This window comes from Diabrotica undecimpunctata, chromosome 7 (genome assembly GCF_040954645.1).
Source record: "Diabrotica undecimpunctata isolate CICGRU chromosome 7, icDiaUnde3, whole genome shotgun sequence".
NCBI classification, from domain to species: Eukaryota; Metazoa; Arthropoda; class Insecta; order Coleoptera; family Chrysomelidae; genus Diabrotica; species Diabrotica undecimpunctata.
In genome coordinates, this window is record NC_092809.1 from 22,747,678 (window position 1) to 22,891,856 (window position 144,179).

A 144,179-nucleotide genomic window follows, 5' to 3' on the forward strand; every position below is an offset into this window, starting at 1 on the left:
ATGTTGAGAATTCCATGAACTGCCAGAGTCACCAATGAGGAAGAGCTGAGAAAGAGGAAGTTATGGCTGCGAAATATTCGAGACTGGACAAACATGACTGTAGACGAATTATTCCATGTTGCAAAAGACAGAGAAGCTTTTAAAAATGTGGTCGCCAACCTCCGTTAATGGGGACGGTATAAGAAGAAGAAGATGCACTATCAATATAAGTTAGGTGTATAATATTAAGTTATAACAAGAATCAGTGGAATTTTTAAATCCAAGGAAACAACATTATTAAATTTAAATACTTCATTTTGAAAAGAATTGTTGCAATTGTTTCCAATTGCAGGATTTCCAATATATTCCTAAGTCAGAGTTTCCTTTAGTGTTTTCCTTTTTGTTTTAGGTATAAGTGGAATCAACATATTCAACGTTTAAAAAATCATTACAGGAGACCATTTATTTTAATATTTATTAACTACATTTAAATTTTTAAAAATGAATACAATAACAAAAATACATTAACTATTACATAATTATTATTATTTATGGGTATAAACAAATGCAATGATATTTAAAATATTTCTATAAAACATAACTCTTAAGGTGTAGTAAATCTCTGTTTATTATTAAAAAATGTGTGAGTTATTTAGATAAATATATCTTATTTAATTGTAACCCGCAAGTAATTTCTTTGTATACGTCATGCACTTACATTAGATTACAATAACTTTGGAATAATTACAGCCAATACAACAGATGCAAGTGCCACAAAGCTGAACTTTATGCTTGGAGCTGAGTTACATAAATCTGATTGGCAGACGGGACAACTGATTGGTTCTCCATTTTTAGTTGGGCAATTATAGAGTAATTTTCCATTTTTCTTTTCGGCAGACACGCATCCTCTATCTACGGCATCTTTGTAGGTAGTTTTAGCTGTAAATAAATTAAAGTTATTAAAGTTAAGAATTTACAATTAACTTTCGAAAACAGTGTATATTATGTTACCAATTTTTCTATGTTTAATATTCTTTTAAAATATTCTTAATACACTACTCAACAATTGAAGTGGATAATTTTAAAATTCCTAAAATGAACATATAAAACTATTTTTAAAATAATTGCCTGTCCTATACTCTATATGATATCTTTATTGCCAATATTTTTTGCATGTGATTTTTTTCTCCCTATTCTTATCGGCCCTTATCTCGTACAAAGAGAGAAATGTTGTTCCAAACATGAATATATCATTCGTATAAAAGTGCTTGTATTGGCTTTACCAGTTGTCAATAAGTCAAGAAATCTATTTATTATAAAAACATTATGCCGCAAAGACGTTTAGAACTAGTGCAGCTCGAGCAATTAGTTCGTTGGATCCAACAAGGCATAACTCAACAAAAAGTTGCTATGAGGCTAAATGTGTCGCAAAGTGTGATAAGTCCTGCATGGAATCGGTATGTAGCAACTGGATCTGCAACATACAGGCATGGAAGAGGAAGAGAACGATTTACAACTCGTTGGCAAGAACGTTTTGTAGTTCTGACGGCAAGTAGAAACCCAACATTCACGGCTTCCAGAATTAATAGTATCTTCAGGCATGCTACTGGATGAGCGATTTCCAGTCAAACTGTCAGAAAACGGTTACATGCATCCAATTTAAGGGCTAGACGGCGCGCTACCCATCCACGACTAACTAGGGAGCAGCGTGCATGCATATATTGCTAGGCGATGGAAAACTATCAGTGGAATTTCAAAAATTGGAGGAATTGTCTCTTTACTGACGAGTCCAGATTTTGTTTGTATACGAATGATGGCCGAATATTGGTGTGGAGGGAAAGAGGACAGCGTTACAATGAAAATCTGAGAGTCCCAACCACTCTTTGTGGAGTTGGATCCATTTGCGTGTGGGGAGGCATATGTTTTGACGGTCGCACGGACTTAGTCGTATTAATTAATGAGACAACGACTGCTACACGATATCGAGACAGAGTCATAGTACTAATAGTTGTTCCATTTTTTGATGCAATCAGCGAACAATTTGTTCTGATTGATGATAATGCTCGCCCTCACAGTGCGAGAATTGTCAACGAGTGTATAGAAGCTCATGGCATTACAAGAATGGAGTGGCCACCGTGTTCACCTGATATGAATTGCATTAAACATGTTTGGGCCGAAATGTCTAGGCAACAAAACAGGCTCCTTCAACCGCCCCAAACCTTAGATCAGTTGGCCAATACATTACGCGCGATTTGGGATCGTATACCACAGCAGTTCATCAATAATTTAATAAGAGGTCTTCCAAATAGAGTTAGAGCACTAAAGTGACAAAGAGGTGGACCCAAAAATTTTAAGTTGTTAAATTTACAATTTTTGTTTATTTTCTATTTTTTTTTCTTAAAGAATTTTTTTCTTTCGGTTCATCGGTATGAAAATACGAAGTAAAACAAAATCTTTATTTATATCACTCCATTTTTCTATTTGACCTTATGAACAAAAAATAAAATAAACATTTTCATAATATCCACTTCAATTGTTGAGAAGTGTATATCAGTCTGATAGTTTATTCGAACTTTTCTAAAATTTTTATTAAAAGCTTACCCATTTTATTGCAAACAGGACTAGTCAAAAGTATGAAGTTCTACGATAATCCACGTCCCTTTATTGCATTTACGATTATAATATATACAGTGAAAAAATATTTTTTTGTCTATAAAACGTTTCTTTAGAGAAAAATGATTCAAATAAAAGTTGTAGATCTCAAAGAGTTCTTTAATTTGCGAGTTTCTAAATTAAAATACATAAACAATTGGCCGAAAAAAATTCCAAAACACCATTATTGTTGCTGTAATTTATAAATGTAATAACTTTGTATCTTGCATAATGAGCTGTAATATACCTACTTGAAATTATGGTAATAATAAGTAATAAGAAGTGTCCTAAGTCTCAGCTAGATCGACCAACTAGTTTGTGAGGTATTCAATTTCTTTACCCTGGAGAGCGATTATTTAAACAAACATACTTGCTTAAACAAAGATTCTACAGATATTTAGCAGATCGCACTCGATTCTTTCAGGCTTTAGTTTTAAGGTACTTACATTAAAAAAAATTGAACATTTTATCAAAATTATTATTAAAAACCGTTTGAAAAGGGGCTGATGTTTTAGCATATAAACATTTTTAACAACTTTTGATATTTTTTATGTTACGCGCTTGTAACTAGGCTCACTGAAAAGATGGGAAAAAACACAAGATTTAAAAAAAGAACCTTCATGCAAAAAAAAGAGAAATGCATTTTTTTCTTAAAATCATATTTCCACTGGCTGTTAACATTAAGAGCTGAAAATTGAACGGATTTTAGAGGAAGATCTGGATTTTATGATCCCAATTTATAGATGACATATACAAAGAAGGTGTTAAAAGTTATAACCCGTTCAATTATTCGTACACGTAAAATACCGCCACGTTAAAATGGAGGAGAGAACTTTTCGAGCTCCGTTTTTTCAAATTAATGAAAATTTGTAAAAACAACCATAATACTAACGAAATCTTGACAGTAGAAGGCCAGCAGATCGAAAGAGTAAAAAAATACACTTACCTAGGAACACTTATAACAGAAAATAATGACTACACTGCAGAAATCAAAGTCAGAATCGAAAAAGCACGTTCTAATTTTATGAAAATGAAAAAGGTCGTATGTGGCAAAGAATTACCATTAGCTCTTAAAGTACGCCTAACAAAATGTTACGTATACAGTGTACTATACTATGGAGTGGAATGATGGACGTTAAATCTAGACACAATGAGACGACTTAACGCCTTTGAAATGTGGATCTGTAGAAGAATTATGAGGGTAGATAGAGTTACGAACAATGAAGTACTGAGAAGAATAGTTAAAGAGAAGGAAGTTGAACTTACAATTAAAGAAAGAAAGCTACAGTATCTCGGACATGTGATGCGGGGCAAGAAGTATGGCATCCTGCGACTCATAATGCAAGGAAAGATAGATGGCAGAAGAAGCATCGGAAGAAGACGAATTTCATGGCTCAAGAACCTGAGAGAATGGTTTAGATGCAGCCCAAAACAACTATTTAGAGCTACCGCCTCAAAAATTAAAATAGCTATGATGATTGCCAACCTCCGTAGCGAAGATGGCACCTGAAGAAGAAGAAAAAGAAGAAAAATTGGCAATATCTTTCCTTTGATGACATGCAAATATTCATTTTTTTTTAAACTGGGATAAGAAAATAATAAAGACTAATAATATAAAAAATATGGGTGTTTTGATATTATCTCGGTCAATTGTTTATGTATTTTAATTAAGAAACCTACAAATGAAAAAACTTATTAAGATCTACTACTTTTATTTTAATAATTTTTCTCGAAAATGTATAAAAAAGTTTTAGAGACAAAAAAAATCAGTTTTTTCACTTTTTATAATTGCTTAAAAAGGAAAGCATATACCTTTTAGACAGTTCAAAACACGTATCAGATTTTTTTGTAAGCTTTTTTTCTTTACTGGGCTACTTGCACATTCGATAATAATTGAAAACCGATATGTAACATTTCAAACTTGCTTACACTCTGATTAATTTTTCTATTATTGTACATTTTGTAACGATGTGCATCGCTTCCGACCCGTCAGCGCTCCATACACACGCATGCCCACGAAATTCCTCTTTCATAGACGCACGCTAGATGAGTAGGAAGGCCTACGACGATATAAAACAGCGTAAGCCACAAGAAAGAATTGAGTTCCGCTAGAGTGCTGATCTAGTGGGACTGGAGGCCAACCGTCCGAAGTTCCGTTAGATTGTTGATCTGATAACAAATCCACTGGTCACAGGGTATTGACTGAAAGCCAAGCACTTCTGCTAAAGTGTTGATCTAGTGGCAATTTCGTACCCGGTCATGGAGTATTGACCTGAGACATACCTATTTCTTTCTGTGTCTAAGTATTGATTAGTCACCTTCCGCTCCTCGCCGGACCGAGTGGTGATCGGCCCGTTCTATCTCTATTCCCCTGGCCCGTCCTTTCCTATCTTCTTCGCGTGTGTATTAATACACTCTAAGTGCCGTTTCAATTATGTAACATGTATTTTATTTTCGCAGGTATTAAACAGTGGGTCGCTGAGCCGCGCGTTCATGTAATAGCTGCAGGATTGGCAGTTTATTTTTATTGATTGGAATGTAACTTTTTTTTATTATTTATTTGTTCCCAATATATTTTTATTTTAATTTAAACCTATTTTTTACTGAGTCTGTTGTCTAAAAAGGCTACCCGTTACAATTTTTTTCGACGTACTTAATTTTCTTACCCAACGAGTTGACTTATATTTTTATATTATGTGTAAGAACTAAAATTAATTTAATTTTCCGTCGACCATCCATTTATGATCAATTTTAACACCCTCAAAATCATTGATTAATGACCCCTATTAATGAATGATTTTCTATTAATGAACGATTTTATTATAGGCAACACAACATATATTGCTTGCATAAATTAATTGAACCACATTTAACGCTCTGTGATTGGCAGTTACCTGTGGTGTAGGCAACCAAACATACCTATTTATATTCCCACTAACAAATTATTTAAAATGAAGTAGCCGCTGTAAGTACTGTGTGTCATTGTATGTCATTATTTATCGTTAAGTAAATAAAAATTTAAACTAAGATATTTTTATTTCTGAAAAGTATGGTCGACGGAAAAGTTTTGTAAGGAACTCGTGAATTAAAATGGCGATTAACAATCTCGAACATTAACGTTAATATATCTCAATAATTGTTAATCGCCCTTATTAATACACTTGTTGGTTAAATAACTATTAATGACAACATAAAGTTTACAAAATTCTTTTATGCATTATTTATTATTCATTCCGTTTAATTATGATAATTGAAGTTCTATTTGAAATTTTATTATAGTTACAGTTGAAATTATTCTAGTAAATTGTTAAAATCCTTTTTTTCTAAAACCTTAGAATACTGTATTTTAATTTTGTTTGTAATAATTATATTATTCTGATATTTCTTTGATTATTTTTAAATCAACTGAAGAAATTTTAATATTTTACAATGGTATTAATTGATTGTGTCAAAATGTCACGTCATACCTTATGGTTATAATTTTATTCGATAATATGTCTTCAGTGTTATTTTTAAAAAACTACAATTTATTAATGAAGTTTGGTATTCCATTATGTAGGATATGGTATAATAATACGACATTTTTATATATACTTACATTTGTATTCAACTTTGGAACACGCAAATTCCGTACCAGGTGGTGATGGTATATTACCACAAGGATTTTTTTGCCAGCTGCTTGGAGATCCTTGACAATTGGAACAGTAGTAACATTCTAATGCGGTGGCTGAAAGTAATCAAGCATATTAATATTAAATAGTTTAATAATATTTTCTAGAAAATATATCTGCACATTTAGAAAATAAAACATAATTGAGTTATTAAAAAGGAGGCTCGTGAAAAGTGGTTTTCACCTTTTTTATTGCTTGATATTTTCCTTATGATTATAATTTACAACTCGAAATTATGCAATTTCAAAAAATAATTCATTTAATAATGAAATTATTATGGGTAAGTTAAGCTCTTTTTCTTTTCTGTAATGCGTTTTCACGGTTCTTCCAGATTATAAATTTGTTAATATACGAAAAAATCATATAACTATTTTGTTAAAACTTTCTGACATCGTCACAATAATTGATCCCGCATACGTTATTAGTTTCGGTAAACAAAATCGTTTTTAATATCCTCGATATCCCCAATATCCCTGAAAGTTAAACATATGAGGTGGAACCAGTGTAACAGAAATTCGTTGAATTGCTTGTAACAGATTCAATGACATCTGGTTTCAAAATAACATCAAAGAGTATTAATACGTATCAGAAAGGATTGTAACAGCAAATATAAGAATGGAGAAGAAAAATCTGAACATCATCGGAGAATACGGTTTAAAAAATAAAAAGCCCTAAACAACAAGCGAAACATTTTATGACGAATTACAACAAGTAGTAGATCAAGTCAGAGGGAAGATGAAAATGCTGGGGGATTTTAATGCTCGAATAGGCAACCAAGTATCTCCAGCATTAGGCAAAAATATATCGAGAATGGTAAAAATGAAAACGGAGAACTGATGATAAACCTCTGCACGAATAACTAACTTATAATAAACAACACATTTTTCAACGACCAACACAAATATACATTCAATAACACCCGTGGACAAAGTTCTATGATAGGTTATAGCCTAGCCTAGTAATATGTAAAATAGGAATCATCATGAAATACTTCACAGCCAAGAGAGCGATGCCAAAACAAAAAAAAATCGAGTCGAAGGATTAAATACGGAATCTACGGAATAATTATATCGAAAAAGAATATTAGACAATATTGCTGAGAATAAAATATTAGAAAAGCATTCTTCTTCTTGATGTGCCTATCCGTTACGAATGTTGGCAATCATCATGGCAATCTTTATCTTATCTGCAGCAGCGCAGAAAAGCTGCACAGATGTTGTATTGAACCAAATTCTGAGGTTCTTTAACCAAGATGTTCTTCTTCTTCCTGGACCCCGTTGTCCAAATATTTTTCCTTGCAGGATGGTTTGAAGGAGAGCATATCTGGATTAATTTCGCATAATATGTCCGAAAAACTTTCAAGATTTGATGGTGGTCAGTACCTCTCGGTTCTTATAGAAAAGCATAACATCGAGGAAAGCTGGGAAAAACTGAAAAATAACACAATTAACGCAGCAACAGAATCACTTGAAGTAAGGAACACTAACAAGTTTCATGGCTTAGGGGGAAGTAAAGACAAAATGTGAAGAAAAAAGAAAGACTTTTTACAATACAGAACACAAGAAATATAACAGACATACAACCATTAAAAGCGAATCAGAATTAATCAGCAGCTTTAATCAGATAAATAAAATGGGAAAACTGGCAGAGCTTTCCAAAATAGATGGAAAACCAATTCTATGGAACATAAAAGAAAAAAGATGAACGAACTAATAAAAACGAAACATATTCCGAAGGAAACATGGACAGCTCACTTTCGATCCCAATTTGTTAAAGGTGACGATAATAAACCTCCAACACCAGAAGTGACGATAGCCGAAGAAATAAATATTGAGGAGGGAGAGGAAAAGTAACAATTATGGAAATTAAAAATATAAAATCCACCAGTAGATGACCGAATACCAAAAGAACTCCTAAAGTACGGAGGACCAGATCTAACCAAACAACTATTAAATCTAAACAAAAAATAATGAAGGAAAACAGAATACATCAAGAATGGAGATCAAGCATCCTAATACCTCTCTTCAAAACGGAACCTATTAGGCGAAGTATTATTTTGTTAACAAATGCAATAGGTCAATACATCATTAACAAACTCAAGTAGTCAAATACAATATCGTGGATGAATGGATCAAGTTATCGAAAGCCATTAATTAAATAAAAAACAATGCGTTAAATTAAAATAAGCCCAGAATTTTCATCAGAAGCTGATAGAAGTTGTCTTGAACTTGAATTTAGGCACTTAATGATTTAAAAAATAACATTTTTTATTTGTGTTTTTGAGCCTTCAAAATCGTCATTTTGCGTTTTTTTCATTAACAATTAAAAACAATATATTAAAATAAAATAAGCCCAAAATTTTCATCGCGAGCTAATAGAAGAAGGCTTGAACTTGAATTTAGGCACTTAATGATTTTCAAAATAATATTTTTTACTTGTGTTTTTGGGCCTTGAACAGATCTTTTTTATCATAATGATCTAAAATACCTAAAAAATGAACCTAATAAACATGGCAGGGAGGACACTCATTTGTGCAATGAGAATTCATCATCATCATCATCAATCAGCCCTGAGTTGTCTATTGTTGAACATAGGCCTCCTCTAGACTTTTCCATCTGCTTCTGTTCTGTGCCTCTGCTATCCAATTGGTCACGATTCTTTAGAGGTCGTCGGTCCATCGCGTTGGGGGTCTTCCTCGGCTTCGTTTGTCAGCCCGTGGTCTTCACTCAAGTTAATTTTTTGTCCAACTGTCGTCTTTCATTCTTGCAACATGTCCTGCCCATCTCCATTTTTGCCTTGTAATATGTTCGATAATGTCTTCCACTCTAGTTCGTCTACGAACTTCCTCGTTTCTTATTCTATTTCTTAAGCTTATTCCAAGCATTGATCTCTCCATCTTTCGTTGTGTCCTTCTCAATTTTTCAGCTGATGTTTTTGTGAGAGTTAAGGTTTCTGCTCCGTATGTGAGGACTGGTAGAACGCACTGGTTAAAAGCTTTTCTTTTTAAATGGATCGATATACTTGTTTAAAATACGTCTCTCATTTTTCTGAATGCAGCCCAACCCAGACTTATTCTTCTGAGTAGCTCGCATGTTTGGTTATCTCGCGTTAACCTTATTTCGTGACCCAAATACACATTTTTCCACAAGTTCTATGGGCGACTTTTCGATTTCTATTAGCTCATTGGGGACGAGATTGGTCATCATTTTTGTTTTTCCATAGTTTATTTTTAAACCGACTTTCTGGGTTACTTGCTGTAGTTGTTGTAGCATAACTCTGGCTTCTCCTAAGTTGTCTGTTATGAGAACAATATCATCGGCATATCTGAGATAATTGAATATCTTTCCATCGATGCTAATACCCTTTGATTCCCACTCTAGCCGTTTAATGCGTACTCCATAACTGTTATAAATAGTTTTGACGAATAGGTATCTCCCTGCCACACCCCTCTGCCAATTTTTATCTTCTCACAATGAGAATTACACCAACAAAAATTTGTGCCATTAATCTTGTTTCTCGCTCTTTTACACACCGCAGTCCGAGCGCCCGTCCTGTTATAAGCGCCCCATTAACGAGTCAAATACAATGTTTTAAAATGAAATAAGCCCCAAATACAAATAGGGAAATGATAAAACAAGGTTTGAACTTGAATTTAGCTCCTTGGTGAATTCAAAAATAATATTTTTTAGTTGTATGTTTAAGTCTTGAAAATCGTAATTTTTCTTTTTTTTTTTTCATTTTTAAATTGTTTATAACTCGAAAATAATCAAGTTTACAAAAAATTACAAGAGATCTATTTTGTCCAGAATGGTCCAAATAATTAAAAAAAATTATTGGGTTCAAAAAATTTATTGTTACAATTTGTTTAAAAAAATCTGCTTAAAAAAAATTTGAACAACTTTTCGCCTGGGTCACTACTTGAACCTTATTTTGGGGTATCTCGTGAAACTGATTATGCAAAAAAATCTCATAAGAATATTTTTCCCAACGAACCCGAGCTTTTTGCCTTGTCTATAATAATTATGTATAATCAAAAACATATAAAACAAGAGTTACAACGTGACTTCCAAAGACTCACTAATTATTCAGTATTGGTGAGAATATCAGAATTTAGAAAAAAACAATTTCATAATCGATATAAAAGATAGGTATAATCGAAAAAAGATTTTTCTAACTTGACTCCACCGACAATAAAGTAGATCGTCGATATTAACATTTTTTTATTTTGGCTTCAGTGTAGAGGTGAAAGTAGTACGGACCAAATTGAAGTCGTTGAACTCATGATTTCATTCTAGAGGCGTATTTAGATGAATGAGTAAAAATACACCTGACCTTTTAATTTAATATTATATATTCTTAGGAACTATTAAGATAATAACTATTACTGCTTAAATTAAAATTTTTTAACTGATGAAGTCCGAACATTTAATTATAATTAAGAAGTACAAGTGGATACTGTGGACTCAATATCAATATTATATTTTAAACAATGAAGAGTATGCTGGTTTTGGTAAGATACGTCATGTCGAATTGCATTATAGACCAGTGAACTAACGATTTTCCCATGACACTCGTTGATACAGCTACTTAACAACTGCTTCTTATAAATTTTGTGATAACAATATGTAAAAAACAAAACATGCTAAAGATAAAACACTTTTTTACTTATAAACAATATATAAACAATGTAAGATCGCTATTTAGTTTTTAAATACTGAAAGTGAAGACCGGTAAATTATATGGAAAAGTGACATAATTTTACTGAAAAAGCACAGAAAATTCTTTAAAATGAGGGTTTGTAAAGTTATTTTTGTTAATTTGTTTTAGCTTTAAAAATGTCAAGTTTCTCTTAATAGTTATTGCAAAATTTTAATTGTTTGTCCCAAAAGCTTGCGTAAACTGTTACTGTAAATAGATTCTCTAATCAGACAAATAGACAAGCCTATCCCTAATACAAAATTAACGGATAATTAGTAGAAGAAAATACGATAAGTAAACATACGGGGTCACTTGCTTCTTATCTAGGGACATTTTTAGTAGACAAACGAAACTAGACGATGGATAAGGTGTTAGCATAACATTTAGCATAAACGAAGGATGTAAATCTATAATTGAAATCCACTTCGGATAATAAGTTTAATGAGTCATACGCTCAAAATATTTTTAAAAATTATACACCGGAGAATACACAACAAATTTGAGCAGGACATAAGTGACACACAATTTGGATTTAAAAATGAACTGGGAACGAGGGAAGCCTTGTGAATGTACTTGTGCAAAGGTACACGGATGTTATTCAGCCAGTATATATGTGTTTCTTGGATTACAACAAAGCCTTAGATAAGGTCAGACATAACCGTCTTATCGAATTAATTGAAAAGAATAACTTAGATATGAGAGCCATCAGGATCATTAGTGCTATCTATTATAATCAATATATAAACAAAATCCGCTAATACCAGGAAATAACAGCTAATAACAGCTAATCTCAGGAGAAAATATAAGAATTAACTGCAAATGAACCTTACACCAAACTAAAAAAGGATCAAAGCAAATCACTAGAAAAAAAAATATATAAAACATTGCACAAATTTAAGGAATTCCTAACAGACTACCAAATAATAATACTAATACCACACTGCGGCAGGACACCATACCTATCCGGAGTTTCAAAAATTCACAAAGAGAATGTACCCCTCAGATCAATTTGCAGCAGCATGGCTTCTCCTTGCAACAGACTGTCAAAGCTTCTCCTAGACATAATACATCCTTTAGCACACAACGCAACAACTTTTATATAAAACCCACATCAATTTTTGCAAAAACCAGCAGAAATAGATAACAATATTCCATCAATATTTAAAGAAAACTTTAAAAATAATAAGAAGCAAATTCTTTTTCTTCTTCTTCTTCGTCTAGCCATTCACGTCCACATCTGAACATAAGCCTCTTCAAGTCTTCCTTTCCATTGTTTTTTATTGTACGCTACTTGTAGCCAATTTTTCCCGGCAGTCCTTTTCAGATCATCTGTTCATCTCATAGGAGGTCTGCCTCTGGGTCTTTTGTGTTGGTATGGTCTCCAGGTTAAAATTGATCTGTGCCATTTGTTTAGATCGCTCCTAGCTACATGTCCAGCGTATTCCCATTTCAACTTTAATGATTTTTGCACCACATCGGTGACTTTGGTTTTCTGTCTTATCCATGTGTTTGTTTTCTTGTCCTTAAGTGATATACCTAGCATTGCTCTTTCCATCGCGTGTTGAGTGACTCTAAGTATATTCATATTCTTTTTTGTGATTGTCCATGTTGGACAATCATGGACAATCACATGGACCAGAAGCAAATTAGAGAGGGATAATAGACTGACAACAAAATCCAAACTATCATGGAGCTAATAAAAATTTGCACTAACAGCACCTATTTTCAACTAAACAATAATTTTTTCAAACAAAATTTCGTATTAGCTATGGGCTCATCCTTATCTCCATTATTAGCAGAGGATATTCATACGGGATTTCGAACGAAATATTGTACACAAATAAGATAAACAATCACGGATCAGAAGCATTGAATAAATTTTAGATGAACCGCAACAACACAGAGGAATCAATCAAATTCAACATGGTAAAAGAAAACAAAAAATCACTTTCTTTTCTGTATGTGTTACCCGCAAAAGAATATACATATACAACCAAAGTTAACAAACAACTAACCCACACCAACACATATTTAAATTACCACTCAAACCACATCAATCTAAACCAATGTAAACATCAAAAAAGGAATTATCAAATCATTATATGATAGAGCCCGAAGCACCTGCTTTAATGAAAATGCATTTTTGGAAGAAAAAAATCTGCTAACAATGATTGAAGAAAAGAAACAACAAAATAGTACATGCTATCCAGAAATACTCACAGGAAGGGACTCAAACGTGACAACAATATTATATGTAAAGGGCTTATCAGAAAGATTAAAAAGGATAGGAAATAAGTACAACATCGCAACAACATTTAAAACAACCAACACACTCAGATCTATCCCATTCAAAACCAAACGAAACACACAAGAAATATCTGCATACATAAAATACCATGTGAATTCAACAATTTTTACGTGGGAGAAACCGTAAGACCACTACGTGTTAGGATAAACGAGCATGAAACATACATCAAAAGTATAGACTTCGACAAATCCCATACACGCAAACATGCCTGGGACAACGAGCAAAGAGTACAATGGAAATATGCTTCAATAACATTAAAAAACACACATGAAAAAGAGAAAAGTTTAGTAAGTAGTCCCCATCTTACTCAACGAAGAAAAATGTGAAGCAGGATTTGGTTACCAATACTAAAAAAAAGTAGTTAATAGCAAGAATATACCAACAATAGCGGAGTAATGAAAAGTCGGAGAAATATCACCTACAATTTATACACAATACATATACAAACACAATACAAGACAATCTAACACAATGTTAGACACAGTGCCAACTATAATAACAACTTGGGTATAAATAGTAAAATAATTTTTAAAATATTCTTTTTAAAAACGTTTCCGGAGTGGAAATCGGAACGTCAAACATGAGTTAGTTAAAAATGTAATTTTCATTACAATCAATAATTGTGGCGTAATTCCATATAAACATAATATTTATACTATGATTTAATTCCATTTTTTGGTAAAGACGAGTTATTTTAAAAAATACAAATACGTAATATCACAATTATTATCTCAGCGGATATACTAATAAAATGTCAGATTTTCCGTAACTACATCGTTGCTGACATAACTCCAATGTCAAATACCAAGTATTGTATTCTATTTTGTGTAAACCAATTCAAAGAAAACTCAGAATCAACACAAGTAAAAAAACTAAATCAGCAGTATCATTGGGTAGCGTGGATTCGATATTTCCTTTCCAACTATTGATAAAAGTATTGTAGAATAATATTTATTATACAAAAAATTATACAAAAAAGAACTCATAGTTAGTTAATTTTAAATTAAATTCAGTTAACTAGTGGTGCTTCCAGTGGTTACTCAAAAATTTTGCAATAATTTGTTTGAAGTTTTTTTAATCTGAAATAGCTGATTTAACGAACTTCGTACGGCCTTATAATTAAATAATGTGTTAAAGTTGAATAAGCTCCTCTTTCGAGTCTATTAAGTAACAGAAATCTCTGGGTAATGAAATGAATCGAGTCGAGGTGTCCATAGCGACTTTACCATTTCCAATATCTAACAACTGCTTCGACAACACAATTGCACTTTGATCTTGTTGCAAAAACACTCGCATATTAGTTGTCAATTGGAGCGTCTTTACGTTAATTGGGGAATAATTATTAAATAAGGTACAGTTTGACAATACAATCATGACTAGATCAACAATGATTGATTGATTGTACCGAATATTTTTCAAAGTTCTGTCCAAACCCTGTAATGACCTATTATGGGCCAATGTACATTCGTCCCAAACGATTAATTTGTATACCTGTAAAATCTTCGCCATTGCGCTATTTTTGGAAATTTTGCAATCTGGTATTTCATTGATTTGTATGTTTAATGGTAATGCATATATTCCATATGAAGCCAACGCTAGAGTCACTGCGATCTAATCATTGCTCAAAACAATAAAATTAGTAATGTTTTTTCTGTCCCTTCCAGAGAATTAAGGAAGTAAATTCCATCAGATCCAATGTTCACAGCTTCTATCAAAGTATCGTACGGAATCCTTTGTTATTAATTCAATTTTTAGAAAATTTGTACGAACTATTTTGGTAAATGCTTCATTGCTTCATGCTTCATGCTAAATTAATAACATTTATTTAGTGTCAAATATTAATGGTTTTGATAATGAACAAAACTAAAAAAAAAAAAAAATAAAAGACAGACCAAACAATTGAATAATTGAATGCGGGTCTATTAATATTCGTCAAATTTAAGATTTGATTTTATTTTATTCGATTTTGTTCTATTTTATTCTATTGTATCTTATTTTCTTATTTTATTCGATTTTATTTCATTTTATTTCATATTATTCCGTTTTATTCCATTTTATTCCAATTTACTCTATTTTATTCTAGTTTATTCAATTTTATTGTAGTTTATTTAATTTTAATTTTATTTTATTTTAATAAATACTTTCTGACTTATCCTTATATATTTATATATATTTCTATTTCACCCTCAGATATACTAGTTAGTTTTGACATTGTTTCTTTGTTCACCAATATTCCCATCGATGAAACCATTGCCATCTTGGACACTAAACATCAAATCCCCCAAGACACACTATCACTTATAAAACCCCCTCTCTCCCGTAATAGCTGATATTTTCATGGAACATTTCGAAACAGCAGCCCTGTCCTCATAAAATCTCAAACCCACCTGTTGGTTACGGTACGTTGATGATACCTTTGTCATTTGGCCCCCTGGTGAAGACGCGCTAGATCTCTTCCTCTCCCACCTGAATGGAATACATCCTAGTATCCAATTCACGATGGAAGTTGAGTCTGAAGCATCTTTGCCATTCCTTGATGTTCTTATTCAGAAATAGCCACCTTACAGTTTTTCTTATTCCGTGTACTGGAAACCCACTCATACAAACCGTTATCTTAATGCCCAGTCACATCATCACCCCGCCCAACTCAATTCAGTTGTCAACACTCTCATTTCTCGTTCACTAAGACTTTGCGACAACAATCATAGGTCATCCGAAATCAACTCAATAAGGCAAACACTCTTAGAAAACGGCTACCACAAAAACCCAAATCAATGAGAGCATTCAAAAACATCTAAATCCCATTCCATCCAAAAAAGAAACCTTGCCGCCGGATCAACCCAAAATCTTTCTACCTTTTATTAAAGGTGTCACTAACAAGATCAGTAGAACTCTTCTTACACTTACACTTACACTTCTGACAGCTTACGATGCCAGCAGCATAGAAAACTCATCCTGGAAAAACGAAAACTCAAGAAAACTCAAGAGAGACCCTATCAGAAGGGAGGAGAAAGAGTGGGTGAAATAACTAAGGACCAGGAATTAGACAGCGTACGGGTAAGTTAAAGAGATAAGAACCATTTATTACGAAGCTTCTACAAATAAATGTGGGAAGAGGCTGCTCACGACGTTGCAGCGGCACTTGCACGAAGAGATAATCCTCTTTCAGGAGCCCAATGTAAACTTGATCTCTCGACAGGGGATCATTAAAGATAGGAAATCTGACGTCGATGTATACATGGTGAATCGAGGAGTTGGTATTACCAAACACTCCGTTAAGAATGATTATGTTAAGGTATATGTCGGAAACCTAGTCGTGTTAAATTGCTATGTTTCACCAAACATCCCGCTTCGAGTATATGAAGAGTAAATTTACTCGACTATACATACTGGTGGAACGAGCGGCTTGAACATCTGAGGACAAATTGCATGAGAGTTAAAAGGGAGTGTAAGAGGTTAAGGAGAGTGCAAGCGGGAGATTTGAAAGAGAAAATGAATGAATTAAAGCGAATGCAGAATGAGATAAGAATATCTAAGAGAGAAAGGTGGAGTAACCTGCTTCATGATATCGAAAGGGATATCTGGGGACAGAGCTTCAAGATTGTCTGTCCGAATTGAAGGGCAAAAAGACACCTTACCTCCTGCCGGAGGAGGAGAAACTCCGTTTAATACGGGAACTCCGTTTAATCCGAAAGGCACCTGGCAGAGACGGAGTCATGCTGGAGACAGTAAGACTTGCCCCACTAAGATACCCGCAGGCTTTCCTGAGATTGCTAAACAAACTGCTTGAACAACAGCAGTTCCCAACACTGTTAAAAGACGCAAAAGTTGTCCTTATCCCGAAAGGTAGAGGTGACAAAGAAGAGGTGCGCTTCCGGCCAATTTGCCCTCTTAGTTCGGTAGCTAAATTGTACGAGCAGCTTGTGAAAGGCCGCTTTAAGCGAGAGCTGGAAGAAAAGCATGCGCTGAGCGAGCGCCAATATGGTTTTAGGGCCAAAAGTTCCACCATAGATGCGGTCACAGAAGTAGCCTCATTAGTCACGCAGGATACAAAGAGATGAGTGGCTCTCATCTTGTTTGACGTCAAGAATGCCTTTAACACGGCATCATGGGAAAAATCATGTCCAGGCTGAGAGAATTGAGCGTTAGTGAGTACCTGGTCAACTACTGACAGGTCCATAAGAAAAAGAGATACCAACATCAGTTTGTCGCAGGGTGTTCCGCAGGGTTCAGTACTAGGTCCCATCCTATGGAATGTCCTGTACAACGGGATGTTGAGGCTACAGATACACCAAGGGGATGCATTCTTGTAGCTTATGCCGATGATCTGGTTGCGAAGGCGAGTCGGAAAACGGACATGGCTAATGTGGCTAACACAGCCCTGCGTCTTATGGTGAATCAAATAGAACGATCTACAGCTAGCACCCCAGAAAACTGAGGTGGTAGTTTTCAAAGGGAGTCGGGACAAATCCTCTCTTCGCTTTACAGTGACAGGTGTGGAGGTTGCATCGGTTAAATCGGTTAAGTATCTCGGAGTCTGGTTGTCGGAAGGACTAAGGTTCGGGGTACATATTCAAAAGACGGTAGAAAAGGCAAACCGAAGTCCAGAGACGTTGGTGCAAGTAGTACCAAAAGAAGGGTGCTAAATAGAGTTTTCCAGTCGGTGGTAACCTACGCTGCCCCCGTGTTATGTAGTCTCCTGAACACTGCCAAATACAGCCAAGCTGATTAAGACTTCGCAAAGTCGAATGCTCCTCAGGGTATCTACCACATAGAGGACGGTTTCAAATGAGACTCTAATGGCTAAAATGGAAATAAAGATGAGAATGAGAGAGAGAACGATAGTGGAGTGGCAGATACAATGGGCGAATGATACCGGAAAGGCAAGGTGGTCGAAGGAGCTTATTCCCGATCTGAGGCCGTGGTGTGAATGTAGCTTCAGGAAACTAGACTATTTTCTGACGCAGTTTCTGACGGGATATGGTAGTTTTGGTTTGGTTTTGTTTCTTTTTTTTTTCGAGAGCCAAGAACCGGTAAGTACCAAAATTAGTTTATGGCCTCACGGAAATATTTTCGTTCTTTTGATTTCTTTGGTAATAGGCAATTCTTAAACAATTTTTTTCTGATTTTCGGTGATCGGTATGGTTATTTGTAAGTTTTTTCTTATTATAATATTTTTAAAATAACGATTAATATAAGGATTTTAGTTATTCATTGATTGGCAAGACCCCTACTTTGGAAGGGTGGTTAAGGTTTTAGTCGGAACACGGTTAATCCGGCACTACCCTGGGGTCTTCTGGCCTAGTATCCTACTCGGCCGAAAGAGGCCAGGGTGTCTTGTTTTGTGACGTTAGATATCTAAAAAAAATTTCCCCCACCGTTGCCTGCCAGAATTTAATGGATACCTTCTTAGGCTCTTACTGGAGTCTGGCAATACGGCAATTAAAAGAAGAAAAAAGATATAAAAGCAGATATATTTTTTGTTTTCAAATATACCATATCGCCTTATATTTATATGAATGCTTAAATGTTCAACTAAATTATATATGATTGGTTAAGTACCTTAACGATTGTAAAAATTAGTAAGAGCGAAATTTCTTAAACACATGTGGGTTGTGACCAACTAGTGACAATTTAGAGTTTTATAAAAGTAATCTGCTTAATAAACTACATTACTCCTTAAAAAATGCAGTTAAACATCCGTGAAGATGAATCTCTGAAAGTTTAAACTTTTAACTTATGTATTATGTAGAATTGTATTACATAACACTGTATATTATATAACCCAAAAACAAGTTATACACAAAGTTATTTGTCACAAAAAACATTGCATATATATGATGCATAATTCTCATGTTTTTCATAAATGCATATAGTCCAGGAGCCAGGGGGTTGAATATGCACTTTTGTGTCCTCTCGATACCTTGACGTTTTCTCATGTTTTTTGGTGTATAAAATCGATTCTTCGAGGGAACCAGGTTGCAACACCCGTCAGATAATTTGTTATTAACAATTTAATTGTATCTCATAAATTATTAGAGATATTTAATTTTACCAAAATGACAATTCTTCCTTTTGAAAAAATGAACAAAATGGCGTTCCGTAAAGTTTGACCCGATTGTTAGAACCGGAGTTATAACAAATTTCGTGAAAAAGCATTGCAAAATAGGCATTCGAAGGGGCTTTTCCCATTTCGTATTTCGTATAAGTAAAACTCTTGACTTTTTTTATGTTTTTTGGTAAGTAGAATTAATTTTTCGATTTAAAATTTTAAAATTTTAAATCGATTTGATTTAAAAGTAAAGTAAAGTAGAATAAAGCAACGTAAAGTAACGTAAAGTAGCATAAAGTAAAGTAAGGTAAAGTGAAATAAAATACCATATACCAAAACAAAACAAATGCAATACAATACAATACAATACATTACAATAAAATATAATACAATATAATAGAATATATTGCAATAAAATAAAATAAAGTAAAATAAAATTAAATAAAGTAAAATGAAATAATATCGATTAAAATCAAGTGTAATCTATTGAAATCGTGGGTGGGTGGAACACTAGAAAGAACTGCTTACTATCGAAGTAGAAGATCCAAATCAACCACCCCCAGGAGCAACCAACAATACACCATTGGAGCCTCCATCAATTCAGGAAGTACGGGATGCAATAAAACACCTAAAAAATAATAAATCTCCAGGAAGTGATGGTATACCCGCGGAACTTATTAAATGTGGAGGTGCTACTCTGACTAATCATATATATAAAATCATACTGAGAGCCTGGAATGAGGAACAAATCGCAGAAGAGTGGTGTATTGGGATCGTTTGCCCGCTACACAAAAAGGGCGATGAATTAGAATGTAGAAACTATAGGGGAATAACCCTCCTTAATACAGCATACAAAATATTTTCGAGTATTTTATATGGTCGCCAGAGGAGCTTCTTGGCGAATATCAAAGTGGTTTTAGGCCTGGTCGATCAACAACAGACCAGATCTTTGTGCTAAGGCAAATACTGGAAAAAACCAATGAATTCAATATCGACACATACCATCTTTTCGTAGATTTTAAATCGGCCTATTATAGTGTCCTAAGAAATAAATTGTATGAAGCCATGGATGAATTCCACATCCCCGATAAACTGATAAGATTGGTTAAGGCTACAATGCGTAAAGTTGTTTGCAAAGTCGAAATACAGGGCGAACAATCACAGGCATTTGAAACGCATGTTGGGCTGCGACAGGGAGATGCGCTGGCGTGTCTCCTTTTCAACATAGCTTTGGAAAAGGCGGTCAGGGATGCCCAAATAGACAGCAGAGGAAACATTTTTAATAAATCATCCCAAATTTTGGCATATGCAGATGATGTTGATCTAGTTGCCCGCACAACACGCAAGCTAGAAGAAATGTATACCACCTTGTCAAACGCCTCAAAAAATATGGGCCTGCAAGTAAATGAAGATAAAACTAAGATAATGGCATCAACACCCAACAATAGAGCCAGAAACATCGGCCACCAATTCACGGTTGATAATTCTACCTTTGAAGTGGTGGACAAATTCACATACTTAGGCTCCCTGATCACCAAGGAGAACGTCATGACGGAAGAAATCAAGGGAAGAATAATCCTAGCAAACAAATGCTATTTTGGACTGAGTAGACATATGAGAAGCAGAAACTTAAGCCAAAAAACAAAAATAAACATATACAAAACCCTTATACAACCAGTGTTGACATATGGGTCGAAGACATGGACCATTTCCAAGGCAGATGAAAATCTCCTGCTTATATTTGAACGAAGGATCCTGAGAAGAATATTTGGTGGCATCTGTGAAAATGGTGTTTGGAGAAAGAGGTACAACTACGAGATATATCACAGATATAAAAATATATTTGGTGATAAAGACGTAATATCCTTTATAAAAATAGGAAGACTAAGATGGGCAGGACATCTGGCAAGATCCCAGCAGAACAACCCTCCTAGAAGAATCCTTATGTCACAACCTGTGGGAAGTAGAAGTAGGGGTAGACCAAAACTCAGATGGAGGGATGGTGTAGATGAGGATGGTAGACAAATAGGCGCAGCAAACTGTGAACAGTTGGTAATGGATAGAACTGACTGGCGTAATAGACTTGGGAAGGTCGAGGCTCTTTTATAGGGCTGTAGCACCAATGATGATGATGAAAATAAAATAAAGTAAAATAAAATTAAATAAAATTAAATAAAGTAAAATGAAGTAATATCGATTAAAATCAAGTGTAATCTATTGAAATCGAGTCAAATCGAATCGCATGAAAGCGAAGTACAGTAGTGAAGTGAATAGTGATCAGTGCAGTAGTATCTGGGGGCTCGGGAGACTAAGACCTCGGAAGCCCTGAAGAAGATATCAGAGAGGATGTCGAAATCTCGGTGCAATGATAATCGGCATAGTTCAACCCGGAAGACTAGTGAGTATATATATATATATATATATATATATATATATATATATATATATATATATATAAATATATTATATATAATGACCCCTACAGCTCCCTCAGAATCCTTGGAAGAATTACCTTCTACTTCTACTAGTGAAATTCAGCTCCATCAACTTGACGAACAAAGGAAAAAGACACCAGAAAAAGATATGGAATTACAATTTGTGAGTCCTGTGAAAATACGAGGACATCCAAAGAAAGCCAACGTACCAGCAATACGCAAAACAAGAAGAAAGGGAAAGACAATACTCGCTATAGATACACCAGAAAAAGACGAGCTAAAAAATTAGAATAAAGAAGACGGCGGTTGAAACTGTTAAGGTAAATATATTGTCAAAGGTTAATGATTCCAAAGAAGAAAAAATGATAAAATCTGATGACTCTTCTTCTTCAAAATTTTCAGTTTACGATTCAAATAGTTCAATGGGCCTTGAAAATTCAGATGATGACGGGGCAATTGCACCTATTATTTTGTTTGATTGAAACTTTTTTCTATACGATATTTTTGATACTTTAAGTGTTCATATGTATGATCAATTAACCTAGTCATGTCTTTTCGCTACACTTTGGTAAATAAAAACATTTTTAAAACAAAAATATGAAGACCTAAATTTTTTCGTCCCAGTGTACCCACGTTTCCCCTACGCCCATGACCTTGAGCTAACAAGATTTTATTGTAAAACATTTCAAAGAAACATTCGAACTTGTCTAAATATAGCGAATTGTGTCATGGATATTTTTGGAAGCATTAGTTTTTAAAAAACTATTGTACCTGTCTATTTTTAATATTATTTGGCCACCAGATATTTATAATAATACTTAGATCTTCCGAAATATACCGGTATAATTTTTCAATAACTGAACCAATCTACTTGTGACTTTAATTGCTTAATACTAATATAATCTGTTAAAATGATGTCATCAACATTTTGCTTCAATGACAACACAGAATATGTTACATCATTTGAATCTTTGTGATTGAGCTATAATCATTTCTTAGATTTTGTGCGGTTCTGTTCCAAATTATCAAAATGGCAACCGTTCAATTTTCACTCTCTAAAAATCTCTCTATGCATCGATTTACGAGTAATAGATAATATAAATAGTAATGATGTGTGATTCTTAAACATTTTACATATGGTATCTGGAATTCCTTATATTGAAAAAGCAATCCGAACTAGTACAGACGCTTTACCAATGCAATATGCCCTAAAGTTATGTGCAAGTATTTATGGAACTAATAGAAATGTTATAATGGACAACTGGTTCATCTCCTGATCTAGCAAAGAAGTTACTCAAAAAGAAACTTACTATGGTTGGTACCTTAAGGAAAAATAAACCTGATATACCACCACCATTTCTTTAATAAAAGATAACTTTTTTTAGTTCAGATTTTGCGTACGACTGTAACAAAATTCTGGTATCTTTTTCTCCCAAAAAAGGTAAAACTGTACTCTTGTCAACCTTGGAACAAAAATGGAATAATACATCAAATCACCAGGAAACCGGAAATAGTGCTTTTTTACAATGATACTAAAGGGGGTGTAGATATATACGACCAATTATGCCATTTAAAAACTTGCAAGAAAAACTTGTAGGTGGTCTCTCAGAGTGTTTTATGGAATCTTAGATTCCATAAAAGCATTCCGGCATTATAGCAGAAAAAATACATGTTATTTTTAATTTGAACAAAGCAAATATTAAGCTAGTTACAAAAACATACCAAGATGTGCATTTTTAAAGAACTTAGGCATACAGTTCGTAATTCCACATATAAAGGAAAGACTAAAAAAGACTAAAATAATTCCAAGATCTTTGCGTTCATGAATGCTAGATGTTTTTAGGAAAGAAGAGGGTAGGACAAGTGTAGGACAATATTTTAGTAGGCCATAAATGTTGACACCTTTGTCCAAGAAGTGCAAACGGGAAGGTCGCGACATTAAATTAAAAACATTAAATGTATAAAATTTAGTTTATTATAAAATGTTTCTAAAATACTCTTAGTTTATTATAAAATTTAGTTTCCTCTTCTGGTGGTAGCAATTAACGTTATATTTATATGGTGTCATAGGTGACAGTAAACTTTACATAACATAAACTTTACAGTTTATGTCCAAAATATTAACCATACGGTTCTAGAGTTAAAATAATTTCAGGAATTTTTAGAATTAAAACATTTGGTTGATATAAGACTTGATTTGTATATAAAGTTTTTATTGAAATTATCATAAAAAAAAGATCTAGATATTGTAAAGAAAATATTATGTTTATGCTCCAATATAGCATCAAACGAATTAACTCTGAGTGAAATTAATTAGTACAAACTTCAATATTACATTCTAATGACGGTGACCATGATGTAATATTCCAACTTATGGTATCTAATTCCAAGCAAGGACTCGATCAGAGTTGTCACTACTATTAAATAAGCACCGAAAACATTCGTACTTTTTTAACGGATCCCACGAAGGAATCTCATAATCGCAAATATGTGATATTAAGTTGCTATGCAATGGTTAATTATTATTTCATGGTCTACTAAGAAATTAAATGAATCATCGAAAAACCATAAATGCATGACGATGTGATATAAAATAGGGTCATGATAAAATATTCATATTTAGCAAATTAACCGCAAATAAAACTATTTAAAAAATGCAGAAGTATGAATAGACCAAAGTATTTCACAGAATTGTACATTATTCCATAAATGTATAACAATGGTTTTGAGAATAGTTAACTGTCTACATTTTTTTTTCTTATTTACATAAAGTACCTCGACAGCTATAGCCATTGGTACAGGAACAAAATAATATTAAATTATATAATAAGTAATGAAAACAAATAATAGTTATGTTACTTTCATCATTCAATCTTCGCTTATCCACTGCTGGACATAGATCTCCCTCATAATTTTCCATCTATTTCGATCTTGTGCCTTTTGCATCCAATTCCTATGACAACGTTTTAGATCGTCAGTACAACGTGTTGGTGAACGACCTCTGCGTCGGTAGGCATCATCTCTTGGTCTCCATTCCAGTATCCGCTTTGTCCATCTAATATCTGTCATTCGAGCCACGTGACCTGCCCAGTTCCATTTCAGTGTTGCTACTCTCTCTACTGCATCAGCCACTCCTGTTCTTTGTCGTAGCTAGCGATTTGGGATCTTGTCTAGTAGTGAAACGCCCAACATAGCACGCTTCATCGCCCTTTGACACACACGGATTTTTTGAACTGTTCTCCTTGTCATGGTCAACGTTTCCGCACCGTAAGTTAACACTGGCAAAACACACTGATTAAACGTTTTTCTTTTAAGGCATATTGGTATATCCGACGATTTGAAAATATGGTTCAGCTTGCCGAAGGCTGCCCAAGTCAGTCTTATACGACGGAGAAGCTCAACGGTTTGGTTATCTTTTCCTATGCGAATCTCATGACCTAGGTATTTATAGGCCATTACCTGGTTTATGGATCTTGTTCCTACGCATATATCTTCGCTGACTACAAGATTTGTCATCATCTGGGTTTTAGATATATTTATTTTCAATTCCCCTTCTAGCGAGGAAAGGTAGAGCTGATTTAAAAGTTCATTGGCCTCATCTATCCTATCAGCTATTAGTACAATATCATCTGCAAACCTTAGATGGCTAAGCTTTTCTCCGTTTATGTTTATGCCCTTGTCGGTCAGTTTTGCCCTTTTACATATATATTCCAAAAGCGTAGTGAACAGTTTCGGCGATATGGTGTCCCCCTGGCGTACTCCACGTTGTATCGGGAATTTCTGAGTTTGACGATCACCCACTCTAACACTGGCTGTTGCGTTTTGGTATATGTGTTTAATTATATTTATATACCGATAGTCAATTCGGCATTCTGTCAAGGCTTCCAACATTTTTTGTTGATTTACGGTGTCGAATGCCTTTTCATAGTCGACAAATATTAAAGCTAGTGGTTTATTATATTCAGTGCATTTTTCTATAAGATTTTTTATTACCAGTAGGTGATCGTTTGTTCCATAGTCTTTTCTAAAACCCGCCTGTTCTATGGGCTGATAAAATTCCAATTTATTTTCTAGTCGTTTCGTAATTATTTTTGTAAATAGTTTATAAATATGTGAAAGTAGACTTATGGGCCTGTAGTTCCTGAGGTCGATAGCATCCCCTTTTTTATAAAGTATAAAAATTTCTGCGTTATACCACTGGTGTTATTGCTTCCTGCAAACATCTAGTGAGTAGTTTGGCAAGGACCTGCCATAATCTTTTTCCAGCCACTTTCAAGGCATCTGCCACTATTTCATCGCCTCCGGGGGACTTATTGTTTTTCATTTCTTGCACTTACCTTCGAACTTCATTGGGTGTTACGTCCGGTAAAATTTCAGATCCCTGATTGATTATCTTTGGTAATGATCCACTCCGGTTACATTGCTGTTCTTTGTATAGTTGTCTATAAAAACTCTCTATCGTGTTCATAATTTCAACTCTATCCTCAATGATTTGCCCCTGTTCATTTCTTAATTTGTGGACGTTTTTTCTTCCAATGGACATGCTCTGTCTGAGTACTTTCAAGCTTTTGTTTTCTTCTATTACTCTAGTTATTTCCATCGTATTGTATCGTCTCAGATCTTTTCTAACTTCCTTTTTAATTTTCTTATTCAAAATTCTTAGTTCATTTTGGTTATGATCCTGATTTTCCCTAAGTTTTCTTCTTTCCTCTAGAAGATGTTTTGTGTTGTGGCTTAATTTTTTGTTATTGTTTTCAGGACGAGGACAGTATTTCTTTTCAGCTTCTTTCAATATTTGAGTAATATTATTGTTCATTTCATTGATGCTGATATTCTCTAAGTCGTGTGTATCCAAACTAATCTTAATATTTTCTTCGTAAAGTGTTATATCTTCTGGGAACAGCCACCTTCCACTTTTCTTTTTGAGGATCATTTTTGTTCTTTCAACTTCAGTGTTAAAAGTGGTTTTTTGCTCTAGTTAGTCTATAGTCGCTACCTGTTGAAAATTTATTCAATACTGTTACTTCCTGAACAATATCTTTCCGATTTGATATTATGAAATCAATCTCATTTTTTGTTCTTTGGTTCGGACTCTTTCATGTCCACTTACGTTGGGGTTTCTTCTTCTATGTTACTTTAACTAATGTTTATTAAGTTAAATCTTCTGGTAGAGTTTAGCGGCTTTTAGAAACTGTAGCTTTTTTCATCTCTGTAGGGTTGTTGAGCATTTCCTTAAGAGCAGATTTCAAGTCATGTGCTTTATACAGATTTGAATTGTTGTGTGTAAATTGTTTGCAGTCAGTGAGGATGTGTTTTACAGTCAAGTAAATATTGCAATGGTGGCAAGTTGGACGAGTTCCTGGGAATATCAAGAAACCATGGTTTAGTGTGGTTGATTCGGAGTCTTCTAATAATTGATGCTTCTCTTCTAGTTAGGACGTCCAGAGAGAGATGACCAATGAACGGTTGGAGTTCATACAGTGTTGTTTTGCTCTTTTGACAAGTTTGCCAAGTATGCTCTACTGACTGTTTGAAAAGGAGTTGGACATCGTTAGCTAGTTGAATTGAGGTGACTGCAGTACTATTGCTGGTGGCTTCTTTGGCAAAATGATCTGCTGTTTTATTACCAGTAATTCCAGTATGAGAAGGCAGCCATATGAGAGAGACTGTTACATCGTGAGCAGAGAAGTGTTGGTATAAGTCATGAATGTTTTAAACTAATGGGTGGACATTGAAAATTGTATTGACTGAATCGATATCTGAAAGGGAACCTGAACGAATGGCAATATGTCTGTTTTGATGGGAGATATATTTAAAAGCCAACAGAATACTATATAGTTCACCTGTGTAAACGCAGCGTGTTAAGGGTAACCGAGATGATCTTTCAAGTTCATGTTTAGTAGTTACTGCACAGCCAACACCAGTGGTAGTTTTAGAAGAATCGGTATAGAGAACTAAATCATAAAATTCATGTTTTTTAAAGATGGTGAGTAAGGTGTCTATACTTTGGCCACCTGATGAGAGGACAAAAGTACACATTCCTACAAAATATAATGCAAGGAAAAATCCAAGGACGCAGAAATCCAGGCCGTAGAAGAATGTCCTGGATGAGAAATTTAAGAGAGTGGTTTGGCTGTACCACTAACGAATTATTCAAAACAGCAGTAAATAAAATTAGAGTCGCCCTAATGATATCCAATCTCCGATAGGAGAGGCACTCAAAGAAGGAGAAGTAAGGTGTCTATTGAAGGAAGATTTTTAGCCCAGAGGGGAAGGAAAGGTAGACGAAATGAACTATTCAGAAGGAGGTCAGTATTTTTAAGTAGTGAAGAAATTAATGGAGGTATAGTTTTTAGGATACAGTGTTGGATATCTTTATTGGAAGAAGACGGCATTGTGGTAATTCGAGAATGAACGGGATTAAAGGGATTTGCGGATGTTGATGCAGCATACGGAAGTAGAAAAGATTGTCGTCTTTGGGTGAGAGGTTTATTAGATTCACGGTACATTGATTAAACCGAGGTAAAACCGAGAATTTTACATTGATTAACAACAGATAGTGGATAATTGTTGAATAAAATTTGGGGTTAGGGAGTGGAGGTCCTTCTGGAAAATTTTATTAATTTGGTTTTTCTCGGAGAGAGTGATAATCCTAGTTCTATGCGTGTTGTCATCTGAAAACACGCATCTGCTTCTGCGAAGCAGAAGTTCGGAGACGTATTGGTATGACAAAAAATGCATATCTATCTCTCAAAATATCAAGATGAGACTGGTGAATGCCCTTGTATTCTCAATATTTCTATAAGGAGCAGACTTGGACTCTTAGCGGACGCGAACCCCAAAAATTTGATGCTTTTAAGATGTGGTACTGGAGAAGAATGCTGCGTATATCTTGGACAGCTCATAGGATAAACGTTTCCGTTCTAACCCAATTCGATATTAAAAAAGGCTGTCCACAATATGTCTGCAATTTTTCTGTCACGTGGTTTTGCAGAGGTAACGATAGTTTGGAGAGATTAATTGTTTCTGGAAACGTTCCGGGGAGAAGATCAAGAGGACGACGATCACCAACTATGGTCCTATGGTCCTACCAAATTAAGAATTCAACTGGAAACTCATTCTGCGAAGCTCTCAGAGCAGCTGAAGATAGAGACCAATGGAGAAAAATTGTTAGGAATATTGGAATAAATCACGATCCTCAGTAATGGAAAAACAACAAGCGAGAGAGAATCAAACAGTGCAGAATTGGGCAGAGAAGGCATGATAATTGCACGGTCTCGAGAAGGCACAGGGGGTAGAGATAATTTTGCAGAGGTAGCAGCTGCTTAAGATCTGGGTGCATGAGTATTATTTGTATGTGAAGTTGTGTTTAATATCTTGTTGGGATCCTGGTTATCACAACCACAAGCAAATAGTTAAATTAAGAAAAGGTTAAACAAAAGTAAATGTCAGCTCCGATTGCAGTCTGCAACTCAGTGACAGACTTATTAAATTCTTAACCAAATAAGAAAATCAAAATAATGTTTACGTAGTTTGTACTTGCTTACTGTCATAAATAACATTTTCACGACCATCATACTGAAAAGAACAACAAAAAAGGTTGAGTTTCGAGCTAATCAAGCAGGCTTTAGACCAGAATCCTCCTGCATAGACTACATTAATACTGTGAGGGTAATATTGGAACAATCGGTTGAATGGAACACACCCCTATACATGGTTTTTGTTGATTTTGAACGTGCCTTTGATAGCTTGTCTCACGCTGCTGTATGGAAAATTTTAGAGCTAAGAAACATCCCGAAAAAAATAATTTCTATTATAAAGTCACTATATACTGATGCGAAATGCAGCGTGACACACAATGGGATCAACAGTGACGAATTCGACGTACTTACTGGAGTTAGACAGGGATGCGTGCTTTCTCCGATTCTTTTTAACATAGCTATAGACTATGTTCTCTCCAAACTAGACTCCGACACAAGAGGGATACAATGGACGTTAACCACACGCCTAAGCGATCTAGAATACGCGGACGATATCTGCCTATTAGGTCAAAGGTTCCAAGATCTGGCTTACCATTTGGAAACACTTTCAAATGGTGGAAAATGTGGAAAACTTTACGTATCTTGAAAGTGTCATAACAGAAAACGGAGGTACAGAAGACGATATTCGTATGAGGATACGAAAAGCCCAACAAGCTTTCAGCACGCTCAACCCTGTTTGGAGATCTGGCGAGTATACTACAAGGACAAAGATCCGAATATTCCGATCAAATGTCATGTCTGTTCTACTCTACGGATGTGAAACCTGAAAAGTGACAAACACCCTCATAGACAAACTGCAGGTCTTTGTTAACAAATGTCTACGAAGAATTGTTAGTATATTCTGGCCTAACACCATCAGAAACGAAGATCTGCTATACCTGACCGAACAAAAGAGGGTACAAAATGAAATTAAGTCCAGAAAGTAGGGCTGGATCGGTCACAAACTCCGAAAAAATAGTTCCAGTATTGCAAAGACTGCCCTAGAGTGGAATCCCCAAGGGAAAAGAAAAAGAGGTCGCCCAGTACAAACTTGGAGAAGATCCATCATGGACGAGATAAGAGGCCAAGGAAAGTCTTGGAATGAGGTGAAGGCCTTAGCGCAAAATAGAACCCGATGGTGCGTTCTCACTGAAGCTCTATGCTCCACTTAGGAGTTCAAGAACCTTATATATATATATATATATATATATATATATATATATATATATATATATATATATATATATATATATATATATATATATATATATAGTTTGTACTTAACAGCCAAGTTATCGTACTTTTTGCAATCACATTTTTAAAGATTTGAAACACTCGTATTAAATTGCTGTTAACTTACGACCTGTATTCGATGAAGACCAACACGTGAATTAATAGGCTTTTGATTTCATCACTATTCACTATTTACACGTTCAGAACTGTAGAAATAATCGTTTGAATATTATTTAAATTTTAAATAATAAATAATATTTGTTATTTTTAAATTTAATGAAAATTGAATGAAAAAGACATTCAAGATTTCACGTACAAAGCGTCTATGTATCTGTTTATAGTATACGTATTTCGCCCTAATAGGGCTCATCAGAACAGATATTCATAGGCGTTCTCAACGTGAAAAATAAATCTTTTCTGTCTTTAAGAAGCAACACCAAAATGGCTTCGAAATGGACGCAATAGCGACATCTGATAATAAATCCGTAAAATAGTTTCGAAACACAATTCAGATTTCTGCCTTAATCTGAACCTTCTAAAAATTGCAAGGCAAAGCAGACGTTGATAAAGATGTTAATAGAGACATGGGGAATCTAAAATTTTCATTCCACGACATGTCTCCTCAACTAAGCAGAAATCATTAGCGAATTGGTTTCTTGTACTCATACAGAGTAGATCCGAATAAAATGAAAAAGACAGTCAAGATTTGATTTCACGTACAAAGCGTCTATGTATCTGTTTATACGTATTTCGCCCTAATAGGGCTCATCAGAACAGATATTCACATATTAACATCTTTATCAACGTCTGCTTTGCCTTGCAATTTTTAGAAGGCTCAGATTAAGGCAGAAATCTGAATTGTGTTTCGAAACTATTTTACGGATTTATTATCAGATGTCGCTATTGCGTCCATTTCGAAGCCATTTTAGTGTTGCTTCTTAAAGACAGAAAAGATTTATTTTTCACGTTGAGAACGCCTATGAATATCTGTTCTGATGAGCCCTATTAGGGCGAAATACGTATAACCAGATACATAGACGCTTTGTACGTGAAATCAAATGTTGACTGTCTTTTTCATTTTATTCGGATCTACTCTGTATGAGTACAAGAAACCAATTCGCTAATGATTTCTGCTTAGTTGAGGAGACATGTCGTGTAATGCAAATTTTAGATTCCCCATGTCTCTATTAACATCTTTATCAATGTCTGCTTTGCCTTGCAATTTTTAGAAGGCTCAGATTAAGGCAGAAATCTGAATTGTGTTTCGAAACTATTTTACGGATTTATTAATGAAAATTATTATTATAACAGTAACAGTTTCAGAACCTTTTGAATTATTATATGATTGTAACATTAGTTATCTGACATCACAGCTTAGATCAATCGATGTGCCCTCAATATATAAGTATTAAATCACTAAAATTTATTACAGTCAATGAAGAAATAAAAAAATACAAAAGTTAATTGGTTTAATTGTCCAGTAGATAGTGGTTCCATATAAAGAAGGTCCATCACAACATATTTATATTTTTAACAGTATCATTAACATGTACCAGAAAACTAAAAAATATGAAGAGTCTCGGGAGAAAACCATGAATGTCACAAATTAACTAAAATTGATTTAAGTACTTACGCCATCTAGTAAGTTTTGTTAATATCTATGTTTGGACATTTCAAATAAGGAAGAACAGTGCGTGTTACGAGTTATTACAGTTTTTAAATACCCTATATCGGTAGAAAACCGTGCATGTCTACGTGTAAACGGCTGAAACACTAAATGTCCACTCAACAGCGCCAGAAAATGTAATTGGCATCCTGGTCTTGCAAACGGTCTTGTCACTTGTCAGTGTAGTAAATACATCGTTATAACCACGTGCTTGTGCAGTTCTGTTTAGTTATTTAATTTTTTAAAACAATTATGACAGATAGTGGAAACATCCACTAAAAAGAGAGAAAATGGGCAGGTTATACGAAGTCATGAAAAAAATTAAGCTTCAGTCACATGAGTTTGGTGAATTCTGCAAATGCAAACGCTTGAAGTGTTGTCACACAGTAAATGAAATGAATAGACAAAGAATTTTAAATCATTTTAATTCATTGATATCTCATTATGAACAAAATGCGTATTTGTGTTCTCTTATATCATTAGTAAATGTACAGAGGCGCCGATCTATGGCCAAAAATATACATGATGCAATATATCATGATGCAGCCTATATGTACAGGTTCAGAGTTCAGCTAAGGTCAACTGCTAATGCTGAGGATGAGAAAAAAACATTACGAAGAAGTACAAGTTTGTGCCAAGTTTTTACGTGCAGTTCATGGTATTACAGGGGCAAAACTTAAACATCTACAGAAAGAATTAAAGCAGTCTGGCACGGCTCCTAAAGATTAAAGGAGCGGAATAAATTATAACAAACTGAAGCCCAGTAGTGTTAATAGTATTCACCAGCATATCCAGTCATTTAAAACAAGAAGTAGTCACTATAGCTAACATGATAATAAAGGTAAAACCTACTTGCCTGAAACTGTAAATATAATGAAAATATTTTCTCTGTTTAAAGAAAAATATCCGGAAGTTAAAATTTTTTATCAAACTTACAGAGAAATTTTAAGACAAAAATATAACATTAGTTTCGGTTATCCGCAATCGGATACCCGCAGTCAATGTGACGGAATTACTGCAAAAATGAAAGCAGCTGAAACAGACCAGAAAAGTGGAAGTACTGAAATAACCAAATTAAAAGCACTTAGGGAGCTCCATCTTCGTAGGGCTCAAGCGTTTTATGAAAAAATGAAAGCAAAAGAAGGGCACGAATAGAAAAGAATTATGAAGTTATAGCTATGGACTTCCAAAAAAATGTTTCCTTGCCGAATATCTCCACCAATGATGTATATTACCGCCGATAGCTCTCGATTTACTCTTTTACATCTATGTGTTATCAAACGCTAATTTTTATACATATCAAGAGTTTATTGCTAAAAAGGGATCAAATGAAGCGTGTTCGTTTCTTTTCGATTTTATTATCCATCATTTGTCCCCAATTGTTCAAAATCTACACATTTTATGTAACGGAGCAGGTGGACAAAACAAAAACTATACAGTGGTAAAGTTTATTCATTACATGGTATCAGTAGTAAAAATATGGGTCTTACTAAGCTTAAAAAAAGAATGGAAACGCCTGCTGATTAGTAGGAAGATTTCAGTATCTCAGTATTTCATCAAGGGATGGACTTTTTTAACGATAGATATGTCAAAAAAGCTCCTTTTGCTATGCAAAAAATTAAAGAGGTGATATGTGTTAATACTCATGTTCGCACTGTATTTCACCGAGATGCATATAATGGTAGCAAACTTGAGGACCCCATCCGTTCTTCCGTTCAAGCTAAAAAGTTCGATAAATTGTCACCTTCGGAATTGGAACTACCCATCATACTTCAACTTTATTGCTATTAACGAAGACTAGTTCAAAGACATAATGTTTTTGTCAAAGTTTTGCGAATCCAAACAAGCAAAAGAAATGTACATGAGTATGCCTCATGAAATGAAGATAAAAAAAAACAACAAAGGAACTGTCAATAACTCAAATCTTGAGGAATTGCAGCCTGTTATAATGAAGAAACGTTTGGCTCAGACAAGAAACGCACCTGGACTTGATGATTTTCTTCCATAAAAGATTAACACTGACTAATGTTTTCCTATTTTTGACAAAAACTGTTTGTTTTATTGGTTTAGTTTTAAGTACTAGTTTTTAGTAGTAAATGTTAATGATAAATGTTTTAGAATATAATATATCAGGCACATATTTTAGTTTTTACACGGTATTTAACTGTAAAATTCATTTTTTTCAATAAAATATTTTGTGACAATCATGGTTTTCTCCCGAGACCCTTCATATATATTAAACCATTGCTAATGAAAGTGCCAAAAAGGCACTTCTCGGTCCAACGAAAATAAACTGTATCGGTCAATAAAGTTAGTTTTTTACTCGACACAAGTAGTGTATAGACAGATTTGACAGTTGAAAGGTGTAGTATGAGATACACAACAAAAAGATTCTGATCTAGGGATTCATCAAGTTTTTAGTGCAACTATTTTTAAATAAACAACCAAAACTTCAAACTCATTATTTGGTCATAATTTAAAAACTTATCTGTTTAGAGATTTGGCGTCAACAGACAAATTTTTCAGAAAGAAGATCCACAAAATGAGATATGCTAAATTAAAGTCGGTTTATAAACAAAACAGTTATTGCAAAATAAACAAACTCGCTGTTTGAGGTAATTGCTAAGGTTGGTCCAGATAATTTGACTGAACGGATCTCAATAATCCGGGGCTTATTTTCTTTGTTAAAACGTATACTAATAACCTATGGAAAAAAGTTAAAAAAAATTACAATTATACGTAGGTATACACAAAATGATTTAATAAAAATGGCACTTTTAAACTTTGAGTCGGGGTAGCCGACTGAAGGGCCAGCCGCTCTCTCCAAAAAATCCAACACGGTCTCAAAATAGAGCGGTCTTAAAAAAAATGACATATCTCGGGTTCTACGACTAAATTTCCTCTTTCTTTTTTTAAATTGCGATACAATTTTAAAATAATAACATTTATCGTATTTTCATTCCAAAATTATCCAAAACAAAGCAGCTAATGACTACAGGATGTACAAACCTTTTCTTAAGTCGCTTTTATTTTTTATTTATTTATATAATATAATTATATTAAATAAATTTTATTTATAAACATTATTAAATTATATTTTTAACCAATTTTTCCATATACTTTTATTAAATCGGACGTTTTTCACATTTGGTCCCAGTGAAGATAGCCTCAAATGGGTTTGACAGAATGAAATATTGGTGTTTGGCAGTGTTGAAATTTAAATTACAAATAAAACATACGTAATCAAAAGCAATAAGATATTTAAAAACTAATACTTAACAATTACCAAAAAAAAAAGAAAAAGTAAATAGTTTTAAAAGTTTTTAAAAGTAAATAATAAAATATCAGTATAAATAATAAAGTTACAAAGACGGTAGTCTTTTGAGAGTTCTGACTCTATTGCCAAATCTCTCCGCTAACCTATCAAAGGGCAATTGCCAAAAAAACTTTCTAGTAACTAATTGCAATTAATATCAAACAAAACAAATATTAATTCATAAATGTTTTATATAAGTTAATTTATATTTAAATGGGAATAAGCCACAATTAAAGGTTAAAATACGTTTATTGACGTTTCAATTTCCACTTCGGAAATCGTTCTCAAATTTTGTATTTTGAGAACGATTTCCGAAGTGGAAATTGAAACGTCAATAAACGTATTTTAACCTTTAATTGTGGCTTATTCCCATTTAAATATAAATTAATTTAAAATGCCACAAGAAAATAGCTTCAGAACAATGTTTTATATAAGGTATAAAATTGCAGAATCTATAAAATAATATAGTAAAAATGTACATTTTAAAAGCTTTATCTCTTTGTATTTGAAGCATATAACATATACAATACAAGAACATGGCAACATGCCAACGCAATATTTCGTTCTGTGATAGTTAATTGACAGCTAATTTGAGGCTATCTTCACTGGGACCAAATATGAAAAACGTCCATTAATCAAAATAAAATCAGTTTTTTAGTATTAAAAAAATTATTTTTATAACAAAAAATCGTATATATAATATATTATAAAACAATTATATCCTCTAAGTTTAAATTTATTACTTGACTTTGTCTCGAATATTTATTAGAGACCGGCTAGTATGGGCGCATCGGGCTCGAAAAGTTGTGTGTTGATGTCAAATCTTTAAATAGACGAAAGTTGTTAAGTTCTGAACAAAATAATGAGTTTGATGTTTTAACTGTTTATTTATAAATAGTTCCAATAAAAACTTGATGAATGTATAAAGATTAAATTCGACACAAAGAACAATACATCCGAATAAAAAATTGAGTACTCAATGTAATAGTAAAATTTGTCTTAAATGAGCACCATTTTAAAAACTAAAGTTCCGGAACTAATAAAAAAATAACAACAATAAACTACATAAAAATACATAATTATAAAAACTTCTTTACACATGTGTATACGCTTGGATAATTATTAATGATGGGAATTACAAAAAAAAGTTGTAGTATAAAAAATAAAAGAACACTTACCATAACTAATAAATGCCAAACATGTCAATAAAACAACGAATTTACTCATTTTGCTATTTTTTTTTATAAAACTAGAACTTACAAAACCTTTCAATTCAACCGCTTTCGCTAACTAATGCGTTTCGGAATCGGTCTAGCTTGCTTCATGCCAGTGGTTCACAAGTGTCACATGATTTAAGGTAGAGGAAAAATTTAGTGGGAGTTAAGAGTAGGATGCTTTAAATAAATAAGGTCAGCTATAAATAGCCAATAAGAACATCGTTGCTTTGGAATAACAAAGTTCTATGTTATGCGGATGCCATTTTGAGTTACAGGCGATCAAAGTTTTAAAGTTACACATTTATTTTCTTATTGATACTGCACGAAGATTACATTAGTATAAATTACTAGAAAAAAATAAGCTAACATATGTACTATTTTGCTTACATATACAATAAAAAGAATAGACAAAAAAAATTGGCACTGGGGGAGTGCCGACAGAAGTGAAAACTGGTTACAAATTAGATGATTATTAAAATATAACTATATATATATATATATATATATATATATATATATATATATATATATATATATATATATGTAAATATTCATATGTACATATACAGTGTGGAAACCACTTATGTAATAAAATTGTTTGTGTTCTTATTATAGAACATAATAAAAAACTCTGGGACACGTTAACTTTTAAATTTAAATGTGCGATTTTTAAACATAAATTTAAATGTACAGAGTGATCCACGCAAGTCTGGCATAGTCCATAATCCTTATTTTTAATGAAACACCCTGTATATTTTTATGTTTTTAAAAGATTCTTAACAACCTGATTTCAACGAAGTATATCATGTAGGGTCTATAATGAATAAAATACAAGGTGAAATTTTGAAATTAATAATTTATCACGTGTTATGGTATTATTTTAAATTAGCTAAATACAGACAATACACGTCTACTCTAAGTGTCAGTATATAGGGGAAAATTTTTGTTTAGTAACCGTGTTAACATTTTTTGTCATGAATAGGTTAAAACTGTCTAGATAGTCTGTTACTTAAACTAAATCAGTAAATAATGCGGATTGTTATCAATCAGTTGTTGGTGTGTTGACATTTTACAATAAAATAATAAATTCCTAATTAAAAGCTAATTTTTTGCAGAAATGAAAAATGAAATATTTAACTGAGACCCACCGAATTGAGATTTTAATGATGATCGGTTATGGGGAGAATTGTAGAAGTCAAGTTGAAGTAGCAAACTTATTGAATCAGAGGTATCCTCAGTTGTCTCATATTGCACAAGGTACTGTGTCTAAAATTTATGCACAATTCAGAGAACTTGGATATGTCAAACCATTAAAAAGAAAAACGAACTTCATTGAAGATGAGGTGAAAGTGGATATTTGGGAGAATCCAACGTCAAGTTCACGTCAAATTGCACGTCAAAATAATGTGAGTCACACAACTGTCCTTAGGTGTCCCAATGAAGAAAAATGTCATCCATATAAATTGACTTTTGCGCAGGAGCTAACAGAAGACAATCCAGATCGTAGAATGGATTTCTGCGAAAGAATGATGAATAAAATTAACACAAATGAAATAGCTCTTGGCACAATTCTTTTTTGTGATGAATCAACATTTACATTGAACAGAGAGGTAAACCGACAAAACTGTAGATATTAGTCAGCGGAGAATCCTCATTGGATGCGTGAGACTCAGTATCCTCAAAAGTTGAATGTTTGGGCAGGTATTATAAGAGATCATATTATTGGTCCTATATTTGTAGATGGTAATTTGACAACGGAAAAACAGCTAACAGACGATGCTCTTCCTCAGTTGGCTAACTTATATCCAAATCCAATAGATCCAACCCTACTGCATGAAACTGTCTGGTTCCAGCAGGACGGTGCAACACCCCATTATGCTTTATTGGTGAGAAATTACTTGAATGAAATCTTCTTCAATAAATGGATTGGACAAAATGGTACTATTAAGTGACCAGCTAGGTCGCCAGATCTTACGCCTTTGGATTTTTTTTCTGTGAGTTTATCTCAAGAACAAAGTATATGCAATACAACCAACTAGCATTGAAGACTTCAAAGAAAGGATAACTACAGAAATACGGAATATCTCACCTAAAATTTTAAACAAAGTTCGAGACGAGTTTTATAGGAGATTGTGTTATTACCAACAACAAGGTGGAGAACATTTTGAGCATTTATTTTAATGTAATGCAATCAATTACCTCGGGTATTCTATGAATTAATTGTCTTCAAGAAAATTATATTTAATTTCAAAATTTCACCTTGTATTATTCATAATAGACTCTACATGATATAGCTCGTTGAGATCAGGTTGTTAAGGAGCTTTTAAAAACATAAAAATATACAGGGTGTTCCATTTAAAATACAGATTATGGACTATGCCAGACTTGCGTGGATCACCCTGTACATTTTAATTTATGTTTAAAAAGCGCACATTTAAATTTAAAAGTAAAGTATCTCAACGTTTTTTATTATTTTCTAAAATAAGGACACAAACAATTTTATTCCAAAAGTGGTTTCCACACTGTATATGTACACCAGTGATAAACATTTTTCTTCACGTGTTTACTTATTTTCATACGTCTAATAACAAATTATAACAATACATAAATATATAATTTTTGGTAATTCACATTAATAAGTTAATTTTATGACACAACATTGTTATAGATACTCAAATTAAATTAAATTAAATTAATCAAAAGAAACTGTCTTATATTATACATATTATACTGACCTTTTGTAATTTTGTGAAATGTACACTATCTTGAATGATTATACGATTTTGAAAACGAAAAGAAGAATATTAACAGTCTATATAAAAACGTCGCTAAACAATTCATCTGCACACCAAAAAAAAGTGCTGTTTATACTTTTTGTCTGAGAACTTTATTTTCTCTTTCCGGTTTTTTTCTGTTTTGCTCTTTTTTTCTCAATTAAAGTTGGAGTTGCGAATTGGACATCCTCAGAGAAGCGGTAAGAATCCGCGGAAACAGTAGGTTTATGTGAAATATTTTATGTTAAGGAAAGATCAGCATTTATTTTGTATTGTCAACAACGCATTTTCAATTACCTCAAAATTCGTAGGGATATTGATAGGCTGAGAGACGGGTGGTTTGACAGTTCTGGATTTTGTGTCGAAGATGATATCCCAGATTATATCTGGGGATAAGTTTTGTTTTATTTGCGAGCTGTGTGCGTTGGCCGAGTGTGAGATATTGGAAGAAGAGGCTGTAGTGATTCCAGCAGTAGGAGTTTGTGGAGTTGGGGCACGAGATATGTTACCTGATTAAATATTGCTTACTATAGGTATTATATTCAAAAATAGTGAAAGTGAAACAGTACATTGTAAAGCATTATGCTCTGCTTGCTTGCATTTGAAACAATTATGCCTGTCTAATGTTCAAAAATAACCACACCTTCTTTGATTCACAGGTACCTTTCAATCATCAATATAATTCAATTACTAGTATTTCCAAAGTATTCAGTGATGAGGGTGTAGGTTTTACTATATCTTTGCCCGTTTTAAGCATATCATTCAACTAGTTTTAAAAAATTTGTAGATTCCATATTTTTGTTTTCAATGTATTCACTTTTATGATGTAGGTATTTATCTCTTGTTGCTATTTATTGTTTTGATTATTCTTCGACATAGTGATTATTCTTCGACTTGATGATTCTTTATATTTATACTCGAAATTTAATTGTGAAAAGGGGGGTTCCCGTTAATAAATAAATAAATTAAATAAATAAATAAATAAATAAAAAAAACGGGTGTGGCAGTCCAGTGGGACTGCCGGTAGAAGTTATACTTCTATGCACGCGTTCGTCGTTACAAATTTATATGGGAGTCAATCTGCACAATCATTACATTATGTAATGCTATAGGTAAGAGAGAGCAGAAAGAAAAAAAGAATTAGGTATACAGGTATATGGTGCATCGTTTGCTGTTTATAAACATTTGACCTGTAATAGGAGTATAGTAAGTAAATGAAGGATTAAATCAATATTTTAATGAAAATATATATTTTTATTTTCATATATGTATAAAAGGAGTTGAATGCAAAAAAAATTACACATACTCTGCAGTAAAATTAATTGTTAATTTTGTTATTAATATAAAAATACAATACAATACACAGCCACATAATTCAATATTATAATACAATACAAATTAAAATGCAATATTCATAAGTATTTAAAAATGACAATATACATAATTTACGCAGATGTTTAATTTACCATGATAATATTATAATAAAAAAATAATAATATTAATAAATATTAAATATGTTTACAAAAGGAATATTTTTATTCTCGAGAAAGAAAGAGAGGGAAAATATATCTTCTGTCTCTCTCTTACCTATATCTTACATATGTAATGATTATATACGAATACTCAATATATACGATTTACTCAATATATACGAATACACACAAATTTCCAAATGCGAACGCGCGTATAGAAGTATAACTTCAAAAAATGTTTGTGGAAGATAAAAATAAAAAACCAACAACTCGGATTATGTTGCATTTTTGCGTATATTACATATATTTAATAAGACTAACGTGGGGTTTTTAAATATTTCAAAAATAAAAAAGGAAATTCATATTGGGATTCGAACTCACATACACCAGCGTATGAACCAAACACGTAAAATATTTGCCAATTAGACATGACACAAACGTATTTCAAAATTGATGACAGTTCTCGGTCATACAGTGATTTATTATATTGATATTTAATATATATATATATAATATTAAATACATATATATACAAAAGGAACATTTTTATTCTCGAGAGAGAAAGAGGGAGAAAATATATCTTCTGTCTCTCTCTTACTCATTATCTTACATATGTAATGATTTTACCAATTCACTCCCGTACAAATTTCAAACGTGGAGCGCGCGTATAGAAGTATAACTTCAATAAATAAATAAATAAATAAATAAATAAATAAATGAATAAATAAATAAATAAATAAATAAATAAATAAATAAATAAGTAAATAAATAAGTAAATAAATAAATAAATAAATAAATAAATAAATAAATAAATAAATAATTAAATAAATCAATAAATAAATAAATAAATAAATAAATAAATAAATAAATAAATAAATAAATAAATAATCTGTGGTAGTTTTGTCTCAATTTATTATAGGCCAGAATATAATATTTTTGTTTTATTCTGAAATGTTTTATTTACAACCCGAAAATGGACTTAAAGTAGAGGAGCTCTCGACGTTAACTCCGAAGCCCTCTACAGAGCACCCGGGGATTTCAGAAGGTGGTTAGACCCTTAATTGTTCCCCCGAGGTGACATGGCGCCCGACAACGTGGTTAAAATCCGAACCCACGACCCAGCTCGAATTCACAGAAGGCAACACACCATTGACTTCAACATGGGTTGAAGTCAAGAAAAGAATGGGGAGAACCACGTAGTGTTAGAAAGCAATAGTCTAACACTCCGACATCGAGGCCTTCTGCAGATCTGACGGCTTCGACGTGCAGACACCTTTGACGAGCCAGGCTTATTCGAAGTTAGAAGCCCCAGATGCCGATGGAAGTCCCGGAGTAGACCCAGTCATCGCCCCCCTACCGTAAGTGGTTGGACGACCACGTAGGCTTCAGCACACTGGTACTCTACGAAACCCCGTTGGATATGGCAGATGGGATCCGGACGACAGAGAAGAAGACGAGCCCGTTGGAGGAGTTGGCACACCGACCGAGGATGGACCTGTAGAAGCTTGAGATGCCGTCATCACCACCGATTTCCGCCTGTAAGTAGTGCAGTGTTGTGTGAATTTCTTTTTGAACATTTTATGAACATTTTACTTGTATTTTTATGCATATTTTCTTGTGTATTTTTTAAATCAATAAATATTTTTTCCCAGCCGCAGAGTCTCCAGAGGAGGGGGGATGTCATCGAATGCCATAGTCTGTGGACTAGTACGCATTTCGATGCGCATCGCCCCGCCTCGAATTTTCCCATTGGCTCTTGACCTGGAAATCCCTATTTATCGCTCGAGCAGCGCATATAAATATTGGCGATTTTCAGGTCAGCCAAGTCAGTCCCTCACGGGCTCTCCGAGAGCTTAGTGCTCTCGGGGCTCTGCTTCCTGCATTTATTTTCCATACTCTGTGGCTGAGAATTGTTTCAACTTAACTTGGTGTTTTATTTCGAAGAAGAAATTGTCATGTAAGAAACATCTTGCCTTTTTCAAGGCAAGACACCGAAATATTTACAAGTCCATAACCCGAAAATGGACTTAAAGTAGAGGAGCTCTCGACGTTAACTCCGAAGCCCTCTACAAAGCACCCGGGGATTTCAGAAGGTGGTTAGACCCTTAATTGTTCCCCCGAGGTGACAATGCCAAACTTTAATAAAAGCCTATGCTTGCGGTTCCAGATACAAAAAATATATTATTGTTTATTTATTATACATTACATTTTGTTCGTTTTTATATTTGTTTTTATCTAGTCTGCAGTCAAAACAACAATTTACGGGTTCCAATAATTCTCCAATATCTAGTTGAACTAATCTTTTATCTGTAAAATGATTTATTATCTTGCTTGTGCCTCGTTTTTCGAAAGTTTTTTATAAAATACAATTTTAAAACATACAAATTTATTGTTTATATAATGTTAATATCATAAATTAAATAGAATAAGTAAATAAAGTTATATTTTATCATAGTAATGTTTGACATTTATTTGATGTCAAAATTAATCAGAACGAAAAAAAATTAAAAATTGTCATTGTAATCTATCAGTCTATATTAGAATTGCATTTATGATTAATCACATTATCCATCGTCATTGTAATTAGCAATACCCGTTGCTCCATTTTTTTTAATATGACTTTATTATACCAAAACATACTGAAATTATAGCCATTCTTCAGCAGGTAGATATTGACTATAAAGACCTATGTATCAACTTATTATTAAAAATGTTTACTTGCATCAACGTGCAAACATCAGGATTGGCCAGAATAATTCTGAAGAGCTTCAAACATCAAACACGAAGAGGAGTAAGACAGCGCTGCATTTTGTCCCCACTAATATTTAACATCTATACTTCATCTAATTTACTTACCGTTGCGCGTCATCCGCCCGTGAGGTCACATGATACCAACACGAAATATTTAGGCGGTAGTTGTGTTCTTTTTTAGAATCACTTTGCCGAGTACACTGGCATTACAGCCACTAGACATATTTTATTATATACGCGTAGAAATAATATTTAAAGATTTCTATTAATGTTACTACTACTACTAAGGATTTCCACAGTTTTCACTGTCTTCCTTCACTCAACCGTTTTCTCCAATTTTCCCTGTCATTCCAGTCTCCATCTCGCAGGGTTCTTTTCTCCATAGCCTCGTCGATTTCATCTCTGAATGACCTTCGGGGTCTTCCTCTCTTTCTTCTTCCAATCGGGCTCCATTCTGTGATTTTGTTTATCCAGCGTCCTCTGTCCGCTCTTCTGACGTGGCCGTACCAGGATTCCATTCTATTAATGTTAACTTGAAGAAATACACAATAATATGTTTCATTTAATTTGTATAAATGCATTATAAAGCGTTTTATGAAGAACATTTGTTCGGAACACACTGTAACTGTAATCGAACGAAGGTGATATTTTGGCATAAATTGGTAACACTTATTTGACAGTTGCGGTGTTGACACTTTTTGTACTTTATTATTTTGAATTTTAAAGTGAATACCTCTTGCTTTATATTTTTACCTATTTAATTAAATCTGTTCTTTTTAGAACAAAATTAGTGTGTTTTATTTCAAAAATGTCACCTTAGAATTTAAATAGTTGTAAAGAAATCGAATAATTGATCTCTATCTAATCACTATTGATCAGAAAACCGAAATTTAAATAAATCTGAAGAAAAAAGAAAAAAGCATTTGAAAATTGAGTTGTAATAAAAACATTTCAAAGTAAGTAAGTTACGAAAAAAGTGTTGTTTTTGTTTAAGTATTCCCTTTTACATCTTTATACGACGCATACAAGCGGCTCAAATTGTTTTTAATAAGATTATTTTTTAGCTCTTGTTTTGTTTCTATTTATTTACATTAAATATTAATTTATTTTGTTGTATAATCCACTTTTGCAATAATTATGTGACCTATTTGACTTAAAATGGATTCAGGATTTTTTTATACTTTGGCAACTATGTCAACTTCGATCTCTGTCAATGATAATAACGTGCAACGGTAAGTAAATTAGATGGACTGCATTTGAAATCCGTTACGCTACCAAAACAATTTTTTTATAAATAGTGAAAAAACGCAAACTGAATGTTTTGTGATGATAATGCTATTCGAGTACTAGTGCCAGTAATGGCAAAGATATATTATATTGCATGCAGGAAATACGGAAGGTTTTATACCCAATGCTAGTCTTATATTTTCTTCGACAAAAAAAAACTGATGATTACCACGGAAATATGGACGCCGATATTTTTGAACGTTGGTTTTAGGAAAAATTATTAAAAAATCTGGAAAATCCGATTAATAGTCTTAGAAAATGCTTCGTATCACACCAGAGAGGAGGAAAAGTTTCCCACAAGCAGCTGGAAAAAAGAAGACTTAAGAAAGTGGCTGTCGGAGAAAAATATAGAACACGAACATCTAGTTTTAAAAGCTGAATTATTAAATAAGTGCAAAGAACACATTACTGAGAAAAAATTTGTCGTTGACCAAATGGCACTAAAATATGGTCATGAGGTCCTAAGACTACCACCATATCACTGCCAGTACAATCCAATTGAATTGGTGTGGGGCATCACTAAAAACTACTATGATAAACATGCATGTAAGACCACCGACGAAGCCAGCGTTTTACAACTCTTGCAAGATGCACTAAACCAAGTCAATGAGGAACAATGGCGGAAATGTATTGAGCATACTGAAAAAAAAAATTTTAGAGTCATATGAAATAGAAGAAATTATTGATGAAGTAAGACCTTTAATTATTCGTAATGATGAAGACTCAGATGAATCGGATAGCGAGTCAGATAGTGATGATACCTGTCTATAGATTAAGACGTAGATAGAAAAATTAACACAAAAGGGTACCAAACACCAAAAAAAAACAAAAACCGCACGCAGGAGAGAGCCGGAGGCATGCCGCACGACGCTCTTGAATGCAAGCACCAAAAAAATTAGATTAGCAAGTAAGGTAGATAAGGACATGACTGGACGAATGACTGGCTTGTGTGGGCACACACAACCATCATTAGATCGCCGAACAATTGCTTTGACCGGTATTGATAAAGCCAAATCGGCTAACCTACCACTTAAATGTAAATACACGGAAATCTCCCATTGCCTGACGGGGGATACCGCGAAACAGTCGAGACCTGGCTCCAAAGAACAGGGGGCGGAGGAAAGCCGGGGCTGGTTGTACCGCAGGAGGACAACCTACCTCGGTGGGTTTGGGAAGGTGTGTGTGGGAAGTAGTAATAAGTCTTTGTTTTATATAGATATATATTTTTATAGATATATTTATAAAATATATAAAAATAAAAATATAATACAAAATTTTGAAAATCCAGTATTAACATTGGCAAATTTTTTTATGCTTAAATAAAAATAGAGTTTAGTACACGCTGAAAAAGAATTTTTGTTTTTTCAGCATAAATGTTAACCACAATATTAATTTTTGAAGTTGCATGTGTAATATGAAAAATTTTTCAAAAACTTTAAATATCTCAAAAACGGCTATTTTTTCGAGAATGGTATCCCAATAAAAATCGATCCAGAATTTTACGTAGATTCTAAAAAAATAATAAAAAGCATAGTTTCTATTTAAAATAAGAAACTTAATGGCGACTTCCGGTACAACCGGAAGTGCTAGAAGAATGCAAATATTTAAAATATGAAGAATGATTTGCATAACCCATTATTCCAAGTTTGCAGAAACCAGTGACGACCAGAACTTTGAAAACTTTTAACCAACATGTTGCGTGAATGACCCTGTATATTTCATACTCAATGTTTATCAATTTACATTATGATATTCAATTATTATAAAACATAATACAAAGTTATTTTATTAAAAAAAATCCCTAATGTCGTATTATCAAATTAAGAAAACCGTACATTTTTAATTTGAGAACCGCTGACTACCTGAGGAAAATCTGAACAGACACTTTTATTACTTATGCGACAGGCTTAAACGATCCTACTATACCACAACGTGTGACGAATATGGACTGAAGCCAAACACTACAAATACAAAGGTGATGGTTGTCAGTAAAACGCCACAGCTTATGGAGAACAACTGGAGAAAACCAACAGTATCACTTATCTTGTTTGTAATCTAAATGAAAACTGAGACATGAGCAAAGAAATTAGAATACGTATGGAGAAGAAGAGAATGCAGAGATTTTAAGATGGAGAAAATCGAGAGAAGTGGTCAGAACAGTTAAAACATATCCAACTGGAATATTTTGGCCATGTTATGCGTTATCCAGGGATATATAATATATCCTCTTTATTTAATAATACAAGGTAAGATAGGCGGAAGAAGGGGACCAGGTTGAAAAAGAACGTCATGGCTTAACGAGTGATCTCATAGAACGTGGAGTGGCGTTTTTTCGGCGAAGAGAAATAGAAAATATCGGAAGCTGATGCACCGCATGTCGAATCCTTCGGACGAGGCTAGGAGAGGTACGGTCAGTGTCGTGGTAATTTTACTAGTGGTCTAACGAAGTTGTGTTCGAATTTTTAATATTATTTAAATTACTTAACTTTTACAACAAATAAAATTTTTACCGCCAACACTGAAGGCGTACAGCAGACTTTACCCATAATACTCACTATCGGAATGGTCCAACTACATTTTGGGGTGGGTCGAGTGCATTTATAAAAAGCAAATATTTACTAATTTCACAATAACGTGCGATGCCAACCGTTGTCTCTTTTCTGGTCGTTAACACCGATTGTCTGTTTCTCTTTGCCGACGTAAACCAGCGAAGAGCTCCATTCCACGAGCTGTCTGATTCCAGCTTTAGAAGTTTAAGGGAATGGTTTAACAGATACTCTGCATCCTTTTTTCAAGTTGTCGTTAACAAAATTAGTATAGCCAGTTTGATAGATAACGGACGATAATCGAGTAGGGCGCAGGAGGAAAAAGCTTCCTAGTCCGTTTCTGAACCCAAACGGACTATCACCTATTCCTTCTTCAGTTTTTTATTTATTCGACCATGTATTATTTTCAAGAATAATTTGAGAAGATGGCTTATTAATAATATTGTTCTGTATTCATTGAAATCTTTGACATTTGTATTTTTAGGGATAGCGCAAAAGATGTAGAGTAACTATTGTTTCGATATATGTTCTGTTTTGTATATTGTAAATAAGTCTACAATAATATCTAAGGTTTTATCATTTATGCATTTTAAGCTTTCTACTGGGATTTGGTCCGGACCTACTGCTTTGCCATTTTTGCTATTTTTCAATCCCATTTTTACTATGTTTTAATGCCATTTTAATTTCCTCTTTTAATATCTTTAAAACCACACTATCTTCTACTTCTACTTCCATCTGTTCTGTTCTATTTTCTTTGATAACAAACTCATTGATATATTCTGTCAATCTGTACACTGATAATTTTTCGTTAGTATTCAACCCTAGCTTCTCATTTGTATCTTTCCGTATTCCCGGTATTGTTTTTCGATTATTGTGAATTAATTCTTAAATATTTTTTGTGTTAACCTATCATGCCTTTTTTTGGTATTCTTCTATTTCTGCGCATTGTTCTTTTAATCATTCTTCTTTCACTTTTTTGTATATTCTGATTTTTTTATGCTGAAATCTTTCTTCCATTAAATCTAAAATTTCCTTCTTCATCCATTGTTTCTTTTTGTTTCTTTTTAGTTGGTATCAGAATTTCTTTTTGACTTCTATCTATATCTGTCTTTATTAATAATCATTTTGTATCTGTTTCAGTATTTTGCAGAATTTGTTCTTTACCATTAATTAATCGATTATTGATTTCCTCTACCAGACGTTGTCTTATGAGTGGGTTTCTTAATCTACTTGTATGATGTGTGCGACTGTTGTCCTTCGTTTAAATATTGTCATTTTTAGAGTAATTTTGGTCACTACTGGGTTGTGATCTGATCCTATGTCGTCACGGATATGTTTTCGATAATATGTTTGCGTTCCTGTATCTTTGTCTTACTAATGCATAGTCTATTTGGTTTCTTATAATTCTCTCTTCTTGATGTGCTGGTGACTTCCACGTGTAAAGTGTCTTTGGCAGTTTAAATAATGTATTTGCTATAATCAAATTATTTTCATCAATGTTTTTGTTTAGTATTATCACGACACCATATCCGTGAACCGACTTGACTTCCTGAATAATATACATATTGTTTTATTGTTAATATTCATCTTTCCCAAATCGGGCCATTGGACGTCGCTGATTCTTAATATACCTATATTGAGTCTTTCCATTTCTTTCAATGCATTATATGTATACTTATATATTATACTTTTCCAGCCTGATGTAGTTTTTGAGAATATTGGTTCAACATACCTATTGGTTTTATAAATAATACTTTTCATCATTATAAAAAGTATAACCACAAAGATAAAAGACATCATACTGGTGTATTTCTTTCAGTTCAATAGGATCCTAATCTTTAGCATCGCAAATTTAGTTCTTAATCCTTAACTGGTAAGGTGGTGTCATCTACAACCCCACCACTACTAAATATTGTCGATATCTCAAGCTTACGGCTATGTGAATTATTGGGTTAACGTCTTGTGAATTATTATAAGAAGAGTCTTTTATGGGAAGAACAGATATAAATGGGCAAAGGAACCTGCTCAGAGAACTCATACAAAAACTCTTACTGTCAATCTAGTCATGGAAATTGCTAGTCTCAAAGGTAATGCAAGGGTTTTAGAAAATTCAATACCACTAGACCTTTGGCAGTGTATCTTTACAGACGATGTCCTCTTGGAAATAATAAGAAATGCTTATTGGATTTCGAGGCAGATGCAGATTTAAAGTATATATGCCAAACAAGCCTAATGAATATGGCATCAAAATTATGGCCTTATGTGACGCTCGTACATCATATCTATTCAACGTGTATATTTATTCGGGAAGATGTAGTGATGGTCAAGTGCTAACAGCAGATGAAAAGCAATTATCAGTTCCAACTCAAGCTATTTTGCAGTTACGTAAACCCATCTATGGTTCTAGCCGAAATATATTTGCATATAACTGGTTCAGCTTCGTTCAAGTGGTTGATAAATTATTAGATAAACAGTTAACTTATGCTGGAAGGCTAAAAAAATAAAAGGGAGATACCTACCAAATTCCTGCCATCAAAAATAGAGCTGAAAACTTGTCCTTATATGGATTTACATCTAATAAAACACTTTTGTCTTATGTTTCAAAAAAGAATAAGGCAGTTTTAATGATTTCTTCCATGCATAGAAACAAGGCTACTGATGCTGAGACTGGAAAAGAAGAAATAATTTCTTTTAATAACATGAGTAAAAGTGAGGTCGATAGTCTAGACCAAAAATGTGCTACTTTTTCAACAAGCAGATAAACTCGAAGGTGGCCGATGGCGATTTTTTTAGCTCCTAACATTTCTTCCGTAAATTTATATGTTTTATATACATGCACAAAAAATAGTGAAGACAAATCTAGATATCAGTTTATCAAGCAGCTTGCTTTTTCTTTCGTAAAACCTCAACTTCATAGAAGAATCGAGAACACTCGAGTGTCACGAGAACTCCGAATTTCCATTGGAAAATCTTGCAAATTCCGTTGTCCATTGATATGGATGAAAACAATTTAAACAAAAGAAAACGCTATGGAAAGTTTCCTAGGTTCTAAGATAAAAAAACTGTATCATTTTGCAAATTTTGTAATACACCAATATGTGCGGAATGTACCTACAGAAAAAAAAACGGGTGTGGCAGTCCAGTGGGACTGCCGGTAGAAGTTACACTTCTATACACGCATTCGCCGTTACAAATTTATTTGGGAGTCAATCTGCACAATCATTACATATGTAATGCTATAGGTAAGACATAGCAGAAAGAGAAACAGAATTAATAACAACTTACTAACAATTAATAGACAACATTTGACCTTTAATGAAATATTTTGATGAAAATGTATATTTTTATTTTCATATATGTATGAAAGGAGTTGAATGCAAACATTTTTTTACACATACTTTGCAGTAAAATTCATTGTTTATTTTGTTATTAATATAAAAATACAATACAATACACTGCAACATAATTCAATATAATAAAATACAAATTAAAATGCAATATTCATAAGTATTTAAAAATGACAATAATATACATAACTTTTCTACTTACGCATATGTTTAATTTACCATGTAATAATATTAATAAAAAAGTCCTCCCTGACTGGGAATCGAACCCAGGTCTCCCGCGTGACAGGCGGGGATAGTGACTACTATACTACCGAGGACATGACACACACGTATTTCAAAATTGAGAGTTATGGGAGATATAGTGATTTATTGAGATTATTATTTTGAAATACAAAAGACTAATATAATTATGAACATTTAACAAATAATACAAAACATATAAACATATCACATAAATAATAATATTAATAAATATTTTATTATATATATATTATATGTATATGTATATATATATTAATTATAATAGATATATATATATATATATATATATATATATATATATATATATATATATAATATTAAATATATATACAAAAGGAACATTTTTATATTCGAGAGAGGAAGAGAGAGAAAATATATCTTCTGTCTCTCCCTTACTCATTATCTTACATATGTAATGATTTCACAGATTCACTCCCATACAAATTTCCAACGTGGAGCGCGCGTATAGAAGTATAACTTCAAAAAATTGTAAGATTGTTGTGAACAATAAATTTGATCCAATAGATCTAGACTTTTTAGAATTGCTGTTATCTTTTTTTATAAGAAAATGCTTTCATTTTGTGATTTTGAAGATTAACTGTTAAAATTCTCAACAAAATTTGTTGCAGTTACTAATAAAGTTTATGCTTGTCAAAATAAAGGGTTTTATTCAGAAATAATCAAGGTAGCTCTTTAAAATCTAATATTTTTTATTTGCAGTATAAAGTAATATGTAAATACACAATATGTAAACAATTATTTAATTTACAAAAAAGTAAGCCGAAAAACATTATTTTAAAAATGGGGTACGCTAAGACCCCACGTCACCTAGTACGCAACGTATGTATTGTGCACCTCACCAGTTAAGGGTTAAATGAAGATAGTGGCAGCAAAATTATTTTCAATGCATAAAAAATATTTGTAACAACAAGAACTTATGCTTATATTGTGTGGGCTTGTAACTGTAGTTGTTAGTCTCATTTTTCTAAAAGTTTAGCAAAAACGTTGTAGTGGAGAAAGGTTGAAGATATTCTGAAGACTATGCTCCCCAAAAACTCATCATTGTAATGTGCTAAACATTGAATTTCTTTTCTTCCCAATAGCAATTTTTTTGCTCAGTGTAAAATGCAAATCTATGATTTACAAATAGACTTAGACTAACGTCACAGAAAGTTAGGCTTAGGAATTGAAAAATTTTTGTTTCCTTTTAAGTATTGGGCAGTCATCATTGATCCACAAAAAATGTCTCTAGGCAGGCTATACGAAAGTTTTTTTAAATCAACATTTGATATATCGTTTAATTGAAAATAATTAATTTGTTATAATAAAAAACAATAATACATTTATATCTTTTATTTTCGAGATATGCAGTTTGCTTTTGTAATAAATTCCAAAACATAATATCATGTAACCTTTAGCCAATAATCGGAATATATCAAGTTATGATGATGTAATTTTTCTTTTATTAGCAGTAAACAAGTATGGATAAACAAGTAGTGAGGTAAGAAACTATTTATAAATGTAAAATTTTAGTTTTGGATACATGCAGTGTAGTACAAGTTGACCTTCATTTAACTCGTAGGCAAGGAAAGAATCATTTGATCTTATAATATGAACCAGTATTATATAGAGCTGTATGTCTGGTTGCCTATTTAAAAACTTATATTTAATAAAAATTATTCTTTTCTATTATGAGTACAACTTTTAATTCTTCTAGTATTAATTGATCGTAATATTGACTTACTTTACTTTATCGTGTCCGGACATGTGATTCATAAAATTTCGGCCCAGTATCGAGCTACGTCGGTTCCATTTTTGTTGGCGAGCCACAAATCTTCAAGGGTACATCGATGAGGACAGTTTCTGCATGTAAGAAGATGTTCCATATTCTGTGTTTCTCTACAGTCACAGTTCACATCATCTTGGTTCGATTTTTCCCCATTTTGCCATGTTTGATTTTACTGGAGCGACCCCCGTTCATATCCTATTCATAGTTTTCCACGTTTTAAAGTCTAGGGACTGACCGGTCCATTGAACCTGGGGAAGAAGAAAATCTCAGGCGGTTTATCCTGCACTGTTCCAAGGAAGCTTTTCCTAGACTTTAGTCGCTTTCGTGGTGTTCGAGCTTTGTATAGGGCATGCCGCTCGTCCGCGATCTGTTTAATTTTCTCTATGTGCTCTGCAACGCCTCCGCGTGTTGAGGGTTCTGCAAAACCCGCTGCTTTATATAGATTTGAGAGTGGCGTTGGTTTCATGCACCCCGTTACTATCCTGCATGTCTCATTTAGCGCGGTATCAACTTGTTTGGTGTGGGCAGATTTGCCCCAAACGGGGCACGCATATTCAGCAGTTGAGAAATGCAGTGCCTGTGCCGTTGTTCTTAAAACGCCAGGACGTGCGCCCCATTTACTTCCTATTAGCTTTCTGAGTATGCTGTTCCTAGTTGTTACTTTCCTTCTCGTTTTTATGCAATGTTGTCTGTAGGTGAGGAACCGGTCCAGAGTTACTCCAAGATATATAGGATGGTTTTTGTGTTCTAATGTTTGTGTCATTCCACGCAATTTGGAGTTTTCGCTTGGCTTCCTTTGCGCGAAGGTGGAAAGCGCAGACTTGGGTTTTAGAGGGATTGGGTCTCAGGGAATTCTGCAGGTAGTACGCTTGTTTTTAAGGCAGTTTCGAGTTTCTCCTCCACTTCTTCAAAACTATTTCCTTGAGCACATATTGCAAGATCGTCAGCATAGAGGAAGTGCTTGGTTTCGGTCGGCGTAGGTTGGTCGTTTGTGTATATATTGAAGAGCATTGTTGCTAAAACACTTCCCTGTGGAAGGCCATTTTTTTGAACTCTCCACCTACTTACTTTACCCTCCAGCACAACGAAAAAACGTCTGTTTTGCAGTAAGGAATATACGACCTTACCCAGATGGTGGTCACTGAGAGTGTCGTATAATTTGCGGAGCAATGTTTTGTGCCTTACTGTAATATGTAATATTGACTAACAATTGTTTGTCATATCGTCCATTAAACTTACTAGTTGGTATGATAATTTGCAAACTTTTAAATGGTAGGTACCCCTATTCGTCTTCTAAATGTGCCTGTTTTCCAAAGATGTTGGTGACCATGTTGCCCCAACTTATTCTATTCACAGCAGCTCGAAATAGATCAGTTGACGTTAGACCATCCCACTTCCTAAGATTGGCCAGCCAGAATATCTTTAATCCTCCCTCAATCTTGCCTTGTAGAATCAAATGTAGAAGTCGGTATTGATTATTATCTACGCATAATGTGGCCAAAGTAAGCCAATTTTCTGTTCTTTACGCTGTTGATAGTTTCTTTGTCTTTTCTTAGCCTCTGGAGAGTTAGTTGTATAGTGTATGTATAAGACCTTTAACATAAGTTGATAGCACCACATTTCATAAGCCTCTGACCGTTCTATGACATCTTCTGTGATACTATAGCTTTCTACTAAGTAGAAGACGACACTAAAGACGTAACATATAAGAATTCGTATGCATATATTGATGCTAAAGATAAGTTGTAGAGAATCTTTCTAAGACCTTTAAAAGAGCTCATGGCTTATTCAATATGAGTTTTATTTCATAGTTATTATCCCTGGTATCCTTAATATTGCAGCCTACTCTTTCTAACGGTTGTAACGTTATAAAGGTCACATCTCCATTAATTTATATTTAAATAATTATTTCATTTTAATTTCTTTATTAATTTATTAATTTCTTTATCTTCAGTTTAATTTTTACTATTTTTTATTTAAAAAGTAGTTGGCGCCCTCTGTTTTTCTTTTCTTCCTCTGTCTTTATTTTCTCTCTCTTTCTGTCCCGTAGAATAAATATCCACCCTCTCTCTTTTTGTCCGGCAGACTATTCTGTTCCGTGTTGACAGACAAGCTAGTTTCATGATATCTATAGCAACATAATATGACATCTGTGCTAACTTCATTTAGTCTTCCACTTTCTGTCAAAACAACTTTTCTAAGGTGGTGAGATTATTTTTTGCCTCTTTTTGAAATTTATAAAAGAAGGCAAAAATTATTATAATACTCATTTTATGGTCTACAAATTCACTTGGGGTAATTACTTTCATTGTGATATTTATTCTATAATTCTGACCGCATTTCCAATATTTGTAACCTTATTTTCTTTCCAAAGCAAATTTTTTTTCTTCTGATATATGCATTAGGACTTTTTAATAGAATTTAACTAAGTAGTAACAATCATATTTCATTGTATCCTTGCCATACGCTATTTGTTTAATTGTAATTTTGTAAGATGGCAAGGAAGTTTCTTTCTTTTTGATGTGTCTCTAATGCAAGATGTTCCTTATATTTTAGTTTATTGGCATATCGACAACCTTATTGGCTTTATTGGCTTTATTGGACTTAACAATATTGACAACTTTATTGACTTTATTGGATTTAACAACCCAATCAGGACATACAACCACATGTGACTGCAGCTCTCCAGAAACCACAACTTTTAATTGGAGGACCTAACAGCTAGAACACACAAGAAGCCCGTCGAAGCAATAAGTAGCACTTATTAACTGTTAAGCTTTGGCAGGGTTAATTATTGTTTTTTATTACTACTACTACTATCGGTTTACAGCGTTCTCCTACGCCTTTCGACTCCTAACCGCCATTCTTCTCTATTCAGCCATCTGGAGGGATTTCTCTTTCCTCTAGTTCTTTTTCAATTCCCTCTCTCCAGCTTTCCCTCGGCCTTCCTCTTTTCCTTCTCCCTTGTGGTGTCCACGTCAAAATCTGTTTTGGAATCCTGTCATCTGGCATTCTCTGTACATGGCCGTACCATATTATTGTTTTTTATTCTTTTTAATAAATATGTTTGGTTATATTTGTCTTATTTGCTATCAACTAAGAACTCAGGTTCAATCCCTAGTTTAAGACAAGACGAACTCACCCTTGAGATACTGAGCTAGGCAAGGTATAGACGATAAGCTCCCATGGTTGATTGAGGTATTATTTTTACAATAGTACTTCAATTCTCTTTGGTAGTCTTATCGCTACACGGTATATCGTTTATTGTATTGTAATTTGGGCGTTTATGTTGGTATTTTTACTAATGATCATTATTTTTTTGTCTTCTTACAATTTAGATTTAGGCCTTATGTATAACTTGTTTCTACAACATTATTATCGTTGCATATCGAGTATTGTTTATAAGTTGACCATTTATTGCAATACCATCTTCTGATTTGTCCAAGGCTTTTCTAAAGATGTTTAGAGAGTGTCCAGTAACTACCTAATATGTTTATTTAAAAAAATTCCTAATCAGCGTGTCGTCTCTCCGGCTGAGTGGCGGTGTGGAGCAATTAAATTTTACGACTTTTTTGTCTGAGAATATAGGGAGTATCTAATATCATATTATCATATCATATACACCAGGACTTATATACTGGTGTGCGTAAAAGTTAGTTGTTTTAGCTTATTTTAGTGCAAACTTTTTCCGGCGAATAATTTTGTTTTTGTCGTGAGGCTCGGCCAAAATTAACCTTTTTAATCTTCTTCTTCTTCTTCTTCCTTTTTGTATGTAGGCTTTTAGCCTCCTAATTTCGCACCATCTTTTTCTTGGTCTGCCAATACTTCTTCGTCCATTTGGTGACTTATCTCGTGCTATTCGTACTATCCTATCCTCTGCCATTCTACTAATGTGTTCGTTCCACTCCTGTTTCCGTTTTGTCATCCATACATTTATGTCTTCTATATTGCATACTCTTCTTATGTTTTTGCTTCTCTCCCTATCCAACAGACTTCTCCCTATATTCGTCGGAGTATTCTCATCTCTATTGTTTCTAGTAGTCGTCTCATTTTAGGTGTGTCAGGTTTTGTCTCCGCCGTGTATGTTAATATAGGTCTAATTGCTGCTTTATGGCTCTTTAAGCGAAAAATCGAATCAGATAAAAAACGCAGAACGGTGCTTCGTAGTGCATTTACGAAAATTGCTACTGTTTTGGACAGTTTGTTAGGTGAACCGGTGGACACTCGAACCTGGCAGAAAATTAGCGTACAGTCGGAACTTTTGTAAAGTAAAGAAGTAAAGTACAGTAAGCTTTGTAAAGTGGAAAGTGCGGTACTTGAAAGTATATTGGAAGAAGCTTCCGAAGAAGAGTTAATCAGTGAGATGGAGGCAAAGGATAAATACAGTGCATGGTACTTTGAACTTAAGTACAAATATGATGACAGACCAGACAAGTTCAGAGTCATCAAATGTACAAGGTAAGCACAAATTTAAATTACCTCCAATCCAGTTCAAAAAATTTAATGGAGACTTGAAAGATTGGCTTTCTTTTTGGTCACAGTTCAAAGTAGTGCATGATGATCCATCAATTGATTTGACTGATAAGATAGCTTATTTGAGACAAGCCACTGTAGAGGCTAGTAAGGCTAGACGATTAGTGGAGAGGTTTCCTGCAGTAGCCGACAATTACTCAAAAATTATTCAAAGTTTGCGGTCTATGTTTGGCAGAGAGGATCTCTGAGATTGAAGTTTACATTAGAGAGCTCTTAAAGTTAATTCGAGTTTCTAGTAGTTCTTGTAATATTTCTGCTCTTTATGATATGATTGAAAGTCAACTTCGTTCACTTGAGACCTTAGGCATAACTGCTGATAAGTATGCGATATTGTATTCTCTTATTGAGTCATGTTTGCCAGAAGATATGATTCGACTATGGCATAGATCTTCACAGTTTTTAAGGCTTTATATTTCCGTGTTCATGAAATATCGGAGATATCGGAAAATATCGGAGAAACTGCAGAAGTTACTACTTTAGAAACAAGATTGAGTGAGCTAATGAGATTTTTACAGAGTGAAGTTCAAAATAAACAAAAACTTGATTTAGCAATGGAAGGATGTGGTTTACTGACTGAAAATAAATATAAATTCAATACAAAGCACGTGGTGTTCGTGTGTATTAAGGTATAAAAAGGTTTTTTTATACCTTAATACACACGAACACCACGTGCTTTGTATTCAACAGGTTTACTAGCCACTCCTGGATATCTCCACTTCATGGTTTGTTCCAGTTTCACTTTTAATTATAAATTCAATAGCCTCGTTGCCAAGAACTGATTAGCTCTTAGCGACCGCTGCTGGGTTAGTAAATTATGAGGTTTACAGATGTATATTTTGTGAGGAGCAGCACGACAGTACAAAATTGTTTTAAAGCACAAAAATTTACTATGGAACAGAAACGTCGAACATTGTCAGAAAAGAAAGCCTTTTTTCGATGTCTGAAAGTAGGACATTCTTCTAGAAAGTGTAGAGGACGTTTGAACTGTATATTATGTTGTAGATCACATGCTGTTTTGATGTGTCCTAATGTGCCTATTAATAAAATTGATATAATCGAATTATAGCCCAATGACCGCTAGAATCCAATATATTCGACCACGCGAATTCAATAAGAAGTTACCGCCTATCAGCACAGAATTTTCCGGAGCCTTGCAACACCCATTGCGACTTACTAAAACAGCAAATTTAGCAAGTGTGATAAATAACTAAAGCATCGTAAAATAACCTTTTTTTTCAGGCTGACATATTTTTATTTGTAGTCTGAATATTACATTTTTAATTGAAATTAAAATCTTTGTTAGTGTAAATAAAAGTTTATTTTGAGTGTTTTTTAAAAAAAGTGTTTTCCAAAAGAATATTTCATAATTGGCGCAGTTAGTAAGATATGGAAGAGTCTTTAAAGATCCTCGTCACTTTGAAGTGTTTGTCCACTATTCCAAGAACCAGCCCTAGGGAAACCGCCTGCAGAGAGTTCAGAGAGTGCAAGATCGAAGGAATACACAGCAGCATCATCTTTATCTTCTAAGCGAATTTTATTAAGTACTTAGAATTAAGAAGATAGATATATTATATTTATCGAAAAAAAATTTTTTATATCAGACTCCTCTGAGTCCTTAGACGACTTTGAGTTAGATTTAAAAGCTAATTTAAACAAAAAATTAAATAATTGCGAAGAGAATGATTTAATAGAAAGATTAAATAATTTAAGAGTATCACATATAAATATAGATAAACGATGCTATATACGATGTTTGAGTCCCACATGCAGAGTAGATGAGCCCTGTATTACCAGGGCGTCAGCCCGTTCGTTCCCCTGCATGCCTGTGTGTCTCATTACGCATACCAAGTTAACCCTATTGGTCAGCGCATTATCAGTAAGTTCTCTTGCACTTGCTGATGATGGTTTTTGCACTTTAAAACTCAAAAACCAGCTTAGTTTCTTCATTAAGTAATACATTTCTTCATGTTTTTCAAGAATTTAATATGGATTCTTCGATAATTCTTTGCCTTAGCTTTGCAACACTAGCTGGTTTAGTTTTATAAATTTTACTTTTAAAGTATGCCAAATAAAAATAATCTTTAGGATAAAAACGAGTGAACGAGAAAACATCCGGAAAATGCCTGATCTAAAGAACCAGTGGCGCACCCAGGGGGGGTTTTGGGGGTTAAAACCCCCCAGGACCCTATTCCGACACTGTTACTCACACATTTTAAGGACTCAAAATGGAGGTCACATCATAAAAAAAATTTCGGTGACCAACCAAACCCCCCCCCTCAGAGGCAAATTCTAGGTGCGCTACTGTAAAGAACGCCGAATAGTTACACCAAAATAAGCTAGAGCTTCGTTTTCTTCAAACCGCATCTCATTAAAATTGGCTCCAAACTTATTTTTCAGGGCAGATACAATTTCATTACTAAATAGCAATTCGGAGGAGGAGCAAGTGGATACGTTTTCACGTATCCACTGTGGATATATCTACCTCACTTCAATACTTTAAATTTGCCCGATTTACATTCCCACAGAGTGTATATTGCTTCGTCGGAAAAACATTTTTACCGAAGTTCTCGTCATTATTATTACATCACTAAAATGTAGTCTTCAGTCGTAGTCACCTTCATTTAATTCTTGCAACAACATGATTTTGTAGGGTTTAAATTAATTCTTATGTAAAACACGTTAAGTCTGAAGAATGACCTACATCATGTATTTGTGCTGTTTTGCGTAAGGATGTATGTGGATTTTTGTCGAAACTCTGCATTCAATCTAAAGTTTTTATTATTTAAATGGGAATAAGCCACAATTAAAGGTAAAAGTAAATTTATTGACGTTTCAATTTCCACTTCGGAACTCGTTCTCAAAATAAACATTTCTCAAAACTAATGTTATTTACTCGATATTACTGTTTGTTTCCTGGATGTTATCTTTCGTTTCATTAATCTTAGTTTAAAGTTTATGTTTAAAAGTAATGTGTATGTATAATAATGTATTATTTACCAAGTCTATCAAAATTGGCAACAACGCAGCGAATCCCCCGATCTTTTCTCCGAATCTTCCGAAAATCTTTTGTCAGAACTGGTCAAAGCGAAGGTCACAACCCATGTTAATCATGTTATTGTTGTTGTCTCTTGCTCTTGTCTCATCTCGTCATCTCCCCATCCTTACACCCTTATCGAGTGCCTTCGGCCGTATACGTATGGAACAACAATTTTTTCACGGTTCCAATTTTGTATCCACTCCTGGAGAAATGCGCAATAGATTTTGCGAAAAGCTGTTGTTGCAAGATCTAAAATATTCCATTAGTTTCAAAGAATATTCCAAAATTATAATTATTATAGAAGTTCTTCGAAAAGTGGAAAATAAATTTCACACGTGGTTAAATTCTTCACATTAATGGCCTAATTGACTTAATCTATTCAACTAATTAATCATAAATATCTATCCATTGATGGATTACATTTGGCAACATTGACTTTATCCCAAACACGGAAACACGTGTTTGTGTTTAGTGTTTATGCTGTGAAACTATAGTTATTTCAGTAATTTTTATATAAATTTCAGTTATTTGTAGTTATATAGTTGGCTTTATAAGTTTATTTCGTATTTGATACATATTACTGTGATATTTCTCCACTTTTCTAAGTGGTTTTGTTATTTTAAACGACGGATTAAGATGAATTCTATCAAAACATCTGTTTATTATTGCTGTGTAGTGTATGTAGATATGTAGAAAAAATTCCAGGAACCATAACAACTTCAGTTTCTTCAGGTTTCCCAAGGATGAAATTCGGTACGAACTAAATTCTCTATTTAATATCATTGACCTCATCAGTGTTGTATTTTTAGGTCTGCAGAATGGAAGAAAATTGTTCAATGTGAAAAACTACAGTGCTCAATATTGTTATGATCACTTGAGAATATGCAGTTTACATTTTGGGGAACCGGACTTAACAGGAATGCTAAAAAGCAGGTTGAAAAAAAAAATGCAAAACCATCTATTTGTCCTGTGAGATAAAACGTTTCAGTTCAAGGTATGTTCTTTCTTTTATGTGAATAATGAGAGAACTCATTTTTGTAATTTTGTAGGCACACCTGTTGAGAAGTTTATATTTTCAATATGCTTATCTGGTAGGTTGTTAAATTGTTTTTTTTTTAACTAAATAGTCTCACTTTTATTAACCGAAATTTGAAAATTGTGAAGGTTGCACCCTTAATGAATATCTGACAATTTGGGGTGAATGGCAAGAATTGAACTGAAAAAACTATTTACAATCAATTAAATGTTGCTGACCAATATGATTTTAATATAATATATATGTTATTTTTTCTAGGGACAGCAGCTGTAGAGCATTTAAAGGCAGTAGCAAGTACCTCTGGGGAATCTATAATCTATGACATATAGTATTGAAGGTATGCATATAGTATTAAAATTAATTGTGACTCTGACAAAACTTTTTATATGAAAGATGTACCTCATTTATTGAATTCAAAATGAAATAACATTTTCAAATTTTGATATTTGACAATGGTCTTACTGAGAAAAATATTTGGAGGCATTTTATATCCAATATAAACAACAAAAACTTCGTTTGTGCCAGAAGCTTACAGATGTATATATTTTTTCATTTTCAAAAACTTCCAATAACAGTGTTAAAACTGTTAAGTTTATAGAAAAAATAAACAAAATTTTCAATTTAATGAATTCAAAATTCAGTAAAACCAAATCTTTTAATAGGCCTTTTATAGGGATATTCAAAATTAGTTTTTAGATACATTTAGAAGAGAGAGAGAGAGAGAGAGAGAGAGAGAGAGAGAGAGAGAGATATATAAATGAATGGATTCCCTAAAACATTAATTTCTTAATGTTGAATTATTTATTTATAATTTTCAGATGCCAAAAATGTTGAAGAGTATGTTTTCTCGTCGACCACATCTAATATATCTTCAAGCATATATCAAGAGGACAGGCAAATGTTATGTTATTTATGTTAAAAAATGGACAAAATTTTCAATTTAATGAATTTAAAATTCAGTAAATCCAAATCTTTCAATAGGCCTTCTATGGGAATATTCAAAATTAGTTTTTAAATACATTTAGAAGAGAGAGATAAGTCAATGGATTCCCCAAAACATTAGTTTCTTGATGTTGAATTATTTATTTATAATTTTTAGATTCCGAACATATTGGACAGTGTGTTTTCTCTCCAACCATATCTAATATATCTTCAGACATATATCAAGAGGAAGGTCACAAATCAAAATCAGAGCAGAATGGCGAAGAAAGCTTGTGATTATGATGATGATGCTCCAGTAGCAAACAAAAGTGACATTCTCATACAAAATTGAGCGTACAGAACTCAATGTCAAATACAGCAGCTGTAGAGGTCACTACATATATATATATATATATATATATATATATATATATATATATATATATATATATATATATATATATTTACATAAGTTTTTACATACTTTGTTAAATTACATGTACAATAAATTCAAATTCAAATAAAAGACTACAGTTCATAACTAAGATATTTAGCATTCATAACTTTCATAAGAGATAACATAACATAATGAATATTTGAAATGAACATTTTTAAAGTTTAAAACATACCTAAGCAATAATAATAATAATAATTCATAATGGATTAAATAAGCAAGTCATAATATTCATAATTCATAATGGGGTAAATAAGCAAGGAATAACATTAAATAAGCACGTGTTCATAGGGGTAATGTCTGAAATGATAATGCTAGGGACACTATAATTGGCAAAATGTTTTTGCCAATTATAGTATTGTATATAGTATTGTGTATTTGTTGATTTGTAAGGATAGAACTTAATAAATTTAGTAAACTCATCAACAACTTCAAATACATATTTATTCCAATTACAAGGATCTAACAGCCCATAGTGATCAATATGAAGCATTTCAAAAGGTAAGTTACCTTTTGGTATACTATGTAGATATCCTTCTGATTTGCCACTTTTAGGATTGAATTCAATACACTTTAAGCAATTTTGAATATGATGTCCATTCTTAAATTTAATTTTTTCATTTCATTATTTTGTTATTAATAAGTTGTGATTGTTGAACTATCTATTTTCTGTTCTAACTTGTATTCATAGTTCGCTACTTCTGTTTTTTTTTAATGCTATTTTTATTATAACTGGTATTGTAAAATTGAAATCCTCAAAATATAATTTATAGTTCGAATGTATTATTATTTTTTCATCTAAAGAAATTAGTTTCCTCATTAGCTCTATCGACATCAGTTCTTCGTTTTATGAGATTTCTCACCAGTAACAGTGAATAGAGAGTGATTTTCTAATGAATACAAAAAATTAAATATTCGATTAATCCAATCTGTTGGAGTCAACATAATACATTTTGAAGGACAATCAGTAGTAATTATTTAAATTGACGAGAGCTTCGTAAAGGCTAAATTTAGGAAAGTATTCATTATTCCGAAAATCTAATTCGATTTTAGGTCGCTAAGAGTCACACTTTTCCTATTTATTTTCGAGCAGTGTATTAAAAATTATATTGAGCAGTGTAACAAACGCTGGAATTTATCTGCGCGTGGAACAAATGCGCGTGAAAAAAATGAAACATGAACAACAAAGGACCGGCGGCATAGTGAAGAACTGAAGAGTGAACCTACTGATTCTTTACTTTAGCGATACGTGATCTTATGACTCATATACTGTGACCCTAGATTAGAGAGTAGGGAAGCCATCCACATCCTATTATAGAGCTTAGACGACAGACGTAGTTATTTTTATTTAATTTATACCAATTTGTCGACGTAGTGTGCTTATGGTTAGTGGTAATTTTCGCTTAATTCATATGCTGGTATAGTTAACTAACGTGATTTTATAAATCTAAACGGTCAAGGATTGGTGTTAAAAAGTGAAATCTGCACGGAACGGAAATCTGAAATATGGCTTTCACATTAGCAACTGTTTTTACAGTTCTTTTAGTAATCAATGGAGGTAAGATGCAAAATATATTTTAAGAAAGTGAGATTAAAGATATATTTTTGAATAGTGTATTACATTAATGCAATAAAACTAAAAAAATAGAAACATTTCGAGAATATAATATTTTAGTAAACTTTTCTAGTAAAGTTTTTATGGAAAAGTGTAATTGCGTTACAATGCTACAAAGAAATATATCCTATGAATTATACTCAACCATCTTTAGTGGAAAGACTGTCTATCTAAATAGTTTTACTAACTGTGTAGGTATATGCTGACTTTACACCCTCTCTGAAAATAGGTCATAAATTTTTTCCCTGATGTGCATTTACTTTTGGCGCCATTTCGCATAGGATGAAATGTTACCACACCCTATTTTATTAATTGGGAAACAACTGTTTTATGATATTAGTTCAGTTTGTAGCATAATAGTTTTTGCTGATATCGTTTAGGAAAAACCCATCACATTATACTTAGATTTTCTTTTATTGAACTTATGACGAGTTTTGTCAGTGAAGTATTTTCATATTCTCACTGGCACATGCATGTCCTTTTTTTTCGCATACCGTTTCCACTGTTTCTTTTTTTTAATTTCTTTGGATTTTTTTTTTATTTTGCCAAGTTAAAATGAAAATCATGTTACTTATGTGCAGAGATTTTACGTAAATTAGTAGGTACTTTTCCTGTAAGGAAATCTATAATTAGAACCATAATAATAATAATAATTGTATTATAATTAAAAAATAACGATGTCCAATGCTTTCATATTAGATATCGTTATTATTAAAAGCTATTCTAGCTATTTCTAGCCTTCCTTGTAACCCCAAAACAACAAACTTTACAGGAACCAGTTTAAACATTCTTGTTTAAAACCTATTATAAAAAAATAATGCAAATCTAATACTGCTAATATTTTCGCTAAAATATCAAATATATACTTGATTCAACTAAATATTTTCAAGATCTAATAAATAAATGTTTAGAACGAGTACCTATTTACTATAACTTTGTTGGGGATACCTGTACAAGTTTTTGGGACAATACAAGTAATAAGCATAAAGAACGTTGCGGTTAAGTTAGCTACAAATGAAACTTCAGTAAATCACAAAGTTGAGTCTGCGGTATTGCCATGTCCTTGTTGTGTATATGTTTTATGCATGGAGCAAAAAGACAAAAGAGGAAATCTAATCGTTATGAAAAGGAGACCAAAAAAGTGGCCTCTGATGGCGGACATATCAGGAAATGCGAATGTGCCAAATTTAAATTTCATGACACTTTACAATAATCATACAGTGGTGTAGGGGTTCTAATTTATCTATTTATTTGTTATATTACATAATATTAATATTACATAATATTAATACATAATACACTTTTTTTAACACTAGAACATAATAAAGTTTTAATTAAATAATAACAATAATAGTCTAAAATGTGAAACAATTGTTAAAAAACTTCAATAGAAAGTACAAATAATCTTTCATGTGACAGTTGGGATAAACAATAACATCAGCAATAACATAACCCAACTAAATTTGATTTCTTAAACAAGAATTTCCTGCATTTCCTGTCTAACAATATTTTTGCCCCCACTACCTTTACATTCCATCTTTTGTCTTTTTGCTCGATGGTTTTATGCCCTAAATATGCTTTGAAGGCAAAAGTATATAGAAAGTGCCGATGAAGTTAGCTACAAATGACATACAGATTTCAATTTGGCAGTGTTGCCATATCACAAATAAATCACGAAATATATGCGATATTATATTAATTAATGTTACTAAACATTCTTCTTAAGTTTTTAAAAGAAGTTTAATTAATTTAAATTTAATTTATTATAATTAAAATTAACTTTAATTTAAGAATGCTATTTTTAATCAAATTACGCACCACACTAAAGCGTCAAACGCACTTATGAAACTTAAATCGCTTATATTAAAACGTACTTCCCGCATTTCTTGTACATTTTTAACACCCTTTCTGGTCCAACAATTGTTGTAGGCATTATTTTTAAGCCTGTAGCATAAGTAATAAAAGTGTCTGTTCAGATTTGCCTCAGGTAGTCAGCGGTTCTCAAATTAAAAATGTACGGTTTTCTTAATTTGATAATACGACATTAGGGATTTTTTTAATAAAATAACTTTGTATTATGTTTTATAATAATTGAATATCATAATGTAAATTGATAAACATTGAGTATGAAATATACAGGGTCATTCACGCAACATGTTGGTTAAAAGTTTTCAAAGTTCTGGTCGTTACTGGTTTCTGCAAACTTGGAATAATGGGTTATGCAAAGCATTCTTCATTTTTTAAATATTTGCGTTCTTTTAGCACTTCCGCTTGTACCGGAAGTCGCCATTAAGTTTCTTATTTTAAATAGAAACTGTGCTTTTTGTTATTTTTTTTAGAATCTACGTAAAATTCTGAATCGATTTTTATTGGGATACCATTCTCGAAAAAATAGCCGTTTTTGAGATATTTAAAGTTTTTGAAAAATTTTTCATATTACACATGCAACTTCAAAAATTAATATTGTGGTTAATATTTATGCTGACAAAAAAATTCTTTTTAGCGTGTACTAAACTCTATTTTTATTTAAGCATAAAAAAGTTTGCCAATGTTAATACTGGGTGTTCAAAATTTTGTATTATATTTTTATTTTTATATATTTTATGAATATATCTATAAAAATATATATCTATATAAAACAAAGACTTATTCCTACTTCCCACACACACCTTCCCAAACCCACCGAGGTAGGTTGTCCTCCTGCGGTACAACCAGCCCCGGCTTTCCTCCACCCCCTGGTCTTTGGAGCCAGGTCTCGACTATTTCGCGGTATCCCCCGTCAGGCAATGGGAGATTTCCGTGTATTTACATTTAAGTGGTAGGTTAGCCCATTTGGCTTTATCACTACCGGTCAAAGCAATTCTTCAGCGATCTAATGATGGTTGTGTGTGCCGATACTTGCTTTCCCTTTTCTGCACCAAGTGCAGTCGAGAGCAAGCATCGAATCCTTTTATCCGTCGTCTAATACCCAGTCATTCGTCCAGTCATGTCCTTAATCTACCTTACTTGCTAATCTAATTGTTTTGGTGCTTGCATTCAACAGCGTCGTGCGGCGTGCCTCCGGCTCTCTCCTGCATGCGGTTTTTGTTTTATTTTTTTTTTGTTTTTTTTGGTGGTTGGTACTCTTTTGTGTTAATTTTTCTATCTGCGTCTTAATCTATGGACAGGTATCATCATTATCTGACTCGCTATCCGATTCATCTGAATCTTACTTCATCAATAACTTGTTCTATTTCATATGACTCTAAAATTTTTTTTTTCAGTATGCTCAATACATTTCCGCCATTGTTTCTCATTGACTTGGTTTAGTGCATCTTGCCAGAGTTGTAAAACGCTGGCTTCGTCAGTGGTCTTACATGCATGTTTATCATAGTAGTTTTTAGTGATGCCCCACACCAATTCAATTGGATTGTACTGGCAGTGATATGGTGGTAGTCTTAGGACCTCATGACCATATTTTAGTGCCATTTGGTCAACGACAAATTTTTTCTCAGTAATGTGTTCTGTGCACTTATTTAATAATTCAGCTTTTAAAACTAGATGTTCGTGTTCTATATTTTGCTCCGACTTTTCTTAAGTCTTCTTTTTTCTAGCTGCTTCTGGGAAACTTTTCCTTCTCTCTGGTATGATACGAAGCATTGTCTAAGACTATTAATGACGGATTTTCCAGATTTTTTAATAATTTTTCCTCAAACCAATGTTCAAAAATATCGGCGTCCATATTTCCGTGGTAATCATAAGTTTTTTTTGTCGAAGAAAATATAAGACTAGCATTGGGTATAAAACCTTATGTATTTCCTGCATGCAATATAATATATCTTTTGCCATTACTCGCACTAGTACTCGAATAGCATTTGATAGAACCATCTTGCATAACAACTAAAATTATCCAGTTATGCGACCGCAAGGAATGGATGCACTCCTCGAGACAATTTTATTTGAAATAAAATTATAAAAGTTTTTTCAATAAATTATCATCACAAAGCATTCAATTTGCGTTTTTTCACGATTTATAAAAAAATTGTTTTGGTAGCGCTGATTTATCCTCAAGTACTACAGCCGACCAGTAGGAGGTTCGGTACCACAAAGCAGGTAGAAAAAGGAAAGCATAACCGAGTGGCTGTAACTAGAGTCATAAATTATTTTTCGAGCGTTAATCCGAAATACGACAGGGTAAAACGACTTCACTATAACGATCTGAACAAGTTCCAGTAACTAGCTAATACATTAACAAAACGCTATTCAGGTACCATTTCATCCCAAAATTATAAGAAAATAGTCATAAAATTGAAATCTGCTAAATATCTGTTGCAATCTGGCAACTAGTGTTTTCAAAATTTTGATAGTATTGCCAAGTTTATTTGCTAATCTACCAAAGGCCAATTATAATTTTTTTTCTAATAACTAACTGCAACTAATATCAAAAGAAACAAATATTCATTCGTTCGTGTTTCATATAAATTTAAAAATTTTTAAAAAATTCCCGATTTCATAAAATAATATAATAAAAAAATGTACTGTTTCAAAGCCTATTTGAGGCATAAAACATATACATAATAAGGACATGGCAATTCCGCAAACACAAATTTGACATAACGTTTATAGCCAACCTCATCGGCACTTTCTCTATACTTTTCTTCTTCAGTGCCTTATCCGGTCCGGATGTTGGCGATCATCAAGGCTATCATGGTTTTGTTGACTGCTCTGCGAAACAGCTCCGCTGAGGTCATCCCAAACCATTGTCGGAGATTTTTCAAGCACGAGATACGACGGCGTCCCGGTCCTCTTCTGCCAAATACTTTACCCTGCATAACGAGTTGAAGAATTCGATATTTTTCTTCGTTCCGCATCACGTGGCCGAGGTACTCAAGCTTACGTTGTTTAATTAAATTAAGCACTTCTTTTTCTTTTGTCATGCGCTGTAGGACCTCAACCTTGGTGACATGGTCCACATAAGATATTTTTAGTATCCTTCTGTATATCCACATTTCGAAGGCTTCGATTCGTTTTTCAGTGGCTTGCGTCAGTGTCCAGGCTTCAACTCCATATAGTAACACTGGAAGAACGTAGCACCTCACTATCCGCATCTTGGTTCCCAAACTGAGATCACTGCAGCACAGCAAGGATCTCAACTTAATAAACGTAGACCGTGCCATTTCAATTCTGGATCTAATCTCTTGATCGTAGTCCCATTGTACGTTGAGGGTAGTTCCGAGGTAAGTGAATCTGTCGACTCTCTGGATCTCTTCGCTACCTGCCATTAGTGCCCCGGGATCTAAATTTGTACGGCTGACAACCATGAATTTAGTTTTCTTAATATTAAGGTTCAGTGCGTATGTTACGCTCACAGTTCGCACTCGGTCTAGTAAGGCCTGCAGATCGTTTAGGCTGGTTGCTAGTAACACAGTGTCATCGGCGTAGCGGATATTATTGATGTATTCACCGTTCACTCGGATTCCCATGTCTAGGTTTGTGAGGGCTTCATTAAAAATCTCCTCAGAGTATATATTGAAAAGAGTCGGCGATAGCACACATCCTTGCCTTACTCCTCACATGATCTTCACTTGGTCGGTCAGCTGGTCTTCGACCTTGACTTGAGCACGCTGGTTCCAGTATAAATTCAGGATGATCCGAATGTCCTTCTCATCCAATCCTACTCTTTGTAGTGCGGTGACCATCTTCTGGTGCTGACAACGGTCAAATGTCTTGGCGTAGTCAATAAAACAAATATAGACATCACAACTGACATCGCGGCATCTCTGAAGTAGGACTTGTAAGGTGAAAAGTGCTTCACGTGTACCCATGGAATTGTGGAATCCGAATTGCATTTTACCGACATTTTCTTCGCATTTCTTGTAAATTCTGGCATGTATGATTTTAAGAAAAAATTTAAGTGCATGACTCATAAGACTGATAGTTCGGAAATCTTCGCACGTTTTCGCAGATCGTTTTTTTGGTAGCGTTACAAATGTTGACAATAGCCATTCTATACTATAGCCATCAATGACAATAGCCATCTATACTTTTGCCGCTTTGAAATAGACATTTTTATTATATTATTTTATGGAATCTGGTATTACTTGTTTTTAATTTACATAAAACACGAACGAATGAATATTTGTTTCGTTCGATATTAGTTGCAGTAGTTATTAGAAAAAAAATTGTAATTGCCATTTGGTAGATTAGTGGTTAAATTTGGGAATAGTGTCAAAACCTTCAAAACACTAATTGCCAGATTGCAAGATAATAAAAAAGTAAATCATTATATCATATTCACTTTCTAACTTTAGTATTTATAGTGATTTATATATTATTTTTCTTGTTATTTTACCATTTTATATTTTCCATGTTTAATTAAATTATATATCGCATGCTCTTTCGCGATTTATTAAAACGATATGGCAACACTGTCAATACAAAAAATTCCTCCATTTGTAGCTAACTTAACTGGAACGTTCTCTATACTTCTACCAAAGAATATAGACGCTTATAAGCGTCTATATTCTTTGCATTTACATTTTAAAGTTTGTTTAGCAGAAAATGGTTGACTTCAATTAGTGCGGTCGTAAATATTATTAAATTTATCTGACTTGGACCATTGTTAAGACCTTGTACCTCAGGTAAACCATTGTTATCTGAAACCGGGTCTTTTATACTATTATCGACTTTACATATAGTCGATAGTATAGCCTATTAGTTTTATTATACTTATTATATTTTGTTATTATTATACTTTAATCGGCATAGCTATATACAATCATTGTTATAATATGTAAATTATGATTTCAGCTTATGGATTACAATGTTACAGTTGTAATTCACAAGATAAGACGTCCTGTAAATGGGGTCTTACGTCATTCCTGCAGAATACAGAAGAATGTACCACAGCAGGAATTTTGGACGCTCTCTTTTCGCCAAAATGCTATAAAATAACGGCTAAAAGTAAGTAGATTTTATTATATGTAGCCCTTTATCCCTTTACTGAGGTTATAGTGAGATTAAATATAGTTTAAATGTAAGTAACAGAAAGTTACTTATGGATGCAATAAAATCAGATAAAAAGTAATTATCGCGAGCAGGGCAAATGTAGATGATACAAAAAAATGTAATAATAAAATAATATATTTAAAATAATAAATATTATAAAACATAATCAATACTACCCGTTTTACACTTTCTCATCAACTTGATTTATGAATGAATTAAGTATCTCATTGTGATACTTACTACAGTAAGTGTGCCTATAAATAAATTGTGCCCTCCAATATTTGTGATGTTGATTATTCTCATCTGTACATTATTATAACCAGTTTAATTGTAACCAGTAATTGGCACACTATTTAGTTAAAAAATATTTGGAAAGAGTGGTCCCGGTCGACGAAGCACATCATGCCTTCGTATTGTAGTATTTTTATTAATCTAATTCATTGTCTTTATTTATTATCAAAGGTTCTACATTTAACACTTACAAGTTTATTAAAGTCTTTATTACGATATTCACTAATTTATTTCACAATATTTACTTCCGGCTTACAATTTAAACTCGATATTCAAAACTAGAACTAGAACTAAACGTTTTCAACAAAATTCCCTCCTTAAATATAAAATACACTTATTGGAGAATCCTTTCGATTTCGGGCGGCGATCTTCTCGAAAAGTCAGGTTGGCAAACAGGTTTTTCAGCTGAGCGGCGAACTTACTAGAATAGAATAGAATTAGAAATAATATGTTTACAGTTTTATGAGTCATCGTAACAGTATCTTATGTGAGTGTTTAATCAGTCTTCGACGCCCCTCTTCAGAGTCGCGGCAAATAAAATTATGATAGTCGATATGATAAAAATATTAGCATAACCAAAATTTAGATTGGCAATGTCCAACCATAAATGGCGTGACATTCAGCATGGCGACTATGCTACTACCGACCCGGCGAAATAACGGTGGACGGTGGTAGTTGAAACAATAATAATGTTTTGAGGCTATGATTCCATGGCCTCAAACCTTATAATGCGCGATTTTTTGTATTTTCACAAAAAAAAATATATTTGTGTGTGTTGGGTTGTATATGGAGGTATAAAAACCATATAAAATATTTAGTTAATCAAAAACCTTTATAAAAAAAATGATTGTAGCATTGATACATAGCGTTTATAATAATTCATAATAACTAAGTAGTGTGAAACTTTGAAAACAGTTATTGTTTTTAATGAGACAAAAATAAAGTCCACATGTAGAGCAGCGTATATATATATATTGAAATGATATTGTTTTAAAAAATGAATTTGTAAGTTATATACTAGATAATTTTAGATATAACAAGTATTTGGTTATTTTAAGAAGTTATATACTAGAGAATTTAATAAAAATATATTTATGTGAGGGCATTTTTAATAAATTAGCATATAATAAGTGTAAAAAGTTGTATTTTAATGTTGTAAATATATTTAAGTGAGCCATGTGCATAGGCAACCAACTATACAGTAAATTGACAGATAGAAATTAATCATAATACGAATATAAGTGGGGTTATAATAATAATGTTAGTTTAAAATGTTTAATTTATATATATTTAATGATTTAAATGTTTATTCTGATCTGAAAAGCCTAAATGTCAACAAAATTATTAATAGAAAAGAATGGAATTCTCTGGATCACCGGAGATGGCCATGTTTGCGAAATGGTTTGTTCCAGAAAATTCAGACATGTATTTAATAGAACAAATTGGAACATGATCTCTTACCAGATGGTTCTAGAATATCCAAAAAGATATAAATACCCGTGATTTGGATTCAAGATGGCAGTTTTTAGTCAGAAGTCAGGCCAGTTCATTATGAAAGTTAGTAGACACATTTAGTTAGTGAAGTAAATTGTTCAGAATTTTCAAGAAGTCAGTCAGAAAAGTTTAGTAAGAAATATGAAAGTTAGTTGGAGTCAGTGAATCAAGTACAAATAGTCAAATTGTCTAATATAGTGAGTTAAATGAAGATTAAAAATTATGCATATATTTAATGCACATTTATAATTATACACAAATAATTATTGAAGATTATAAAAGTATATTAGAAGAATATTGGATGGACATTGGAAGGAATTAAAATTATATTATGATTGGAGATTAGTATAAATCAACTTATAATAATTGGATATTGGTATATTGAAAAGAAGAATAAATATAAATGGTGTTTGCTGGTTTGCTTGGTGGTGTATAAATGCTGGTGAAGAAAACTATATCTTAAATTGGTAGAAGCTGATAATTGGAAAAAGTAATTTCACAAAAACAAGGATAACCGAAGTACGAAGACATTCAGTGATGATTAGAATCTATATAGTGGAAAACAGTTCATTTAGGCATTCAGTGAAAGAAAGGTACAAAATTTTGTTAATATAATTTAGTTAATGTCATAACAATTTCAATTTTGAAGATAGTTTGTTTAAATTTTACATTGTTTATAGAATTTAATTAGTTTTATAAGAATATCAATTTAAAGATAGTTTATTTTAAATTTACATTGGCTAGGTTAGATATATATGTGTGTTTCATAATAGTTATAATAAAGATAATTAAAAAAAGTACTTACAAACTAATTCTTTGAGAACCGCGATAAAAACCCTATATTATTAAAAATGCTCATTGCTCATCATTCAAACAAAAAACACATCATAACAATATATATATATATATATATATATATATATATATAAAGTACAAATACGTATCTTGCGTCTTTGTCCAACATTTTGATATAAAGGCCAGTGTGACTGTTTAACAAGCCTAATTTCGTTATGCGGGACGTAACTAGTTGTTGCGGACTTTTTCTTTTTGTTTTTCAACAGTCTTTTTCCAATTCTTATGGCCTTCCTGTCTTTGCCAGTCTGATTACATCCAACTTTGCACAAACAATTTGCAATTTCTGCTCGAAAATCAGCAAGCTTCAAGGGCATTTCACTTCCTCTTTCAGTTAGGCATCGCCGGTACAAAAGCCAGGAATTTACAATAGTCATATCAAGCATATGATAAAAAACCTCATGTACCACTTTTTGGATTTGATTTTGTAACGCTCAATGAGGCTATCCATAACAAATCTGTTGCGAGTGGCATGCGTCTACAGGACTGTATCTGCGGCAGCCCTGTTGGTCATTACTGGATGTGTTTTGCTGCATGTTTTGGCAGTGGAAAGAAAAGAGCTGCACGAGAGAAGAGACATAAACCTTACTATGGCCGACAGAAGACGGGAATGGGAAATGTCAATTAAAAGAAGGCAAGAAGAATGGAATAACACGGAGGGTATGGTACAGTGGACAAAGATGCTGATCCCAAACATAAGAAATTGGGTGGCCTGTGACCACCAGCGACTGGATTACTTCCTAAAACAGGTGCTCACAGGAAACGGGTGTTTTAGGGCCTACCTCTCTAGGTTCGGAAAGGCTGACACGGAAGAAAGCCTATAATGCAGACATTCGAACACTGTGGCACATACGATGTTAGACTGCGACAGATGGATAATAGAAAGGAACAGAATGGAAAGAGAGACAGGTGTGAATTTTGTTACAGTGAAAGAAATGATTGAGAGAATGCCCGAATATATTCTTGCAGCAGCTAGACAATGAAGTTGTGAGACAATGTATTTTTCACACCTGAAGAAAATATTTTACCAATAACTGCGAGCAACGATATAAAGCAAAATGTGTTATCACTTTAAAATACCAACTTTGAGACATCATAAAGTAGATTCTACTGCAGAAGTCAAGGTACATCTTCATCTGCGCAGTATATATCCCATGCAGCTTTTACTTCTGTGGAATGTGAAGAAGCTACGAAGAAGTTAAAGAGAACGGATGTTTATCTATGAAATACATAGCACATACATGTTACATACTGTGTTAATGTCGACTAAATGTGGAGAAGAGTCTGCTATCGACGGCGGCGTCAATGAAATTAACCAAAATATTATAAGTGGAGCAATATGCAGCTATTTTTGGGCGTCAATTAGGTCATTAGATCTTCAACACCGCTTACCAAGTATTTTGCGGCATTTGTAGCAACCACATTAAAAATTAATCTCATACTTGCAATAAATGCGAAATGACGATTGCTCAGACTTTCAATCGAAAATTCATTCGTATGTCACCGTTTGTATAAGAGGAAAAGAATTGTTAGAAGTGCAAAATAAATGTTAGAAACAACACTAAATAGAAGCTGTCAAAATGGTTAAAGATTCTGACGATCAATTTTCAGCACTTTTAGTAGTATTACTCACACTAGATAAAGTTGACCTCAATCCTTTAGATCACCATAATATTGTTACGATAAATATTACTCATGCCTAAACTGTAAACAACTGTTTTTCTAATAAGTATTTTTCCAGTAATTTCCCCTACGATAAAACCTGTCTTATTTCCATGCTGTTCGAGAGAGTTCAAGGGTCGCCGGCCGAATTCTACGGAACTCTGGAATAACGGCTATTTAATATATATATAGAGGATATTTTTATTTGTTGGTTAGTCTGAATAGTTGTATCGAGTTTGAATTGTAACGCGGAAATGTAGTATATAAATTAAAATCGTGTAAATAGTGTAAATAAATTATTGTAAGACTTTATATAAATTAAATAAAGACTCTAATAAACTAAGTGTTAGAACATTTTTATAATAAATAAATTTAATAAATTAGATTAATAAACTCAGTTCATTGGTGTCAAAAGTGGAATATTTTAAATAAACTGTGAAAATGACTACGATTTATGAGCTCACAGTTACGAATTTAAGAAGACATCTTGAGTACAGAGAATTAACTTCTACCGGAAAAAAGGCAACGACTAAATAACGCTTTGGAGGAAGAGGGTTTGGACCCGAAAACTTATATATTTGAAGACAAACATGCTGCTGTCATCTCGTCGATTTCGAAATTAGAGAACAAAGTTTTTAACGATATTTCGAAAGTTTCCGGCGACATCGCTTCTTTAGAAGACAAAGTTTCTAACGAGATTTCTTCTCTGGAAAGCAAAGTTTCTGCTAACATCTCTTTGGAAATCTCTAAAGTCACTTCTGAGATGTCTGCCCTCGACGATAGAATATCGTCGTTAAAAACCAAGTTGCTGTCGATATGTTGGCCTTCGAAGAAAAGATATGGAAATGGAAGATGGAGGAAACAGGGACAGCAGAGAGAGGAAACAATCCAATTACAGTAGAGACAAAAGAAGACGAGACGAAATATAAGTTGGGAACTCGACGGAAAATCGTCATGGAACAACTACATGAAACAGTTCGAATCAGCTGCAATGTGTAAGATATCAAACGGTTTTTGTCCAAGTAATGGCCCTAACTGTGGAAGTTTGTAAGGGTGCCTTTCATATTTGTTTTTTAAGCATATTTTACATTTATTTATAAAGTTCGAGATCGTGTTTTGCATAGAAGGTCAGTAAAAACATGTTTATATGTTTCCACTATTCCATTATGGTTTTCTCTGTGATATTTTTCTACACATTCAACTTGTCGTTCCTCTTCTTCAATATCGTTTAGCAATTTATTGCAGAATATTGTCTTTACTGAGGATTTTATTTTGTCTTTAAAATAATTGCAAATGAAAGGTCTAAATTCATGAGGTATTGTAATGGCAAATTTTTGATTTGGTCTTAAGATACTTTGCAATGCATCTGCTATTTCTACTTGCTAGTTGTCGGTGAGGGTTACAGTGTATCGATGTTAATTGAAAATCTTTTTGTATTGCAACTCAAATTTCGCACATTTAGTTTGAAATATAATTTGGTTTGTCGATAGATTAATTGGCTCGAGTGATATTTCTATTCCTGTGATAGGGTGTTCGACGGCGGTGTGTTAGTATTATTAGTGGGTTAGTATTATTTTGAAAATTTTCGAATTCCTCGAGACAATTTTCAGCGTCAAAAGCAACAATTGCATCTGGAGGTTCAGCGCATTCTGAACTGGAACTTAGAGCATTTATTTGAATTCTACTGAGGGCATCGGCTACTTAGTTCTCTTTTCCTTTTTTGTATCTAACTTCGAAATTGTAATCCTCTAAATTAAGTCGCCAGCGAGTTAATCTAGAAGTAGGGTCTTTAACTTTGTAGATCCAAACGAGAGGGTTGTGATCAGTTTCTACTATAAATTTCTGACTGTACAAGTACACACGAAAATGTTTACATGAATCCAAGATAGCCAATAATTCGTTTTCTATTGTAGAGTAATTTTGTTTGGCAGAATTTAGTGTCCTTGAATAAAAGGCAATGAAATGGTTATTCTGAGATAGGACTGATCCTATGGCTACATTAGAAGCATCTGTAGTCAATACGAAAGGTTTTTCAAAATCTGGGTATTGAAGAACAGGAGCATTGGTTAAGAGTTGTTTACGTTTTTTGAAACACTCCAAATAATTTGGATTTTTAGGATCTATAACAGCACTTTTACGAGTGCATCTGGAAAATGGAGACGTAATCTTCGCGAAATTTGGAATAAATCGCCTATAGAATTCGATTAATCCTAGAAAAGACTTTATTTGTTTGACAGTTTTTGGTAATGGGTATTTTTGAATGGCTTCAATTTTGCAGGGATTAAGTTTTATACCTTCAGTGGTTACTACATGCCCTATGAAAGCCACTTCTTTTGTAAGGAACTCAGACTTATCTAATTGAACTTTTAAACTATGTTTTCTAAAGGTATCGAATATGGTAGTAATGTGAACGAGATGTTCGTGTAGAGATTTGGAAAAAATGATGACATCGTCCATATAGACAAAGACAAATTTGTGAACAAAAGGACGGAGAATATTGTCCATTAGTCTTTCAAAGGTTGCTGGGCTGTTCTTTAAACCAAACGGCATACGTAATAATTCAAAATGACCATGTGACACTGAAAATGCTGTTTTTTGGACAGAGTTAGGATGAATCTCGATTTGGTGATAGCCTTGAGCCAAGTCTAGTGTTGTAAAATATGTAGCCTTACCTCGATTATCTAAGATTTCATCTATTTTTGGTAAAGGATATCTGTTGTCTATAGTATTTTCGTTTAATCATCAGCCTCATAAAAATGACATTGCAGGGTTCAAAAGCCGCAGTTAGAGTAGATGGAGAACTGACTCCCTTGTTTAACATCAACATGGGAGTAAGACAGGGAGATGCCCTATCAACCATGCTATTCAACCTAGTTCTTGAGGCAGTCATCAGAAAAACCAATATAACCGGCCATATAAACACCAAATCAGTACAAATTACTGCATATGCAGACGATGTAGCCATCATTAGTAGGAATAAGCCACGACTAATGGAAGTGTTCAAACAAATTGATCCTGAAGCAAGAAAAAGAGGTCTCAAAATAAACGAAGCAAAAACGAAGTATATGACAGTTAAAAGAATAACTGACAATGAAAATAATATCACAATAGACAACTATACTGTCGAACGAGTGGATGCCTTTACATATCTCGGCACAGAAATCAATCAGAATAACTCCGTAAGTAGCGAAATTAATGCACGTATTTCCAGCGGGAATCGTACATACTATGCTAATAAAAGATTGATGACATCGAAATTATTAGACAAAAGAACCAAAATGACTATCTACAGAACACTGATTAGACCCGTAGTAACCTATGGAGTGAAACTTGGGTAATGACGAAAAAAGATGAAGCCCAACTCAGGACATTCGAGAGAAAAATACTGAGGAAAGTATATGGCCCGGTACAAGAGGAAGATGGCACATGGAGAATCAGGAGAAACGACGAGGTTAATGAGTTAAATGAAGGTTATGAAATTGTAAGATTTGTGAAAAGTCAAAGACTGTCATGGCTGGGACATGTGCAGAGACAAAACGAAGCAAAAACAACAAAGAAAATGTTACAATGGAAGCCCATAGGAAGGCGAAAAAAAGGAAGGCCCAGAACGAGATGGTTGGATGACGTGGAAGACGACCTGAAAACAATGAACATAAGACAATGGAGAAGAAGGGCACAAGAGAGATCTGAATGGAAGGACATAGCCAGACAGGCAAAGACCCATCCAGGGTTATGATGCCAAAAGAAGAAGAAGAAGATAGTATTTTCGTTTAGCTTTCTATAATCTATAACCATTCTGAATTTTTTCTTGCCTGAAGCATCAGCTTTTTTCGGTACTACCCACACTGGGGCCGAATAGGGAGAAATTGATGGCCTAATAATTTTATCATCTAATAATTTTTGTACTTGTCTACTAATTTCTTCTTGCATCGCTTTAGGATGCCTATATCCCTTAACATAAATAGGATTTTCATCTTTTGTTTTTATTTCATGCTTCACTGCTGACGTGAAAGATAAACTCTTTTTCTCATTATAAAATACATCTCTGTATTTTCTGCAAAGGTTAAGTATTTTATTTTTTTCTTCATTATTTAAATGTTGTGTACGAATATTAGATTCTACAAAGTGCGTTGGTCCGGTTGAAATTTCATAGTCATCAAGTTTTTGAACCTGAATAGGTTCTAATAATTTTATCGGATAAGGGAGTGTCAGGTTATTAATGAAACCGTTTTTTGCTGTGTGTATGGATTCCGGTATTGTAAAATTCTGTAAGTCTACACTGTGTACTAGAATTTCACCGTCTATTACGTTAACTAATATTTTGTAATATAATGTCTCAACATAGTAATTCTGTAATTTTTTAAGGTCAATGCTTTAGTTTGATAATTTAGTATGGAGTTAAAACGTTCTAAATCATAATTTCCAAGTAGAATATCAAAATCTTTGCTCCAATTTACGATTCGTGCGTCAATTAGATAATTTATGCCATATTCAGATAATAAAAGGGTTTTAATATTTTGGAAAAATTTTGTTGTACGATTCATAGAGGTTAATGTGAAAGGTATTTTGTATATGTGGGATTGATTAAAATATTTTGCAGCATTTGGTGAAGTTACAGTATCTGATCCTCCAGAATCTATAAGAACTTTAAGACGAGTCATAGGCGTAACAAACTAAGGTAGCCGGGAAGATTTTTGTAAATTATTCAGATTTGTACAGGAGGTGGTTGTTCTTCGGGAAATACTAGGGGAAAATCCTGATAGTTTTGGTCGAAATATTCTTCCGCTACTTGTTCGGAGTCACAGTTTTTAATGTTAACTTCGGAATTATGAATTTGATTATTGCAAGCAGCAATATTGAAATGATGGCCATTAGTGGTAACGGTCATGGGTTGGTGATTTCTCGTGGAGGATGTTAGAACGCCACTCATAGGAGAATGTGGGTTTTGTTGAGTTTGTGGGTCTCTGTATTTATTCTATGTTGAACATTTTGTCGAAAATTTGGGGGTTGATTATTTCTAGATGAACTATTATTATACGATTGAGAAGCAAAATTAAAATTTGGTTGTGAAGTATTATTAAATTTTGATTATTCTGTAATGGAGGCCTGAAGTAATTTGATTGCATGGGCGAGCAGTTTGTGGGCCTATTATTATTATGATTACTACGTGAAAACTGGTTTGGATTATGTGGTCTCTGTTTGAGCAAAGCTTTTCTAGTTTGTTGGCTTTTTAAAAGTTCATATATTGTTGCTGGTTTTTATGATTATCATAAGCAATACACTTTTGAAGTGCTGCTTAAAGTGATTCTATTTCAAAATGCGATAAATATTCGCAGTGTAGTTCATTTATACCGGAACAACATAAGGCAATGTTCTTAAAATATGGCGTTTTAAAATTTACAGTAGCAGGATTATCATTTAGAGTAATATGTTACAGCAGATCATTTAAATTGGTGGAAATCCTTTGATGATACTGATCATAGGATTCGTTATTTTTTGAACTGTTGTCGATAACTGAGTTACCAAAATGTCTTCTGACCTTGTATCTCAATATTTAGTTAATAAGACAGGGGCGAATATCTGTCCAGCTTAATTTATTAGAATAATTCAAAAAATTTCAGTCATTCTTTTTAACATGTAATAGGTGAAGTTTCCACGTCTTGGATTGGCCGTTTTGGAACTTTGTTATGTTGTAATTGATACTTTAAAAGCCTTTCTGAAAAAAATGTCCTTTTTTGAAATGTGTTTTTTGTCGAAATGTCCAAAAAAAAAAGACTTTTTTTATTTTATCTATTTGTGCACGACAGCATTTAAGTGCGTCCTTCACCAATAAATTTAACGTATGAGCAAAACAATTTAAATGTTTCCATCCCAAAACATCTTTAATAACTTTGACCATATTTGAGGCATTATCAGTTACTGTAAAATTTACTTTTCCTTTTAGACCCCACTGATTAATAATTTCACTAATTTCAGAAGCGATGTTTTCTGAATTATGGTTTCCAGAAAAATGGCAGCAGCCTAATAAAACCGTTTTAAATTTTAAATTTTCGGTTAAATATTGTCCTGCTAATGCGCTCTGTTACTCCAGATGTCCAGAGGTCAATAGTAATACAGATATTTTCTACTTCTTTAACAACTTGTGCTCTAATAATTTGCTTAGGTTTGATATAACATTACATATAACCTGACACAGTTTTTCTTGTTGGCAGTTTATATGCAGGAATCCACCTTGCAAACTTTTTAAAAGCTCGTTCTTCAACTATGGAAAACGGATGAAACGAGTATTTGCATAGGTTTAGTAAAACCATATCTATTTGTATCTTTTGTTAAACTAATTTTTTTCTTAACGGAAGTATCCATCACCTTTTGACGCTTGGGTGACGGTGGCAGTATGTCAGTACTTGTAGTAGAAGTAGTCGGAACGGACAGAAATGCATCAGAAGTTTCAATCATTGCAATGTTCTGAAAGTGGAACATAAAAGCTGCATCTTCTAAAAATGTGCATTTTTTGAAAATAAAATTATTATTCTTATACTAGGTAAATGATTTTACTAGAAAAAGACCTCTTAATTGAATATTTACAATAAATAAATCCTTTGACGAACTATCAATAAATATTTGAAATCGAAAATGCAGATCAGTCGAAAATCGAAACTCATTCATTAATCAGAATACCTAGTTATTTTATTTTCAACGCCAACCGATCGCCCGACTGTCCACCGTCCCGAAAGAGTCGCATGTTATTTTTAGTTTTGCAGTAGTCTCTTAGAACATCTAATCGTCCTCGACGTAAAGTGTTCGTTGCTCCTGTGTTTACGTCTACACAAAACGCAGTTTTTTTGAATCAACCATCAACTAGTTGGCTTACCAGGGAGAAACCGTAGATTCGTTAACAACAAATAAGGATTTATAATGCAGGGATTTTCTGATAAATATAAAGCTAAAAAAACAAAAGAAAGAGTTAAGAATCTGGTTACTTCTATAATTAAAGAAAAAGAAGATTGTACTATTGAAAATCAACCAGTACAAGAAAAAGAAACCGATAAAGATGACTTAAGTCCATGGTGTATTTTTGATGAATTAATTGGACATGACTCATCTAACGTACACCTATATCGAGAGCTATAAAAGAAGTCGACATGTATTTGTCTGATGATATATTACCCAAAAAAAAATTCGAACGGAGATTGGAACTATCCATTACAGTGGTGGAAAAACCATCGCTATGTATATCCTAACTTAACCACTATATTCATAAAATATTGTAATATTGTAGTAACATCTGTTCTTTTTCAAAATCTGGTTTAATTTTAAATAAAAAAAGAACACGGTTAACAAGGAAAGTGGAAAAACTTGTGTTTTTAAATGTCAATTTAGACGATTCGCGATGTAATAATAACGTGTTATGTAAATGCAAGTACTATTTACTATTTGTGTTGTTTAATTTATTTTTCAAGTTATAATGAATATATCGTTCGTTAGTTGCTTTCACTTCAATACATACACTCATAAACGACAATAGCCAATATGTTTGGTTATGTACTCGCTTATTTGAAACTACTGTTAAACAATCAACTAGTTGAAGAATTTAACTAGTTACTTGTTTATGAAAAACGGTTCAATTTCGTTAACGATAAAAACGTACATGACCCACCTCTAAAATAAATAGCATAGCGTTCAACCTGACTCCTATGTAGTTTACGATTGAAGAGGATGGATGAATGGCGATGTTGCCAAAATTGTCTTGTTTTATTGGAAATTAGGTTACAATTTCGTCAAATAATAAAGCGAATTTGTAAATTTCTCATGGATTTAAGAAATTTTGTACCAGTATTTGTGTCAATTTGTTTTTAATATCATCATCCAATTTTGAATGACAATATAACCGCGCCACTGATCGCCAATTTTTTGAATCAATTCAATGTTTTAATTAAAATCTGTAATAAGGCAAACTTGTCGCTGTTTCTTAGGTATAAGCTGGATCGGAAATAATCGTCTCACTAGTGGGCGTCTATGAGAAATGTGGAGGGGAGACCAAGGGGAAATATGATTGATATCTTTGTTTATTCGCTGAAAATATGATTTTATATATTATGTTAGATATCCTGTTAAATTCTACTATACCGACCATAAACTTTTATCTACACCGTATATATAGCTATATGCAAAAAAAGATAATAAACAAATGATTCTTATTTTAGGTAAAAGCGGAGGTGAGTACATAGCTAGAGGTTGTCTTCAACCCGGTGCCGTAGGCTGTAGTGCTATAGCTAAAACAATAAGTTGGTTCTCTTCGGCTGTTTCAAGTGACGATCCCGATAGCCTGCAAGTATTGGGCTGTGAAACTTGTGAGACGGATAAATGCAATTCGGCTACAAAACTCACTGGATTTGCTTTTATCGGCCTTGTATTGTCTGCAATGGTTTTCTTATTGTAAATGTAAAGCTCGCTAGAGTTGTTTTATGTAACTCAAATACATTTAAGCTATTTATAGAAAAAATAAAGGGATGCTATTAAAATGTTTTCGATGTCTCAGTAGATACACAATATAGTAATTTATGTGTAGTCATGGCTGTAATTTTTATATTTTGAAGCATTTATGAAATTTATGCTAATAATACTTAATCATAAAAATACTATTTTTTTAAAACTTTTTTAAAACAAAAAATACAAAGTCTATATAAGTGATCGAAACTTTTTAATTTCAACCAAAAACTATTGCGCAGAACAGAAAAAAAATATAATCCATTTTAGCTATATTTAAGGGTTACATATAATAACCTAATGATTTTATTTAACGTGATGGGATTAAAAATATAGTTTTGATATACGAACTGTAAATCGTTTTAAGAGCAGCATTTTATATTTTTGTATTGTAAGTCATAATTACTTTTAATTAGTTTTGGTGTATTTAGAACACTCCTTGCTTAATGTGGTATTAAAAATTTTAAATTTTAAAAGTAAAAATTAGAAATTAGTACACATATTGATATGGCAATTCTATGCTATCAACTATATTGATGAACCACAATTTTAATTAAAAATAGGTTACATTCACCATTTCGATTTCCACCTCAGAAATCGTTCTATAATAATTTGTATTTCTTCTTCTTCTCTTCTTCTTCGGCTTTTCCCATTATGAGTTCGCCGTTTTCGTCCTCCACAGCACTCTATTCTCCCAGTCGCCTTCTCTGAGGTCTCTATCTATCATAGCATTTCCGACGTATGTTTTCCATCTTGTAGCAGGTCTTCCTCTCCGTCTTCTTCCCGGCGGGTCCCAGTTTAATATTCTTTTCGGCCACCTATGCTCTGGCATTCTTTGTACATGCCTGTACCACTGCAGGGCTCTGTTTTCCAACTTTTTTGTAATTGAGCATTTGACTTCCATTCTGTTCCATATTTCCTCCGTTCTTATTCTATCCGCTCTTGTGATTTGTAGACATCTTCTCATAAAGTCCAGTTCAACTGTTCTTATTTTATTTCGTATTCTTGTTGTCATTGGCCATACTTCCGCTCCATATAGGGTAATATTCATCACTATGCTTTGAAAGATCCTCTTTTTGTTTTCTTTGATTAGAGTGTTGTTCCATATCACTCCATGAAGTGCTCTTGTGGCTTGTTTTCCTCATGCTATTTTCATTTCTATATCTTTCATACAAGTACCATCTCGGCTAATCATTGACCCTAAATACTTAAAAGCCTTACAACTCTTAATAGTCTTTTCTTCTAAACTTAAGTTCAAATCTGCAACCTCGGGTCCAATACATAAGTATTCGGACTTGCACATATTTATCTTGAGTCCTCAAAGTTCATATTCTTCCTTTAATTTCCTTATCATATATTCCATATCTTGTGCAAAAATGACTTGATCATCTGCGAAAAGTAGTAAATGTAATATATTCTCTTGTACTGGTATGCCCATTGTTCCGCATTTTCTATACCATCTTTTCAAGGCCTGATCTATATATATGTTAAAAAGTGTAGGTGAGAGACCACATCCTTGTTTGAGGCCTTTTGTTGGGGTGATTGTTTTTGTTATTTCATTACCTAACTTTATTTGCACTTGTGTTTCTTTATACAGTCTTTGTGTTATATTCACCCATTTCTTTCTTCATAATTTGTATTTTGAGAACGATTTCCAAAGGTGGATGGAAACATAAAAACTAACTTATTTTCAATTAAAAATGTATTACCAATAAATATAGCAGATAAGTATATTGTTTAATACTCGACTTAATGGTTACCTCATATGAACAAAATAATTCATTTACACTCGCAAATGTAAAGCCTATTTAATACAATTGTACAATCTTTACATTTCAAGTGTTCATTCCATTATGTATATACATATTCCTTATAACTTAGAATAAACTGTAATTGATTTACTTCCGCAAATGTAAAGCCTATTTAATACAATTATACAATCTTTACATTTCAAGTGTTCCTTCCATTATGTATATACATATTACTTATAACTTAGAATAAACTGTAATTCATTTACTTCCGCAAATGTAAAGCTTATTTAATACAATTGTACAATCTTTACAAATGGAAATAATAATGATAAGTTCTCTGTACGTTGAGTTTGTATAAGAGTTTATGTTAATTGTTTCAATTAGCCTATGTTCATATTTGTGAAACCTAATGAAATACAATAAATAACTAAAAAAGTACTATTTTTTTAACAGGAACCCTAGATTTTCCCAAGTTTCCTATAGAATGTGTGTTACTTTCTGCACAAACGATGGCCTCTATATAACATATGAGGCCATCAGAAAGAGAGTATGAATATACATGTTCAATCTAGAACCGGCTGGTTTCTCTCATATTACGATAAACAACTAAGACGTAACAATACTATGTATATAAAACTCTATTTAAAACAATTAAAATCATACAGTTAATAGACATACATTTAATTATAATAAATCATTAATATCCACAAAATTAATTGCGACGTGACAAAGATATAGAGAACCAGTATTTATTTATAGCCACAAATAGTTACAAACCACAATAATAGAAAAATTAAGTATATCGCGACCAATAATACAATTGATTGACCGTCACAGGTCGTCAATAGATTGATCCTCAGGTATACAAGAACATACAATGCAAACGATTAAGTACCTACTCCTAGGGAGATGTGAAAAATGCATTAATAATTCATATATTTGAGTATATATAATTTTTTCATTGGCAAAATGTACCCGCCTAAGTTGACGACAGCGTCTTGGTATACGAAGGAGCTGCGCTTCAGAGTATTTGGGCACTTACACCGCTTTCGATATTTAAGACCATTCCTCTTCAATTCCAACGATATCGTACTCTTAGAAGATCCGTAAGGGAGCCAAGACAGTTTTTTTTATTTTAGTGTAATTTTGTTTTTATCCATCCAAAATGAAAAATTAAACTCCAGCATAGGCGTTGACATTTATATTAATCTCTCTTCAAGTGAAATATTTGTAACATTGAAGTTTGATATTTTTTTTGCAAGAATATATATATATAGGTGCATGTGTCTAACTTTAGGACACATATGCCTTACAGTGAGACACTTTAAATCCAACAGTGAGACGGAAAATAAATGAAAATATATAATCTAGCATGTCAAAAAATCTTATTATGAACACAAAAGACACTTCCAAAATAAACAAAAAAAGATACAGAACATAAAAAAATGAGTAAACATAAAAATATAATATCTAGGTATGTATCTACCTAATGTCCATTAATCCAAAATCTATCTCAAACGTAAAAGAAGCCATCTGTTGGCTAGTGTGCCCACAAGGAATTGGGGTGGCATGATGAGCTTGTTATCTTTTGAAGCAACAATAGCTTCATTTGAAATATTGGGAAATACAAATTTGCTGCTACCCTCGGTTTGTTTTCGAAGATACGAAATTTCATACTCTTCTGACTCATATTATTTAATGCATTTATAATATTGCTCATGAGAGCTTTTTCATGAGCAAAGCCGGCGCACTCAGCTACCTCATATATGATGAAAGGCTTACCTACATGTTGCATCATCCAGGTATCTACAGATGCATTATAATATGTTGAGAATGCTTTGAATACCCCCACATCTAGTGGTTGCATCTTATTTGTGGAATGAGGAGGAAATGTTAGAATTGTTACTCCCTTGTCTTTGGCCAAATTAAGAACACGAATACTAAGATGACTTTCATGATTGTCATAGATTAAAACGATGGATTTTCTTTAGAGCTGTTAGAATATTTTATAAATGCTTCATTACTTCTAAAAAAAGATCAGCATTCATCCACTCACTTGGAGTAGCAAGCCCCAACGTTCATGATGGAAAGCCTCGTAGCGTATGCTCCTTTCTCTCAACCTCTCATCCATTTCAGCCCTGCTATTTTTCTTTCATGCCATTTGACAGGAATTTTCTTTTTATTTTCAATTGTCATTTCATCAGGCAAGTTTTCTACAATCGTCAACAGACAACCCATAAAACATGCGTGAGTAGTTTATGATATACATACATAGTTTTCTAGGGAATTTTCTTCTGCGGACGTAAATACTTTATTAATACTGTAGTTGGGACTCATCCGTATTTGACTAATGTCGTCAACGTCTCTGGCTTTCTCAACATATCTAGCCAATGTCTGAAATGGTATATCTTTCAAAGCAGCTACTTTTTTCAAAGATCCTCCTTCTCTGACCAGACTTACTGCTTCTCTCATTGTTTCCTCTGCGCAATTTACAATTTTTCTTTTCTTTGGATACATAATCAGCCTGCAAAAAAATATTTGGTCACATTTGCTCAACAGTGAGACACTGTCTCACTGTTCGGTGTCTCACTGTTGGGCACTTGTAGTCGGCAGCCTTTTGTAACTTCACTTATACAATAAAATTTATAGAGACAAAATGATCTCACTCTTGTAATCTACATAAAAAACACTTACCTTTAACCTAGGCAGATCTCCAAAATACTTTCTTTTACTTCCGAAAACACGAACTGAAAAAACTTGAAAATATTTACTTACTTGTTGGTATGTAAGCTTTCTGCTCACCAATAGAATAGTCACCAATAGTCAGTCGCGTGATAAGTGGGGAGAAACAGTGTCTCACTGTAGGACCTGTCGCACTGTTGGGCTGGCTCCCCTATTGACGAGCTAGTCTTCTCGTTGACATTCCAACCTCTTTTTTGCCCTTGTTACCAATTTCTCTGACCTCTGGGTAATAAATGCACGTGGTTTTCCACTTTTTGGGATGGGATGCTATTGTTCCATTAACGGTTCTGCGTGAAATTTTTTCATTCTGGAATATCCGACAGATTTCAGCTTTGCCAACCAACTTGTAGATATTTTTTCTGATCTCTAATTTCTTCTTCTTCTTCTTTTTCTTTATAAGCAATTCTGCTTGTTCATTGGCGGATTAATACCTTTATGGAAGGTTGTCACTACATCTTTTGCGCGGTCGTCCGACACTTCTTCTGCCGATTGATGACTTGTCTCTTTTTTTGTCTATTCATTTATACACTATACGTTACATTTTCTTCTAATGTCTTCACTTCTCTTTCGATCTCTCAGCGTATTTCCTGTAATTCTTCTCAGTACTCTTATCTCTGCAGTTTCCAGTACCCTTTGCGTTGTGGCTGTGTCAGGTCTTGTTTCTGAGGCATATATCATTATTGGTACTACAGTGGCTTTATAAATTCTTGACTTCATCTCAGTGTCAGTGTGTGTGTTTCGCCATATAGTGTTATTAAGGCATCCTGCCAGTCTATTTGCTTTTTGTACTTGATCTCTCACTTCTTTGTCCAGGTCTCCATAGCTAGGCAGTGTAATTCCCAGGTATTTTATTTCCATCACTTGTTCAATACTGATGGGATCAATTTCTAATTTTACATCTGGTTGGTTCTTTGCTGACTACTATTGTTTTAGTTTTCTGAGATGAGATTGCCATATTAAATTCTTTTGCTCGTATGTTAAATCTGTGGACCAGTATTTGCAGACTATCTTCGTCTTGGGCTATCAATATTGCGTTGTCTGGGTAACAGAGTATTTTGATTTCTTTGTTTCCCATTCTGTATCCTCTTCCTTTGTTAACGGTTTTGATGATTTCCTCCCTGATCAAATTGAAAAGCACGAGGCTCAAGGAATTCCCTTGTCTTATTCCGCTGCCTATTTCTATAGGTTCTGTAAGTTATCCATCTATTCTGACTTCCATTTTGTTGTTTTGATAGATGTTATCGATAGTTTTTATCATATTTAGGAGAACTTCTCTATTATACAGAAGATGTATTACATCTTTGAGTCTAACTCTGTCAAAATACAGAAATGCTGGCCTATTATGCTCTAATTTAGACATCTTAAAGCAAAAACTTTAATGTCAATAAATCTCAACTGACAGTAAACAAACTTTCGTTTGGGACTTGAAAAAAGGTACTCATTAGATACACAATTTCAGCTCCGAATAAAACGGTGTTTTTTGTTGGTTTATACCAAAAACTTAAATACAAGTTTGTATTAAGAGTGAAATTAGTGTTTTCTAATTACAGAAGAGAAAAATTGTAAGTACAATTTTTATTAGATCCACATAAAACCATTTACAGGATTTTATTTAAAACTAAACAACAGAAGATCTATTTTTATTTCAAATAAAAACGCCGGGAAGCCGGTTTAATTATCCTAAGTCAGTAGCTGCTCTAGTATTAATACTATTAAATGAAGAACATAAAAATTAAAAATGGATAACAATTTAAAAACTAAAACACAGTAATTTCCATCAAAAGAACAAGCAATTGTTTTGTCATCAGTACCGGATATAAAAATACACGAATACATAACAGCAATAGGAAATTTAGTACAACCAAAAAATATCATCTTCGCGTCCAGAATCTCAAATAACACACTATGCATTTATCTCAGTAACACTACAATCTTAAAAAATTACTACATAATCATAAATCCGTTTCAATATAAGAAAACGACATAGAAATTAGAAGATTAATTACTCCTACGAGCCGACTAGTGATATCAAATGTCTGCCCCAGTATTCCAAACACTCTTATCGAAGAAGAGCTCCAAAAATTGGAGCTTATTGCAGTGTCTAAAATAACATTTTTAAAAGATGGCATGCCTGAATCTGAATATAATCATATATTAAGCTTTAGGCGTCAAGTATTTGTTGCTCCAACAACTAATAATCATATCCCAAATTCACTTTCATCTTTCCTTAGATGGCCTAAATTGCTCTAAATGTAATAGCACAGGACACAAATATGAAAACTGCACTATGGAACCAATTAATATACAAAATATTGACCAGCTATCTCAATCTATAAATGTTAATATTTCTGAAACAGAAAATTATCCAATAAATAAAAGATCCCTTACATCAGAAACCCCAACTGCTCATCAATCCAGTACTCCTGCTACTTCTTCAACCAGACCACTACCAAATACTTCCTCCAACTCACAAAGTCTACCCGAATTACTATCTAATAATACCAACATAATATCACATACTTCTATAAAAAGACAAATGTCAACATCTCCTGAAATAATAGTCATAACATCAAAAAAAATATTTCCTGCTCCAAAGAAATCTGCACCTAAAAGGATTAAAAAAGCTTCGAACATTAAAACCTCAATGAAAGCTATAGAAGCCATTTTATCGTCAGCTACTACTCCTTACACACTAAAATACACAGAACTATGCGACTACCTATATTAAAAAATGCTATAGGTTCAAAGTTTCCTGAAAACGTAGCAAAGGATTATACAAATGACCTAGAAGGACTTGGCGTTGGAATTGCAAATGGTACACACAAACACAAACGACCGACGTCTCAAAAACAACATTTCAAGGATCTTAAAAAAGATACATGGAACAGACAACTCGTCTATTATTGAGGAAGAAAGCGAAGGCAACTCTATCCAATAACCAAATTCATAGTTTAATGGAATTTGAATGGCTTTTACAGCCATATCGAAAATTTAAAAATATTAATCAATGAATTCTCACCTTTAGTAATATGTTTACAAGAAACACGACTTTCTAATAATAATGTAAAATTGAACATCGGTGGTGTTGACATCGTTGTAAAATCTACGGCCGAGTCCAAAGAAATTCCGTTAGATACAAATCTGGAAGCTGTTGCAATCTTAATAGTTCATCATTTCAAAATTAACATTTGCAGTGTATATTTACCACATCCGGAAGAATTAATCCTCCTGGAACTACAAAAAGTGATAGAACAAATTCCATCTCCTAAATTAATTCTTGCTGACACAAATTGTCATAACGAATTTTGGAGATCTGCGAAAACTGACAAAAATGGCAAAACCCTAGTAGAAATAATTAACAACCTCAAACTGGTGCTATTAAACACATGAATGCCTACCCGTTTCAACTCATACAATGGCACGTTTTCAACCATCGATTTATCCCTCAGCAATTCAACTTTAGCACCACTACTTGAGTGGAATACACTTTCACACTTATTTGACAGCGACCATCTACCAATTTTAATTACTCATATTAAAGAAACAAACATTAATACAAAACCATATGAAACATGGAAATTAAAATCAGCGGACTGGGAAAAGTACACTAGTTTAATAACTGAACGAATGAAACACTTCAAAATATTAGAAGATATAAACATTACAATAACAAATTTTAATGATATCCTAATAGATTCAGCCAGAGAAGCAATTGGAAAAACTAAAGCTACCACAAAAACATCTCTACCCTGGTGGAATATCGAAATAGAAACTTCTTTGAAACAAACAAAACACTCCTTTAATATATTGAGAAAAACCAATTCCGAAACTAACTTAGCTAGATTTAGAGCGTTAAGAGCCAGATCCAGATTTCTAATCAAAAAATCTAAAAAAGAAAGCTGGGCCAATTATGTCTCATCCATAAATTCATCTACACCAATAAGTGATGTTTGGCAGAAAATAAGGAAAATAAAAGGCTCAACCAAAATTAATCATATCGACACCATTGCTACAGATAACTTAATTACTTCAGATAAACTAGAAATTGTAGAAATCTTAGCTGATCACTATCAACTTCGTTCTAACAATGATCAATACAACTCTACATTCTTAAAACACAAAGAAAAAACCGAATTGTTACAAATCAAAATAGAAGATATTTATCCCCTCTCATTATACCGATTACACTAGACGAGTTAAATGAAAGCCTAGGCAATGCTAAAAAAACTTCTTCAGGACCTGATGATATTCCAACAATATTTATTGAGAAACTACCTGAAATAGTAAAGAAAATTTTGGTTGACATCTTTAACAATATTTACACAAATAAAAGGTTTCCTTCAATATGGCGTCAAGCATTTATAATTCCTTTTTTAAAAGTAAATAAGCCAAAAAACTTACCATCCTCCTATCGTCCAATATCTCTTACCAATAACATTTGCAAAGCAATGAAGAGAATATTGAGTAAAATACTAAAATTGCATTTGGAAAAGAAAAAACTTTTTACTCCAATACAAAGCGGATACCGTTCAGACAGATCGACAGCTGATAACATTGTTGCACTAGAATCTGAAATTCATAAAGCATTTACAAATCAACAAAAAGTAATCGCAATATTTTTCAACATCAAAAAAGCTTTCGACACAACATGGACGCATTATATCCTTAAAATTATGAAAAACTGGAAAATAGATGGTAACTTTCTCGCTTTCACCAAAAACTTTATTCAAAACAGGTCCATACAAGTAAAAACGAATGGATTCATGTCAACATCAAAATCACTCCATAATGGATTTCCTCAAGGATCGGCCTTAAGTCCACCATTACTCTTAATAGGAATAAATAATATAACAAACCACATAAAGCTTCCCGTAAAAGCTAATCTTTTTGCTGATGATCTAGTAATATATGTTAAAAGTAAAAATATAGAATTAGCTACGCAAATTTTACAGAAAACATTAAACAGCTTAGAAATGTGGTCTTTAGAGACTGGTTTAACTTTTTCAACTGAGAAAACTAAAGTAATAATGAAGAGAAGAATCCAACTTAAACTTGTATCTAAATGGCCATACTCTAAAACAAGTCCGCGAAATCAAATTTTTGGGTGTAATATTTGACTCACAACTCACATGGACTTCACATATCAACAATTTGATCAAACCCTGTCAAGAAAGAATAAACTTACTGTATTTCTTATGAAACAGCAAAAAAAAATAAACTAAAAAAACTGGATGTTGGATGTCTTTGCACAAATTACACCACCAAGACAGTACCATTTTACGAACGAGTTAAAAGACTACCGTAATATATCAATCAAATCACCTTAAATCACCATAAAAATATATCAGACACCTCCCTGGACAGTTTCTTTACCAATAGTAGACCTCTCCTTACTTAATCATAATAAGCATTCACACATTTCTGCTGAGGTCAGACTTCAGTATCATGCAAATTTACTCAAATATTCCACTTACAAATTGTAAGTGGAATCCAAAGATTGCAACGGAGTAGCAGCTGCTACTGTATCAGAAAACGTAATTTCTGCCACTAGATTAACTGACGGTTGTAGTATTTATACCGCAGAGCTCCAAGCAATACTTGACGCACTAAAGCATTGTAAAACCACAAATGAAAAACAAATACTAATATTATCAGATTCATTAAGTTCTTTACATGCCATTAAACATAATTATCGTACACACATCAATCTATTCCTAATTAAAGACGCGTTGCAACAGCTTCAATTTTCAGGGAAAACCATATCATTTATGTGGGTCCCATCACATCTCGGAATAACTGGTAATTAGTAAAAGCTAGCAGACAAAACAGCGTTTAAAGCAATAAACAATGTGAACATTCCGACTACAACAGGTATACCAATATCAGATACTAAAACTTTATTCAAGACTCATATAAATAAAATCTGGCAAGAAATAGGGATCAAACAAACACAAATCTTAAAAAGCATCAAACCAGATGTATCTTAAAAAAATCTTCCTATACCACCAAAACGTAAAGAGTTAGGTAAAGACCAGGTAATTATCAGCAGACTTCGGCTTGGGCATACACGACTTACGCACGGCTACATAAGCTCCAAAGAACCACTACCAATGTGCCAAAGATGCCAAACACCGTCAACCATATAATAATAGAATGTCCAGAGTACACGTCAGCCAAGGCGATATTCAAGATACCTAACAGCCTGAAAGAAGGACTGGTTACAAAATTTAATGAAGTTCTGTCTTTTTTAAATTACTGTAAACTCTATAATAAATTATGATTTAATTTTTTTTACATGTACATACATGTACATTGTACCATATTGTTGTAATTCATGACTTTTAAAATGTACCTTATTTTCTCTATTTGTATCATAAACCTACCGTTAATAACCCCAGTGGTTGATGCGGTTAAATAAAATTAAAAAAAAAACTTTCGTTTCCAAAGGCAACTTGATTTTATTTTGTTTTTGTTAATATTAAAGCAAATGAATTTTGTTCCAAAACTTTTAGGACCTATCTAAGTAATAATCTCGCCAATTATGGTGGTCCAGAACAAGACATGTTTAGCAATATTTCCAGTGTTCTGCCAATCTTAACAGTTGACTCCCCAAAAAAGTGAGTTAACACCAATATCAGTGTGTTATTTTAGAATCTAACCACACACCCAAAATTGTTTCTCCAATAGTAACTTTAAATAATGACACTCCAAATATGTCTAAGTTTGGTAAAGTTAAAAAACCAACTCGTAGGCTAGATCTTAAAAAAAAACAAGGGGAGAAATGTTGTATATTATGTTGTGCGCGGCGACCAGAAGAATAATTAGGTCAATCAGATATGTCAACGGTTGAACGCCAAGGACTGGGTTATGTTCATCTTAATAAAATAAAGTTCTTTTAATTAAAATACACAACAGAAATCTTCGTCTTTTTGAAATAAAACGCCACCTATATCAAAATTGAAAACATCACAAGCAAGATAATTTTTTTTTTAAAAGTCGGGGCTTACAAGTACACGAGAATATTTTTGACTTTGGCGAAAGCTTCATCAGTAGCTTTGGTCCAAGAGATAGATTAGCCTTTCTTTTTGCCTTTCAGTAAATATTGTCTACTAATTCAGTAATGATGTCTATTAATATTATTTTCTCTAATATAGCAGGAACTACCAAAAATTTTAATGTATGCGTAACATTTTGCAAGGATACTGGCAAATGCACTTAACCGATTGTTAAGAAGATGTACGCTACCATCAGCTTGTACTCTCTGTCCAAAAATATGTGTATGCTCGACCACTCAGCCGCCGATTTGGCAAAATAAACTTTGTTCTCCTCGCCGGCTGAGCATCCGAGAGAGGTCCGGCCACCGAGCCCATATATGCCGCACATGACCTCGGTGCTCAGAGTTCCCGAAAATATCTACATTTGATCTGCCTGAGGGGCCTAGTCCGCTATTGCGGTTGTTATAAAAGACCTGACGGGTCTTTTCTACGTATATATTTAATTTATTCACGTGATATTCAAGCGATTCCGCGATGACTTAGACAGAAAGTGTTTTTTTTTGTTTTTTTTTTATTAAACTAACTAGAACTAACCTATCTTAAAAGTGTGCGTGAGTTGGGGTGTGCATTCCCAGGTGTATACGACCATCATCACACATCCCGTGTATATTGTACTTATCCTAGTCTAACTTATTGCGTACCCTCTCGCCAGAGTAATTTTTTTGGGTGCTTTCTGTCTAACTCTTTGGACTGCTGTTTGTTTATCTCTTTCTTCTTTATTCATTTTGGATTTTTTCTATACCTGTTGCTTAGGTCTTCTATGTACCGTCCTTATGTTTTCGTTGTAGTTTGTCAGCTCTCTTAACATTCACTTGTATGATTTCTTAGTCCATTAAAAATTTCATAGGCTTTTCATCCATTGTTCTTAGGATCCTTTTTTGTCAAGTCTCTAAATACGTATCTCAGTGGTACATATCTAGGTATTTTTAGCGCATCTCTTATAATCTTTTTTTGGGTATTCTGGATTTTATTCCTGTTAGTTTTGCAGGTGCGTCCCCAAGCAGCGGGGGCGTATGTTAGAACTGGTAGGATTATACTATTAGGAATTCTTATTTCAGTTTTAAATCTTAACTTGCTTCTTCTGTCTATTACTGTTGACAGCAGACTTTTAAGTGCCTTCGATTTGTATACCGATTGATTGACGTGCTCGGTGAGTGTTAGCTTTTTGTCGAGTATCACCCCGAGATATTTTGCTTGATTAGTCCATTCTACTAAGGTGTTCTTCCATTTTATGCACCATCTCTGGAATTTATTTAGTGCTCTTTGCAGATGATTAGCTGCAAGCTTCGGATCTCTCCAGCTGACAGCTATTGCTGTGTCGTCAGCGTAAAGACTTAAAAAAGATCCTGGTTCTATTGGCGTGTCGGCCGAATATATGGTGTACAAGTAAGGTGATAGCACCTCTCCCTAAAGTAATCCCGCTTTATGGCCTTGACTTTGGATAGGGTAGCCCCTATCCAAAATCTGAACCTTTTGTTAGCCAGGTATGACGCAATTAGACATTTCATCACCTCACTGTATCCAAGGTCACTTATTTTATAGAGTAGTCCTTGATGCCAGTTGTCAAATGCTTTGCTGACATCTAGGAATGCTGTTACCTTGTACAATTTTTTGTTGTTTCCTTTAGTTATGAATTCAGTTAATGTTAGTACCTGTAGTTCGCAATAGTGTTCGCTTCTGAATCCAAATTGAGCTTCGGGGTTAATGCCTAAGGCCTGTGACTCTTCGTTGAATCTTTTTAGAATGACTCTTTTCTCAATCTTGCTTATTGATGATAATAAGCTGATTCGTCTATAATTTTGTGGGAAGGCGCCATTTTTCTCTGGCTTTGCTTTATTGATAACATGAGCTTCGTTCCTTCTATCTGTCTGGAAAATATTTTAGTTTGAGCATACTGTTTATTATGTTGGTTGTGTGTATTATAGCTTTCGCTGGTAGATTTTTCAGTGTTTTATTTGTTATGTTGTCCGGTCCGGGAGCTTTCTTAGCGTTTATCATCTTTATGAGTTGTTTGATCTCTTCAGGGGAGGTATGCATTATACCTAGCCTGCCCTTTCTTCTTTTTAGGTTTCTAGCCGTTCTTTATACTTCCTCGGTGAAGTGTAGGTCTTCGTAGGGATATTCGTTGTTTCTACATGCCCTTTATAGTTCATTCTTTATGACTTCCGCTTTTTCTTCTTCCGTGTGTACAATACCATTTTCACTGTGTAGTGGTGGAATTGGTTTTTTGTCTTTACGAAGAATTTTAGATAATTTAAAGAACGCGGACTTATTAGCTCTACGATATTATAGGAGTCCCAACATTCATTTTTGTGGTTTTGAAGTTGTTTTTTCACTTCCCTATCTAATTCGTTTGCAATCTGTTTGTCTTCCCTTGTTCTTGTTCGGTAGGCTCTTATTCTTTTCTTTGATTAGGTTTTTAGCTCTTCGCTAATATCCCTAAATCTTTCTCTCTGAGTGGTAATGGTTTCAATTTTGGAGCTGGTATCGATAGCATTTGTTATTGTCTGTTCTAATTTTAACACACTTTCTTCGAGCTCTGTTTTATTATTAATTGAGGGCCAATTAATGCCGATGTTTTCTGTCACAATTCTTTTAAAGTTTGGCCAAGTTGTTTTCTTTTTATTGTGGTGCTGCAAATAATTTGTTTCTATTGCGCCCAGGGTCAAGACGATTAAATTATGTGTCGAATCGCCTTCATTTATAGAGTGTATTTCATATTGTTGGTCCACGTTGTGTAGGATTGCAATGTCGAGATCTGTGGGAAGGATTCAGTGGAAACATGTCGGATCTGTTGGTCCAATTACATATGTGTTTGGTCTTTCTTCGAGATAGCCGCACAGCAGTCTTCCATTACGATTGGTCGCCCTCTCGTACCAATTCGGAGATCTCGCATTCAGGTCGCCTATGAATATTGTGGGTTCTTTTGAATTAAGTATGAGGCTCAGATCTTCGTTATTTATGGCGTCGCTAGGTCTAACATATGCAGATATTAGTTTAAGAGTTTCGTTTTTTGCGATGAGTCGGATGAACGTGGCATCCATTGTGACCAAGCCATCTGGTGTTGGAATATGTTAATGTTGTATTTCTTTTTTCACCATGATGGCTGTTTCGCCTGAGTTTCCTCTGTGATCTGTTCTTTAGATATCGTAGCCAGGAAATCTTCTTCCTTCCTACTAGTTTAGTTTCTTGAAGTGCTACGATACCGAGCTCTAATATGTTTAAAAAGTCGTTTAGCATATTGATCTTTTTAAATATCCCACCGGAATTCCAAGACCCTATACGTAGATCTTTTTTTGTTATACGTACAACATTTTGTTATTGTAATCCACGTGAAAGTTAGCGATTTAGGCTGCCGCATCTTGTATGATTTGTGTAGGGGCTAGGGCGAATGGAGTGGTTTCTGTGGTTGTTTTTTTCGTCACTTGAATATAGCCGACCCCGTTGTTTATCAGGGCGCTATTTACTGGTCTGGGACAGTTTCTGGTCTGCTCCCAATATGTGCTTCTCCGCAAATTGCACATTTGGGTTGCGTCTCCCTACTCTTCTTACATTCGCTGCTGGTGTGGGCATCGCCGCATTTTACACATCGAGAGCCGCAGTGACAGGCCCTCGAGCTATGGTAATATCCTTGGCAATTGTAACATTGCATGGTTTCTTTAGTATTTTTAAATTCATCCTCGATGTAAATCCTCATATACCAGAGATCTGTTATTTTTCTTATTTGAGCATAGTCTTAGGTTTTTTGTTTAATTCACTGCTTGTTTTGTTGTTTTGATGTTTGTTTCCACACTACGCTTTTGCGTTTCTTTTGCAGCTTTTTCCAATTCCTTTTCTTCAAGCTGTAGTATGATCAGAGTCTGCTTTTCAGCGACGCTCATCTTTTTTCTACATTACTGGTTGTATTATTAACAATGGCTTTATGCTTATCTTTCTTTTTGTCGACTTTTATCCAGCCTGCAGTTTCTGGGATATTTTCGAGCTCGTGGGGCCTGACCTTGCTGCCTGATGGCTTTTTTTCGTTTTTCATTCTTCTTGCTACCATTTCTTGTGGGTTGTTTACGCTGAGAGCCCACAGATCGCATTCCTTCGCTTCCATTTTTTCTGGTTTGGGGGCTTTATCCGTTCGTGCTGCAGCAGTTGTGGTTAATGCCATTATATGGTTAACCAATTTTTGAATTTTCTTGTTCTCTGCCTGGTTTTCTTTCCTTAGCTCAGTCATCTGAGTAAGGAGTTCTTCGATCTGTTTATTGGTTTTTTCCTATAGAATTCTGCTCTCTTCTTTGAGGGCTTTAATTTGCTTGGTCAGTGCATTGACTGGCCTGCTGAGCTCGTTTTTCTTTTCTCGTTCGGCCATTTCTTTGGCCCTCTTGACGTCCTCCTCTTTCTCAGAGGAGTTTTCCGTGGATCTCTGTCTTGTTCTTTGGTCTCTTCTTCGTTTGGCGTCTCTTCCATACATGTTGGGGGAATCTTCGACTACTGTGGATGCTGCTTCTTCCTCTTCATCCAAAATTTGGATGTAAGTCCCGTCATTGCTGCCATCTTAATGTTCATCGTCATCGAACGCGTTGATGGTATTCATAAAATTTTTTTTCTGACTCAGAAATTAAAACCGTTTGGGTGGACGACTGGCTGTCATCATCTTCTACTTCGGATAAACTCACCTGCGTGATTTCATCATTGCTGGGAGGAGGGGAGAAACACTCATAATACCTCAAGGCAGTGAACGATGACGTTCGAAACAATTTTAAATGAGTTTGCTAATCTGAAGACTCTGTTTTTTTCCCTTCTGACCGCTACCAGACGGTTTTTCTAAGTGTCTTCTCAGCTACCTCCGCGGATGATCACTCTTAAATTTCTCAGGGAGGCTGCTGTTTCTTTATGCTCATATGTTTTACTCACCGAGAGCTGAGAAGCTTTTTGTGTATCTCTCCTTGACACGTCCGTACTGTTCGACTGTCACTATCGATTTAGGAGCTAGAACAATTGAAGTCATCATCATAAGTGGCTCGACAATCCGTTGTGGATCTTGGATGGCTCACAAAGAAGTCGCCACTCCTGTCGATTCCTGACAACTTCCCTTCATCTTCTAACCCTTAGAATCTATAGGTCTTCTTCCACATCATCAATAAGTCTCCTTCGTGGCAATGTATGTATGTATGTATGTATGTATGTACACCCACACAATTTGTGCATCTATACTTATTCATTGTCTTACAACTGTCACCTTCCAAAACAAAAATAAAAATCTCAATAAATAACACACATTTCATAAATATATCTCCAGAATAAATATAAATAACTTTTAAAGAACTTAATGGTATAGAACATTACTTTCATCAAACAAACAATTACATTTCACCTATCTCTACTTCATTGGATAAAATCTGTCTCCTCAAGAACTTCCCTGTTTACTGTTAAACAATTACAATAGTTGACTTAAGTTCTCCAATCAACAATACAAGATAGTTTGAACCATGTTCTTTCAACCATCAATTAATAGAGTACCGGCATGTAAGTAATGTTTTATTTATTTGTTTATTTATTAATTCATTACAGTTTAATAGACTATTTACCAATTTGTGGGTCTTACCTTGACTGCTTAAACATCTTATTAATTTTGAAAAACCACAGACATGTAATATTGGCATAATTACTGTAATTTATATAATTTATATCATCTATCTTTATTTTATCTTTATTAGACAACACCCTAATTTTCAGCATTTATTTAGCTTTGTATCGTGACCTGAAGATGCTTTGCATATTGTAGAAAGCGAAACCGGTCGTCTGATTAGTTAAATTAAATTGATTGTGAGTAAGTCTAATTTATTATTTCTTTTACCTTTTTTAAGTCTTTTATCATTTTGAGATAAGGTTCACGTTTCAGCCCCATATATCAAAACCGATCTTATTAAGGTCTTGTATATATTAGGCTTTACTGCACGTTTTATATTTTTATTTTTTAAATGTTTCTGGAGACCGCAAGTAGTTCTGTTTGCTATTGCTATACGTCTTTTTAATTTGTCGCTTGTCGTGTTTGTTTTGTTTATTAGTGATCCAAGATATGTAAATTCTTTTACTTGCTTAAAGGTATGGTTGTTAATTTGAATTCTCTGTTGGAGATTTCGGGGGTTTTTAGAAACCAACATATATTTGGTTCTTTCCTTGTTTACCACAAATCCTAATTCACTTGCCGCGTCCGTAAGTCTTGTAAAGCACTGCACCATGTCTCTGATACTTCTGCTCACTATACCTAACTATATTGTGATCGAATGCGAGAATTTGCATCGATCTATTAAAAACAGTTCGATTTATTCCAATATTTAATTGTCTGATTGCCTTTTTAAAGGCAATATTAACGCGGTGACACGCCAGCGCGTCCCCCTGTCTTAGACCATTATTAATGTTAAAGAACTTGGAGTTTTCTTCTTCAATTCTAAGGCATAAGCTTACGTTTTGCATTGTTAGTTGGGTCAACTTAACTAACTTAGGTGGGATCCCAAAGTCTATCATTGCATTATATAATGCAGTTCTTTTCACATTGTCATAGGCTGCTTTGAAGTCGTCGAAGAGATGGTGTGTGTCTGTTATATTCTAGTGATATTTCTAGAATCTGTCTATGTGCTTGAATTTGATGTGTAGTTGACTTTCCAGCAGTAAATCCGCATTGATATTGATCAAAAATATCCTTTGTAAAATGTTTAGGTCTTTCAAACAATACATTGCTAAATATTTTATACGTAGATGCTGACAGTGTAATGCTTCTATAGTTCTTACACTCCAGTTGATCACCCTTTTTATGCAATGGACATATTATTCCCTTTAACCACTCTTCTGGTACCAATTCATTCTGCCATATAAATACTATTAGTTTATGGATTGCTACAAAAAGTCGATCATCACCTTTTTTTTTTATATATTTCCGAACATATTTCATCAATTCCTGGCTGGGACTTTATTATCTTTGAGTTTTAGGATGGCATTTGAAAGTCCTTTGGTGATGAGTCGTTTTTTTGGCGTGAGGATTTTCGTCGGCCCAAATGTGCTCGTTATGATGGTTTGTTATTCCATTTCTACTGAAGGTAGCCTCTTAAGGCTCTCGTAAACAAAATATTTCTAATAAAATTAACATTTCGAGTGTTTTCCATTAACAACCAATCGCAAAATCCAATCCTTTTAGAATAATCTTCAACCAATAACTCTTGAACCGTTTTTAAGTGATAGGGTTTAAGTAGCTGATCCTGCAAACACCTCCAAACCCTTAAGTGAGGAACATTTAGTTGAGCAGCTATTACCCTTGTACTTGTTCCAGGAACTACTTCAATGATTTCTAAAATGTCTTCATCAGTTGCATCCATTATTCGACGACCACTATTGCCAGCAACTTGCGGTTGGAATGTACCCCTTTCCCGTAAACGACGATCAATGGTCAGAAATAATCGTCTATCGGGTGTATTTCGCTTGGAGTATTTTACTGAATAACGTCTTGCGGCTGCTTCACTTGACATTTGCTTGACATTAACCTACGATATTCCCGATAGTTTATTGAAATCATAATTTAATCTGATCCAACTTACCCAAAGTTAAATGCTTATCTGCCATTTTCTGAAATGTGTAGGCCATTGCAATATAAAAATTTTTAATATATATATATATATATATATATATATATATATATATATATATATATATATATATATATATATATATATATATATAATATCTTATTCACACAATAAATGATAACTTCAAATTATTGACTATTATTGATGGAACTGTTTGTAATTATTGTATCCGTAGAAACTAATTGTAAGTTCATGGCAAATTAGGAAAAAATTAGTTTTTCGAAAAAGTGATGAGGGGCAAAAAAGTTTTAAAAATAATGTGTTAAACTAATGATGCCACAAAATTCATTTGATTTGAACGTACCCAAAAGTTTGGGGGATTTAGGGCTGCACACCCCACTTAAATTTTTTCTGTGTGCTTAGATTTTGTTGTTTCTTTTGTATAAAAAATGCTTTCAGAACAAGAAAGTAACGTATCCATTTTTATTACAAAATGTCAAGTAGTTTATGAGATAATTAAAAAAAAAAACAACTTTTATTTTGTAACTTCAAAGGGCTGTAACTTTTTTTTTGTAGACTTTTGTACAAAGGTAAGTTGGATTCAATCAATTTATTGTTGTCCCCGGAATGCGTGATTTAATTTATGACATACCTTTTTGAAACACCCTGTAGTATGTACGTTAGCTAAGTACGGAATGATTATATTATAATTATTATTATATTAATTATGTTTCACTAATTGACATATTTAAATTCTTTAATAAAGCTTATGTTTATTGAGACAACTGTCTGTGTAAAATCATAGTACTTTTGTAAACGTATTTTACAATATTTAACATAATTTTTTTAATCTTTAAATTGTTTCGTTTGATAAAACAAGCTTTTCTCTTTAATTTGGTGTTTTCAGAATTCATCTAGACTTAATAGTTTACGCCTAATAACGTTGCAGCTAAATAGATCTGATACTGTCTTAAAAAATCGACTTTTGAAACAATTTTTGCAGTAACTAAGCAACACATTAACAAAAATAACTCACTTTAAAGGATTTTCTATGCTTTTTCAGTTAGATTTTGCCACTTGTCCATATAATTTACCGGCCTTCACCTGTAAAATTTAAAGTCAAATAGCGTTTGTACATCGTTTATAAATAAAAAATGATGTTAATCTTTTGCATATTTTTTTTATTACATATTGTTATTTCCAAATTTATCAAAAGCAGTTGTAAGATACCTGTATTAAAGAGTGTCACGAAAAAGGCTTTTCATTTGCTAATTTCTCTGGTCTATAATAACCACATAAGTTGAGAGAGTGTTTCTTTGTAACACATTCATAGAATTATTTTACCTCACTAAATAGAAATATAAAGTGTATTTTACCTTACTAACATGATTTCTGTATCATTATTTGTCAAGGCAAACTTGCAGTGCTCCAGTCAACCTCAGTAGGTGTGGTCTATAGTGGGCCTTCCGGTAGCAAGTAAGCTCCGGTGAAAGGATATGTATGTACCATTAATTTTATCAGAATAATTGGATTAGCAACATAACCAAGTAGTTTACTTTAAGGTAAACTACTTCTGCTAATTCCACTCTTCTAAGTTTGTATGATTCAGACAGTAGGTACGTTATGTATATATATATATATATATATATATACATATATATATATACATATATATATATATATATATATATATATATATATACATATATATATATATATATATATATATATATATATATATATATATATATATATATATAAATTAAGGATCACTCAGAAGAGTGGTGGGTTTTTTTCGGTCAAAAGGTGGAGAAAAAAGACAAAGTTGATGGCTACTTCATCTATTTATTGAAGACGTTTCGCTTTCTTAATCAGAAAGCATCATTAGTTCATTCAAGCATGGAAAAGTTGTTACATGTGTTACCTTAAAAAGATATGTAGCAGTCAGTGATATTAAAGTTGTAAAGACACTTAAGTAAATGGGCATTATACGATTATGATGTATAAACAATAAATTGAACTAAATAAGTTAACAATTTGTTCAAACTAAGCACAGCAAAAAGAACATGTGGTTTTGTTTTTTTATATAAAAATGTATAAGTAAAAAATTATTAAAAAAGAGAATGAAGAACTAAGAAAATCATAGAAGCACTTCCAACAATACAGCAATAGTTATGATTTAATTTTAACTTTAGGTAGCATTATTATATTGATTAATATTGAAATTGAAAATTTTTAATGTATAATGAAATTACCACTCCTGGCTTCTTGAATGCTGCCGGTAAAATGGTGTTTTATTAAGACAAACACGCCACCAACGTAAAAAGACAGTAAAAACCTTGAGGTCATTAATTATGACAGAACAGCAAGGTGAAATACCAACCCTAATAATAGAGCGGTTTATTTAAATGATAAGATGAGTTTGGGTGACAACCTGCTTGTAAGGAACCAATAAATGAAAGGAAAGGTGGTTAATAACACAAAATTTCCCCCATTGATCAGCTAAGAAAAAACAATCAAAACAAGTGAGGTCAAACCAAAAACTCATATATAAATCGTCAACGTTGTGGCTGGTTAATCAGCCACAGGCGAAGATCAATTATAATTTCCAACAGTCCAAGGTTCATACAACTTGGAGCTGCAAATGAAAAAGGATTCTATGAATCATTTTTCATTTGCATTTTTTTATGTCCAGTATATTGTCCATTTACTTAAGTGTCTTTACAACTTTAATATCACTGACTGCTACATATCTTTTTAAGGTAACACATGTAACAACTTTTCCATGCTTGTGTGGTTTTTTCATATTGTTCTTTTTAGATGAACTGATGATGCTTTCTGATTAAGAAAGCGAAACGTCTTCAATAAATAGATGAAGTAGCCATCAACTTTGTCTTTTTTCTCCACCTTTTGACCGAAAAAAACCCACCACTCTTCTGAGTGATCCTTAATTTATATTGGATTGACGGTCGTACTCCTTTTCTCCATATATATATATATATATATATATATATATATATATATATATATATATATATATATATATATATATAAGAAAAAAGAAGTACTTGTGACTCGTTTGGAAAAAATATATAAATGTTTTTGATGGGTTGGAATCAATAAAAGTTGACTCCAACCCATCAAAAACATTTATATATATATATATATATATATATATATATATATATATATATATATATATATATATATATATATATATATATATATATATATATATATATATGTATATATATATATATAATATATATGTATATATATATATATATATATATATATATATATATATATATATATATATATATATCGACAGCTAGGAGATAATTGTAAGGATCTCTTTAGTAAAATTGTGTGACACTATAAATATGTTATAGATCTCTTCAACAGCTCAGAACCATTCTGCGGAGTACTAGAAGATACCCCTAGAAATAATGTATAGTGGAAAACAGTTATAACAATACATGGAGCGTCCTTTAGAGGCAAATCTAGGAGGAGGAGTAGTGTAATGAATCTTGGCAAATGAGATCTGAAATCCGTCACAGAAACGGTCACTAGACATGGTCACCTAAGGAAACAAATTTATTACAAAGGTAGTGTGAACGAACCATGATGTAGGAAATAAGAAGTGGAAGAAGAAACCACCAATTTCACATTGTGAATGTGAAATATTTATAGACCAGGGCAGATCTGTGATAAAACGACCAAATTTAGTGACATTCTGATTTTTGCAGAAAAAGTTGTGTGATATCTTCAGTAATATTAATTGGCTTATCCTCCTTTTCAAATAAGTCTGGAAGATTTATAAAAAAACTAAAATATTTAAAAATGATTAAAAATATCTTTTTATTTTTAATTTCCTTGCTTACTTTAAAACAATTCATTTTGGAGCAGTCGTGATAATTAAATTTTTATATTAAAAATAACCAATTAGAATTAATTTTTGGAATTTGTTGCTATAAACAATTTTATCGATTTCTCTGGTTTACATATTAATATAATAAAACTAACATGAAGAAGTTTAAACATACCATTGCAGAATGCTCGTCCTCACCGACAATAAGTTAGTGTTTTCAAAATCTTTTCAAAAAATTTTGTATATTTATTACACATTTGGATTATTATCTGTTACCAAATGCTCATCTTAAATTTATTTTGTAATTCTGGTCCTTTAAAAAATTTTCAAATCTTGTTATATAATTATTTCAATTAATTTGACTGTCACACTTAAATTTTAAATTTAAATTTAATTCAGCAAGTGATTGTTAATTAGCTTACATTTTCAATTTCATTTAATTGTTTAACCACTAAGGTCTGTTAGCTTCAACAACTAGTTAACTTTAGAAATAGAAGAAGAACTTTCACTCTTTTACCTACATTAGCTTGTCAAATTTACCTCTTAAAATACTAGTAGACAACAAAAAACCCAATTCCTCTCCTAGCAAGTAATGTAGTGCCTATAAGCCTCCTTTTTAAAGTTTTATGTTTGTTTTGTCCTGTTAATTGTGTTCTGTTTGTCCCTAATTGTGTTGTAATTTATTATTTTAACATTAGACATTACAATTCTCTGCCTAGCAGAAATTAAATGCTTTTAATCAATAGTTGATTATTACAAGTCAAAGAAATTGCACACCCACAAAATAGTACAAGTACTTTCATTCATTGTCATATAACTGTCCTCTTTCTTTATAAAATTTTCAATAATTTAACACACATTTCAAAATATATCTCTTTAATAAATATAAATATCTTTAATAATTTAAATAATATAAAACATCACATTTTCTTTCAACAAACAATAACATATACCTTATTCCTATATCATCTGTTAACATCCCTCCCCTCAAGAAACTTCCTCCTAAGTTGTTAGACAGTTACAACATTGACCGAAGATCACTCATTATCAGTAATACGGGATAGTTTGAACTATAAATCACCAATCACTATATAAAAACTCTTGTATCGGAATGTAAGTAGTATTTTGTTTATTTCTAATTTATTACAATTCAACAGATTTTTTCTCTTACCAATTTGTGGGTTGTTACTCTGTCTGCTAAAGCAATTTACGCATATTAATAAACACATACATGTAATATTGGCATAATTACTAAAACCTTTTTTTGATCTATAACTTTTTTGATATATATCCTTATAAGACAGCACCCTAATATGGGTTTTTATAATTTCAGCCTTTAATTTACTTTGTACTACTGACCTGATGATGCTTTGCAAATTTTAGAAAGCGAAACCGGTCGTCTTAGGTAGTAAAATTAAACTGATTGTGAGTAAAGGTCATGGCATATTATCGTGCACGTTGCGTTTCCAGCACATAGCGTTTAGTTTCCGAAAAATATAATTCAAATGGTTTTAAATATGAACAATGCACACTGTCCGGAACATAGCGTTTCAGGCACTTAACGTTTCCGTTCAGTATATTTGAAAACAATATTTTACTGATGCCGACGGCTACGTAACGAGCCGTAACCGGTTGGTAAGGATAACGTGAATTAGATGTCCGACGTTTTCCCCTTGTTTATTTAGGTATTTGTTTGATTTTGATACAGAGTATAAAAGAAATAATTTTCGAGGCTATTTTGTCATTTATGCATGCGTTTTTATTGCTTTGTGACAATTAATCACGGAAGTGATAAACAATTAGGAATTTAATAATAATTAATAGCGGAATATGAGGAAGCTTAACTTTAAACTTTCGCTCAGAAGTTTATTTTACATTTGAACTAATTACCGCCAACTTCATTGTTTATTTTTTATTTATTTATTTTTTATTGCTAATATAATTTTCATTCTTATTTCCAATATTATTAGTATTAAGAATATTATTAATTATTAATAGGAATGTATAAAAACTTACAGTTTTTGTGTATATGTTTTACGTTTCAGTATAATTTATTGTATTTTATTATTTTATGGAAACTGTATGTTTCAGAAATAATAGAATTTTTGTTCTGAAGCTATTTTCTTGTGGCATTTTAAATTAATTACTATTTATCTTATTCCCAGTTAAATAGTAATTAATAGAATTTTTATTCTTTTTATATATATCTTTTTATTTTAAACCAGTATTGGATTGGATTAATTTCTTTTTTCTAAATATCCAAATAAATTTAACGCAAACTTTTCTTTTAAGATTACGTTTTAGTAAGAAGATGTGCACGCCTATAAGATAAGATTATAATCCGTTCACAAATTGTTGAGAGCACGAAGTGTGCCTCAAAGTCATAACACGGTCGTAAAATTTGTATTATCATAGGCGTTCCTGAGGTGTTTATTCATTAAAATTAATGCGTTTTACATTCATTTTCCTTTCCAAACTGTTTATCAATACTAATAAATAATAATGTTTTAATACTAATATATTTAGCAAAAAACAATTAAAACTTTCACGGCTAATGTTGGTTATTATATTATATTAATAAAAATAAGAATTTAACCATTAACAATTTTGTAAATAAGAATACCTTATCTCTTTGGATATTTCAATACTAATCTTAGCGTTTAATCACTTTACTAGAAAACCTGGAATTCATATCCGAAGGTACTATTCGTTGCAAGATACTTAGGATGGAATTCCCTAGATTTTTAATAATATAATGGGTATAAAGATGCCGGCTTTGGCCACGTGCCTCGTCTGTTTAGTTTATATTCGAAACTTAACTTGAAAGGGTGAAGTTATTACGAACGAAAACAATTTTTTTGTTTGAAAAATGGTATTCGAAGGAAAATTCATGGATTTTTTTTCAAAAAATATATACCAAACCTAAACAAAATTTTACAAGAAGTTAGAGACGACCCGGATTTGAATTTGAATAGTTTTCTAATCGTAATTATATAAGGTGAGTAATAGTAGTTGTAATCGTAAGGTATTAAAGGGGAAAGGCGCAAAATGTCGCCTGTCAAAATGTTCAATGTGTTTTAAATGTATCCATTTTTTTTCAAATCCTGAGAAAACTAAAAAGCATTTTTGACAAATTTAAAGGCAGAATGAAATATTTATTAGAATAAATAAAAAGTTTCTTTTGCATGCAATATTTTCAATTAAAAATTATACTATATTGTCTCTTTTATTTTCACCCCTGTTACATAACATATTAAAATAAACATTGTAGAAGTTTTCAGGGACTTTCTGCTCTCAGTAATAATGTAATCTTTCATTCTGCGTTTAAATTTTTCAAAAATATTTTTTAGTTTTCTCGGATTCGAAAATAATGGATACATTTAAACCCCATTGAAAATTTTGCCAGGCGACATTTGGCGCCTTCCCCCTTAATTAAATAAATGTATCTTTTACAAATGGCAAGAAACTTTTTATTTTTGAATAAAATAAAGAAGTTTTATTAAAACAAAAATACAATTTACATAAGTACAATTTAAAAAATATATTTATTTAGTTCAAATAAATGTTTCAATCATATACTCTAAGACACTGGTCGGTCATTTGTAACCAAAATACCTTCGTAATCGGTATAAGGTTGACTGCTGTATTGTATTCCTTCAGATACAAGGTGAGTTAGTCGAAAACATCTTAAACCGTCAGTTTCAGGTTGGTTTTACTATTATATCGTATTATCCATCCTCTCCAGCTTATTTTTCAAATATACTATAGTATTAAAATTACTTCTAAAATAACATTTATCTGTTTCAGTAGCTTTCTTAAAATGATATATAAATAAAATCATTATATTGTCTCCAATAAATTTATATGTCACTTTACACATTGCATCACTACGCATATAAAAACTAACTAATAAAATTAATTAAAATATAAGGAGACGGAACACATATTATTTAAAAACACGTTAAACGTTCAACAGTTTGGTCAAAGAATAATTAATTAGGCATTTAAATGTTTTCAATATTTAACACTTAACCTATAAAAAACCTCTTAGCACACATATTTATAATTTTACATTCATATCGTATCATGTCTGTGCGAAATCCCAAAGAACAATGAAGATAACGACATTTTTCGAAACTTTTAACAAAACCAAGGTCTCTTGAAGTTTCAGGTTTAAAATTTCATTGTTCTAGAGGTGAATAGTTATCGTTTTCGTAATAATGTAGCAAAATTGTTAATTGTTTGCAAAGTGACATTTGTATCTATTAATACATACCATGTCGAAGCTGGTAATCAATTATCAGGTAATTATTGTGTACAAAGTATTGTACGGGTAAGTAATAAAAACAAATAAAAATGTAAAAAAAAACATTCTAGGCCTGACCAAGAGAATTACAAGTAATAGATGAAGCGACTGTTGTCCGACACCGGTGTCCGCCACCGGTGGTTCGCAAACGAAACACTTTCGAAGGTTGGCGATCGAAATGGCAGGTCTAGCTTTGGAAACTGCTGCACGAAAGATTTTTGTGGATAAGCGGGCAAATCATCTCCTTAGGTCTTTCAGCCACTCTGGCGTCTTTCAACTGATCTTTTACCTTCCAATATGATTTGGAGTAATTCATATCTTTCACCTCTCAACACATGACCCAAGTATTATATTTTTCTCTCTTTGATTATGCTGAGAAATTCTTTTTGTTTACTCATGCGCTGAAGTACCTCACAGTTGGTAACACCCATGGACTTTTGTACCCATGGAATTCTCAGCATCCGTCTGTGTACATACATTTCAAAGGCATCGATTCTTTTTTCTGTTCAGAGTCCATTGTCCAACTTTCACAGCTATACAGCAAAACAGAGAAAACGTAACATCTGATCATTCGAATTCTGAGCTCTAGACTAAGGTCTGATCTTCTAAAAAGGTTTTTATGTTCATGAGTGTTTTCCTCGATTGTTAGATTCTTGATAGGATTTGTTTTTTTGGGTTACACTGGCTGTTGATATTTGCTCCCAAATATTTCATGGAAGTTACCTCTTCTATTATTTGTCCCTTGGCATAAGAATGTACGTTTGTACGAGACGACGAGGTGGGGTTCGGAGCGGCTATTTAAGGTGAGCGACTGGCGAAATTAAGAGAATCTTGTGGCTAACGCTCTAGGCTGCCTGGCTCGCTAGTGTATTGAACCTCCGAGCCGACCCGAACAGAGAGACTTCCGTAGTAAGGATTATACTCTGTCCTCAATCAAGCAGAACCCGTGGGTATTCGTGCATGGAACGTTACCGTCAACCCTGACTCAGGGTATAGCGTGGATCTGCACAACCGAATATTTCGATTGCGAGTGCGTTTGGCGCTTCCGCTGGATTAAGGTGGAAGCGAGTATAAGTCTGCGTGCAATTGAATTCGCGTATTACATTTTTTTTGTTAGTAATAATAATTTTTCTTTTACAGGCGTCCGCCGGGGAATTCACTCTCGCGGGTACCAGACGGGGACATAGAATACATTTTTATTTATTTTTATTTTTGTATATACGTTGAAATTAATGGATTTATTTTTGTTTCAACCTATGTTTTACTGGATCTGTCGCTTCGAAAGAGCCTCCCGTTACAAACTGGCGCTCGAGCAAAATCAATAACATGCCGACAGATAAAGAGACCCGGACTGCCCGTGACACCAGGGAAAGACGCGGAGAGGATCCTGAAGAGGTTCCATGAACTATTCGGTACACCACCAACCCCACCAAGGAAGAAGAGCGTACCTGATACTCCAACAGGACCAGAAGCCCAATCCGCGTCCACTCCAGGAGAACCTGAACCCGGAAAAAATCCGATCACATAGAGATCGTCCCAAAGCACCTGATCGAGAGGGGGACCAAAAGATACCAGATATGGTGTAACAACAAGAGGAAGATTGCGATAAAGATACCGCGAGGGATAGATGGCATCACAAGGCTGTAGACGTCATACACAAAAAAAAGGTATATTACTTTTTTTTCCAAATGGAAGGGGGTGTAACGATGTGCTGAACGTTCAACAGTTCGAAGCGTGGGAGTGTTGATAATCACGCATCCATTTCCACGACGAGACGACGAGGTGGGGTTCGGAGCGGCTATTTAAGGCGAACGACTGGCGGAATTAAGAGAGTCTTGTGGCTAACGCTCTAGGCTCCCTGGCTCGCTAGTGTATTGAACCTGCGAGCCGACCCGGACAGAGTGACTTCCGTAGTGAGGACTATACTCTGTCCTCAATCAAGCAGAACCCGTGGGTATCGTGCATTGAACGTTACCGTCAACTCTGACTCAGGGTATAGCGTGGATCTGCACAACCGAATATTTCAATTGCAAGTGCGTTTGACGCTTCCGCTGGATTGAGGTGGAAGCGAATATAAGTCTGCGTGCGATTGAATTCGCGTATTCCATTTTTTTTTGTTAGTAATAATAATTTTTCTTTTACAGGCGTCCGCCGGGGAATTCACTTTCGCAGGATCCAGACGGGGACATAGAATCCATTTTTATTTATTTTAATTTTTGTATATACGTTGAAATTAATAGATTTATTTTTGTTTCAACCTGTGTTTTACTGAGTCTGTCGCTTCGAAAGAGCTACCCGTTACATCTTTGAAAACAGTGGCGGATCCAAGGGGTGGGTCACGGGGGGTCATGACTTCCCTCCAAACAAAAATAAATATCAATCAAATAATCCTAAAAAAATAATTTAAAACCCATCAACCCTATAAGCAGGAAGTTACGAGTAGAAATTAATCAAGAAAATAGGAAGATTTTGAATCCAATAATAAAAACTGTTATTCTTTGTGGTAGACAAAATTTTTCTTTGAGAGGGCATAGGGATGATAAAAATATTAAAAGTATTGTAAATAGCGATGGTACAAAAACAATGATGGCAATTTTAAAGCATTGCTTAGGTTTAGGATAGATGCTGGCGAGAATGATCTGCTAAAACATTTGAAAACTGCTCCGGCTAATGCTACATTAATTAGTAAAACTACTCAAAAGACTACCATTTCTTGCTGTAAAGAAGAATGTATCTGCGATATCTATATTTAAAAGAGATAAGAGAAGATTTCATTACGTTTGTTATCGCCTACGATTCGATTCGAGAAGAAGACGTCGGTTCAAAAGGAGAACGCCGCTTAACTGGAGTTGCTTTAGGCCACATTGTTGAAGATTCCGTAAAGAATTTTAATTTAGATTAAAATTTTTGCCCAGGTTTTGGTGTCGACAGTTGCTCAGTAAGGTCATCCGAAACGAAAGCTGCCGTTAACGAATTAAAAAAATTGGCCAAACATGCTGTGCGTTGTCCACGTAGCAATCATATTTTAAATAATTCCTTGGCAAGCTTCTCAAAAGGTATATCATGTCGTAATGCTTCAGGAACTATGAAAAAAGTAGTAGCTTTTGCTAATGCCTCTCCAAAACGACATGATGTTTTTAAGAAGGATCTAATAGATTAATGCTCTACATGTGGAAGCTCTAGAAAATCCCTTGGGCTATAGAAGAGAATACCTCAGTCAAAAGTTTGTTATTAATATACAAAATCGTAACACTACTCTCTACTCAAATATCAGAAAACTGAACGAAGAAGATTTAACTAATCGATATTGGAGACTTAAGAACTCATCAATTTTGATTATGACTTTAAATCAGAGGATAATCTTAACATCGAACATTTTTATTCGTGCTTGCAATCCATTACTGTGATAAACCGAATTACCATGTAAATTCTTCTGTTAGCTCGAATATTTTAAGGTCCTGTTTATCTAGTCTGTCAGACTCTTAAGTTATTTATACGGATGCCTCAAAGTCTATTGTTGGTACTGGGTGTGCTTTCTACATTCCATCAACTAATACAGAAAAACTTTGTCGACTAAATCCTAGTTTTTCAATCTTTAGTGCTGAAGCTGTAGCAATATATGAAGCATTAAGATACTTTGAAAACACCCAGAATACATCTGTTACAATAGTATCTGACTCATTGTCTGTTATGTTAGCCATTGAAACTTTAAATTTTCCTAGTAATAACTCAAATATATATGTGTTTCAAATTAAAAAAACTTGTTTATGACATTTATAAAAACCGAAGAGTTGTTCATTTTTTGTGGGTTAAAGCACATATAGGTCTTAAATACAACGAACATGTTGACCTATTAGCTAAAAAGGCCATTGATACCGGAACGCAAGCTGGTCACCAAATCTGTAGATAAGACGCATTAACAATAATTAAAAATAATATCAATAGTAAATGGAAACAATCTTGGCATATATATAGTACGCAGTCTTCCTCGCAATATGCTTCTATACAGCCTTTAATCCCAAGTGATTATTGGTTTAAAAATTATTCTGTTCCACGAAGGTATATAATATCCATAATTAGAATAAAATTTGGACACGCCTGCTATCCTAGTCATCCGTCCAAACTAAAAATCGTAAATTCAAATTTATGTCCAGACTGTCAAAAAGAACAAAAGAAGGTGATCTAGATCACATTTTCTTCGAATGTAAAAAATACACAAAACAAACTGAAATTCTAATAAAAAATTTAGTCAACATCAAAATTTTTCCTCCGTACAATATGTGCTATCTGCTATCTCTAAATATAAGAGTTGTAAATGAATGTTTGATGGAATTTATTTGCAAAAGTAAGCTTAATATTTAACTGTAATTAGAATCCTAACCTCTGTTTTACCCCATTTGTTATTACCTTTTATCCGTGAACCAATCTAGTTTGTCTTAAAAGCAATGTCTTGATGGGTCCCTAGACGAGAAACGAGTGTCCATGTTTTATCTCTATCCTATTCTTAATAATAATTTTAATGCTTAAAATTTGTAATGCTACTTAAGTTTGAAATTTATATTATCTTTTTATATTGTACTACACAATCTTCTTTCTGGGTAGAATATTTTCATGTTGTGACTGGCTGTATGGCACATGCCTATGCCATTTAAACAAAAAAAAGGATCTGGGGGCTACTGTCTAAGCTATTTGTGAAATTCAACCTGGTTGGGTTGACAGGCATAAAGGTCATCTTCAGTTCCAGGTCGAGTCAATCATCAAAATATACAACGCTCTTGAAACAATTTGTACGTGGAAGGACTGTAAAATGTCAGCTGATGTATTTTCATTAATGCAAATTATTAGGAGCCCAGAATTTCATACTTCAGTAGTTTGTCTTTGTGATGTTTTAGGTACAACTGTATTACTTAGTCGTCTTCTTCAGTCACCAAAATTAGATTTAAAGAAGGCTACTGAGGCCATAGAAGACATTAAATGCATTCTTTAAAATAAAAGATCAAATATTGAATATGAAGTAAAGAAAATAGCGGAACAACAAAAATCTAAATCCTATATCAAAATCACCAAGACCCATGATCCCCCCCCCCTCCGACAAAAATTTTTGGGGATCAGCCACTGAAAGGTGCAACAATCTAAATATCAAAATCACCCTCAAGACCCATGATCCCCCCCCGACAAAAATTTTCTGGATCCACCACTGTTTGAAAATACTAGAATTTTAGTTTTGAAAACATTTAGATACAAACCGAACATTTCGCTATGACGAACTACCGCACTTATTATATTTTGTAGTTTTTGTGCATTGCTTAGGACGGTATCATCAGCGTACCTGATGTAGTCTATGCTGGTTCCGTTAATCTTTGCTCGTTGCGTGCTCTATTTCAATTGTTGCCGTTTGGTGCCAATATATAGTAAGCCAAAATTAAAGGTTAACGTACGTTTATTGACGTTTCAATTTCCACTTCGGAAATCAATGGAAATGGAAATGGAAAAAAATAAACCTTTAATTGTGGCTTATTCCCATTTAAATAGTAATTACTTGATCTCGAGAGGACATGTTTCGTTAGTATAGTTATCAAAAAACTTAATATTTATCAATTTTACACTTACATGGGGTGCCATCCATGGTCTCCCTTCTTTTCACTGTAACTATCAGGGACGTATAAATAAAGATCTTTATTTATACGTCCATGGTAACTATATATTTTTTGTTCCTCTTTGCCGAACTAGAGAAGAGCGCTATTCCACGAGCTGTCTGATTCCGCCTTTAGAGACATTCCTTTTTCCATATGACCATTAATCTTTCCCCTTATGTTAACTCCACATAAGACATATTTTCGTATATATATATATATATATATATATATATATATATATATATATATATATATATATATATATATATATATATATATATATATATTATAATTATATATATACGAAACCTAGCTGTTTCTCGCAACCTAGCTTCCAACGCTTGCGATCGTTCCAGTCATCTACTTGTAGACTGCTATCTTCCATTGCACCTTTTACTTCTTGTCTCCACGATCTTCTTGGTCTTCCCTTTTTCCTGCGGTTGGTGGGGATCCACTGTAACATTCTCTTTGGCCATCGTTGATCATTCATCCTTTCTACATGGCCATACCATTTTAGCCTTTTGCATTCTATAGTTTCCAGGACGTCAATGTCTATGCCCATACGCTCTCTGATTTCAGTATTCCTTACTCTATCTCTTCTAGTGAGTTGGCAACATCTTCTCCAATAATTCATAAAACATATTTTCGTTTTTGAACGAAAAAGGTAGTTTATTTATTTTCTTTCAATTTACAACTAAAGCAAATAAATAATCTATAACGTTCCGAGCTGTGCTATCTGATTGCTTTCTCTGTTTTTTTTCTTCAATAAAAGCCTTTATTCTTCGCAACAAGTTTTTTTAAAAGATATCGGTTTGAAATACAATATGGTGATTTCATATAAGTTTCGATGTGTGTATTATTTATATATACAAATGGTATTAGACTAATTCAAAGTCCTACTACACCAGTTACCATTAGAGATTGGCGCGGAAATATTGTTTTTTACATATTATCATTACATACATATTATTCTAAGTGTTCTGCATTATTAATATGTATAAGCGTTTGTGTGTGAGAGTGTTCGTGTATTGTATATGTGTGCTGTATGCATTGATTTAATCAGTGGCGCACCCAGAATCTGTCTGAGGTTGGGGGTGTTTTGAAATTCTTTTATGCTACCTCCATTTTGAGCTCCTAAAATTTGGGTTTTAGTTTAACTTACAGTACTAAAGATAGCAGTGCCAAAGATTCAGGTATCTATTATCCTGCCTACCAAGTAAAACCACCCTCTCTTACTTCTGCGCAGTTGACTGTCGCACGTACCGTATTCCTAAAGTGGGATGGCCGCTGTAAGGCTGTAGATCTTATCCAGATCCAGATGGAATAAGCCATAATTGAAGGTTAAAATAAGTCTATTGACGTTTGACATTAATCCAACTTGTAAATACAATATGTTTTGGAGACGGCTATCGACGTATTCCCGTTCTCCTCCGCCAATCTTCCCGGTCCAAGGCATGCTCCTCCTCCAAATGTCTCGATTCCATTGCTCTTCTAATTCCTTCATTCCGTGAGCGTCGAGGTCTACCTCTTTTTCTTCTTCCAGGGAGCTTCCATTTGTAAAATTCTTGGGGACAACGTTCGTCAGGTATTCTCAATAGATGTCCAAACCATTTTGAACCTCTTCTTTCTATTCTGTCAATGACCGTTTCTGTAGCATTCATGTTATTTCTTATAGATTCGTTGGTCTTCCTTTCCTGCCTTGATATTCTAGCACATCTTTTCAAATAATCCATTTTAACTGCCAACAATCTTCTCTTCAGGTCTGCATTAATTGTCCATACTTCAGAACCATAACAAAGAACTGATTCAACCATAGTTTGCCTTATTCTTTTTTTTGTTTCTTTTGGAAATGTTGTGATCCCACCATAAGGAGATCAGACATCCTACAATTTTACGTCCCTGATTAATTCGGTGTTTAATTTCGGTTTCTCCCAAGCCGTTCTTAGCAATGAGTGCACCTAAATATTTAAATTTTTCCACTTGTTTGATTTTCACGTCCTCATCTATCAACACTTCAAACCTTGCATCTGAATTGATAACTAAATATTCTGTTTTCTTCATGCTGACTTGTAATCCCCATTTTAAATATTCTCTGTATAGACGCTTTATCATAAATTCTAGATCATAAGAATCTTGAGCTAGGACGACTTGATCATCCGCAAAGTTCAGGGAGAACAGTACGTCATTTCCTATAGGGATTTCGATTCCCTGGCAGTGGTTTTTCCAATTTTGGAGGGCTGCCTCAATATACACTCATGGACAAAAGTATCGAATATTTTGGAATTTTCAAATTTTTGTTTTTTCAAAATAAATTCTGGCCAAGCAAGTCGTTCATTGTAAAATAGAGTTTATTTTAACAATGTTTAATGAACAATTTTAAGTTTTATGAATTTGAAAATTGTGAAAAAAATAAATGTTTAATATTAGGTAAATAATTTTATTTTACTCTAAACTTAAATGATAATTTAAATTGCTTAAACAAGTCGTTTTAACTGAAAGAAGTGCATGATCAGTAACGAGTATTTCTCCTCTAGCTCTTATTACTGCTTGTATCTTTCTCAGCATGCTTGCAAATAAATTTTGGACATATCCTTGAGAAATTACATTCCATTCATCCTGTGCAGCAAGCCGAAGCTACTCTATCGTATTTGGAACGGGATTTCTTTGTCGTATGCTGCGTTTTAGGTGATCCCATATGTGCTCTATTGGATTTAAATCCGGGCTAAACAGTGGCCAATCCAATCTTCGAATTTGATGGCAGGACTCACTATGGCAGCGGCATGTGGTCGAGCATTATCGTGCATTAACATGAATCTCTCATATCCAATGTAACCAACATATGACAAAACATGATCTTGCAGGATGTTTTAAACGTAAGAATAACCAGTCATCCACTTTCACAAGTGCGGTACGTACCTCCCAACTAATACCTTCCCAAAGAATTATGCCATCAACTCCAAAACTAACGGTCTGGGCGAGACTGCAGAATCGTTTTCCAACTCTTCTGTAGACGTAGTTTTGACCATCTGGCTTCCATAATAGGATTCTGGTCTTATCAGTAAAAAGAACGTTTTTCCAGTTGTCGATATTCCATTAAATATATGTTCTTGCGAATTCCAAACGACGAGCTTTATGATTTTGGAGAAGACGTGAAACTTTGGCGGGGCGTCTAACGATTTCGTGTAGAATTAAGAACCAAAAAACGGTCATCAATTGCGGTTGTGCACCTTGAGCGTCCTTGACCAGGTCTTCGTACAAAATTTCCTGTTTCGCGGTACCTTTTTAGAGTATTTGAAACTATAGGTTTAGTTCTGCTGATACGTCGTGCGATACCTTTTTGTGCATATCCTTCCTCGTACAAAATTACAATATGTGCTACTTGGACTTCATCGCAGTGTCAAATTGGTGGGATACTTGTTTTAAACTTAGTTAAATCAAAACAATATTTAATTAAACTTAATAAATTAAACTAAAAATAACCGAATTAGTATGATTTTTCCTTTACGTGAAGAATGATTTTTATGATAAAATGTACGAATGACACTAACCACTGAATAAACGTCAACATAAACATCAAAATATTTCAAACCAGTTGAGTACATCAGCTTACTATATGAGTATTATCAGTAATCTAAAATTATTTTGAAATAATAGTGACTACAAAAAAAAAATAGGGAAATACCAAATTTATTTCCAAAATACCATCATTTATTTTTAGCTGGGAAGTTTGACGTTGGATTACATACTCGATTATCGAGCACAAATTACTAGTAGGTTGTATCCATGTAAATTTGTGGATGTCTCTATGTTGAAAAAAGCCATTCATAATTTTGAGAGACATTGTTTCACAAAAATCTCTAAGACGCATTTCGTTGTCATTGGTTATTTGTTCCCCATATCTTTCTAAGACTCATTGACTACGACTCAGTTGTTCATTTACTTCGGTCCACGATTTAATATTGCTTTTAAGATTTTTTCGAATGGCAATAGAGACTCCTCTCTTAGCTCTGTTATCTTTACTCACTCTACTGTAGATACGTATATATTCTCCTATGTCTTCATTTCCTTTTCCCTTTTTCTTGGTCTCGGTGAGAATACATATATCTATTTTTCTTTCTGCTAATTCTTTGAATACTTCTGCTTGTTTGGTTTTAAGTCCTTGTACATTCCATGTAGCCAATATAATTTTCCTTTTCGACGACCTAGTCGTCTTTGTTTTGATACATCCTTTGTATTCGGAGGCTTTTGGTCGAAATTTTTAGCATTTATTTTTTTTGACAATGGATGAGTTGCTAGCCCATCGCCTCAACCCTCCTCCTTTATCCGGGCTTGGGACCGGCACCGGCATGTACTGAGCTACTCAATCCACCCAGCACTTACCGGAGGCGAAGTTGGAAAGAGAATTACACAAAGAAATAAACAAGCTAATAAAACAAATATAGACACAAAACACACTACCAGATGATTGAAACAGAGTTGTTATACTACCTATCTATAAAAAAGGAGATTGGGAGAAGTGCGAGAATTACATAGCAATAACTCTATTTTAAATAGCATATATAAAATTCTAGCAAACATACTAAACATGAAACTTAAATCATACGCTAAACGAACATTAGGAGAATATCAGAACGGGTTCCGACTTGGGAGATCGACAATTAAGTCCATGCAAAATGGAGCAAATAATTCCAAATTCGACCGAATACAAAAGAGTAATGGACGTAATATGAATAGATTTAAAAGCGTTTTTGATACAATTAATCGGTCGAAAATGATAAAAAATCTTGAAACCCAGAAAAAGTAAGACGTATTTATGCTAACAGTGAGTCAAAAGAACACCACAGCAAAGATAAGTTTTAATGGAACAATTTCTAAGGAGATCAAAGCGATACTGTTTAACCTGATATTAGATGCAATAATAAGAAGAACAAACTTCTTAAATAAACATTATTACAGATCAACTTCAAGTAATATCATACGTAGATCATTTTGTCATTATAGCAAAGATGAAGATAATATTAATAAATGCAATTTAAAAAATAAACAATCACAAAACAAAATACGTGACGATAGGGAAGGATGACACAACAACTCAGAAATATCTAATAACATGGAACTATAAATTTGAAACTGTATCCATTTTTAGCTACTTGAGAGTAATAATAGTAAAAATCGGAAGAGAGAACAGAGTAAAGAATTTTGAAAGACAAGAATATATTTAAAATCAATAGAAATCTGATGGGAAGCAAGACTGAAAGTAAGAGAACAATGATGAACCCATATAAGATCTGTTGTTATATGTGGGATGTACACAATGACGATTAACAAGAAAGAAGAAGATAACTTTTCGAAATTTAAAAGATAAATAGTCAGAACGATACTGGGCCCAATGTAAGAAAAGAGGAAGAAAGTATAATGAAAGCAAATGCCAAAATTGAAGAAGAATTAAAAGGAGAGAATATTATCAGATACATAAAATCTCTTCGCTTAGAATGGATACGACGTATAAAGAGACGCCGACACTCAAATATGCTGAGAGGGATAACTAACTGGACACCACTAAGGACCAAGTGTAGACGAAGGCCTAGTAGAAGATGGCTGCATTTTGTAGAAAAAAATATAAGAAAAATGAGTGTTAAAGACTGGAAAGTTCAGTGCAAGAACAGGAAGAAAATGGAAAAAAGTCACGACAGTAGCAAAGATACACAGCAAGCTATAAATGACATAGAGGAATAATCCACCTAACCTAAGAATAGGATTTTGAACGCCATGACGTTAGCTATAATATCTAGGGAGTATAACGCTTAATGATTGAACGAAATAATATTTTTTATGATTTTTCAGTTCCAAAATCGTTTCTAAAAATAACAGTTCCACTATTTCTCCCAACTCTACCTTAACATAAAACAAATTATAGGAAGAGAAAGGTAGGTAAGCAAACAGTCCTTCAATTTAAAAAGAAATAGCATCATAAATCAAATCCACAAGCAAGACACAGACAGAAAATGTTAACTTTCGAATTTGCGGTGCTATATGTTAATAGCCGCTAGAGACCAAGACATACAAGGTGAGCGAGTAAAATCTATAGACCAAGAGCTAACGACCCCCGTGTTTAATAATTTTATACATACAATTTAACAAATATAAACATTTTCTAAGAAATTATTACTCAAAATTTTAATATAGACTAACTTAAATCGATACGAGAAAACCTCAAACAAAATATATTTTTTATTATTTTTAAACATATTATGTAAACAATCGAATAAAAATATTTGAAACTTGCATATTAAAAATCCATTCCATCCATATTCTGAATAAAAAAGGTAAACACTGAAAATTGTAGGCTGTTTTCTCCACGGTTACTTATATGTTCAACAGACTTATACGAACAAATGCAACAAGTAGCCTAATCACAATTCTATTCTCAAGACTCTTACAGATATATCACACCTACACTTTACTTTACTTTACTTTACTTTACTTTACTTTACTTTACTTTACTTTACTTTACTTTACTTTACTTTACTTTACTCTTTCTTTTGTTTTTTGTGAAGACATAACACAGTATGTTTTTCAATGTGCCTCCAGTAAGTTGTCGTTTCATCGTTTTCTACTACTTTATTTGTTGCATTCTGCTTATATGATCATTCCATTCTACTCTTCTATTTGTGACCCAGTCCTTGATATTCTCCACCTTGTATCTCGTCGTATATGTGTATTTCTAGCTCTGTCCTACAGTGTGTTACCATCGATTTTTCCCAGGGTTTTTGATAATTACTGTTTGTAGCATTGTTTTTATCCTCTCTGTGTTAGGTCGTGTTTCTGCCACGTACATCATTATTGGTCTGATAACACTCTTTTGTAAATTCTGCCTTTAATTTTTTTCTCGATATTTTTATTTCTCCTTCTTCTTAAGGTGCCTTCTCCATTACTGAAGGTTGGCTATAACTACAGCAAATTGCTCTCTATCTTGAGCTGTTCTTAGTATCGAAAATGTGTGTCCATGCCTGTCCAGTCTCTTACATTCTTCAACCATGAGCATTTTCTTCTTCCTGGACTACTTCTTCCTTCCACGTTCCCTTCCAATATAAGTCGTAGGAAGTTGTATTTTTCTCCTCTGTAAATATGTCCTAGATATCTCGTTTTTCTGTTTTTTTACAATATTTAGGAGTTCTCTCTCAGTACCCATTCTTCTTAGCACCTCGTTATTGGTCACGTGCTCTGCCCAAGAGATCTTCAGCATCCTTCGAAAAACCCACATCTCAAAGGCTTCTATACGCCTCATACTTGTAATTCCGAGAGTCCATGTTTCCACTCCTTATAGCAATATGGAATAAATAAACGTTTTTACAAATTGGTATTGGATATCCAACAATAACGTAGAGTTTATTAGGAGTTTTTTTATTCGTTGAAATGCGGACCTAGCATATTCTATACGAGGACTTATTTCGACCTCGTGGTCAAGATCGATTGGTATCCAGCAACCAAGATACTGGAATCTTTGTACTGGTTCTATATGTTTGTTATAGATACAAATATTAATGTCGACATTTGGTGCACGTGTAACAGCCATTACTTTTGTTTATATTTAGTCCCAAGCTATCTCCCTCTCTGGTTATGACATTCAAAAGCCGTTGTAAACCCTCAGCACTGTTTGCAATAATGACGGTGTCGTCTGCGTATCTTAAGTTGTTTACGTATCCTCCGTTGATTTTTATTTCTTCTTCAATATTTTCGAGGGCATTTTGAAAGGTCTTTTCGGAAGATATATTGAATAACAGTGGAGAAAGTACACAGCCCTGAAAAACTTCTCTTTTTAATGGCAATTCTGCTGTCAGAATAAACTACGTTTATAACTCCTTAAAGAAAGATTCGTGAAACTTTAGGAATATTTTAATAAAAAACTAAAAAATAATTCGACATTTTTGTAAAATTTTCCTTTGTAATTAACCAGTATCAGCTCAGTTCACGGATATTTTACTTATGGACAATGTGTTAAGAATCTAACGTATGTTCTAAAAGTTATAGCACAAAATATTTATCGGATTTTTTTTTAAAAAGAAAGTTATTTAAACACTTACTAGTTATCATAAAATTATAGCTCAATACTTAACTAAACTATACTATGGAATAATGTGGAGTGGCCCATTCTGTTATACCAGACGCAAATTTCCTCGAATGTCTCTCATGAGGTCCTGGACGGGATACAGGATCAATTTCTCGCCGTTTTTCGTAAATTCGCAGTCTTATTTGTTATTCATCTTGGGTTTTCCAGCCTCCACGATAAACCTTCTTAAACACTAAAGCCCAAAAATCATCTGTTGGACGAGCCTGTGGCATGTTTTAAGAATAATTGTTTTAGGGAACATAAGGTATGTGGTGTTGTCGAATCCAGTTTTGGGTATTTCTTGAGTAATGGCATGATGCTAGGTCCAGCCAAAACCTAATATCGTCATTAGAACGATGTTTATGTACAAACTGAAGTAATTTGGCAAGGCATTTATATTATAGCTCTGAATATTCAAAGCTTTACCCCTCACAACTCGCACAAAAGGTCGGGATACACTCTGTTAGAAATTGCGCACCTTGTCTGGCGATTTATGTTTGTATCTAACATTGTCAGGGCATTATTCTACGTTATTTTTATAAAATTCATCGTTTCCCTTCACTTCAGGATTACTTAAAGTGAAATATTTTTCGGGAGAAGTCCGCAAGGAATTTGTAGAACACTTTTGGGACTAAAATAATTCAATCAGAAACGTGAACTTAACATAAATAAAGCACAAAAATTAACACACCAATTCCTGAAAAAATATTTTCTGGTAAATCCATAACTAAATATAAATCCAACTGACAACTACATAATATTATCAACAAACGTCAAAATATCAATAACTGTCATAGACTATTTCAAATTCTTTATTTGTGAAATCTACCCTTGGCTAGATTATGTTGCTCTTCGGACGTAATCATCTTAATAACACCCTTGGTACATAAATAATTTTTACTACTAAATAAAGCAACAATATTTGCCTAATCTAGACGTCAAACTAAAATATTTGGAAAATCGCCTATTGACCTATTAAGGTGACACACCTGATAATGTAACCAATTTACAGATTTTGATATTTTAAAACGGCGATAAAAGAAAAGTGGTTAAAGTTTTACTGAAAAAAAGCAGTATTTCCACAAATAAATAAAGATTGGTTAGACGGAACATTTGAACCGGTATAAAACAAACAAATGCGACCAGGTTGGCTTTCTTACAAAAAAACCACAAAAAACACAAAAAACCGGCTTCGGCCACCAAAAAAATTAAAAAATACTAACAAAAACCGGCGCAAGCCACCAAAAAAATTAACAAAAACCCAAAAAACCCGGGCACGTAGGGCCCAACCCCTTGAGTACCAAGTCGCCGAACTGAGCCTAGGCTCAGAGCGGAGACTTGAGGCCCAAGTAAGCAATTTTAGTTCGCGGATAAGCCACATTATGATAACAGGATCATAGCGACAATGCGCTGTCCTGAGTTTTTGCAATCGGTTAGGAAACCATGTTGGGGTTCTATTACCCAGGACCTCCACATGAAGAGCATTTGGCTGATAGTTGTGCCCCTATCGCTCATCAGAGTGCTATAGGGGGGAAAGGGATGGTCTAGAGCATTGGAGCGCGGTGGGGTGACTCCTGTATTTACACGAGTTAACACACCTCGCTCCAATGAATTGTTACACCCGAACGTAATTCTTAGGGGTGAACATGTCTCATAGGCTGGGTTTAATCAAATTGCTTGCTTGCTTGGTTGGCTTTCTAAATCATTTGAACACTCTTAAACTCTCTTACTCTTACAGGGAAATACAGAAATGCGTACGGGCAGAATTAGATAAGGAAGACGTTACTGCTCTTATTCTTAAAGGAAAAAATAATGCTACCAGCCCACGGATTGCATAAAGGTTACAAATACTTGCTTAGAAAGCAGTTTACAAAGTTGAAGAATGTGCCAAAGACTTAACAATAGATGTTTTGCACCGTAACACATCCATATTTGAACATGTCTCAAGATGACCTTAATTGATGGCAAGATCTGTAATTCTGACAGCAATACAAAATATACAAGTCGGTGTTATATATGTAGAGCAACATCTAAAGATTTTAACAATCTGACTAAAAAAATAAGTACAAGTTTTACGACTATTGAATTTGGTCTGTCGGTATTACATGTCAGGTTCCGAATGTTTGAAAGCGTTTTACGTTTGGCGTATAAATTACCAATAAAAAATATATAGAGAAGAGAACTAATGCAGAAAAGGATTTATTTCTCACAAAAAAATAAACATGTTTAGCACAGATTTAGAAAAAAAAAAAACTGTATTGTTAGTCGACATGCCAAAAGCCAATTTCGGGAACACTATCCGAAGATTTTTTGAAATCCTTAATTAGCAGCAGATATAAAAACCGCTAAGAATAAGCATTTTTGATTATACCGCGAGATTTATGCACGAAGTTGTCTCACCTAGATATATTCAGATGGCTTCTTTTAACTTCTGACCCACATTAACCATTTTAAGCAGCATAAACGCGTACAGAAAAGGGTAAAACCAGGGTCATTTTGCCCTGAAACAATTCAAATGCTGTTACCGGGCGAACCAAATACTGAGCCCGATATGTCCAGACACCTATGTCTGAGGTATAAATGTTTTATTTATGAGGTCTCTGACGTATAAACCTGTATATGTATTGTTCATTTAAAATTCTGATTTTTTCCATGAAAAAAAAAAAAAAAAAATTCGCTACTTAAAAAAAAAAATAATATTTTCCTATAATATTGATTTGTATGAGTTTTAATAGAAATATGTTGTAAACAATAATTTTGACCGCGTAAATCTATTAAATCCACGAATGTGCAACGTTACAAGAGTTAATTGTTAATGAATAAAATAATATAGTGAACTTCTTCTTCTTCTTAGAGTGCCGTCTCCCTACGGAGGTTGGCAATCATAATGGCTATTTTAATTTTTGAACTTGCTGCTCTAAACAAATTAATCGATCTGCATTGATACCAATCACGTAGATCCTTCCACCATGAGTTCTGCCTTCGGCCAACAGATCTTTTTCCTTGAATCTTTCCCTGTATTATGAGTCTCAAAATTTCATATTTTGACCGCCTCATCACGTGGCCTAGGTATTCCAATTTTCTGGTTTGTATAGTGGTGATTAGTTCTGTTTCTTTACCAACCCTCTCCAGTACTTCTTTATTTGTAATTCTATCAGTCCATGATATTTTTAATACTCTGCGGTATAACCAGAGTTCGAAAGATTCGATTATTTTTAAATTGCATTTTTTTTAATGTTTAAGTCTCAGCTCCATATAATAATATTGAAAATATATAACAGCGAATGGTACGTAGTCTGATCTCCAGATTTAGATTTTTGCACGTTAGGAGTGGCTTCATTCCTATAAATGCTGATCTGGCAATCTCTATTCGCCTGTTTATTTCTGCAGTATGATCATTGGTTTCATTGATCAAAGTTCCCAGTACTGATATTTTTCTACTTGTTCTATCACGTTACCATTGAGGTGATGTATATTTTGTGGTCTTTTTGTAATTAGCATGTACTTCGTTTTTTAGCGTTTATAGTAATTCTCATCTCAGCACTATTCACACTTAAGCTTTCAATAAGATGATGTAGATCTTCTATACTCGTTGCTATTATCACAGTGTCGTCTGCATTTCGTAAGTTGTTAATTAATTTTCCATTAACGGTAACTCCCGCTTTGATATCATTGAGCGTGTTTTGGAAAATTTCTTCAGAATATAAGTTAAACGAAAGTGGCGATAAAACACATCCCTGTCTAACTCCTCTACAGATCTTCATTTCTTCTGAGTGTTTTTTCTTCATTTCTTCTAATATAATGTTTGAACTAATTTGTGATTTTACTGTTAATACGCTTGTTCATAAGGATTGATATTAGTTTTTCATGTCTTACTTTATCGAAAGCTTTTTCGCAGTCAACAAAACACAAGTGTAGATCAACGTTTACATCCCGACATCGCTGAATCAATATGTTGATGGCAAATAGTCCTTCTCGAGTACCCATTCCATTTCGGAATCCTAACTGCGTCCCGCTAATATCCTCCTCTAGCCTTTCGTATATTCTCTTATGTATTAATATAACTTAAAATTTTATTATAAGTTCATTTAACTAAGGACTAAAAGGTCCAACGTTCTAACAGCAACCTATTTATCAATAAAAAACGGCTCTTTAGCAAAATCCATCTCCAACAATTAAAATACTTTGAACATGTAATGAGAACAGACAGAGATAACATGGAAAGATTTATTATCCAAGGAAAGGTAGAAGGCCGAAGATCGCGAGAAAATCCCCAACAAGATGGATCGACCAAAATACAGGAATATGCAAAAGACCTAAGCATATGTTAAAAGAAATGACCAGAGACCTAGAGATCTTTGGAGACGGACAATACATGACATCACGATGACCACTACATTACCTCCGTGAAGTCAGGACTGAAGAAGGAGAGAGCGAGAGAGAGAGTGAATTGTTTTCCAGTCCTTTTACATTCATTAATATAATGCAGCTGGCGCAATGAATTAACATAAGTGAACTAAAACTACAAAGAAAAGTAAACTGGCTCTTTAACTAAAAGAAGTGCAACCTCTGGAGGGGCCTATGTCGAGCGAAATTCATAGCTTAGTTGATTTCTTTAAGTAGTTAGATAGCTGCAATACAGGCCGCGTACTTAGCACGCGCTGTTCTTTTCGTTCGAGTTGTGTGCGTAATATAGTGGGTGAGCCAAAAAAATTATTGGATTTCTTTAGTGTGGAAATAACTGACAAAAAAATTCAAATATGGTAAGTGGAGTATTTGCAAATAAATGTTCACAATATTTATTTAAGACAGAAAATAATTTTCTGTTATGCCAATTATGTTGTAATTTTCTTTTTGATTGATTAATTTGTTTAATTTTTTTTGTAAATGTGCAAGAAAATACACTAATAATAAATATACATAAATGTAATATATATTATCTTAAAAAAATCTATAAAGAATTTGTTTACACATAAGAATAACACATAAAATAAACTTAACAATAGAAATGTGGATGAATCTGAATAAAGATTTACGTCCCAGATACTAGCGTTTTCCATTTTTTACTATTAAACTATTAAAAAAATCTCAGAAATTTTGTTTTGGATTCTTTAATACGCATTCACATTAAAGGTACAATTTAAAAGGTAAAAGCTTTAAAACTCAACCAGTTGTTCTACAAATACAGTAGTTTGATATTTGAAGTAATAAAAGTAAAAATAGTATTTTAAATATATATATATATATATATATATATATATATATATATATATATATATATATATATATATATAGGGGGCCGTTCCTAGAGTATTTGCCACCCAGGATCGAAAATAATTTGGCCGCCTCCCCAAAACCAACCTCCCCAGAAAGTTTATAAAATGTTAAAAGATTTTACGTTAAAGAAAAACAAAATTGTAAGTAGCATACAGAGTTTATTTAATATATAATTTCATAACTTATTTGTAATGTTCTGTATTTTATAACGTTATTTGTAAAGGAATAAATATATAAATGTAATTACAGGATAGATTGTTAACATATCTACTAATAAGTTATACCGTAAACTTTGCTTTTCTAGCCCTTTTCAGGCAAACATTTTAACAATGTTAGACACATCTGTATTTTCTGAATTATCTTTTTCAAAACTAATGATAAAAAAACTTTAAATCTTTTTTTTCCCATTGTAGATCGCAGATAATTTTGTATTATTTTTAGTTTCAAAAAGCTTCTCTCCCACTAGTTAGGTATTGTCCCAGATAATGTTAAGAAAATCTATATGGCAATTACTAAATTTCGAAATAGATAGATGAAATTATTGGTAAATAGGCAGTTTCAGGCAATAGATATTTGAGGGGAACGTTCAGTTGAGGGGGAATAGAAAGTACAAGATTGTTAATTTCATCGTATAAATCTTGACCTACAATATCTTTTTTCTGTTTTTTTTTTGGATCAGATAAAATATTTTCTAGATCTTCACATTTTGCAGACCTAATTGATTGATCCGTTTTAAGGAAATTATATAGGTCGTTGAGAAAATTAAACAATGTATTATATTGCTTTATTTGTTCTAACCGTTCCATTTACAAAATACAAATATTATTGTTTGTATTTTGAGAACGACTTCCGACAAAGAAATCGAAACGTCAAAAACAAACTTATTTTAAACTTATAGTGTGGCTCATTTCCAACAAAAATAGTAATTGTATCTAGTAATCTAGTACTAGAAACATATTTTAGTGTCAAAGTTAGAATTTCATCTTTTAATACTTGCCAATGTTTACGTAAAAAAAAGCGTAAAGTTTCTGACAATGGCAAAAAAAACTATAGTTTCTAAAGACGCTTTTGTAGCGTCATTATTTACTAAATATAAGCTAGGGCTGTTCTTCTTCTTCTTCAAGTGCCCTGTCCGTTGCGAACGTTGGCTATTAACATGGCAATTCTGATCTTGTTTGTGGCACTTCCTCAGATTTTGGAGCCACGAGTGTCTTCTCCTGCCTGGCCCTCGCTTACTGTCTATTTTTCCCTGGACAATCAATTGCAGTAGACGGTACTTATCGTGTCTCAATATGTGGCCTAGATATTCAAGCTTTCTTTGTTTAATTGTATTCACGATTTCTTTCTCCTTTCCGATTCTTTGTATTACCTCTATGTTGGTGACATGTTCGGTCCAGGATATACGAAGAATGCGTCGGTACACCCACATTTCGAATGCTTCTAGTTTTCTCGTGAGGGTCTCCGTCAGCGTCCAGGCCTCCACCATACAGTAAGATCGGAAAAATGTAGCATTTAACTAGACGTAGTTTTAGGGGAAGAGACAAATCGCTGCTTATGACGAACTTTTTCATATTGCTAAATGCTGCTCTAGCTCGTTCTATTCTCGCCTTAATTTCTGTGGCCTGTTCCCATTTTGCATTTACGTTGGTGCCAAGGTACACTTTTTGAAGTTGAGGCTCAGGCCGTATTCCTCACTAACTGAATAAACTCTTTCCATTACCTGCTGTAATTCGTCTATGGTACTGGCAAGGATCACCGTGTCGTCGGCATATCTTATATTGTTCGTTAACTCGCCGTTGATTTTTATGCCCTCATTTGCATTTTCCATACATTTGTTAAATATTTCTTAGGAATAAATATTGAATAGGAGTGGGGATAATATACACCCCTGACGGACACCTCTTTTGATCTGCACACTTTCAGTGAGTTCGTTGCCAATTTTTGCTCTTGCTGTTTGACCCCAGTATAGGTTTGCCACAATTCGAATGTCCTTGTCGTCAATACCTGTCTTTCGCAGAATATCTATCAATTGTTCATGATTGACATTGTCAAATGCTTTTCTAAAATCCACAAAGCACAAATACACGTCCTTATCAACGTCTCTACACCGCTGTATAAGCACCTGGAAAGCGAAAATTGCTTCTCTAGTTCCAAGTGCTTTCCGAAAGCCAAACTGCGATTTATCAATATTTGACTCACATTTATCATATATTCTTCTATGAATGATCTTAGTGAACGCTTTAGTGACATGATTGATCAAGCTTATAAGCCGGTAGTCATCACAGATCTGGGCATTTGGTTTCTTCGGGATTGTAATAAATGTTGACTGCTGCCAGTTCTCCGGGATTTTACCGCTATTATATATGTTGGTAAAAAGTTCAACTAGATTATCAAGGAACTGTTTGTCTGATTTACATAGGATCTTTAATATTTCGCAGGGTACATTGTCCGGACTTGCTGACTTATTGTTTTTTAGTGCTGCAATGGCATCTTCTATCTCCGATTTAAGGATTGAATGTCCTGTTTCTCCTTCTCCATATAGGTAATCATCAGTCCTGTCAGATGCAAATAATTTTTCTATGTATGATATCCATGTTTCTAAGATCGTTGATGGCTCCGAGATAAGATTTCCATGGCCATATTTTATGCTGTTGGGTGACTTATTGAATTTCCTCTTGTTTGTCATTGATTTTATTTTATGTACATATTGTAACTGTCGTATTTTCGTTCGTATTGTTCTATTTTCCTGCATTCGTTGGAAAACCATTTTTCAAGGCTGTTCAAGGCACGTAAAAGGCGCTAGGGTTTAATTCAATAACTTTTTTTGTAACCTTTTATTGCGACCCTTCATATTCGCATTATTATCATAACACTTTCTTCTTAAATCCCCTAAAAAAATGAGGTCTCCAACAAATCTAATAAAACATTGGTTAAATCTTGTCCTATCGAATATGATATTAAAACTAATCCTAAGAAGTGATCTCTAATTTAGATTTGCTTTGATTTATTATTTATTATAACATACCTTACTACAACGGTAAGTTGTTTTTTTTTATTTGTTTTTTGGCCTTATGTTTAAGACCTATTTAGCCAGACAATTGGTTGAATATGTAAAAACAGTTTCTGACAATTTCCTAACCACCGTTCGTTCATTAACTCAATTTCTTAACCTTCCCATTAAAAACACTATTGGGTGATTATAAAAAAAGTATTGAACAGGAACACACGCTTAATAAAGGACAAAAAGTTTTGATATCAGTGTTATGTATTATAATTATATTCGTATATACTCGTATTTACTAATACAACCATTCTTTAGCGGTTTTTTATTCATGTCTTTAAAACCTCGAGAACTTTTATGATTATTTTTGTTAGAATACCTGTTTAATACGAAACATGCACATATTTATAAGATATATCTTTACATTCGTCTTTAACGTTTTGTATTCAGTGCACCAAAACAATTTATCCACTGTTAACGCTCTTCATTGGTAGACTAGTCATGCTCATAGAATGCACTTCTTTTATTAAGGCGTTATGCGAGAAGAATTTTAGAACAGCCCTACAAAAATATAATATTGTATTTTATTATATACTATTTTATTTTGTTAAACTTTTAAAATATGCTCATTGTTGCTTGGTAAAAAATTTTTTACCAAGCAACAAAAACAAAATTATTAATGTTTTGTATTTTGAGAACGATTTTCTAAATGGAAATCAAAACGTTAAAAAAATTAACTTTAAAGTAAAATTATGGCTTATTCCCTACAAAAATAGTAAATAAATGTAAAAGATTGTAATATTTTATGGTAATATTTTAAGCTTCTTTTCGTTTTTTATTTTTTTTTAAACTTGGTTCAAATATAATTTTTAAATAATATTAATATATACCTTATCTAATTTACTTACCGTTGCACGTCATCCGCGTCATAGTCCGTGAGGTCACATGATACCAACACGAAATATTTAGGCGGTAGGTGTGTTCTTTTTTAGAATCACTTTGCCGAGTACACTGGCATTACAGCCACTAGACATATTTTATTATATACGCGTAGAAATAACATTCAAAGATTTCTATTAATGTTAACTTAAAGAAATACACAATAATATGTTTAATTTAATTTGTATAAAGGCATTATATAGCGTTTTTATGAAGAACATTTGTTCGGAACACACTGTAACTGTCATCGAACGAAGGTGATAATTTGGCATAAATTGGTAACACTTATTTGACAGTTGCGGTGTTGACTAATGTTAATAAGTAATGAAAAAAGTGTTGTTTTTGTTAAAGTATTCCATTTTACATCTTTATACGACGCATACAAGCGGCTCAAATTGTTTTTAACTAGATTATTTTTTAACTGTTGTTTTGTTTATATTTATTTATATTAAATATTAAAATTGATTTGTTGTATAATCCACTTTTGCAATAATTGTGACGTATTTGATTTAAAATGGATTCAGGATTTTTTGATACTATGGCAACTATGTCAACTTCGATCTCTGTCAATGATAATGACGTGCAACGGTATGCAAATTAGATGCACTGTATATACAACTTTTTTTCGTATCTTAGTTTGTTTTCTACATTCAGTACTATTTCGAGGCGAATCACTTATGGCTTAAGCCATACATCGGTCCTTAAAACTAAAAAACAGGAACCCGAAATAAGATTTGTTATACTGTTTTATCGTTAAGGCTGAAGTGAGCTTTAATATGATTTAAATATGTTTTAATATGATTTATCTTGTCTTTTTAAACGTATCCTGTCTAATTGTTCCACTTTATTTTTAATCTTCCTATAAGTATTTATTAAAAAACGTTTTTTATTTAAAAAATCTTAAAATTAGACAAATGATGAAGATGATGATGATGATAGTGTGTTTGGCAATAAAACTAGTCCATTTGCCACAAATTTTTAAATGATTTATGTTATGTTTATGAATTGAAACTTGATTTCATTTATATTATATATCTGGATGCATATAAGTGATTACATATGAGTTCGTATATTGATTTCTGATTCAGTAACAGTAGGTGGGTTATGTTTACTGGAAGTGGCACATTACTTTAACCAGGTTTTCATAAAATGTAAATGAAAGTGATTTATTTTTTAATACATCCACACAGAATCTGATTAACATCACACTGGGAAATATTATTACATGAGCACTTTCCTTATTCTATATTGTTGTCTATATAGTCAGGTGAGCAGGAACAGCACCGCGACTAGTTCTTAATTTTGTGATAGTTACTGCTGATCGTTTGGATATGTTATAATGGACTATGTGTGGTAATTCTGTTAGGAATGATAACGTAAGACGAATCTTGTAATAATGATTATTTGATGTATTCGCCAAAATTTTCCATCTGTCGTGCTAGTTCAAATTTATTATTTTATTATAAAAATTGATTAGATCTGTTACTGTGTAAAGATATTATTATATACCAGAATGAGTAGAATCCTTAGCAAACTCGTCTACTGTTTCCTTACTTTTTACCCCCGTGTGACTTTTTGCCCAAATAAATGTTATATCTTTGTTTCTCAGTTTTTGTTTAATGTCACATATCAGTTCACATGTCCTATGGTTTAACTCAGTATTATTAAGTCTGCTTAAAACTGACTTAGAGTCTAAGATGACCACAGCATCTTGCAAATTTTCATGCTCTAGCCAATTCAGAGCTTTCCTAATAGCTACTGCTTCTGCAATGTAAATAGAGCAATGTGAAGGAAGTTTTATTTTATATGATTTCTTATTGGAAGGAATGTATACTGCAGACTATACCTTCCCATCGTTCAGTTTAGAGTCATCTCTGTAAATTGTAGTTTTATTAGTACTAAATATGGAGTTCAACAACTTATTATTTATTTTATGTGAATCTGAATATTTCGGAAATATAGTATTTGGTTTTTTGAAGATCGTATTAAATTCTAATTTATAGAATGGTATATTAAAATTTGTTAAGAGAAAAATGGCTTAATACAAGATTTACCTCCATGTATGTATCTTTACACCTATAATTATGTCCTATCATAGTCAATCTAATAATATCTGCTTAGGGTATATCTATCCTTGCTGTACATTCCCAGAAATGAAACATATTTTCAATATTGTCAATATTATGTGAAGTAATTCTTTCTTAAACCACGCCTAACATATTGATTAAGAGTTTTATAGATTGTGCTGTCCATGACAACACATCAATTCTCTCTTTGGTAAACCATTTTGTCGTAGAGTAGTAGAATTTTCACCAACAGCAAGGGAAATGGGGGAATAATAGATCGAAGAAACAAATTAAGGTATTGTTGAGCTATTAGGAAGCGATTTGGAAAATCGAGGTTGGTTCCGCCCCCCATCATTATTCCACTGAGTATTACCATTGTATGTGACATCTTTGTATGTGAAATTTGTATCCTCTGTGAACTTCCTGCATCTAGTTCTATATTTTTTTATAAATTCGAAACTCTTAACCAACTAGAATATGGATTAACCTCAACTCCAGGTTCGTTGGTGAAGAAAACTGTAGCTCAAATATGTTTATTTAAGTTTTGATATTTAGGACCTGTCTCTAATATCACAGTTGATTTTGACTATGAATATCGACTTTATCACAATCACGACATTTTGGAAGATTTTCATGTGCCCAGGTGCTCCAGTTTGTCTGACATGAACTACGGATGAATGAAATTGAGTTAGCGAGTTTAATTGTTGTACTAAATTGTAAAAATTATAGCTTTTTTGCATATGATATATAAATGTGGTTTAAAATATAATATAATATAATTTAAATAACCACCAAAAATTAATTTTTTTTAAATTTCTTTAACCTTCAGGAGCTCCTTCTTTTTTTTTAGTTCACTTTTCAGGATCTTAGTTTTGTCTAAATCAAAATTTATGTTTCTTTTCGATTTCATATTTTGTGAGAAGAGAGGGTGGTTTCTAAATTGAACGAATCGTATTGTGCGTTTTTTACAAAACAACCAAACTTGGTTTTAAAATGAGTCAAAATGTAAATATGTTAAATCCTGTAAGCCATTGCTTTTTGATTTCGCACCAACAAGAGTTATTTTAAGATCTTTAAAAATAAAATATCATATTCTCATTGTTTTCATAGTGGTAATTATCATGCATTTCAAAACGTATAGATATTTAAAAAAATTTCGCTGCAAAAACTTTCTATTGAAAATAAACCTCATGCTTCTTAATATAATTTATTTCTTAAAAACAAGAAATAACAATTCTACGAATGACAGATTTTGGTATCATTTAAACAAATGAGAGAGAGTGCTAGTTAAAATTCATAACATAGTTCCAGCGGAACAGAAAAAATAACGAAAGTGTCATACTTCGTACCTGAACTTGACACACAAACAAGCAAATTTATTTTAAAATATACATATATATATATATATATATATATATATATATATATATATATATATATATATATATATATATATATATATAACTGTTTTGGATGGGTTGGAGTCAATAATAGGGCTATTGGTTAACTATTTTTTTATTCTCGAGCTTTCAATTGTGTTTACAATTATTATCAAGAGCTAAAAAAGACAAAATACTTACAAGGTTGAACTAAAAAGAAAAAACAATTTTTGTTAACTTACCAAATAAAAATTAGTTTGGTAAGTAAAAATCACTGCTTACATGTTCAAAATATTTAATATAAAAATGTTTTGATCTAACAAATGTTTCTCCGAAAATTTCTATAATTTTGAAAACATTTTTTTTAATATAAAAATAATTGAATTTATAAATAAGTTCAAATAGCAACCAATTACAAATAGCCTCAATGTCATAAATGCCAACATAAAATTTTTATTTTTGACAATTATATTGCCAAAAGTAAAACTTCGTTTAAACATTCTTTTTTGTTTAGTAACAAAAAGAAGAAGATTTATTCACCCTTGACAGATGTCTGAAAGAATGTGATAGATATATGGAGAATTAAATATGACATTTTACAAGTTTTATATATAAATCATAAAGAAAGAATATAATTATAAATTTTACTTAAATTTTGAATTTCAGATCTTTTGTTTAAACTCTTATCATTTTTGCTAATACAAACCATTTCCAAAAAAGTCCTTTTAAATTTATTACTTTCACTACATAAAATTTTAATGCTATTAAAATCCATAATATGGTCTTTATCGATTACATGTTCTGCCAAAGCACAAGATGGTTTTTTAATTCTGCAATCACTTTTGTGAGAAATAATGCGATTTGAAAGATTTCTTCCGGTCTCACCAACATATTCAGCCTCACACTGAGTACAACTAATGCTGTATACTAAATTCGTTTTTTCAAATTTGTTATATATATAGTATACAGCATTAGTTGTACTCAGTGTGAGGCTGAATATGTTGGTGAGACCGGAAGAAATCTTTCAAATCGCATTATTTCTCACAAAAGTGATTGCAGAATTAAAAAACCATCTTGTGCTTTGGCAGAACATGTAATCGATAAAGACCATATTATGGATTTTAATAGCATTAAAATTTTATGTAGTGAAAGTAATAAATTTAAAAGGACTTTTTTGGAAATGGTTTGTATTAGCAAAAATGATAAGAGTTTAAACAAAAGATCTGAAATTCAAAATTTAAGTAAAATTTATAATTATATTCTTTCTTTATGATTTATATATAAAACTTGTAAAATGTCATATTTAATTCTCCATATATCTATCACATTCTTTCAGACATCTGTCAAGGGTGAATAAATCTTCTTCTTTTTGTTACTAAACAAAAAAGAATGTTTAAACGAAGTTTTACTTTTGGCAATATAATTGTCAAAAATAAAAATTTTATGTTGGCATTTATGACATTGAGGCTATTTGTAATTGGTTGCTATTTGAACTTATTTATAAATTCAATTATTTTTATATTAAAAAAAATGTTTTCAAAATTATAGAAATTTTCGGAGAAACATTTGTTAGATCAAAACATTTTTATATTAAATATTTTGAACATGTAAGCAGTGATTTTTACTTACCAAACTAATTTTTATTTGGTAAGTTAACAAAAATTGTTTTTTCTTTTTAGTTCAACCTTGTAAGTATTTTGTCTTTTTTAGCTCTTGATAATAATTGTAAACACAATTGAAAGCTCGAGAATAAAAAAATAGTTAACCAATAGCCCTATTATTGACTCCAACCCATCCAAAACAGTTATATATTTGTTCCAAACGAGTCACAAGTACTTCTTTTTTCTTATTCATATATATATATATATATATATATATATATATATATATATATATATATATATATATATATATATATATATATATATATATATATATATATATTTATTCTTCAACAAAACAGACCACAATTAGATATGGATCTCTTCCATACATTAAGGACATTGGGCAGAAACTAAGTAGAATTTTTTCATCAATTAATAATATCAAAATTGCATACAAAACGGTCCTAACAGTTAACAAAGTTTTTTCTAAACTTAAAGACCAATCCGCACTCTTGTCCTTAACGGATGTTGTTTATTGTATACCGTGCGGAGTATGTGAACAAGTATACTATGGTCAAACATCAAGATGCCTTAAAGACCGCATTACATCCCACAAGTCTGATAATAGACTACATCCTGAAAGAAGTGCATTGGGTGAACATGCATTTAAAAATGGGCATCGGATAGATTACAATAACATCAAAGTAGTAGAACAGGAAAGTAACATCACCAAAAGACTTTTTCTTGAAATGGCCCACATTTGCCAAAATAACAATGCAATAAATCATAGAACGGATATTGGTCATCTAAATGAAATGTTCTCCTATTTGTTACTACTAGATAAATGCAACAATAACACAAACAATAATTTATCAATTGACATTTAAAAGAATTTTGTTTTACATATTAAGTTTTTTTAAAAGTTAGTAATTTTTGTATACACACTGATACTGGGGTCATACAAATCAAAATCACAATCAATTGTAACATTTTTATAATTATGAGCTTGTTTCTTTATGTTAATTTAATAAGCTATGTGTTGAAACACTGACAAGTTAAAATTTCACTCCTTTATGATATTAATAAATATAAAATAATTTATATTGCCACGATACACCTAATGATATGCCGATAATTTGCTGTACTGCCAGTTGCTTGATATTAGTAATGTGGGATTTTCACTTGTCAATACGAATATTTTTAAATTTACACACGAAGAGTTTTGAAAAACCAATAATAAAAACGGTTGTGAATGTAAAGTAATTTGTTAATTTTAATAATAGAAATAGGTTTTATATTGAACAAAGATGACAGACTGTGATAAATCTTATCAACATTATATAACATCATTGATGATACAACCTCATTAAGTTTGTAAGCAGTGAATTTTTTAATTAATTATACCAACGTTAACAAACTATTCATCACATTTGTAGCTCCCTGATGAAGGACATAGCCAATGTCCGAAAGCTTGGATTAAAAATTTTGGAGTACACGTTTCATTTTTTATTGCTGCAAACCCAATAAATATTTAACGTTTACTTCCTTACGTTGCAAATACTTCTGGTTCATTATATATATATATATATATATATATATATATATATATATATATATATATATATATATATATATATATATATTCGTCTTGGAAAGGGCTTTAGTGACTAAGTGAGCATTAACATATATGGATATTTTGGGTTTTGTAGTCAAATACTGGCCTTTAAGTAAAACTCTTTAAGGTTTGTTAAGCTTTCGAGTTTATTTAACTCTTTCTCAAAACACACTACATTCATACTAAATTAATTACTATTTAAATGGGAATAAGCCACAATTAAAGGTTAAAATACGTTTATTGACGTTTCAATTTCCACTTCGGAAATCGTTCTCAAAATACAAACATTGTATTAACATAAAATGTTTGTATTTTGAGAACGATTTCCGAAGTGGAAATTGAAACGTCAATAAACGTATTTTAACCTTTAATTGTGGCTTATATCCATTTAAATAGTAATTAATTTAAAATGCCACAAGAAAATAGCTTCAGAACATTATACATACTAAAAATGAAAACAAAAAACTACATTAGACAATAAAGTTGGTGTATCCTCAACAGGCTTACCCTTGTGAGGATTGAGGATTGTACTATAGAATTAGCAGAATTACTTAACATTTGACATTATATTATTTGATTTTCTTTTCCTTTCAGTCAAAACTTATTACTATTGTTTCCATGTTTCTTCTATTTTTTATGTTCATTTTGGGTTAGTTCGACAGAGGAAGTGTCTATGTTTATGCAAACCTTCATTGCAAATTTTGACATAATATGTAAAAATGTTTCGTTTGCACGTATTAAACAAGCAGTGAAGTTTATGTTACTAAGTTAATTAAGAAGGGAAAAACCAAACACAAATAAAAAATAAATTTTATCTTATTTGAACTTGGAAATAATCCCTTTAATCTGTGTAACTTTTAAAGAACTTTTATATAGTTGTTGTTCTTTTCTTTAAAAGAAGATTACTGTATACATCACTAAGATTTTTAATGTCTTCCCTTTTGTTTAAGGTGTTTTGTGTAGTTTTAATTAAACACATTTCTAGAAACAGTCTTTTGTTGTAATTTCTTTCCCTTTTCAATATTTCTGCTTGATCATAGTTAGGCGTGTAGCCCATTGTAATAGAATGTTCACTTAATGCACAGGCTTGTACTTTATTCAGATTAATGTCACTCTTGTGCGATGTTAATCTTCCGGACAAATTTCTGGACGTTTCTCCAATATATATCCTATTGCAATTATTACAGGGTAGAGAGTACACTACACTGGAGCTTTCTGTATCTTTATCTTTATAATAAATCAAGAATCAATACCACTATACTATAAAATTAATATACTGTAATTTAAAATTTATTTAGAGATTGTCAAATAATGACGTTATTTTGACTGATAAGAAACATCAACTTTTAATATAAACCAATTTATAAATTATTAATACTGAATTTAAGTTTGAAATAATTTAAAAATACATTAAAAGTCATTTGTATGACAATGCTATTAGCAATAACTGTATAGTAAATGATTTATAATTACCACGGTAAGTAAAAGTTGAAGTTTTATGTTTTTGAACATACAACAAACACCCGGAAAAATGCTTGCTACTGACATTTTTTCAAGATTATCACTTATCAAGGACCAATGTGCCATCAGTAATCTAAAAACGATATGGGGTGTTTATGTAAAACCAGTTTCTAATATTTTTTAATCCAAAAATGTTCTGTATTCTCATTTCTCATTTTGGTTTCGGTTGTTTTTTTTTTGTAGGAAGGTACTGAAACTACTTTCTTTTGGCAGCACTAATTTAAATATTATTTAAATATTTATTGATCTCATGAGAATCGTAAAAAATGGCAAAAATTGCGCAACGTTTATTTATTTACCATCTTTATTTGCAGCAAAATTCAGAAATTGTATACGAAATCTGCACTCTTCACTTTTAAAACGCATTTTATTTTTGTCGATAGGGCACTCAGAAGACTCAATCAGAAGACATAAAAACAAGATGTATTTGCACGTTTCGGGGACTTCAAAAAGGTATTCGATAAATTACAGCATGTAAAATTAATGCAGATGCTAAAAAATATAGGAATGTATGACGAAGATATTCGTGTCATTAAAAATCTGTACTGAAATCAAACTGCTATCGTAAAAATTGGAGATAACTACACCGACGAAATCTCCATACAACAATGAGTAAGGCAAGTTAGCATTATGTATCCAACATTGTTTAATGTACACTCAGACCATTTATTTAAAAAAGGAACTTGAGAGACAGCCATATGGAATAAAATTCAATGGGGAACTACTTAATGTAATTAGATACGTGAAAGATACAGTAATTTTTTTTATTAAGAAGAAACATTGCCGCATCCACCAAAAGGTTATTAGCGGCATTTCTCAGTAAACAAAACTTTAAATCTGATACAAAATATTAATTGACCTTAGGTACATAATTTAACGTTTAATAATAAGTTTTTTACGTGACAGTTTTCTCCTAATAAATCTGGTAGAGTATTTGGTGTATTGTTTATTGAACGTTCTCTTGGTGAATGGTATTTTGGACACTCAATTAACAAATGGACGACGGTAAGAGGCGTAGCACATAGGTCGCACAGCGGGCGTTCACTGGCCGAAAGTAAATACGAGTGTGTTATCTTAGTGTGTCCTATACGTAGGCGCATTAGAACCGTTTGAGTAAACCGTGTACTAGCACTAGTTTTCCACTGTCGTGTATCTGGTTTTAGCGATCTTAATTTAGATTGCGATAGAAACCATTCGCGCTGCCACTGACCAATCACTTTTTGTTTAAAAAACGTTTTAAGATCTTTACATACACTCTCATGCACTAATTCAGATTCCGCACTTGTTGCTGCATCACGAGCACTGCTGTCTGCCCCTTCATTGCCGATAATTCCTATATGCGATGGGATCCATATAAATTTAGGAGTTATGTGGTTCTCTTGGGAGATTTGTAGT

At 33.0% G+C, this 144,179-nt stretch overlaps 2 protein-coding genes across 2 annotated transcripts; one reads left to right on the top strand and one right to left on the bottom strand.

The window, feature by feature from the left end:
- Positions 1-427: 427 nt before the first annotated feature.
- LOC140446210 (uncharacterized) lies at positions 428-36,869 on the bottom strand. Its single transcript, XM_072538747.1, has 3 exons — positions 36,709-36,869; positions 6,230-6,358; positions 428-918 (listed from the first exon to the last, which is right to left on the bottom strand). The coding sequence occupies exons 1-3, from the start codon at positions 36,755-36,757 to the stop codon at positions 704-706; spliced, it is 393 nt and encodes a 130-aa protein (XP_072394848.1). The 5' UTR covers positions 36,758-36,869; the 3' UTR covers positions 428-703.
- A 27,291-nt stretch (positions 36,870-64,160) lies between these two features.
- Positions 64,161-86,532, top strand: LOC140445062 (uncharacterized). The gene is made up of 3 exons (XM_072536854.1): positions 64,161-64,513; positions 71,360-71,512; positions 84,061-86,532. Exons 1-3 carry the CDS (start codon positions 64,462-64,464, stop codon positions 84,294-84,296), a joined length of 441 nt encoding a protein of 146 aa, XP_072392955.1. The 5' UTR covers positions 64,161-64,461; the 3' UTR covers positions 84,297-86,532.
- The last annotated feature ends 57,647 nt before the right edge of the window (positions 86,533-144,179 follow it).

Bases quoted from the DNA above. Each gene is read 5' to 3' on its own strand.
- LOC140446210 (XM_072538747.1), bottom strand. From the start codon at position 36,757: ATGAGTAAATTCGTTGTTTTATTGACATGTTTGGCATTTATTAGTTAT. The intron at 6,359-36,708 runs GTAAGTGTTCTT...GATTACTTTCAG, and splicing joins TTTGGCATTTATTAGTTATG to CCACCGCATTAGAATGTTAC. The intron at 919-6,229 runs GTAAGTATATAT...ATTTATTTACAG, and splicing joins TTCCAAAGTTGAATACAAAT to CTAAAACTACCTACAAAGAT.
- LOC140445062 (XM_072536854.1), top strand. From the start codon at position 64,462: ATGGCTTTCACATTAGCAACTGTTTTTACAGTTCTTTTAGTAATCAAT. The intron at 64,514-71,359 runs GTAAGATGCAAA...TTATGATTTCAG, and splicing joins TCTTTTAGTAATCAATGGAG to CTTATGGATTACAATGTTAC. The intron at 71,513-84,060 runs GTAAGTAGATTT...TTCTTATTTTAG, and splicing joins CTATAAAATAACGGCTAAAA to GTAAAAGCGGAGGTGAGTAC.